Consider the following 144179-nt stretch of genomic DNA (forward strand, 5'->3'; position numbering starts at 1 on the left):
ATCCTCTTGTGTAATAGCTGGAAACAACTTAACTTCCTGCAAAGTCACTGATCTCCATTTCTTCTGCTCCCAATCCCATCTCACTTCCGCTAAAGACTTTTCTACTCTCCTCATTCTTTTCTTGAATTTCAACTGCTGTTGCTGTCTAGCTACCAGCTCTCAAACTTCTAATGCCTCAAACTGTGCTGGTCTCGGAAGGTGCTTCGATTCATACAGCGCCATCCGCAATTGCTCCAGAATCCTCAAATTGAACGTCCCATTTTCAGGAAACGCTAAGTTCCCATTTTTCTCTGTCAACTTGCACCATTGCTTTAGCCAAAGACATGTCGCGACACCCTTCTCTTCCATTATAATGTAAGTCGGTGTATTCTCGGGTTGTGTAGGCTCTCCGACACTAGCTTTAATGTACGTATCTCCCATTAGGGCACTTCTCAATGCCTTGAAATACTTTTCTACTTTTGGTTACTCAAATCAAATCAGGAAATTACTTTTAATCCCAAGATTCCTTTCACCCAAGTTCTCAACCAATTGCCTCTTATGGACGGCTGCCAATCCGTGTGCGGCCCTTCTCGCCAACCAACCTATCTCAGCGCGGCTCCAATGACGTCACATTCACACGTACTACGGCTCACAAAGTCTTGCGGCTCGTCCTCCTAAACTTCGATCCACACAAAACTAATGCAAAATATTGCAAGCACTAATCAAAAACAAAAAAAACTGAAAACAAATCTGCTGGTTTACTACAGAAAAGGTAACACAATCACTTCAGAAACCTTACGGATTTTCACTGATGGCTCTTCCGCTCATGTAGCTATTCTTCTTTCTCAGTCTCCCGGATTCGCAAGCAAAATTTGACCTGCAAATTTTACTCTCAACTGATCACTGATCCTGGTGCACATCTCAGTTGAAATTTTCTCTCGCCCACTTTAACTCACACATTGACTTGTTGACCACACCCGATCAACCTACTAAACCAGACAAATTACAACATATAACCAAGTGTCTCATACACTTTTCAATATACTCCAGAGTCTTAGACCACACAGGGTCCGTACATCAACAGCCACGTGGACAATATTTGAGCACAAAGCGCTACACATATGTGAAGTTCGACGACTTCCCTACTCTCACACTGTGGAGTACGCACACTCCTACTAAAACTTCATTTGGAAAACGCAACTCCCTAAAACCCTTGCAAACCTCACAATTCACCAGCGAGTTGCATAAGCTTTGCAAGCGCAACCTATTTAATTCACTCTATCACTATAGCACCGGGGACATACTCAAACACCACTAGCAGAATCCAGGATCTGGGAAGGCATTTCTAGGCTTAAGGGGACATCATTTTCTCTCCAATTATCATTTTGAAAAACAAAATCCAAATCTCAATTATACTGAAACTTCAAAAAGGACCAACTTCAAACTGCTACCATAACCGTAAGACCTATCACTCTGCACCGGACACCTATGGCAAGCTCTCAAAGAGACAAACCATCATTCTGCTACCATAACTGTTAGCGCATCAGACCTTAATAAGTAAACTTACAAGGGGACGCGAATAGATCGATTAACTTTTTGACTCGTTTAAGAAGTTCTTACCATAGCTTCAGTACATGAACCAATAATCAATGCACAATTAATCAATAATCATTAGTAATCAATAGAATCAATAATCAATGGAGTCAGTAAATGTCACGCACCATGACCTTTCAGCCATGAATAACCACACCTTTAGTAAAGTTTAGTACTTTTATTTCTCTTATATTAACAATACTAAAGTCATGTAGATTAATCTCAAAATCAAATAAAACACATACATGAACAATACTAGTTGTCCGAAACGACGAAAGAAACGCAATCTAGTCAAAGCTTGAATCACAACACATTCTAGAGCTACAGTACAAATCAATAGCAGAATCAGCTGCAATAAAGATATGACATACATAAAATTCAGCAAGATAACTTGTCAAACATTAGTTCCTGAATTTCGTCAGTCAATTTGAGTGCCCTCAACTAACGTCAGATTTGCATCAGCATGTGGGGCTTCATGCAAATTTAGAAAACAAATGTAGAAAAACATCTAGCTATGGATTTATCAAAACAGTGCAGTGGGTACCTAGAAAGGAAAGGCATGAAATGCATAACTGTCACATTTCGTCATATCTACCTAACCACGTTATGGGTCAGCAAACAGAATCAGTCTCCATCCTCAGGTCATCAATCGATCAGCAAAGGATCAGGCTCTCAGTCAGAGAGTATGAGCCCAAAGACAGAATGAATCTCAAAGCTCTCCTAAAGTCTCTTCTTCTCTCAAAATCACAGTGATTTTGAAATCTAAAATCTGAATGACTCTCCTCTGTTGCGTGTTATATCAAAGTCACCTAAACTATCCCCTAATTCCCTATTGGTCAATTAATCGTAAGTTTATTCTCTACCTTATAATATTTCTATACCAAATCTATGAATTCTAATATTTCACTTTTCTCATGAAGTTGATTGGTTCACTTTACAATGTCCTCATCATCCAGCTCATCAGGTAACAATATTGTTGCATCTTCGGCTCCAGTCAGTGTCTTCATTGTTCTCGTCCTGGGAAGGTTTATCCCACACACACTACATTCAATTTGTTACTCTAGCGGGAACATCATCTCCTGTTAGTCTGTTCTCATGAAAAGCTTCTTTTAACAAGTCCATGGACATTTCACAGTTTAGTTCACTCTGTCAGCATTTTTATTAACCTCTAAGAAATACAGCTTCTGCATGAGGCCTGGCAAAACTAGGCCAAGACACTCGCTAAGTTAAGACCTACGATTAATAAAACTAGAGCATACTTCATAACACTTAATATGACATGATATCACATATTACTACATTAGTCAAGTACATTTTCTATATTTCATAAGTATTAATCATCAATTAGTACCTTTCGTGAATACTGGTGGCAATTCTCCGAGGTCACATTTTCAAACGTGTGCATTATTTTTTCTCTACGTTATTCATTTTCTACAAAATTCATTATTCAAATTACATAAACACTCATTAATAATTTCTAATTAAAACACCTGCTCTAGCAGCACTAGCGAGGTCCAGAGGTGGGACAAGGCTATTTTAATGCCTGGCTGGCCCGACTGCTGGGGCTGCTTGAACAGCATGCAGGTTAGGCCCCTAAAGAGATAGTGCTACCTGCGTAGGCCCAGAATTCAGCAACACAGCTCACCTCATGTGGTACCAGGAGTGAGAGGAGATTGCCTGGGCACCAGCAGATGAACGGTGGGCAGGCCCCACTCCCACCCTCACCCTGAGGGCCCATGAGGGAGTCTAGATATGGCAGCTGGCATGAGAACTGAGGAACAGAAATGCAACACCACATACAAACATTTGTCCACTGTTGGCGTGGCAGCGGAGAGCCAGAGTAGAGTTACAAACCATGGGGAGGGGGCCAAGAGGGCTCCAGGACATTTACCAGGAATATAGGGAACCTGTGGCCAAAAGTGGACCCTTGAGAGGAGCTGGGAAACCGAATCAAATTCTAAAGCGGAAAGATGGTATGCCCTATGTCCTCAATGCTGCTGCATCGTAGTGAAAACTCGGGCCTCCTGAACACCAGTCAGGCTGAATAGAGAACAATGCTGGACCTTGAGATTAATACCACTAAAAGGTTTGTGGCAATTCAAGACTCTAAAGAGTCGCTGGACAATGAAATTGAAAAACTGGCGCAAGACCTGGGGCTGTTGCTCACTGACCACCAAAACCTAGCTGACATAGTGGAAGAGACACAGAATCCACCATTGCACAGGTGAGCCTTACACTTTTGGAAAACTCCACTTAGATTTGCAAACTGCAACAAGAGTTCTGCTCCCTCACAGTCAAAGCAGACAATGCCTAGGTCCATTCCAGAGAAACAACATTCGAATAATTAAGCTCCCTGAAAAAGTGGAGAGCCCTAGTGCTGAACATTTTGTGGAACAGTGGCTGCTCTCAATGGTGCCGGTGGCAAGGCCTAAAACCTTTACTCAGGGGAATGAGCATACAGTGTTCTGGGGAGCCTCCCGATCACGTGGACCCACCCGCATCCCAGGGTGGCAAGACTGCTCTGTTTTCGTGATAGAGACATCATGCAAACTGCAAGATCCTATGGATCTTGAAAAGTAAAGGGGAGCCTGATCAACATCTATCCTGATTACACTAACACGGTGCACCACCAAAGCAAAACATTAATTGCAGTAAAAAAACACTCATGCAAACTCAACATACAATGTGCGGTACTCTACCTGGTGCATTTTCACATCACGGAGGTGCAACCTGGGTGACCCTGGACCTCTGGGAACTGATAGCCCGTCCTCGTCAGAGACTCAGAAGCCTCAGACAAAGGAATTACTGCATCAGAAGAGGGAATAGACAAATCACTCCGATGATGGCAGATAATGTCATATGAAGGACGCTCAAGAGGGGGGTTCCAAGACTGGCAATGTTGGCAAATGTGAGGAGAGGGGTGAGACGAAGTGTCTTGACACACATTTCTTTCTTTCACTAGATACCGATTGTGGGCACGGACATGACTCGCACCAAGCTGTGTCCGCCCATGCATGTGTCAGTAAAGTATAACATGGTTAGATGGGGTGACAGGCATATCAAGCACTAGAGAGGTGGGTGGTTGTAAACTCACAGAATCAGATCATAGCTGTAGGAAAATGAGAGTAGGTATTCAAAAATTACAGAGGAGGTGTTCAAATATAACGACTATGGGTGGAAACACAGGGGACTCCGTAAGCACCCTCAAAATGACACAGGGGAATCCATCTGGCCCAGAGTGTGACACATTTATTAAGCTCCTTTCCTGAAATGTGAATGGTGTAGGTAACAAGTTAAAAGCACCGCTGGGGACAAAATATCTGGAACACCATTCCCAAGACCCGGTCCTACTTCAAGAAACCTATCTTGGGGTAAAAATTGTAGATTCTTGGGGAGAAGCACGTATAAAATGCTGATACATGCAGGCTTCTCTAAGGTTTCAAGGTGGACAGGAATCCTGGTCTGCAGATCCCTACCACTACAGGTAATACGGACATGGGAGGATCGCTCATGTTAAGGGGAGAAGGAAAGAGAGGGAGGGAAAACTGCTAGATATGGAGAAAAAAATCCTTACCTGAGACTCCTGGTATGTACTGGAACTGGACCCTTTGGCAGCCAGGAAACTAGAACAACTTAAAGAAGAATTTAGGAGCCTACAATTTAATGAAGCCAGAATGCTATACAGGGCAAAACAGTAGAATATACAAAATATGGAACAATGCAGGAAAAATGCTTGCATGGCTGGCCAAGAGGGATGAAAGCCAGAGATGGATACATGAGATCCGTATTGAGGATTTCGCTAGAGTAAAAAAGTGCCCAAGTCTTTGCAAGACACCTAGGTAAATTATATACATCCCAAATGAGAAATAGGGAGCAGAGAGACCTGGATACCTTTATAAAGGATATCCCTGTTGCCCCACTGGGCAAGACTGCCAGGGAGAGCACAGAGGAGGAGGAGATCGCAGAGGCCTTGACTCAACTTAAGAGTAGGGAATCCCCATGACCCTACGGCTTACTGTAGTAGTTCTTTAAATGTGTACGGACACAAGTAGTAGATCCAATCTGAGATATGCTTCAGAAAGCTAGAGCCAAGAGAACTCTCCACAGGGGCCTACAACAAGCCCATATTGGCTTAATTCATAAAATAGGTAAACCTCCAGACGAGTGTGCGTCCTACAGATTGTTATCCCTCCTAAATGTTGAAACAAAACTCATGGCCAAGGTTCTTGCACACCACCTAATGCGAGTGATTGATGACCTGGTAGCCCCGATCGATCAATCAGGCTTTACACCCTGAGACCCACAAGACACGACCTTCAGTGAATGATTGGTTGCATGGCACAAAGAGTAAAACAGACAGGAGCTGCTTGTACACCTGGCATTGGATGCCGAAAAAGCATTTGATTCCCTCGAGTGACCATACCTCATGGCATTAGTCCAATGGCTGGGCTTCTGCCCTTCATTTTTGGCCCAGATACAGCTATTATACCAAGCCTGACTGCCTGGGTCTTGGTGAATGGTATGCTCTGGGAGGAATTTAGTTTGGGTAGAGGCACCCAGCAGGGATGTCCCCTACTCCCTCTGCTCTTTGCATTGAACCACTAGATAACTGGTTTCACTGTGATGCAGTAATAAGAAGCCTCAGCTGGGATTCGAAGTGGGAGGACATAATCTCCCTATACATAGATTATATCCTGTTGTATCTCGCAGAACTGGCAAAATTTATTCAGAGGATGCTTGAGATATTCTTTGGAATATTTTCAGGCATCAGTATAAACTGGACAGAGTCCATAGCATACATACTCACAGATTGGTGGCCCGATGTACGCAAGAAGTGCCCCCTGACCTGGGATCAGAGGGGATTTCAATACGTAGGGACATACAGGACAGAAGACCCCTTACTATTCTATGACCACAACTTGGGGTAAATGCTTTTGCAGTGTAAGTGGGATGTGGGGCACTGACTTAAGCTTCTCTTATCCATGCTGGGAAGTGTGGCGCTCTATAAAATGATATATCTTCCAAAACGTTGACATGTGCTGCAAAATTCCTTTTTTGACATACCAAACAAAATCTTTGGGGCAGATTGAGGCAGAGGTCTGTCTGTTACTTAGAAATGGTGGGGCAGTGCGGATAGATCTCTCCACACTAATTCAAAGGCCACCAGAGCGAGGAATCGCACTCTCAGATTTGAAACTCCAATACTGGGCATCCCAACTACAGACAGTTAACTACTGACTGGTCATTCACTGACCAAAGAGAACTGTCCCTGATGGCAGACCGATGAGCTCTGGACCCATGAGGATTCATAACATTCCTATATGGTACGGGATGACTTATAAGACACCCATGGCCAACGGCAAGGGTTATTTGGATATGGAGAAAGGCATTGCGCAAAATGGAATGGGAAGGAAAGCTGATTCTAGAAACACCACTTTGGGAAGCAGCAGCCCTGGCGCCTTTGCGCAGGAAAGACAATGAAAGACTATTGGACCTTCTGCGCATGTTGAAACTGGGAGATATATGTACAGTTGGAGGGCTTATGCCTTCTGAGGAACTAAGGGAACAATACTAAATGGCCAGGAGTCAGTTCTTAAGATACCTCCAAATCAGATTAGTTTTGCGACAAACTGTAGCTCTAGAATCTGAATAAGCACACTATGGGCCTCATTACGACTTCGGCGGTCTTACTAAAAGACAGCCGCGGGCGACACTGTACCGCCAGTGCTGGCGGTATATGTGGCTCCCTATTATGACTTCTCCGCTGGGCCAGCGGACGGAAACAGGGTTTCCATCCGCTGGCCCAGGGGAAAAGTCACATCAACATTGCAGCCGGCTCATAATAGAGCCGGCGGCAATGTTGATGTGCAGCATGTGCCGCAGCACCCGTCGCGCATTTCACTGCCCGAAATTCAGGCAGTGAAATGCGCGATGGGGCTGTGCCTGGGGGCCCCTGCACTGGCAGTATTTACTGCCATTGTCAGGCTGGCGGTTGGGGATTATGACCGCCTGGTGGAAGCCTGGCGGTCAAGTGGAGGGGCCAGCGGTATAGCCGTGGCTAATGCACCACAGTCATAATATACTGACGGTACACCGCCAGCCTGTTGGCGGTGTTACCGCCAGTGTACCGCCGGCCGCCAGGGTCGTAATGAGGCCCTATATGTTATATATACTCCTCACAGCTTCGAAATTGTCAACCCACACTACTTGCTTTAAGGGACAAATTGGAAATAGATCTGGGAAGATTAGATGATGCAGACTAGGAGGCAGCCAGGAGGTACCCTAGTGAGCTTGCTTTTTGTACAGGCTTCTGAGTGATACAGTTGAAAATGCTCAATAGGGCATATTTCACAAGGACCTGACTGTATGCCCTTTACTTCCCAATGGATCAATGCCAGAGGGAGTGTGGACAACAGGGGACATTAATGCACACAGTATGGGAGTGCCCAAGGGTCTTTCACCTTTGGACGGCGATACAGCGTGAGTTTACATGAGGAGTGGGGTTACTGATTCAACTCACCGCTCAATTAATGAGGGGAATGAATGAAAGGGAATATGGGGAATACAACTCTGGTCCGATATCCGCTCCTACTGTGCAATACTGCAATGTCAATTGCGCAACAAGATCTTATAAAATACTGGGGGAGGCCGAGGTGCCGATAAATGGGCAATGGACACTTAGGGGCATATTTATACTCTGCTTGCACTGAATTTGCGTCATTTTTTTAATGCTAATTCAGTGAAAACTCAACACCATATTTATATTTTGATGCTAGACACGTCTAGCGTCAAAATATTGCAGTTAACTTCATTTTTCAGATGCGTGAAACCTCCTTGCGTCAATAAGATGCAGGGTAGGCATTCCAGTCCAAAAATGACTCAAACACCCTTGCGCCATATTTATCCACACGGGCAAAAAAGACGCACAGGTGGGAGGAGGACCCAAAAAATAATGTTAACACCGATTTGCGTCAAAATTTAACGCCTGGGTCAGGGCAGATGTTAAAATGAGGCAAACACACCACTGCTTAAGGAGAACACACAGAAGCAACATTACAACCCACAGGAGAAGATGGAGGTAATAATGATCCAGCTTGCTAGACGGGGCAGAGGACAGCAACAACTCCTGTACTCACCACCACGACAATGCGGCACACAAAGGCTACGCAGAAGGCAGGAGAGGGTCTTCAGAACCAGGACAACCCTCCTTGGCCTCCGGGACCCAGACATTATTAGGACCTACAGACTGAACCGGCAAGCTATACTACACCTGCTGCACCAAATTGAGACACAAATTACAGCCAGCCTGCAGACCCCACACAACATACCACCTATGACAAAGCTGCTCACTGTCCTGCACATGCTGGCAAATGGTTCCTTCCAAACGATGGGTGCACTGGTTGCTGGTGTCTCACAGCCGTCGTTCTCTGTATTCCTGCCAAAGCTGTTAGATGCTATCATCTCGCTGACACCCGCCACATCAGCTTCCTCAACACCCAGCAAAAGCAGCAGGAGAACAAACAGGGGTTCTATCAAATCCATGGCTTCCCGCATGTGCTCGGTGCAATTGACTGCATCCATGTCTTGCTCATACCATCTGCAGCAACAAAGCACCTATACCGGAATCGCAAGCACACACATTCCATTAATGTGCAGGGCATAGTGGACCACCGGGGACTATTCATGAACATTTTGTCCAAGTATCCTGGGAGTGTCCATGACGCCTACATATTCTGGCACAGAAGGATCAATGAACAATTCCAAGATGGACAATCTGGAAATGGCCTACTTGTGGGTAAGTCAACAAATCTAGCAATGTACACACAACACACCAACCCTGTCGAACACACAAGACATACACTACTACAGTAACATATGGCCAGGGTAACACACATTTGCAGGTGATAACACATATGCACCATGCTGCAGTACAGCACAATAAGTGAACAACACTAATACATACACCCACATGTACTTAACACACCCACAACTTGACAGGCACACCACAGGAAGGACAGGTGCAGACATGTACCCTTTGCTAACAGCAGAACTACACAGACCACTACAAGTGCCACAGGTTGCCTACTACGCACAGTTCACACACACTACACCAAACAAAGAATAGCACAGACATATCAATGGCATACACCATGCCCATGTCATGTAACTTCCAAATAGGCACAGATGCCTCAAGTCATGCCATGCAAATCACTACCAGAACAAATATCAAATACCACACAACTTGCGCCTATATCAACTGCATATCATCAACACATACCTAACTTACCTGTAGTGTGCAGAGACATCTGCCTGACGCATTGGCTCACACACATAGAAATACAAGATCAATGCCCATCAACACCATGCGCCAGATGTGTGAGAAGTGGTACCACACCTACTGTTGTGCAACCTCACATGCAATACTCACTGACTCACAAAACCATCATGCCTGTACCAGATACAATAAATGGCCCAACATGGGGCAGAGTCACGGTTAGACAGTGCAGATCATGGATGTCATAGTGGGACCCAGTAGGAGAAAACAGGACACCACTGACCTCACATGCACTGTGCCAAGGGACACATTTGCTAAGGAGCTGAGCTCCATCCCATAGCTTGCACTGTGCATGTGTCAACAGTATAAATGCACACTAATGTTTTGGAAGATAGGAGAGACACTGGTAGTTATGTTGATCATCCTGTGACAATGGGATACACACCCTTGGACAACTCACGGATAGCACAAACATTAGCTGCCACTCTGGAACACCAAGGGACCTTTGTAACAGCCCACAGTTCCATTGTCATGTCCTGCACTGTATGTACAACTTGGCAGATGGCCATTTCATAATGACTTGAAGCCACATTGTAAATTTTCCACCCTCCCATGCTGCATGTAGTGTGGAAGAGGTGTGCAAAGTTTGTCGCTGCAGGTCTGTCACCACAAGATACACAGCATGATGATGCTGACTCACATGTAGCTGTTACTTAAAACCTGAGGAAGTGCCAACAACAAACACTGCCCCAACGGTGCTGTATGCAGGTTGCAATAAGGAAGTAGACTGTGCTATGAACTCAGATGATTGTGGCACCAATGCATGCTGCATACTGCTGCACACACAGAAAGAGCGAATTGGCCATCAAAACAGCATATTTATAGGTCGGTGTACTGTCCTGCACAGATACATCCATGTCCACAAGGCCCTGGCGCAGGGTAGGTAGTGCCGGTGCACGGCTGCACATGAGCAACTGGCGCATGGGAGAACAAGGGGTTGCCAAGTAACATGTCACACATGGGACATTCTTGCATAGTCGAAATATTGCAGGTCAGTGCAGCCAATTTTGGAGACGTTTTGTGCATTCTCACTTGGCAATTTCAAAGGCCTTTAGAGTCACACATCATCTATAGTCACACATGTCAAAAGAAATGGGATGTCCAGGCTCTGTAGTGCTACCATGTTGCCATCACATCTGACCCCATTGTGTTGTGAGGATGTGTCATGTCCCCTCTAGTGATAGCACACTGAGATACAGGTGCACTACACAACACATGGGATATACATAATGACCATCAGTATGGAATCCAAATCATATGTCCCAGGTCCCTGAACCAAACACAGGATTGTCATGTCCAACAACCTAATGCTGTGGAAACATTACACAAGGATAGGAACTCATACCATACCACAAATACATATGAGTCACAACCAGCTCTAAATATCAACTACCATGCTACATGACTTACCTGTTGCAAGCCCTAACAACAACTTACTCCTTTGATCTTTTGCAGCGGATCAGGGTGATGGCATACAGCCATGGATAAAAAACCCATTTCCCAACGCAAGCACAGCAGCAGAGCGTGCATAAAATGAGGGACATCATAGGACACAGACTATTGTGGAGAAGACATTTGGCATCCTGAAGTCCAGATTCAGGTGCCTGGACATCACAGAAGGCAGCCTCTTATATGCCCCAGACATCGTCTCAAAGATAACCTTGACATGTGCTATCCTGCAAAACATATGAGTGCGGATGAACATCCCCTTATATGAGCAGAATGATGACCTGCCTGAGGAAAAGGAGGAGGACGGTGGAGAAGAAAATGAGGGGGAACAGCACAACACAGCTGCTGGGATACGCCGCAGACTGCACTTCGTGGAAAACTTCTTCACTTAATAATCACGTAACTCGCCTTGTAGATTTTGTCAGTAAACACCTCCCTTATTCACAAAATCCGGCTTTGGTCTCTTCAATCTACACAACATATACCACAGGATTGTGAGTCTAACCTTAGGGAGCATGTCACAAACACTAATGTGATGAGTACAATAGCAACATCACATGTGATGCGTAAGATTCATCTGCCACCATCACTCATTTCACAAATAGCCTCATCACTCGAATGTGACAACTGAAGGACACAATCTGTGGACCACAACATATTACTTACATCCATGTTAACAACTTGTACATCAATAGCTTATCACAAACAACTACAACATGTCCAAATAGGAGATACATAAGGGGCCCACACATGAGGCAGTGGATGTCAAATCATGGTAAGACTGTAATGGTGGAACAGACCACTGACACAATTCAGTGTGAGAGTTGCAATGGCTGCATGGAGCATATGTGACAAGGGGGGGACATCATTAGTGACAATGGTCATCATGATTAGGCCAGGTATGACAAGCATTGGAAGAGATGGTGCTTGCACAGAACATCCATGGAAATCAGTCCTGCCACTGCCATAGGGCCCAATCCTGTCACAGAGTACGCATGACCGAACATTTTGGACGGACAAGTCTGTGGAATGCACATCAGAATGGATGAGAACATATGCAGCTAGGGATGCAGGTCCCCAACACAAAAATTATAATTACAGTGCTAAATGCAATGACTTTGAACTGACTATTGTGTTCAATACATAATATGGTTAGAATGTAGGCACAGTGTGTCAATCACAGTATGTACCAAATATGTACACATGTTAGACATATGTGTAGTCCACACACAAGTCACCATATACTCAAGATCAGCATAGTTGTCAGGTAACATTTGCTAGATAGCATTCATCAGCTATCATCAACAATGCCCGAACTGTGTAAGTCATCTGAAATCTGATGCTCTGTAAGACAACTACACACAGCACATAAGAACACAATTCACAATCACATACCATTACTCTTGCATAGTACTGACAGCCATACATATGTGGATGCACTGTCACACATACATACATATGCGTGACGTGAATGCATTTGCATGCTGTTGATTCTGTAACACACACATTGGTTTAACAGACCCTTCACACCCAAATCACATTGTTGTATGGACTACCACATGTGGCCATACACAAAAAGCCACACTGCAGCCCAGCCCGTTTAATTTGTATGTTGATACAGGGTGCATCCGTTGACAATGGACAAAATCAAAATCACGCAATCAGGAATAGAGTAAAAAACAATTACGCAAATGCGTCGAAAACACCTGAAAAAGTGATTTCTACCTTCACACTCATCTCAATGCTGATTTACTGTTAAATTGACGCATGTAGGTATTGCGTCACTAAAAAAAGACACACGTAAGTCATGCGTCAGAAATACTCACGTAAATATCAGGTGCGTCAAATAAACACACGCATTACAGAAAACGTGATGCACGGGTACAGGAAGTGATGTAATAGAAAATCCTGTTTACAGGCATGGTACAGTGGGTGTACTTTCACTTTCTCTTTACAGTCTGTGCCTCTTTTGACTGTGTGGTTGTGTCTTGGAGTTGGTGGTGTGTTATTGCTCTGCTTGTGGTGTCCCTCCTGTTGAGATTTCTGTAGTATTTGACTGTAGATTTGTCCCATTGTCAATGAATTTGTGTGTTATTTATATTTTTCCTTGTACCTGTACTGTGGGGTGTTTGTTCGGGTTAGTTGTTAAGTTGGGTTAGTTGTGATTGTTATTTTTGGGCATTAAGTTTCCTTTACTTAATTTGTTTTACAATCTTTATTTTTTGCCAATCTGTACCCCTGGTAGGGGGAGGCAGACTAGGATAGGGGAGGAGGAGCTGGGAGGCTTTGTGTGGCTGGTAGCCCACTACCTTCCATTAATGTTGGGAATGGGGAGCCGTGTGATACAGGGCTACCGGACAGAGGCGAGGCAGCTGCGGTGGGGCAAGGTGCTCCACCACCTGAAGAGGGTGTACCGCAGCAGCTGCAACGAACACTAGCTCAAGCATCGTTGGGCAGAACTGGTGGCCAGGGTGCAGGATCTGCTAGACATTCTTGTTGTGGTGATCAGTGGCCCTGTTGGTGAGTCTCCAAATTGGCAAACTGTTTACTGTTCACCACACTTGAATGACAGTAGCAGATGTGTTGGCGAGCTGCATGCAATGCTTGTGGACAGGTTGCATGCAACCAGAATGAGGTGTCACTGCGCCAGTATAGACATGGGTTTCAAATATCCTACCATTTTACCAATGCAAGTCAGATGTTAGATGAGTCATGCACAACCATCACTAAGTTACACATATCAGGGGCCATGGCAACATCTGTGCCCCAGCATTGTGTCATGTATGATAGGCCAAGAAACCACCAGCATACCATATGTAACTGGATTGTGATTACAAAGTAGGGCAATCCATGTATGGCACTACATTGTCATAATTTCACATACATCATCCATGCCATGTGTTGAAAGGGGGCATACCCGCCTTAGGGGGCACTGGCAATGGGGAATTTGATACCATCAGACAACTGTGGCACATCAGTCATGGATTACTCAATGCATGAAAATTGCAGACTATAAATTGAGCCACTTGTACTTCACAAAGTACCTCTGTGTGCCTTGCAAGACAAGCCAGAATCCCTGAGTCAGTTGTCTTGCAGAACACCAGGGTAGTGTTATGTATCTGCCACCCAACTCCCCCTTCATTCCATGGAGTTCCATCTTCTACAGATTGGGCACATATGGTTGTTGCAGGGGGTAGCACTATATGGGTCTCAGGCTCAGTGTAAGTGTGCAGATGTGTGGCTCTCACTCACCTGAATGTCAGTCTCATCGTAGGTTTGCAGTGGTGTGTCTGTTGGACTGTTCTCAACCTGGATAATTAGCTCACTCTTCTGAAATTGTACACACTGTAATATGTTGTCCACTAGTAGTGACAGTGATATGATGCTTACCATGGTTTTCCACCCATGTCTTTCAGGTGGACCTGCCCCCTATTCCATAGGCAAAGTGGCAAGTTTTGAGAACACAGATGTATCCAGTAAGTGTGATTATGCCTGTGTATTGATTAAGGCTTTTGTGTGAGTGAGTCATGTCTGTTGCACACAGTGCTAGAAGTGATGAGCTGTCAAATGATCAGATGTCAAAGTAGGCAGGATGGTGACACTGTGTCACTTTTAAGGGTTCCCCATGCACGTGCAGAGAGTCATATCTTGTGAGGCTTGTGGCGCTCAATGGGTAGCATTGTGTAAACAAGGTGATGACAAGCCACATGTAGGCCCATATGTGACTTAGATGTGCACTGTTGTCAAAATATTGGCACTGGGACACACCATCATTCTCACAACACAGTGATGTACCATTTTGTAGACAAACTGGTGCCTCCCTGTATTGTAATGTACATTTAGGACTGGGTGGGCAATTGTCCCCCACCATGGTGCCACATAAATTGTACTCCACTTATGTGACACTTATATGGAATGTAATAGGCGTGCACGCAGGTCAAGTCCAAATGTGTGCGGGAATAGATATGGGTGTTTGAGGAATGGTATTGGCTGATCAAGTATTGATGAGCATCTACACCTGGACACATGAATGTAGATGTCATAGACCTATGGATACCAGCTTCAAAGTTGTCAGCCCTCCTAAAATATGGTCCACTCCCTGACTCTATGTATGAGTGGGCATGCCTTGGTGGATGACGTGGACAGTTGAGATGATGAATTGCATGGTCATCCCCCCGAGGCACAGGGGGTGGGAACAATAAATTTGTAGGTAGATGTGATGCTCACAGTGTAGGTGACAGTCATTTTGATCAGGACTGCATGTGTACCTATCTACACTGACCCCTTATGGTTAACAACTGCATCCCATACTCCGAATATCAGATTGAAGTTACTGGTGATGTATGGTTGAAATTTGACACAGATGATGAGGAATAGTGGCCCTGATCTATGTGAAGTTGATGCTGCCTTTGCATTGTTACACATGACACAAAATCAATGCACATCTAATTTTGTTTGTTTCCTAATCTTGTTGTGGGTGGCAATGGTGTCAAGGAAATGATGCTAAGGCAGCGTTGTTGTTTCATCTATCAGGGCCATTGTATTATCCGGAATGTGAGTTGGAGCGCATGTGCAATTCGATGTAGAGTGTAAGCTAATAATGTGTACATATTCCACACAATGCTGACACTGATGGTTGCCTGTCTCAATTTAACAGCTTCCAACATGAATAACAAGGAACTGCGTGCCTTTCAAAAGAGGGCAGTCCGCTATAGGCACATACTGGCAGCGGAATCTGGGTTCAGGAGGATGGCACGCTGCTATCGTACGGAGCGATCCACCAATGTGTGCGGGCATTCAACCTCTGGGGACCCACACTGCCCACACAGGGAGGACCAAGCACCACAGCTGTGCAGGGGGCCACAGCTGCCACCATCACAATTGACCCTGCTGCTGCACCCTCAGCATCCGTACCACAGCCAACCACTCCTGCTGCCATGGACATGAGTGCCATCAGGGAACTACCTAGGGATGTCACACAGGTCCTCAAGAAGTTGGACTCTATTGAGAAGGAGGTTGAGAAGAACACAAAAAGACTAAAATTCATAAAGCAGAAACTCAAGAGGGCCTACCAGGGGGTTAGTTGTAGGTTAGTTTAGGTTAGTGGTTTAGTTAGGATAAGTAGGTTTGGTGGGTGGGTTTTCTACTTTTTACTTTTTACTATGTGGGTACGGTAATGTTGGGGCTTTTATGTGTTATAAATATATATATATATATATCTATATATATATATATATAGATATATATATATATACCACAAAGTATATATTTGTTTAGTAATAGGTAGTATATGTGTAGTTTAGTATTTGATGTCCTGCATGTGTCTTGTGATTTAAGGTGGGTCGCGGTGCCAATGTTTACAGTGTGTCGTTAAATGTGTTAGGTAAGTGTAGCTTAAAGTAGTTTGGGTCTGTTGTTGGTTATGTGTAGTTAGGATAGGTTAGGTTAGGATAGGTGTTCCTAGTTCTTATTAGTTTTGTTTAAAATCTAATAAAACATTTTTGGGTACTCCCTTACTTCATGTGTCATATGCTTGGGTCTCAGGATCTTTCTATGGGTGTGAAGTGAAAATTGTGTGTTGTCCTAGGGATTCTGTCCTGCCTCCGGATCCCTCTCTTGACATGTTCATCACCTTCTTGCAACTGAGCTGTCACATTGGCAGCTACAACACATCTCCTTGTCTGTGAATCTGCCATCCAGTGTACCCACCATTCAAGGTGACTATGTTGACCATGTATAGGACAGGTAGGTGTGGTAATTCAGCTGTCATTGTATGGGTTTTGTGTCAGAATGTTGGGCACTGTGAAACATCTGACAACAGCCTACTTTTCATTCCTATCCTGCTAAACTGACCAGTGGCAATCACAGATGAGGTTGAGTCCTCCTGTTTCACACCAATGTTCTACTTCTACTCCCAGCTGAAGATATTGCCCGAGAACTGTTTCACAGCCATTCCTGCCATATGTAGTGGGTGTAGCATACATGTGTTCAATATGTTTTACATACCCAGTGAATTGCTTGTAGTGGATGAGAACAGCATTGACGTTCATCATGTAGGTACCATGTGCATAGATATGTGCCCGCATATTCATGCACTCTTGTACTGACACTCTGTGACTTAAGACATGTTACACACATCATAATTCCTAGGCTTAGTAGATGTGTCACAACACACAAAAACATGTTGGTTGTGTAGGTGGTGTTTCATAACAAGTGTTATAGTGCAATATTTACAATGTCCAGGTCTGTGACCCCATTGGTAGAATCCATCAAATTGTGACCCAACACAAATCCAGGGTTGAGGGATATGTCATGGGACATGCTTGGGTAAAGTGTCTTTCAATGCAGGGTAACATAAATTGCCAATTGAAAACTTAGAGACAATTGCAGTCCATAGCAGAAAGGTCAACAGTGTGTTGGTGAAGAGTGCATATCTGTAACAATACTAACACTGGCATGATGTCGAGCACAGGCCAAAGGAAAACACTGCCCTTTGGCATGGGCTGGTGCTACCTCGAACTCCTATGGGTGAAGATGATCTGTTCCACATCTTCATCCTTCGATGTGTGTGGTGCCTCCTCTACCCTTGATAGTGGTGTCGGGGAGGTAGAGGGGCCACGCACACTTCAGTGGTTGCAGATGTGGACTCCCAATTCCCGGCAGCTGCCATCTGTGGCACTACATATGGCATCACTGCAGCAAGGAGAAGCTGCTGATTTTTAAGCATAGCAGCAACATCCCTGTGGTAGGCAGCCATGTCTGCCCTGAGGGAGACCATTTCCCGGTGCATAGAGTCCATCTTGTCCTCAAGCACGCTGATGGGAGGGCAGTTGTTGTGGCCTCTCTCTCATGGCAGCAGCTATGTCCCTCAGACACTCCTGGACTCCACGCATTGGGGAGTGTGTGCGTCATTTTGCTGCAGTCTGTTCTTTTGTCGTAATCATGCACATCTGCATCCTCTCAAGGCTGGCTGCCATAGTTTGCATCCCCACCGCACCTCCTTGGCCAGCTCCTGCTGGACTCCTACCACTGTCCTCTCAAAGCTGGTCCCTGGGTCCTCAGAGTCCTCTGCTGTGTCGATGCTGGCAGGTTGTACTATTGGGGTGCTGAGTGGGGCCTGTTCGATGTCTGCTACACCAATACTCCTCCTTGCGACTGGAGGTGGTGTCTGTAGGTTTACAAGGACTTCTTGGAAGGTCTCTTCGCTGATAGTTGCCAGCTGGTCATCCAGGTCATCAGGGTACTCCAGGACAGGCAGATCCGCAGGAGAGCCATCATCCTCTGCAATGAGATGGTTTAAATGCAGTCTATCTGTGTTGTGGCAGTTTGAGATCTCACGTCACTGACTTGATATTTGAGGCTCATTGTCATCTTAGGGCCATATTTAAGTAGAAGTGGTGCAGCGCGGTGCTGTGTCAAAATTGGCAGCGCCGTGCTGCGTCACTTTGGTAACACAAGGATGCGCCGTTTGTAAGTGAATATGGCGCACCCCTGTGTAGTCCCCCACGCTGGTGCAAAATTCAGCTGCCAGCGCCAACACAGGCATCCTTGCACCATCGTGCAAGGATGTATACGTTGAGGGATGTGATTGTTTATGTGCGTGAAGGTGTCCCTTCTATTACATTAACAATCACTAATGGCACTTTGGCACTTCTGTGTGAGCTGTAGACTGCAGCACACACAGAAGAGCCAAAGCGTCATTTACAAATGATTGTTTATGTGCAGGAAGGGACACCTTCATGCACATATACAATCATTTCTGGCATGTTGCTGTTCCTATGCATGCTGCAGAATGCAGCACACATTGGAAAAGCAAAAAACAAAGAGGTTTAAATGTATTCCTCCTCGTTGCACCCTGCTAACGCCACCCCTCGGGCTGGCGTAAGATTTTGGCACTGCCTCAAGTTGACAAAATTCCATTTATCTGAGGCAGCATCAAAAGGCAATGGTTGTTGCTGTGGCACGCCCACAGTGACACCCATTGCACCACCTTTCACGCACAGTGATGTATGGGAAGTGGCCGTATTTACAAGGTGACATTAAGCCACAAAAAGTGGCTTAATGCCACCTTGTCAATACGGCGCAGAGCTTAGCGGCACAGGAGCGGCACTAAAAGTGATGCCGCTAGGGGCCTATGATGCGCCCTTATTTCCAAAGGATTGTTCCGTACATCATAGCTGCAGTCTACAGCCCTATGCCCCACCTACATGTCACATGAACGGAAGCCCAGTTGGCACAATTGGTAGCGTCATATCTTCTAAGTGTGTTGTCTATCCTTTTTGTGGCTTGACGCCATCTTTTCATGTTCTACTCTCCCTTTGCATCCATTTGCATGGTGAGGCCTTGCAATGGGTGTTGCTTTGCCCATGCCACAGCATCACACAGTCAATGCTCACCTGTCACAGTCTTATATGTTTCACATACACCCATGCTCTGCTGAGACCTTGCACCACCCCAGGGATGGCATTGCAAGGGCACTATGCTCTTGTTGCCATTGCTGGCTCCTCATGTTGTTGTTTGTGTTTGTGTGCTACATTGCATGGCACTCATGGACCTAGCAGAGTTCAGTTTTGTCTCCTGTCTGTGTAGGTGTGTTTGCCTTATTAAACACCTACGTCTTCCCCCTCAATGCGGCCCTCCTTGCACAATGATACATGAGTGCAGCATAGTGACAGTACACTTCTTTTGACCCAAGCATAGGGTTGAACCCAGGGATGGGTAGTATAGGTATGAAATGTCTGCTGTGTACATCTGTATGTGACAGTGCCTGATGCTAAATTATTCTATGGACATAGGCATTTAACAGGAGTTGTACTTAGGTCAGGGCCTGAAGCGAGTTAGAGGTGATTCTGCAAGCAGTCATACTGGTCCCTCATTTCATGTGCATCAGTCCAAGGGGCACATGACAGCCATTGTGTATTTGACCGCCCCCCAACAGCACAGGTGGTAATGGCAACTGATGTCAATGTAGAATGTCCCATGGGCCAATGGCCTGGACGTGGCAGGTTTCTAGCAGCCTACAGACTGGCTATGGCATCTGTCATGTGACACCAGGCCAGCATTACATTCAACACTACCCTCCAGGTCTGTTTCCGCATTTCCACCAGCCCTTGCATGGCGGTGTAACCTCCATGAAATGGTTGTTGGTGATGTGGTGTGGTGTGGCCCTGGGTGCCCCTGCACAACCCAGGCACTTGGCATGGGCAGTGCAGGGGGTCCTATACCCTTGCCCTTTGCCCTTTCCATTGCTTTATTTAAAGGGCTGAGTGCAGCGTGTCCTGTTACACCCAATGCAGCCCAAAACTGGCACTGACTCTATTTGATCCATCAACAATGTTTACTAAGTGCCCCACAGAGCTACCATGAGCAGACAGATTTCCAGCCGCCATCCCAATGTGTGACTCATACTGCCAACTGCAAAGGGTACACTGCACTGGCAGCCTTACCAACACCGGGCTTGCCCATGCACCATTCTCCACCCATTGATGTGAAATTATCTGTCATTATGTTCACAGTCATACATCCAAGTGTTGTACGTGTGTGTTTATTTTCCCATTCCCATGTGTCTGACATGGTTGTGTCAGAGTAGTTGTGGGCTCAGCCTGTGACTGTTGTGAACTACTGTTTGCTATCTGTGGTACATATTTTCTGTAGTGGCACATTTCAGTTCAGCATCAAGATGTGTGGTTCAATACTACTTCAGTTTAGTTGGCCTGGGTAGTGATATGTTACCAGTGATACAGGTCCAGCCTGCTATTCCCCCAGCGCCTGTTCAGCTCATTGTTCCATGCACCGAGGGGACACCCTGACTGCATGATGTAGGGATGGCTGCCTCATGTGGATGTGTTGTCTATGTGTGGTGTGGTGGTGCTAACGGCACATGCCTGGGTACTGTTGGGACAGTTGCAATGATTTGTGTGCTGTGAGATGCAGCACACATGCATTTGGCAATGAGGCAAGGCAGCTGCAAGGTGTTACTGCAAGGGACACCACTCTGACGTAACCCCAGGAATGGTGTTGACTGACTACCTGGTCTCTGAGGTCTTGGTCGTGTTGGTGGTGTTGATGTGATTACAAGCAAGGGATATTGTGATGTCACAATCAGTGGCACAGTGACTATACATGCCATCTATCCCATGTGCTGCATATATACATGTAGATATTTCGGCCTGGTGTTCTAAATATGTCCAGGTTGTGTATGTGTCATGGTGCATGGCACTACCAAGGCGTAGGCACATGTGAGGCTTACGTCGGCATGGTGCAACTTGCTTAATGTGCATTGTGTCCTTCTGTGCTCCTTTGACATACATTGTGTGAGCCCTATAAGCCTCCCCCTGATTGCATTTGACATTTTAGCATATGTCCCCCATACAACTTAACCTGAATTTGTGCTATTTCCTGGTAGTCTGCGCTGTCTTGTCCTTGTATTCCTGGGATTGTTTCCTCTGGGATGACCACTGCAACCATCTCCTCCATCTCGTCCAACTCCTCTTGTGGAGCTGGACTCCCAACTCCAGTTCGCACTGCTGCCTTCCTGTTCCGTGCCATTTTTTACTTTGTCCTTCGCTTGCAGTCATGCCAGCGTTTCTTGCACTCAGTGACAATTATCTTGACTTCTGCCACACTGTTGATCCTATTCCCAATCTACTGCCAGATTGCCTTCCAATTGGCATTTTAGAGGTGACGAAGAGTTGATGTTGATGCTCCATCACCTCTCTCACCAGTATTTCATGCTTCTCTGCGCTGAAACAACACTTCCTTTTTTTCTTCTCCCTCCCCTGCATTTTGTCTGTGTCCTCCTGGTAGGTTCCTTGTTGAATGGGGTCTCCCCGGGGTCTCTCCTGGCTCCATTTTGGCTCTCCTTTGCACTGTTCTCTCCGTTAGCGTCTGTTTTTGATGCTATTGCAGGCAAAAATGGTGCATTTCCGTTTTGCATTACGTTTACATGTCATAAATTGGATTAGAGTCATTTCTCCTCTGTTAACGTCATTTTGCCTTACGACAAGGTGCAATGGTTAACGTTGGAAAAAATGACTCTAACCAATTTTTTGCGCCACCCAGCATCATAGTATAAATATGACGCCCGTGTGGCATTAAAAAATGGTGCTAATCAGCGCTAACGTTTTTGACACAAAACTGCGTTAGCGCAGTTTTGCCTCAAAAAGTATAAATCTGCCCGTTAATACGGAATCGTGTCAACAGGCCAAGGTATTGCTTTAAAAAGCCATGGTATGCCCTCCAAGTTTTGTTAAGGAATGGGGACCCTGGCAGGGAACAGTTAAAGACAGCTAGGAGGAGGGCTGGACCAGGAGGTTAGATTGAGAGGACTGAGCCACACACGAGGGGAGAATAGGAATAGGAGAACTTCAACCTAAACATGTTAATGAGCCACAGCAGCGAAAGATGGACATTGAAAGGGATTCCAAACCAATGCAGTAGACATGGAGATTTGCAAAAAACAAATGAACACCAAAAAACATAACATTAGAAGTATTGGTTACGTTTGTATGTTTCATATATAGTTTTTGACGAAAAAGCAAAAAAAAAGGATGAAAAAAATGTATTTCACGAAGCCTGAGTATAGGCTCGCCTTACTGAAATAAATAATGGATTGATATTATTTTTACCCGCGGGGAAACTGTAGATAAATACATTGTGCCCAATTCACAAAGGTAAATTTACATGAGAGTTAATCTACACTTGTAAATTTACAGTTATACTGTTCAGTAAATTTACTACTTTTGGCTATTCACCATTTCTGAGCGTTCATTTACTACAAAGGTTTACATGTTTCCACTCCCCTAAAAGGGGTGAAGTAAAATGACTTCAACCAAAAAGACCCTGGAATAAGCCCAGCACTTCACATGGTCAACCAATAGCACTGCAAAACACTAGCCTAGAACATAATGGAGACAAGAACTTTAAATTAAATGCAATAGTAGCTAATGTTCAAATAAATTGATTTATTTTGACTTTTTAAAACTATATCTCTACATTTAATTCAATGTTAAAAATCTTATACATGAAATATAAATACAAAATAAATATTATTTTATGATAAGATTTTTCAGTAGCTTTTTTAATTTAAAAATGAATGTACCTAATTTTAAAAAATACATTAATTTAAATGAATTCTATATATAACATTTCTAATCTATAATACATAATATGTAAATACAAACATTTACTTTAGGTTGGATTTTTTATATATTTTAATTTAATAATTTTGAATTAAATAAATGTTTCATTTAAAAATATGTTTTTGGTGTAAACTTACTACTAGTTCTACTGCAAACTGTAGGAAACATTTAACATGTTCATAAAACATAAAAAACGACAGTGAAAATGTTTTGTTGCAAATAATGTCAATTTTAAATATTGATTGTAAATGTAAAACAAAATTTAAAAACTGTTCCAGTTCTATTGATTATTTTTTAATTAAAAACATTTAGGCAGCACAGCAAGCCCCCTTTTTGCACTGTATTGCATGAAAGGCCAGGAGTGAGCCATATTTAACATTAAACAGCACATTCCTCTCCTTTCCTTGTGCTGGCGCCCTTTTGGCTGCCTAGCGCCAAAGCAAGCACCCTTGTGCCGGAGTGCAAGGTTGCCTGTGTTGCAGGCACGATTGCTTTTGTGCAGGAAGGGATATCTTCCTGCACAAAACAATCTTCAGATGCATTTTCCTCTTTCTATGTGTTCTGCATTCAGCAGCACACATAAAAGAGGTAACAATGAGGAGAAATAAAGATATTTCTCCTTGTTACGCACCACCTGAGGAGGCATAGCATTTATACACATTCTCAGGTCTACCAACAATGATAAATCTAAGAATGCGCCAAAATCTATAGGTGGATTTGTGGGAATACCCATACTCCATCTATGGACCACCTCCCTGGAGCAGTAACGCAATGCAGCCATTTGTGTTACGTTGCACTAATCTAGATTTATCAAGCCATGCAAGACCATGCAAGGTGGTAGTTGCTCGCCCTGCCCTCTTCCGTGATGCAAAGGCGACACAGGTCAACAATAACTATGCCCCTAAATGTATCAAAATAAATGTTAAAAAAATTAAAGATGTATTTAAAAAAGCCAGCTAAAGTAAAATATTTACATTACTTATTATGTCATAGAAATTTTACAAAAAGTATATACAGAATGAATTTAAATTATTTTTTAAAACAAAGCTAAAGTTATATTTATTTTTAAATTTAAAAAGTTTAACGTATATTATCATAAAATATTTATTTTGTATTAATATACATTTTTAACATTATATTAAATGTACATATTTTTTTAAAAACTCAAAATAAATAATTCATTTTTAACACCATTTCCTATTGATTATATTTTAAATCGGTACTGCCATTATTTTCATTGGCAGGGTGTTAACAGTACTAGTAGTTGGTTATGTATGGCTCTTGACTTACTCTAGGTCCAAGCTGGAGCACATTTACTACTGTTTTGGGTCCTGTGCGGCTTTTTTTAACTTTAGAAGTGAAGATTGTGAATGGCAATGCGCTTAATCTTAAACGCATATACACACACACATGTACACACACACACACACGCACAGGCACACACATTGACACACACATACTTCCACTCACCCATTTACATGCACACTCACTCACACCATACATTCACAAGCATGCATCACATACACCCACAATTCATAAGCATATACACACACTCATTCACAGCACGCACGCAGTAATACAAATACAATCATACATACACACATACATGCATGCACCAAACCTTTAAAAAAAAAGAAAAACTTAACCAGGCCACAGCAGTGATTTCCTGTGGTAAGAAGGAAGGCTCTGAGGCTCCTGGAGGGTTGGGACTACCAGTGGCAGTTCCTTACTCGTGACAGAGTGGGATGGGGTCAGTGAGAGTTGCTGACCCCATCTTACTCTTTGATGAGATGTCACTGATTGACACCATTCCCTAGGCACTTCAGGGCTGAAAACTACAGTAAAGTGCCCAAGTATGTGTCTATCTATGAAGGGCACCCTCATCATGAGGGGAGACCTCATGGCGCTTTGCCAAGCTGAGAAGGTCAAACACACAGGTCTGAGAAATCCTCAGCCCGGCAATGATCAGCTCAGGCAGCCAGGTGCCTGCACATTTAGTGCATGTATAGCACCTGGCTGCCTGACCTGAACATACACTGACCTTTGCTCAGTCTGATATACACTCTTCATGTGTGTTAAAAGGTTGGTGGTGGGGCTCTTCCCACCTTAAGGATGGCCCGATCCTGTGGATGGCATAACAGTAGGGAGACTGACTTGAACTCCAGGGATGGCACATAGGCCATTGGTATCAAGTTTTTCATCAATGATTTGAGTCTTTAGATCTTTCAGCCCTGCAGCAACATGGAAGCAGGCGCACTCTGACCATTTCCACATTATACCTATCTCCAACCGTCCCTAGATGTGCTGCAACCCACCAAAGTAAAGTGTTCATGCACAGCAATTAACTCCCATGTTGTAGGGGATCACGAATGCAGCCCAAACACTGATTGGGTGTAGTAGAATTTTATCACCATCCCCCACAGCATAACAATTTCTCTACAATATTGATGCTGCTCCCCATTAATGAAACAGTGCAAAACAAACAACTTTGATCTAATACATAGAATATGTGCATCTGCCTTATGGTCTGTAATTGACATTTGTTTGGTGATTAGTATGGCGTTTCAAGCTACATTCAGTCTACGGTATCATCCACAAATTTCTGACATTTCCAGCACAGACCAGGGTCTGAATATTCGTAGAGGGTTGGTCATAATATCTTGAACTTGGGGGAAGGTGTATAATTCTCGTGTCCAAAATGTGTCACCAGAGGGCTTTGTGAGTTGCTTACACATCTCCCAGGCCAGATGACATCCTTTGCCCGATTGATGTAGATATTTTTAGCACTTTCGTGATGAATCTATGAAATGTCTATGGTGTGTTAGATGTGTGTGTGGTCTATTACTTAATATGTTCTAAGTTTTGTGTGTAAATGTGAGTTGTGTTCTGTCTAATGTTGTCTACATCTTTGTGACTGTGATGTCTCCAGAGTGGCCATAAGAACTGGAATAGCAATAGTAAAATTTAATGTATGTGTGCACGCATTTTTTTGTGCATGTGTCATAGTAATGTGAAAGTTAAGTGTTTATGCTGTTTTTGATGTTTATGATATGCTCTTTCTAAGGTTTTCTCTAAATTTACGTTAGCAAGAGAACTGGCATGTTTCACTATAGTATAATGCCATTGGTATGGTATATCAGTGTTGCATAGAGTGTACATGTAATGTTCTTTCTAAAGTTTTAATTACGGACTAGATACTACATTCTTCTAGTCCATTCTCCCTCGTTATAGTAATTAATGAGTCCTTGAGGCACATCCACCTCCCCTCGGAGACACACCACTGTTCGCTCTCTGTTTCATAGAGTACCTTCCCATCCTACAATAGGTGGACAAAAGGTGTGCCTAGCTGGAAGGCATTTTGTATCATCCTAAAAACAATGGCCTGTAATTCTGTGAACCATGTGGGAGATGCGGTAGATCATAATGACTATTACAAGGAAGAATAGACTCAGAGTAATGGGCTTACCAGTACTTAAGTGAAACATTACATTCTTGTTCACGTCCTCATTCTAGTAAATAATTACACACTGAGGAGTACTCATACTAGAAAGCTGAAAAAACCTATACACCACAACTTGTGTCTTGAAGAGGAACACGACAAATAAATCAATGCTACACCTGTGAAAACAGAAATATGAACAAACTTCCTTAGGACATTACAACATGGATGAGAGGACTGTGCTTCCAAATCACTGCATCCTTTATTCCCACACAAAAGCCAATCATGATTGGCAAAGGTAAATAGAAGTGCCCAGGTAGCAGACCAGCACATTTCCAGGATATAAGCATCCCCAACCTCTGCCCAGGACTCAGACATGGCCCTTGTGAAATTGGCACTGAAGGCCACTGGAAATAAAGTCAAATGTTTTTTAACGCAAGCTGCTGAAATGGTAGGTCATCCCTAGCGAAGGCATGGGTGGGTGATTAGAACCACTTCCTCCCTGTACCTAAATTGAAAAAGAGGGCATCAGTTCGTCTAGAAGGAGCTACTCTCTCTAAATATATCAGGACTGTCCATATAATACCAAGAAAATAGAGATGAACCTGTTTGAAGAATGAGTGTACACAACCACATGAGTTCCACATTTCTACAAGTCACATGCATGTCAACAGTTAGGTAATGAACCTTCACCATTCAACATGTGCTAAGCACTTTTCCAACATCATTGGCATGGAAATGCACATCGAGATTACAAATTGTAGTCCTACCTGTCATTTCCTTCATTGATTCTGCAATTGTACAATGCCAAATTACATGGAGTGATGGGGGAGGGTATGTGTGAGACACAAAGCAATGGTGACACACTCCTTTCTGTGGCACCACATGAACAGTAGGCTTATCACCTATGCCCAGTTCCTAACACATGTTGTCATGCACACCTATAAGAGGGAATCAAACATCATCCCATGAAGACGGGTAGACCAGACATGAAACAGCAGTGAAAATGATATGGCAAATGTGAAAGGTACACATGCTAACAAGTAGACACAATAAATTAGCTCTCCAAGCAAAGGCACATTCTCAGTCTTCTGCTAGACTTTTGAAGTGTGATCCTCCTTCTGAGTTTAATCTGGCTGCCATATTGTCTGTTCTGATCAAGACTCCTTTGTTCTGACGTTGAGGCCACAAATCCAACAGGGCTCTTCTGAAGGCCCTCAAGGCCCTTGCAGGGTAACAAATAAGCTTTGTCCTGAAGACACCAATTATCCTGCAATTACTGGCCCCAATGTGACTATCTGTAGAACTGGTTGCTTCTGCGATGCTCCTCCATGAGGTGTAAAGGATCCATCCACCAAAGAAGTCTCTTCAAACTATGAGAATTTCGAACTCTAGTGAAGCTGACCTCCATACATGAAAGTATGAAAATTCATAGGTGACATCTGTCCCAGGAACTCCAGTGCTGACATTTTGCCCTAGACCTGCAAGCAACATCTCAATTTTTGGTAGTCTTGATTCATAAGAGCTGACACATGCCTTTGAAGCATGCTCATTATGTGATCCAGAAGAAGCACCATATCCAGACATGTTCAAAATCTGAGCTCAGTGAATTCCATGCCCTGGCACCAAATTCACATTCATCCTGTTGATGAGAAATCTGTGTGCCTGTAGCGAGGACAGAACCTGTTTTAAATGAAGAGACATCTGGGATCTTGACGGTGATTCTACGAATCAACAATCTAGATAAGAACGAACCAGTAATGCCTGATGGTACAGCATGACTTCCAAAGGACCCGCAATCTTTGTGAAGACTGTAGGTTCTAATTCCTGGCTAAAAGAACACAAAACTGAAAATGATAACTGCTACTTGTGTTTAGAAATGTGTAAGTATGCTTCTTGGAAATGTAGAGTTACAAAGTATTCACCTAGGTGGATCAAGGGAATAATCTTCTGTAGAAAGTCAATTTTGAAATTAATTGAGGACACCCAAGCATTCACATTCTTGAAATCGACGACTGGGCAAAAACACCTAAGGTTTTTTCACCTGTGAATACATTGAATTAACTCCCTCTCATCAGTTATTGAAGGGAACTTGTGCCACTGTTATTTTCCTTACCAAGAACCAGCTGTTCTAAAAGTGCATTTACAAAACGTGATTGCAAATTACACACCTACATTTGGTAAAGGAAATTGGATTTGTATAACGAACCTGTATAATGAAAGGCCAGATCACAAAATGTTCATTTGGTGTGGATTGCAATCCAACCCATTTCATGAAAATTAATGAGGTAGGCTGCATATTATGACTCAACCCCAATTGATGCCCATCACAGAGCTGGTGCTCGGGCTGGGTCAGCAGGCCGCATGTCAGTGATAACTGTTGAATAAGGTAAATTCTTTTAACACAGCCCGTTTTTATTGGAAATGGGTCTGCGTTTAAAAATAAGCTTACTTTTTTGAAAAACATTGTTTGAGACTTGGCTGTCATCCCACTCCCTACTTCCCAACAAACTTCTATTTTATACACATAAAGAGCAAGTATTCCCAAGGAGACCCCTTCCCTTTTGTGAAAGGGTCACCCCCCTAATTCGTGAGTCGGTAGCTTTTCAGTATTTTACTACTCAGTTACTACACAAATTATTGTTACATCTCATACCAATTCACCTACAACATGCCTCTTCAAAACTGCGAATCGGTATCCATTCACAATCTTATGTTAGGCATTGGTAAATGTGTACTAAAATAGGATTAGTATGTAGAGAACACCTATTTGGTGGTTGCCAATGCTGCTATTGTGTGACTCACAGCCTGACTATAAGGCCTCTCATGTATTTGTCCATCTGGGAATGGGAGTAGGGTTAAAGCTCGACTGTGGAGGAATAGCAGCAAGGTCTATAGCATTGCTTCTCTTCACCATCTCCAAAAGCTATATGTCTGAAAACACTGGTCTTCCTAGCCTTCATAAAGTCTGGGTACGACCTACTGTACAGCATAGAAAATCCACTGTTGTCACAAGAGTACGACAACTGAGATGTTTGGGTTGGAGCCTGATATTTGTTCTTGAAGTTCTCTGTATGATTTTACCAATGCTTGAAGACTGAAGGAGTGTTGAGTGGGGTGCTTTGTAAGATGAAAAATGGCCCTTTCCCCAGCACATCGATGATGCCCTGCTCTCAGTTTACCTAATTCAGTAGCAAATAAGAGGTTTCTATAATAATGCCGCTTGATATCATTTTGTCCTCCAATTACAAGTCTGCTGAAAGAGTTTGCTCCATTAGTGTAGAAGTGGGAAGTTGGAAATCCTGCCATTCATTGCTGCTAGTCCACTTCATCACATAACACACCAGCCAACACTGATCATTAATGTTCTGCACTTGTTTGTGCCATGCTACACTTTAGCACTTACCTTTGCATCAACCTAGTACATCAGAAGCATCATGAACAAGAGGCCAGTGCCAGGCAATCGTACAAAGGAATTATATTCATAAAGTTCTCATTTTTATGTTAACGGTCAAGCCATGGTCATTCATGGTTTATTTATGATTAACAATAGACAATCGTGTTTTGACCAGCTTTTTGACTGCATGGGTGCATACATTGTGATTAACTGTTGACAGCAAATCTCATGTTGCAGCCTAACAAATCTCTGTACTAGATACCGCTGCCCACTCAGCCCTAGGAACCATCATTTTTCTGGTGGAATGAGCTTATATTGTCTCTAGGATCTACTTACTACAACTGTGATATTCTGAGGGGATAACTGGTTAGAAGTAGATGTTGTTTTTTCCTCTCCTTTTAACAGGGCTGAAATTTACAAAAAGGGAATCTGAGATTTTATAATCTGCTAATCTCTTAAGGTACATTTTAACATCACTTACCACATCTAAAAGATGGGCGAGTTGATCAATGCTAAAAAACTCTGGTGGCAAAGAAAGGAGAACAATCTCTTCATTCCTATGGAAATCAGAATTCACCTTAGGAAGATATTTTGGGTCAAGTGACAAGACTACGCGATCCCCAAAAATCCTTAGGTAAGGGTGTCAACAACTAAAGCACCCAACCCGCCTAATTGCTTAGCTGATATTATAGCCACCAGGAAGAAGGTCTTCAAAGTGAGAAACTTTTCAGATGAAGATTCCCAGGGTTCGAATGATGTCCTACGAAGAAAATACAGGCCCAAAGGAAGATCACAAGCTGGAAAGGGGCTTTGAATCCTAGGTCTCAATAGATCAAAGCTTCTAAAGAGCTTTGATACAAAAGGTTTATCTGATTGCCTTCACTGTGTATCACTGCAATTTGATCATGAATATAGATCGTTTCTTATAAAAGCCCTCATGTAAAAATTAAAGGATATTAGTAACTGAAGTCTCAACTAGGGAGAGAGAACTTTTCTCTGCACCAACAGTCAAAAGAATCCCAGTGATGGGTAGACACTTTATTACTCGACTCTCTTCTTGAAGCCAGCAATGGTCATCTGGAAACAGCAAGAGAAGGACACTTATTCAAGGAACCCTCCATCTCAATCTCCAGATTGAGAGTTTTAGATGGCCCAAGGAATTCATAGCGGTTGCAAGAGGGGAGAAGAGACTAATGGAAGAATCCATTCTTACTCTAATGCCAACCTTCAGTAGTGGAAACCATGGTCTCCTTGTCCAAAATGGCACAATCAAGATTGCTTTTGCTGACTCCCTCCTGAAATCTCACAAGAAGTTTCAGAAGTGGAGAATTCTGGTGGGTTACAAACAGGTCTAACACAAGCACAAACAGGTCTAGCACACTCCATCTCCTGGGAGCTTTGAAATGTTCTGCTTAGATAGTCCGTTCTGATGTTTAGTCACCTCAATTATGTTAACGGCCCGAGATGTTGTATTTGTGTTCAGCCTAAATGCAAAATTGTTGTTCCATCTGATTCTGAGAGGTGGAACCTATGCTGAACTGCTGGGTCAGGTAAGACAGCTCAGAGGACAAACCCTTATTGGTGAGTAGTTGCACTTTGCAAACCATGATTTGAGACACTGCTACCATATTGTCGGTATGTAACACCAGAGCTTTCCTCCTCAACAGATGTATAAAGACTTGAAATGCTTTCCACACAATTGTTTACTCCTTCCAATTGGAAGATGTTTTCAATTCTGGACCCTCTCTGAGACCCTGAGTTGTCTGGTCCCCTATTATTGCCCACAACTCATGCTGCTGGCATTTGTTGTTAAAACCAGAGGGTTTGGGTAGGCAAACAATTTCCCAAGTCCAGGCCAGTGGGGATGATGTAGCATGCAAGACAATTCTCTGTAACAGGATCCTGAAGTTGAGTTTCCTGGACTCAGGAAGATGCACCGTCCCTGGGATTGTATTGAACATGTCTGCTATGTACTCCAACCTCCGAGACGGATTGAGGCGTGACGTCTGCATTTCACCAGGAATCTAAAATGTTGCAAACTCTGAACTGACCTTCTTGACTGAGATTGAAAAGGGGATTGGATTATGGGTGGTCTACTCCCCCTTGAGCATGGAGAAGACCCAAGTCGGGAGCAAGGACCTTGATGAAAACTCTAAGGATGATTTCAACCAAAAAGGTAGCACTTAAAATTGCCAATGATGCCTCCCGACAGAAAACCAATAAACCTGATAAATCTCAGTTGGGGCAGGGCTATTGGAACATGGAGGGAGACATCTTGCAAGTTGATCTTTGTAAGAAAATCACCATCTGGATATGAGAGGAATAACCTGCTGCACATCTTGAAATGCAAGTCAATGATCATGCTGAAGTCTCCTGAGGCTTTCTGAACAAGGAATACTGTGGAGTAGCATCCTGGACTCCTTTCCTTCAAAGGGACAGAGCTAATGGCTTGAGTTGTCAATCATGATATCTGTCAATAAACTAGCGGGATGTCCATTCTTCCCAAATGTTCTGAGAAATCTTCACCTTCTTGAATCGAGTAGGAGAGGGACTGGAAACCCTTGTTCAAGAATTAGAAAGCATATACTAGATTTCTGTCCTGAAAGCAAGAGTAAGCTCTATATATGCTCTTTTCTCTGCAATCTCAACTCTCTTATTTATAGGGACAAAATCCTCATTAAGGAGAGTTGGTTTGCCTACTAGTTTCGCAAGAAGGGGATCCTCCACTAACATTTGAGACAGTTCAGTCTCCCCCTTCACCAAGGGATCATGGGGCCAGATGTAAGAAACAGTTTGCACGTCGCAAACTGAATCGCAAAATGGTTTTGCGAGTAGCAATTAGGAAGGGGAGTCCCCTTCCTAATTGCGAGTCACAGTGCAATGCCAGATTGCTTTGTGACCGCGAACGCGGTCGCAAACCAATCGCAGATTGCACCCATTTGAAATGGGTGGTAACCCATTCACAAAAGGGAAGAGGTCCCCATGGGACCCCTTCCCCTTTGTGAATGGAACTGCAAACATTTTTTCAGAGCAGGCAGTGGTCCTATAGACCACTGCCTGCTCTGAAAAAATTAAACGAAAACGTTTTATTTTTCGTTTTTGTAACACATCTCGTTTTCCTTTTAAGGAAAACGGGCTGCATCACAAAAAAAAAAAACCTGCTTTATTAAATAGCAGTCACAGACATGGTGGTCTGCTGCCCGCAGCAGGCCACCATCCCTGTGAATGCCGCCACTCGCAAGGGGGTCGCAAATTGCGACCCACCTCATGAATATTAATGAGGTGGGCCATTGCGAACCCCTTGCGAATCGCAGATGGTGTCAGGGACACCATCCTACATTCCAATTTGCGACTTGCAAATTGCGAGTCGCTCTGACTCAGAAAGAGCTAATTGCCCTTGAAAATAGTACATGTATAGGAATGTGTCCCTTCCTGCACAGATTTTTCCACCTCCACCTTGGTGCACGGCTGCATGTTAGGCGCTGGTGCAGGGCACAACAAAGGGTTGCCTTGTAACATATTACACATAGTGTATTCCTCCATAGTGAAAATGATGCAGCACAGCGCTGCCAGTTTTGGAGCTGTGTTGTGCACTGCCACTTACTCATTAAAATGAGCCTAAGTGTTGCACTTCATCGGTACTGACACATGTCAAAATGGCTGGGAAGTCCAGGCATTGTAGGGCTACCATGTTGTCACTACATCTGACCCCACTGCGTTGCAAGGATGGGTCATGCCCCCTCTAGTGATAGCACACTGCTACAAAGATGCACTACACAACACATGGTACATACTGAGCATCAGTTAGGAATCCAAATTATATGTCCCAGGTCCTTGAGCTAATTCCCAAGATTGTCATGTCCAACAACACAGTGCTAGTAAAACTTAGCACAAGGCCAGGAACTCATACCATACCACAAACACGTCTAAGTCACAACCAACTCCAACTAACAACTGCCATGCTACATACTAAACATGTTGCAAGATTTCACAACAACTTACATCTTTTATCCTTTGCAGCGTATCAGGGTTACGGCATACAGCCATGGTTGATCACCCCATTTGCAAACCCGAACACAGCAGCAGAGCGTACCTACAATGAGGGACACCGTCAGACACGGAATGTGGTGGAAAGGACATTTTGGCATCCTCAAATCCAGATTCAGGTGCCTGGACCTGTTTGGAGGCAGCCTCCTTTATGCCCCACTCATTGTGTGTAAAATATTCTTCACATGTGCCATCCTCCACAACATATGTGTGCGAATGAATGTGCCAATGTACAACCAGGTTGCTGACCTGCCTGAGGAGGAGGAGGATGGATGATATGAAGGGGGAACAGCACAACACAGCTGTTGGGGTACGCTGGAGACAACATATTGTTGACAACATTTATAAATAAGAACCAATGAAATCACTATGTTAAATTTGTAAATAAACAGTTCACATATACAACCAATCCTGCTTTGGTCTATTCAATCTCCACTACATATACCATAGGAATGTGACTAACGTCAGGGAGCATGTAACCATTACTAATCTGATAAGTAATGTAGCAACATCATATGTGATGTGTTAGATTGTACTGCCAACATCACACACATCACTTACAGGCTTACCACTTGTATGTGACAACTGAAGGACACAATCCATGGGCCACAACATATTTTATACATACACGTGCCAACTTGCTAATCAATAGCCCATCACATCCAACTACATCATGTCCTAATAGGATGTGTGCAAGGGGCCCACACATGAGATAGGGGATGTCAAAAAAGTGAAATTAAGTTATATTGGAACTGAACACTGTCACAATTCAGTGTGAGAGTTGCAATGGCTGCACAGAACATGCGTGACAATGGGGGGACTTCATTGGTAACTATGGACACCATGATTTGCCCATGGACATTAACCAATGGAAGAAGTTGAGCCTGCGCAGTCTATCCATGGTAATCTGTCCTGCCACTGCCATGGGGCACAACCTTGACACGGTAAGCATGACCTCACTCATAGCACAGACACATCTGTGGAATGCACATTGGTATGGATGAGAACATATGCTGCTAGGGCTGCAGGTCCACCATACAAAAACAACAACTATTGGTAAACGCAATAAGTTAAATCAAACATTTGTGATCAAACCATATTCTGGGTGGAATGTAGGCATAGTGTGTCATACACACTATGTACCAAAAAGGTGCACATGTCAGACAAATATGCGGTCTCCAGAAACTCCATATCTGTGCCTTTGTGACTGTGTGGTTGAGTATTGGAGCTGGTGGTTGATTGTTGGTTGTGTTTGGAAGTTTGTGGTGTCCCTTGTGCCGTGTCCTGTTGAATTTTGTGTGCATTTTGTCCTAGAAGTTGTGGTTTTGTGTAGTTTTTGTCCAGTTTTGTATTTGTACTGTAGGGTGTCTGTCTGTGGTTGTTAGTTATTTGGGATAGTTGGGCTAAGTTAGTGGGTTAAGTTTCCTTTTATTTTGGAAAATAACTTATTGGGATCAACTCTGAACATCAGTCGACATGTCTGGCAAGGGGAGGATATCCAGAATGTTTGCAGGTGAGCTTGGTGGGTTTATTTGGCTAATTGCACACTACCTGCCAATGATGCTGGAAATGGGTGGCTGGGTGATCCTCGGCTACTGGACAGAGGCCAGGTGGCTGCGGTGGGGCAAGGTGCTCTACCACCTGAAACGTATTTACAAAACAGGCTGGAATGGCCACCAGCTGAAGCATCACTGGGCAGATCTGGTAGCCAGGGAGCTGGATCTGCTAGATCACCTGGGGATCGGGATCAGTGGAACTGTTGGTAAGTCTCCCATTGGCATACTATTGACTGTTCACTGCTTTTGAATGACAGTAGCAGATAAGTTGCTGCATGTAATGCTTGTGAACAGGTTGTATGCAACCGGCATGAAAGCCAGTTCAGGCCTGGAGTTCACATGTCCAACAATGATACCAATGCAGGTCAGATGTCTGATGAGTCCTGCACAACCATCACAAAAGCATACATTTTAGAGCCCATAGCGTCACCTGTGCACCAGCATAGTGTCATGTATGAAATGCCAAGGCACCGCCACCCTACCATATTTTCCAAGGACTGTGTTCACAAAGTGGTGCAATGCATGCATAGCGCAACCTTGTCAACATTTTACGCACATGACCCCCGCCCCAGCCATAATGTTTGCAAAGGGGGTTTACCCGCCTTAGGGGGCAATGAATATGGTGCATTTGATTCCATGAGACACATTTGCCACATTTGTCATGAAATAATCAACTCATGATCATTGCAGACCTTCAGTTGAGCTGCATTTCTATCACAAAGCACCTCTGGGTGCCTTGCAGGACAAGCTTAGGTACTTGAGTTGTAAGTCCTGGAAAGCGCCAGGGTAGTGTCATGTATTTACTGCACAACTCCCCCTTATACCACATTGTGTTGTCAGGAGTGTGCTAGGGGGCACACATCATGTGGGGCACCACTAGAGGCCAGATTCATGAGAGGCTAGTACCACCCTTGCATCATTGTGTGACACATTAGTAGCACAAAATTAACCGTAAGCACATGATTTGTAATTTAGCGTTGCTTATGCATCGGAAAATGATGCAAAGGTGGCGCTCACTTTTCATTACTCAAGTCCCAGGTCCTGCACCACTGTTGTCCTATTGGCCCCTGTGTGTCATTGGGCAAGGTCATGTAAGGGAGATTGAACATGAATTGGGAAGAGAATACTGGCAGTTCCATGTTCCAGTTCATGTTCTGTCACAGACAGCCTCTACCGCTCCCATACCACACACATGTGCAGAGTCTGTTCCACTGGCCTACAACTCCTCACTGACATTATGAGGCTGCACACTCACTAACCTGCAACTCCAGATGCATCCTCTGACCACAGAGCAAGTGTGTCTGTGTTGAACACTATGGGCCTCATTATGACCCTGGCGGGCGGCGGAGGCCGCCCGCCAGGATCCCGCCCTCCAAATTACCGCGCCGCGGTCAAAAGACCGCGGCGGGTATTACGAGTTTTCCCCTGGGCTGGCGGGCGGTTCCAGTTAAACCGCCCGCCAGCCCAGGGGAAAACGACCTTCCCACGAGGATGCCGGCTCGTAATCGAGCCGGCGGAGTGGGAAGGTGCGACGGGTGCTACTGCACCCGTCGCGTATTTCACTGTCTGCAAGGCAGACAGTGAAATACATTTTGGGGCCCTCTTACGGGGGCCCCTGCCGTGCCCATGCCATTGGCATGGGCACGGCAGGGGCCCCCAGGGGCCCCGCGACCCCCCCTACCGCCATCCTGTTCATGGCGGCTTTCCCGCCATGAACTGGATGGCGGTAGGGGGGGTCAGAATCCTCATGGCTGCGGAGCGCGCTCCGCAGCCATGGAGGATTCCAATGAGCAGCGGAAAGTCAGCGGGAGACCGCTGACTTTCCGCTTCTGACCGCGGCTGAACCGCCGCGGTCAGAATGCTCATTGGAGCACCGCCAGCCTGTCGGCGGTGCTCCCGTGGTCGGTGGCCCTGGCGGCCACCGGCCGCCAGGGTCAGAATGACCCTCAATGTCTATGCCCATGTACTTCTCCCTCACTGGACTGACAATAGTGTACAATGGCAGGCCAACCACTATTTGCAATACATACATGTCAATGTTCAGGTAGTTAACGCAACTGCACGTAAGTCCACAGCCATAGCAATTCCTTAAGTGTGTCTGCCTTGTGATGGCACACACATTTAACTCTGTTCATTGCAGGGTGTGTAATGCAAATCACCAACACCTTGCAATAGCCACACAATCCCAGGCAGTAGCATGTCTGTGAGCTATGATGTTGACATAGTTGTTTCCTACATCTGTTGCAGGCAGAAATGACATGGGTGTGACAATGTTCCTGCCACTGCAACAACCATAGCATGTCCCTCAGTTGGAAAATACATGATCAAATAGTCCCATTTGGCAATGGAGGTGTCATGCCCACAGAGAGCTGCATGACAATACCACATATTAATGTTGCAGGGTGTAGCACCACAGGAGTCTCTGGCCCAGTGCTAGTGTTCAGATGTGTGGCTCTAACTCACCTGTGTGTCTGTTGCACTGATTTCCACTAGGATGACTAGCGCACTTCTCTTAACTAGCTCACGCCTGAAATTTGTTGTCCACTCGCAGTGACTATGATTTGACACTAAGCATGGTTTACCATTCATGTCTTACAGGTGGACCAGCCCCCTACACGATTGGTGAAAACCCAGATGTATCCAGTAAGTGTGATAATGTGTGTCCTGTGAAGTAATCCAGGGTTTGGTGTGAGTGAGTCATGTGTGTTGAATACAATGCCAGATGTGATAAGCTGTCCAATGATCAGATATCACAGTAGGCTGGATGGTAACATCATGGCCCATTTTAAAGAGCCCCAAGCACCACCAGAGGGTCACGTCTTGTGAGGCCTGTGGTGTGCAATGGCCAGCATCGTGTATACAAGGTGGTGACAAGCCACATGTAGGGCCATATGTAAATAAGAATGACAGAGTGCAATGCTGTGAGAAAATTGACAGTGGCTCACTGTCATTCTCACAATACAGGGGTGTGCTGTATTTAATTGTATACAGTGCACCCCTGTGTTGTCCCCTGTGTTGTTGCTAATTTGCAGCCAATCCCCAACGCAGCCACCCTTGTGCCATGGTGCATGGACGGCTGCGTTGAGAGGAGGGTTAGTTGTTGTGCAGGAGGGTCACCCTCCTGCACAAAATAGTGTTTCCATGTGTGATATGCTCTTAATCTGCGTTTTTCAGAGTACAGCATGCATAGAAAGAGCAACAAACAAGGGGACGTGCCAACTTTTCTCCTCATTGCACCCTGCTAATGTCACCACTGGCATGGGCTTAGCCAAATTTAGTCTGACTGAGGTGTGAGTAGACTTCGATATCTGGGGCAGAGTGACATGTACAATGGATGTTGCTGTGGCACAACCATAGCAAGACCCATTGCATTTAGACACAGTCCCAGATTAACAGATTTGCCCACACCAGAGTGAGTACCAAATTCAGCACACCCCCTAAGGGGGGTCCTTAGAAATGTGCAATAAGAATGAATACTCTCATGTATTCTCCCATTGGGATCTTTCAATGGCTGATGCATAAGGCAGCACACATCTATTTCATGTCCTCTTTCTCGGTTACTGTAATGTGTTGGAAGGTGTCCCTTCCGACACATGATCAAACTCCTCCTCAACGCAGCCAACTATGCAACATGGGCAAGTCTCCCTGGATTGGCGTATGTTAGAAATATATTCAATGGCATAGGTGACAACACTGGGGTGCACCATATTGATCCTAATTTGGTGCATCTCTGTATTGTCATGAAGGTGGAGGACTGGGCTGGCATTTGTCCCCCAGCATGGCGCTCCGTCTTTTGCACTCCATGTATGTTTCATATTTGTGTAATGTAATTGGCTTGCCTGCAGGTCAAGGCCCAACGTGTGCTGGCATGGAACTGTGTGTGAAAGGAATAGTAGTGGCAGATCCTGTATTGATGGGTGTCTACACCTGGACACATGAATGTAGATGTGATTGACCTATGGATACCAGCTTCCTAGTTGGCAGCCCTCCTAACATATGGTCCACTCGTTGACTCCATGAATGAGTGGCCAGGCCTTGGTGGATGACCAGGACTGTTGAGATGATGAATATCATGGCCATCCCCCCTTAGGCTCAGGGGGAGAGGAATACCACATTTGTAGGTAGGGCTGATATTCACAGTGTAGGTGACAGTCATGTTGATCAGGCTTGCATGTGTACCTATCAGCTCTGACCCCTTATGGTTACCAACAGCATCCCACCCTCCCAATGACATGTCCAAGTTACTGGTGATGTATTGTTGGAAATAGACACAGATGATGAGGAAATTTGGGCCTGATCAATGTAAAGTTGGAGCCGCCTTTGCATCATTCTTTTACGCAAAAGTGGCGCACACTTACAAAATTTTCATTCATTTTGTGGGTTTGCGTCGCTTTAGCATCAAAAATATGATGCAAAGGCAGCGCTGATGTTACATTTAGCAGGGCCTTTGTCTTTTCTGGAGTGGGAGTTGGAGTGCATGTGTAATTAGATGAGCCAGTATAAGCTAGTAATCTGTACAGACTCCACACAATGCTGACACTGATGGTTGCTTGTCTCAATATTACAGCTGCTAACATGACCAATAAGGAGAGGCATGATTTTCAGAAGAGGGCAGTAAGGTACCGCCACACCCTGGCAGTGCAGTCTGGGTACAGACGCATGGGTCGCCGCTTCCATGCAGAGAAGGCTACAGTGGAATGGTGGGCATTCCCACATGGGTCCCAGATACTGCCTAAAAAGGCTCAGCAAGTTCCAGGCTCATCAGCAGTGCAGGGGACACAGCTAGCACCACCCCAAGGGCATCGACTGCAACAGTCACCACAGCAGCGCAACAGCCCACACCCCCTGCTGCCATTGCTGCACAGTTGCTGCAGGATCTGCAGAGGGACATGTCCTCGTTCTGATATGTTTGGACAGATTGGAGGAAGAGGTTGCTGAAATAAGATGTTGAAATACATCAAAAAGAAACTAAAAAAGGCAAAACTGTGACTGCTATCTGATCTGCCACCTCCAAGTTCTGTCCCCTCCCTTACGATGTTCTTAGATATTTTATTGTGGGTTTTAGAGGGTTAGTGTTAGATTAGTGTAGGTTTTTAGATTAGATAGGCTAAGTGTAGTTGGGGTGTGATTTTTTTCTTATGTGTTAATTTGTGGGTGGTTGGGTGGGGGGTCATGTTGGGGTATCAATGTGTTTTATTAATATAATAATGGGAAAAAAACATTTAAAAAAAATAATTTACAAAAACATATGTATTTGTTTAGGATTAGTTAGTATATGTATAGTATTAGTATTTGTTGTCCTGCATGTGTCTTGTAACTTAAGGGGGGTGGGGGCAATGTTTAGAGTGTGGTGTTTAATGTGTAAGTTTTGCATAGGGTAGATAGCTTTAGTTGTTGGATAAGTATAGTTAGACTATGTTAGTTTAGGATAGGGTAGGTTTTAGTCGTTTTTTAGGTTACTTTAAATCTTAATAAACATGTTTGCATTCTCCCATACATTTTGTATTATATGTTTGTGTCTCAGGGTCTTCCCATGAGTGCAGAGTGCAAATTCGGGGTTGGCCTAGAGATTCCGTCCTGCATCCGAATACCTCTCTTGACATGTGCAACACCTATTGACAACTGAGCTGTCACAGTGGCAGCAACATCACATCTACTAGTCCATGCATCTGCCATCCAGTGTACCCACCACTCAAGATGACTATGTTTAATTTGTGTTGGACAGGTAGGTCTGGTACTTCAGCTGTCAGTGTTGGGGTCCTGTGTAGGAATGTCAGGAACTGTGGCACATCTGATAACAACCTAAATTGGAACTCTATCCTGCAAAATTGACCTGTGGCAATCACTAATGAGGTAAGGTACCTCTGTATCACACCAATGTGTTCTACTGGTACTCCCAGCTGACTATATTGCCCTAGACTTGCTTTACAGCCATTCCTGCCGTATATAGTGAGGGAAGCATAAATGTGTTCTTCATTTGTAACATACTCAATGAATTGCTTGTAGGTGATGAGACCAGCATACACATTTGTCATCTTAGGGACCTTATGTGTAGCTTTGTGTCACCACAGTCCTGCACTCTTGTACTGATATTCTGTGACCAATGACATGGATACACACATCACAATTATTTAACGTAGTCGATGGATCACAATACACATAGACATGCTGATTGTGAAGAAGGTTTATTTACAAGTGGAAGTATTGTAGTGAGATATTTACAATTGCCAGGTCAGTGGCCCCATTTGTGAAATCCATACATTTGTGACACAACACAAGTACAGGTTTGAGAGCTTTGTCATGGGACACGAGGCACGTGTGCATTCCCTCTAGGCTGGTTGCCACAGTCTCCATCCCCACCCGCACCTGCTTGGCCATTCCCCACTGGACTTCTACCACTGTCCTCTCAAAGCTTGTTCTTTGGTCCTCGGAGTCCTCAGCTGTGTCAGTGCTGGCAGGTTGTACTATTGAGGTGTTGGGTGGGGCATCTGGGATGGCTGCTACATTATTTGTCCTCCTTGCAACTGGAGGTGGTGTCTGGAGGGATGCCAGGACATCTTGGAGGGCCCTTGGCTGATGGTTGTCAGCTGGTCATCCAGGTCATCGGGGAACTCCAGGGCAGGCAGATCAGCAGGAGAGCCATCATCCTCTTCAATTAGATGGTGTAAAATCAATCTTTCAATGTTGTGGCAGTTGACATGCCACATCACTGACCTTCTGTTGGAGGCTCATTGTCAACTTACTTCCCAAACATTGTTCCTGTACATCATGGGTGCAGTCTATCAGCCCTTTGCCCCACCTGAGTGTCACATGAGGGGAAGCTCAGGTGGCACAATTGGCTGTGTCATATTTACTAGGTGTGATGTATATCCTTTTGGTGGCTTGACACCATCTTGTTCTTGTGGACCTTTCCTATGTATCCAAGCCACAGCAACACACATTGCAATATGCCCCTGCCCCAGTGTTACATGTTTCACATACACCAGGGCGGTACCCAAACCTTACACCACCCCAGGGATGGCATTACCAAGGCACTATGTTGTTGTTTCCTTTGATTGCTCCTCATGTTGATGTTTTTGTATGTGTGCTATATTGCACAGCACAATGGACCTAGCAAATTTCCATTTCAGTTTCTGTTTGTGCTGGAAGGTGCTCCTTCATACACAACTATGATCTTCCCCTCAATGGAGCCATCCTTGCACTATGGTGCCAGAGAAATAGCATTGTGGCAGTGCAGCTAATTTGACACAGGCACAGGGGTGAACTCAGGGATGGCCAGCATGGGTATCATTTGTTGATGCGTACATCATTTTCTACATGACAGTGCCTGATGGAAACAAAATAATGGACATAGCCAGTTGACTAAAATTGAATTTAGGTCAGGGCCTCTAGCTAGTTTGATGGTGATTTTGCAGGTAGTTATACTGGTGCATACATGAACCCTCAATACAAGTCTGACAGTCCTATGACCACCTGAATGCCATTGTCAATATGACCACCCTCAACATTGCAGGTGATAGTGTCACATGTTGTCCATGGGGAATGCCCAATGGGCCAATGGCTTGGCAGTGGCAGGTTTCCAGCAGCTTACGGACTGGCAATGCCGCCTGTCTTGTGACACCAGACCAGTATTACAATCAGCGCTACCCCACCAGGTATGTTGCCGCTTTTCCACCAGCCTTTGAATGGTGGTGAAACCCCCATGCAAAGGTTAATAGTGATGTGGTGTGGTGTGCCCCTGGGTGCCCCTGCACAGCCCATGCATCTGGCATGGGGAGTGCAGGAGGGCCCAAGCCCAGGCCCTTTGCACTTTACACTGCCTGATTTGCAGGGCTAAGAACAGCGTGTCCTGTCACACCCAATGCATCCCAAGACTGGCGCTGACTCTATTTGATCCATCAACAATGTAGTGGTAACTCCCCCACAGAGCTGCCATGAGCAGACAGATTTCCCTGCATTTGTGGTGGTTCCTGGTAGTCTGCGCTGTCCTGTCCTGCCATTCCAGTGACCAGTTCCTCCCTGATGACCGCTGCAACCATCTCCTCCAACTCGTCCAGGTCCTCTTGTGGTACTGGACTTCCACCACCAGTTTGCAGTGCTGCCTTCCTGTTCCTTGCCATTTTCTTCTTTGTCCTTCGCTTACAATCATGCTAGCGTTTCTTGCACTCAGTTAAGGTTCTCCTCACCTCTGCCACACTGTTAATCTTGTCAACTATCTGCTGCCATATTGCCGCTCTCCTGCCAATGGGCAATTTGGAGGTGACGAATAGTTGATGTTGGTGCTTCGCCACATCTCTCACAAGGGTTTCATGCTCCTCCGCACTAAAACACTTGGGCATTTTCTTCTCCCTGCCTTGGGACTTGTGTGTGTCCTCCTGGCTGGTTCCTGGTTGACTGGGGTCACCCTGGGGTCTCTTCTGGCTTGCGGGTCCATTTTGCCTCTATTTGCAATATTTTCTGCATTAGCGTCTGAAGTTGACGCTAATGCGGTTTACAATGGTGCATATCCATTTTGAGACATATTTACATGCCGTAAAACAGATTAGAGTCATTTTTGCAGTGTTAACGTCATTTTGCCTTACGACAAGGCGCAAAGGTTAACGTCAAAATGTTTTACTCTAACTTGTTTTTAGCGCTGTCGTGTGTCATTGTATAGGTATGACACCCAGACAGCGCAAAAAATGGTGCTAGCCAGTGCTAAGCTTTTTGACGCAAAACTGCGTTTGCCCAGTTTTGCATCAAAAAGTATAAATATGTGCCAAAGTGCTTCACAGATTCAGGGCTAAATTTATGAGCCGGAGAGGATGAAGTGGTAGAACTAATTCACCATGTGCTTTTAGCTGTACTTAACAGTAGGCTCCCATTTCTGAATTTAAAAAAAAAACAGATCTAGCTAGTAGTGGTTCTGTCTAATCCATAAATTGTTCAAAAGCAAAAGTGCATTTAATATCAGTAAAATGTCCCCATTAAAGTGCCTTGTGCAGGTAATAACAACCAGTTTCCCAGAATGTAATCCCAATATCTAGACTTCAGTTTAGCTACTATTCCTTTGGTCAAATTCTCCAGGTTGTCCCAGCCTTCACACAGGCCTATTTTATACAACCACATCTTAAAGTACTTAAACCAGGGAATTAACCTGGTTTTATCCAGTTCTTTGACCTCAGGACCTGCCTGTTTAATGGGAATCGTGGACTTGCCAATTCAGAGCTTAACCCAGTAAACTAAGGGTTTAAGTGCAGCAAGATGTATTACATTCATCAGTCTTGATCTAGGCGTAACAGGGTAGGGGGGGCACTCTGTTGCATAATCAGTAGCAATCTAAGAAACCTATTTTCTATTTTTTTCAGGCCTTTGGTCTGATTGAGACCCCACAGTTGTGCCCCATAAAGAGCTGATCCAAGGCACCAAGCACAATAGATTTCTAATGCAGGAGAGATTGGGCAGAAGTTAGATCTTTTAATTTTCTTTAGAATTGCCGCCTCAACCTGTTGCAAGGTCACCTGGCTTTTCAATATCTGGGCAGACCATGATAGATTGCTGCCCAGCCCTACACCCAAATAATCAAAATCTTTAACCTGTTCCAGATTCCTAGATCCAAACCTCTTTTCCTCCAAAAGTCTTATGCGGATGGAAAGTCATGAATTTGTTTTTGAGGACATTAATTTCCAGGCCAAATTTATCACAGGCGTCTGAGAAACAGTTCAGGATATTTTGTAGTCCTATGGGTGTTTTAGATATTAACAAAGTATCATCAGCAAAGAGTAGGGCAGGGATTTGTTGGTCCACTAAATTAGGGAGGGTCACATTTACAGTCATATAGTGTGTATATTAGCCCATTTATTAGTAGTCCTTTTATACAGAGTATAAACAGTGGTGGTGCTAAGACATATCCCTGTGAGACCCCTCTAGACATGGCTATACATGCTGTCGGTTTGCCCTCCCTGCCCACCTCACTTGAATATGATCTAGTGACATCCTCATCTCCTTGAGTACAAACCATTGGTTGTCTTGGAGATTAGATCAAAAGCAGAAGTTGAGTCAACAAACACTGCATACAGATGCACCTTATAAATCAAGGCCGATTTCCAGAGAATCAGTAGAAAACAGAGAACCTGATTGATAGTGCTCGTGTATGCCCTAAAGCCTGCTTGTAGGTGGAATAAAACTTGGTTGTCCTCCATCCAGGTTTCAATCTTCGTCAATACCTGCTTCCTAAAAACTTTCTGAGTGTTATTTATCAGGCTGATGGGCCTGTACTTGGCCGAGTCACCTTTATTCCCTTTTTTATAAATTGAGATTAGTTCGGCCTACTCCCATGTTTCCGGTATTTCTGCCCCTTTCGCTATGGCATTGGAAATCATATTTATTGTATAGCTCCAAATGTTTGGTTCAGAGCATTGGAGGTCTTTTATATAATTTTGTTTGACTCATCATCCAAATTGCTATTTAGTGTACGTAATTGACTGAATTGATGATTTGTTTTTTTTTGTAATTTATAATGCCACTCTTTAAGGGGCATGTGATTCAGCTTATTCCTCTGATACGCATGCAAATAATTCCCTTTCAGCATAATACCTTTACTTTGGTTTATACTCAAGCTCGCAAGGGGTTACTGGGTTTCCCATTTCTTCTTTATCATCAGGGAGAATGGCGCCCCTGCAGCTGCAATACTCAAGGATCCACACCAGGTCACAATCCCTAACAACAAACGGCACCGAACGGAGACGCATCTAATTGAAAAGCCTGAGCAGCCCCTCTCACAGCTGCCAAGGAAAACCAAGACATTCCAAAATCCTCATATAACTGCTTCAGGGAGTGTGCAGAAAATGCTATAAAGCATGTTGTACATAATTGGAATGATCTTTGTCCTGAAAAAGAAACTTCGCTAGAGGGGTGCCAGTACCCCCTGAAAAGAAAGAGTTGCCCTTCAACACATCCTCAGCCTTCAGAAAGCGACAAGACACACAAAAAAGAATCAAAGGCAAATGTGTTATCTCTTCACAGGTACTTGATTTCTACTTCTTTCAGTCCATGCATATAAGAGATATGCATGCACTGTAAGAATGCAAGATGTGTTGGTCTGTCCCAGTACTTAGTCAAATAATAATTTAAATACCACAAATTGTGCTTCTTTATAGTGCTACTCATACCAATGCAGGGTGTCCAAGCACTTTACATCATATGTAAACATTATACATTGACAATTGTTGGAAAATGGGTTATTGGTAAGGGCAGGTAAGTACCTACACATAGCAATAGGCCACCAACCTCCACTTAGGTCTCAGTAAATTAAACCCAGCTCAACCCTTGGTAGCTTGGCAATGAGCGACAAGGCTTAACTTAGGAGATAGAGTGTAAAGCATCCAAATATCACAAAACAGTAATTAAATAAAACACAGAAAACAGTTTAAAAATCCAAAACCAATTTATAAAAATAGATTATATTTTTATCTTTAAAATGACACAAAAACGAATAAAATCGGATAAGGGGAACCGGAGATATGAATTTTTAAAGAATTATTGTTTTCTAGAGCCTAGAAACAAAAAGCGCCAATCTGGTCATCTGGTTGCACCTCGACCGGGGCAAAGTCAAAGTTTAAGGTCGACTGCGATGGAGCCCTGCTCTGCTACAGCTCGCGGGAGGCCTAGGTCGAAAGTTTACCTTTGGACTTAGGCCCTTATTACGATCGCCAAGATCGGATCGCCGGGTGGCCGCCAATGCGGCCGCACTCCCGCCGCGGCCATTATGAGATCCCCGCTGGGCCGGTGGGCGGAAACCAGGTTTCCGCCCGCCAGCCCAGCGGGGATCTCGGCCGCAACACAGGAGCCGGCTCCAAATGGAGCCGGCGGTGTTGCGACCGTGCGACGGGTTCAGTTGCACCCGTCCCGCTTTGCACTGTCTGCTATGCAGACAGTGAAAAGCTGCACGGGGCCCTGTCAGGGGGCCCCTGCATGGGCAGTGCAGGGGCCCCCAGGGGCCCCGTGACTCCCCGTACTGCCAGCCTTTTCCTGGTGGTTCAAACCGCCAGGAAAAGGCTTGCGGTAGGGGGACTCGTAATCCCCTGGGCAGCGCTGCAAGCAGCGCTGCCCTGGCGGATTAAAACTGCTGGGGCCATTGTGGCGGGAAACCGCCGGCCCCGGCGGTGCGACCGTGGCGCTTCCGCTGCGGTCGTAATACCCTGGGAAGCACCACCAGCCTGTTGGCTGTGCTTCCATCAAAACAGCCCTGGCGGTCTTGGACCGCCAGGGTTGTAATGACCCCCTTAATCTCTTTTCCGAAGATTTTCTTCAGTGGGACGAACCTGCCAGTCCAATCCGACCTCCTGGAACTCTTCTCTGTGTACGCATCGCGGGAGCCCTCGGTGGAGATTTTTACCTTGGGACTTAGTCGTTTTTTCGAGGTGAAAATCCTTCGACCGGGGCAAACCTGGATCTTGATCCGACGTCCCTGGAGCCCTCCTCGGATACGCTGGCTGGGAGGTCCCGGTCAACTTTCTACGTTCGGACTTAGTCTCTTTTTTGGAGATTTTCTTCACCGGGACGAACCCGCAAATCAGGACGGGTCGCGGTTGAGGCAAGCCTGCTAGAGTTGCCACGGCGGGTCGGTCCCTCTATGGAGCTTTTTTTCAAAAGTTCTCCAAACTTCTCCAAACTTCTGGGTCTTCTCCCAGATGTTCTTTTAAGGTTCTTTTGGGGTCCCCAGCTCACCCCAAGGGTCCAGAAGTTCTGAGATGATCCTTGGGGTGTGGACTACAACTCCCAGATGGCACCTGGCGCAAACTCCTTTTTGGCCACTGGGCAGTGGTCAGCTGGTTAATTTCTTCAGGAGTTGGTGCAGGGGACACTGGTTAGCAATTTTTCACCTGTAGCAAACAGGGAGTCCCTCCTTGAACCAGTTGAAGCCATGCAAAGTCCTTCTTGTGGTGAAGCTCAAGTGTGCAGCTAGTGCAGTCCTTCTGAGTGCAGGTTCCAGGTGCAGGCCAGGGGTCCAGCAGGACAGTCCTTCTTCTTCTGTAGTTCTTCCTGGTAGGGCTGTGGTAGGGAACTGAGGTGTGGGTGCAGGTCTGCCAGTTTTATCCTTGCTCCTGGGTGAAAATCAGGGGGGTCCTGGTTCTCCAATCAGGTGCAGGGTCCTTCCCCCTGTGATGACCACTTCCTGGGAAGTGTGGCAAAAATCAATCCCAGGAGGCAACATTCCTCAAAAATCCATCATGGCTGAAAGTGATTTTTGGAGGTTACATCTGGCTGAGCCCACCCACTGGTGTGGCTGAAAATCATAAACACACCCCTCTCCTGCCCTCTCCTAATCTAACCAAGGGGGCACCTAGTTGTCTGGGGTTGCAGGATGTGGGGGTGTTGCTGGGTTGCTCCAAATGTCCTTCTCTGCCTTTGAAGACCAGTTTGGCAGCCCTCCCCCTTCCTGCCTCACCATCTGCTGAGGGGAGATTCGCTCCCACAGGCACATCTCTTTGTGTGAAGCCAGGCCACTTCACACCTCACCAAGGCAGCCTGGCCAGGCTGCCAGAGACTGGCCAATCAGAGCACAGCAGCAAAAACAATGCAGGGCTGCAATTGACAACTTTTCAGGTAAAGTTTAAAACTCTTTACCTGAACAAGTTATATTAACTCCAACAACTGGAAGTTGTGGGATTTATTATAACAATTAATTTGATACCAAACTCTTGGTATCTGTCACTTAAGGGGACTTTTAAAATTAAAATAAAGTCTCCCCATTCTAGCCTATGAAGGCCATTCACTACAATGAGGGAAAACAAATTTGGCTGTTTTTACCTCACCAGGGCTTATAAAACTATTTCTATAAGGTCCCTGCTTATAGTTACATGACACCCAGCCCTAGGGCACATAGGGCACACCTTAGGGGTGACTTATATGTAAAAAATAAGGTAGTTTAAGACTTTGGAACTACTTTCAATTCCAAAGTCGAATTTGCATATAACTTTAATTTAAAAGCAGCCAGCAAGGCAGGCCTGCCTTTAAAATGACACTGGGCACCTCAGCAGTGCACCTATGGGTGCACTACCTATGCTGGGGTCCCTGAAACCTACATGCCCTACTATATACTAGGGACTTAAAGGTAGGTTGACTTAGCCAATTATATTTAGCCTAATTTGCATACTGATTTTACACAGAGCACAGGCCCTGGGGCTGGTTAGCAGTACCCAGGGCACCATCAGAGTCAGGAAAACACCAGCAAAAAGTGAAAAATGGGGACAAAAAGTTAGGGGGCCTCTGCAATCAGCCCTGTTTTCTCACAACAATAAATTACATCTGTTTAAATCAATGTACAGGATGTGTTACATAATACAGTGAGGGTTACAAAGTGTAGGAGTCACATGTTCTTGATAGCTCCCTGTGTTATATTAGGAGGGTTACACAGGAGACACATTAACCCTCTATGTTACTTTGACACAGTCTGGGACTAGGCAGAGCACAGATCTCTCCAGCAAATGCATTAACCTCTAGAGTTATCTTATCATTGTTATTATTCCCTGAGATTTACTGGGCACACAAAGATCTCTGCAGAAGGTGCCCTAAACCCATAAGACATTTTAAAATGCAGACTTTGCAACAAATTATGCAGAACTGATTTACTGCCACATTTCTCATTGATGCCAATTTCTTTGTGGCAGTGTTTTTAAAAAATAAATGCATACATTGAGGCCCAGAATTTGTGTCTGGGTTGCGTAACGTTTTTGACACAACCCCAACGCAAAATCTTACTTGGTAAATTTCATTATGCACTCAAATGTAGTCATAATAGAACTGCTAAACATATGTCTGAGGTGATGTCATACGTTTTGATGCCAAGTGTGATGTCTTGCGCCGTGATTTCACTTGCATACTGCCTAACTTGGTTTGTCCCCCACTTCTTCTTTTTGGACTTGTGCCATGGGCAAATCCCTACGTTAGGGATGGAAAGAGAAGACAGACAGCTTTTGAAAGCGGTGAGCAGCAGCGGTGAATGGACACATTTACTCATGAAATAAGGAATGGGACGAGGAAGAAGAAGATGAAGTAATACCAGCTGAAATTTAAGTTATGTCCTGAATTCTTCCCCTCTAATTTCTGGGCACCTTGTAACGACCATTATCATTTCCTGCTGTCGTGAAATTCAAGCGTATCCCTTAAATGGCGTAAGATGAAAAAGATGTCTAAATATATATGTGGTGACTGATTTGCTTGGCGTCTCGTGCTCCAAACGCAGCATCGTCTTCGGGGCAGACGCAGACATTGAGTTTCTCTACTGGTGAAGCACTCAGAGCCTCCTTGTCTGCCAATATTGCTACTTGTTTCTCTTGGCTGGCTACTCAATTCATTTATAACAACTTAGCAGCCTGATAGTTTTGCTGCTTGGAGCCAGAAACTAAAACTGATCCTGTTCAAACATGAGATTCACACAGATAACTAAGCGTCCGTCGCCTGAGCTGTGAACCAGACACTTGAGCGGAGCCATTTTCCTGTGCCACAGACATTGGCATGAGAGATGTATTTGTAACAACATGGACCCTGCAGGAACGTGCTCGAAGAAGGCACCTTTTTCAGACAGAAGAGACTCTTGTTGCAAATCTCTTCTACCCTACCACTAGTTTATTTGGCAAAGTTGGCGGTCATCAAAGACTGCATGAGATCGAGGCACCCGTAATTGGTATGGTCCTGGTCAATGCTGGAAATGGAAAAATAGAAGTGCAGGTACTCTGTCCTAGAGTACCTGCTTGTTTCTGAGAAGTGCCGGTAGTCTCCAATTAAAAGTATTGCGTTTTCCTTGAGAAGTGCAGGTACTCTCCCTCCCAAAATAAAAAAGTGCCGGTACCCAGTACCGGACAGTCCCGGCCCATTTAAAGCACTGGTCCTGGTGTAACACGTGACCCTGCCTCACCTCGGCACAAAAAATATAGTCACTCTTAAACACACATTTAAGTGCATGTTATGGCGTTCATAGTTTATTAAAACCAAACGACAAAAAAAATCTAAACTGCAATTAAAACACAACAATGCACACTATTGACTTGGCAAACTAAGTATTCCTTACCTTCCACTCATTAGCCTTAAACTATGAGATGGAAATTATCAATAGTCCGGCTGCTGGCTCTTAAACTTACTTTCAAAGCTCACCTTTCACAGTTCAGAGTTACCATGAAAAATGCACACATTTCAAGATTCATGGAAGGATTTGATTAAAAAACAACAGCGTCACTTCTCTTCTTCACGCCTCAGGCTGCAGAAAGGCAGCTTTCACAGGAAATCTCTTTACCGTGCCACTGGGAAAAAAGGGCTTAATTTCTGCAGGTGGTCTCGGGTCTTGCCACAAGCCCTATTGTGTCTGAGATCAGAGCTCATTTTTCTTCATCATACTTTGCTCCTGAGCAAGACAAAGGAAAGTAGAAAAAGGAGAAAGAAGGAAAAAGAGAAAGCCAGGGAAACAGTGAAAAAGGAGGAAGACAGAAAGTTAATGAGACTGAAAGTGTAGGGTGGTGGAAGAGAGACGAGTGAGGGGGAATGAAGACAAGGCACCCTTGGTACTCGAAAACCCTTGAATTTGCTAGCACCAAAGGAGGATTCCTGAGGGAAACTTTGAGCCCTTGCCCTTATTTTTTTTTTAATCAAGCACTAGGGAAACCACATCATCAAAACATGACAATACCACATTTCTGCCTAGTACAGAGTACCCTACTTTAAACACGCTAGCATAGAGCAAAAACCAAAAGTCTAATTTTCACAGCACTGACACTTAGAAATTGTGTCTAACCTCGGCAATTTCTGTACAAACAGTATAAAAAGTACATCTCGTGAATAAAGCAACTTTTATCTAGAAAACCACTGCCTTAGACATCCACTTCACAGAGTTTGGAAAATCAATTATAGTAAAAAAATAGTATTTTGGCTGAGGTCAAGAATAATGTACTACTGTTTCAATGATATTTGAGAAACAATCGAGGATTATCTTTTGTAGTTTTCTGTGAACCTGCTCAGTGTGTTTCCACAAGTGATCTTTTCAGTTGATATTTGTGGACTATTTCCTTCAGATTATTTGGACCACCTTTTGATCTCATCTGCTTGACTAATAACTTTACTTTTCCTCATTGTCTGGAGCCCAGATGCACAATTCATCATTTTGAGTTACATTCCTGTGTTGAGTACGGAATTGGCCGTCATCGACATTTATCAGTGAGTCACTAATTTTTTTTTTCCTTGGCCCTTTCTTCACCTCACAGATCCTTCCTATCTCTGCCAGGAGTACTTACCTAACATTCCAATTAAAACCCATCTCACTGTTACCAATGCATCTTTGCCCATTTGAGTTCTCCTTGGGTCAACTTAATTACCCATTGCATGTGGGGTTTGCATAAGAATGCAAGTTCTTCGATCCCTGAGTGTATTCAATGGTCAGCCGAAGTGCGGTATGATGACTTCTGATTTAACCACAAGGAGACTGAAAACATGATACAAAAGGATAGTTGGGATTCTATTCACAGTGTACCAAGATCCAACAACAATTGAATTTGAGAAAGTAGGTTCGCCTTCGTGCTGGTAAGATCAGACTAAGGTGTGCTAGTCAGCAGAAATCTCTGACAGTACACTGATCATCAGGGGGCTAGGATGGTGAAGAGAAAGAGCAGAAATAAAAGTCATATCTGTTGGTTTGGTGTATGTGTGTTTTCAAGAACAAAGAGAGTTGTAATGCTCTATGCTGCCTTTCTCCTCTGGTAAATTACAGAAGGCTGTAACACAATCCATCCCGCTCTGAAAGTAGAACACAAGACTTAATTATGGCAATAAAAACGTTTTCATCTCTTTCAATAGTATGTCTCAGTTATGCCAGGCATTAAGGTGTAATCAAGGGCAGAGATAGAGAGAGAGACAGAGAAAGAGTTAAAGGGAGAAGGAGAGGAAGAGAGAGAGAAAGAGAGCAAGCCCTCCCCAAATCGTTTCTACTATTTGCTAAAACCTAATATTTACAATTCTATGTGTATTTCTGGAAAAGTCGCTCTGCGGAAACCTGTGATCCTGTATCGACAAACCTCAAGTCGCTGCGTTGTCTTACTTTGCGTCAGGCAGGCATTTCCATGGGTGTTGGTGGGTGTTCCCATGATGCAACATCTAATCATTTTGACACATCCCCAGATTTACAAGGTTTTGTAAACCTGGGAATGCGTCAATGAAATATCATTATTTCTCGACATTTCTTCCTCTCTCTATTCGTGCTACATTCTTCATTATGACTATTAAAAGGACTTTGATACATTTTAAAAGGGTGTTTTGAAATTGCAAACCCTGTTTTAATGAATCACAGATTTTGCAACAGCAAAACAGGGGTGCACATTAGACAATAGGTTACCATAAATATATCCTTCTGTCCAGGGTCAGACTGAGATAGAAAATAGGCCCAGTGCCAAAATAAAAGTGGCCCCATAAGCAAATCAGATAGCTAAAAAGTGGTTCACGTTTGTGAATTTGGCACAGTTGAACTCGTAAAGGCACACTTTAGAGGTGTTTTGTGAGGTAAGTGGGAAAGAATGAATTTGGGCTTGCTGGTGGCAATATTTGTGATAATATCAGGGGCATCAACAGTAAAAACCGGTGCACAAGACAATCAAACAGACCCACAAACATCCAAAAATTAGGCCCACACACTGACTTTTCAGCACGGCCATCGAGCACTGCCTGATCGCCCTATAACCAGGGCCACCGGAATTATGCAATTAGGCAGCAGTGGTGATTTTTGCATAATTATAGATCTGCCGCATTTGCCACATAATTCATCTTCTGGTGCATAATCTGCAGATTTAACAAAAAAAATGGTTCCTAGCTCAAATAGCTAAAAAGTTACTAAAAATGCAGAAACACGGGTTGCCTCGCATGGAAAGGCCCTTTGCAAAGTTAAACTGGTCATTTGTTTGGTGCTTATTGTTATATTGGATATTAAAATGGTACTAATGTGGTGCAACCAATGCCCAGACAGTGTTACCAAGTTTAAAAATGTGAAAGTAATGAAGAAATACAATTACAAAATGTGCCACATAATGCAGCATAATTTTCTTTTTCTTGCCGCATAATTTGCTCAAACCTACCGCATAACTGGGCCCTCTCCTGCCCCATAAAGCCTATAGTTCAGTCCGAACCTGACTCCTTCATGTATCCATGTGTCCTCTGCTAAAACTCCAGATTTCTAACAGAAATATTACCACAGCACAACATGCGAAACCCTCTGACAGCTCGGTCCTGCTCATTTGAGAATCTTGCAATACGTCGTTTGTGTCAACACCACGTACGAACATTATGTCATAAACACGTGTCTAAAAATGAACTTAAATAAACAAGCATACAACCGCCCAGGAGTCAATTAAATTCTCTAAGGCCGAAAATGAGCTGTGTTTTTGGTAAACGGATTCCATATGTTTTGTACTTCAGGCTCCTGCCCTGGAACAGAGATCAGTTCCAAAACAGAGCTCAGACATCCCGGTGGGCCATTATCTAACGCTGGCAGGGGGACCAGAAATGGCGGTGATTAATGATTTGACTGGGGCGCCCAAAGATGCTTACAATTTTGTTCACGAAGGCAGGATAATACTATGAGTCTCTTATCTAATCCTCATTACACTTCAAAAGCTCAAACAAATTACGATGTGATGATTGCGTTTTAAGAAGGGACTTTTAAGGGTTGGGCAATGTGTGGACTGTGTGGACCAGAGCCACCGACTTTCCAGGACCCCATACACAGAGTGCCCAGGCGCCAGCATATAGCTTTGCTGTGAATTATTTAAGTGTGAACAAAGTCTCAGTAGCTGCTTTCAGTGCTCACCCTTTTCTCAGTAAGTGAAGTATGCACTCTTGGTCCTAAACTTATAGCTACCGAATCTCATCACAAAGGTCCCCAGATGTGGAGATGCTAATTCTGCACCCACAGTTAATGATACCAACACAGGGGTGCAGAATTACTGGGCATTCCATGGTGATAGTAATTTCAGTAATTAAGCAATTTCAGTAATTTCAGGTCCGATTCCCTGATAACTCCTCATTCGCCCACGCCTTTTCCCCTAGAGGCTTTGGTTGCCTTCATCTGATGAAACTGCTTCATGGAATATTAGAGGTATGCTGTAACTTCACAGATCTCACAGTTGTAATGGGGCTGCTGACAGGGTTACTAGACCCATCTGGAATTATGAGCATTTTGCAGTGAGGGCCAAAGGGAAGAGGTTGTCCGATGCATGATTTTCCCCTCCAATTTTGCATTTTGATTTTAGATCTCAACACACAGCACTCATGCATGGGTGCTGAGAGGCACTGTAGCTAAGTTCTTTAAAGTCATGTAGCCCGCAGTGAGGCTGTGTGGTCTTGAAAGACAAACCGAGCATGCCTTCTAAAGAGAATGTTACTACTGCACCCTACCAGATTGTAAGGTACTGGCAAAACTGGCAGAATCACTTCTTAGTTGTAGGACATGCCTTTTTCTCCGATACCTGCAGATTGGCCTATATGTATGTACACGTGTGAGTGTTCCATTTTGTGTTTACTGAACGGGTACTGTATACAAAATGGAGGACGGAGGTCGCCTTCGAGAGTGATTATGTGCTTTGCAGAACCCTGACTCAGAACTAGCCATTTGGTAGCAGGGCCGGCTTTAGGGCGGTGCGGCCGCACCGGGTGCTGACCTGGATTGAGGGGTGCTGTGTTTAGCAAACTCTGAAAAGTTCCTTGTGGGTCCAGCCTTCAGGAAACAATTAAAATGTCAAGATACCTCTTGTGATTAATGTTCCTGCAAGGGAGAGAGATGGGAGTTTTGTCTAGTGGCAGCTTTGACTCACCATAAAGTAGCACAGAGAGTTAATGTGCCTGCTGCAAAAACAGATCTGTATTTCATGTTGATAGCTGAGGGGATTAGTTAAGCCAGCCTTTACAAGCACTTTAAAACAAATGAATGTATGTGAAAGGGGGGCTATGGAGAGATATGGGGCACATTTACATGGTGGTAGTGAGGGAATCCGAGGAGGTGGTCATGGGGTGGGGGGTGCCAAAAGAGACTGTCGCACAAGGTGCCACCAGCGCTAAAGCCAGCCCTGTTTGGTAGTTAATTAAATTACTGAATGTGCTAGGGCAGGAGATAGCAGTGTTTTTGAAATGCAACTTTGTTTTCTAGTCATGTGCAAACTTTTGTTCTATACAGGTGCTACAGAAATATACCTTCTTGATTGGCAAGTGTGACGGTTCTCCCCTCCTTTATGTACCATTGTGTGTTGGGTAACCTGGAAAGAGAGGTTCCCACACCCACCTTTTTTTCTGCTATCATCTGGAGAATTAAGACTGTGTGGTCGAACTCTTTAGATATCTTTTATAGACTGAGACACAGAATAACTAAATGGTGTCTGCCAGGTTGTATTGAGTGGCTAGATCTTCCACTCAGTGTTGAATGACTTCTCATGACCAAGGAAGGCTGCACCCACCAGGGTTTAGGAGGATGCCTGTGATCCAGGGCTTGAGCTTATGACTGCCAGCTACCCAATGTTGTCAGAGGCCACCATCCTAGAAGAACAATATCCGCTAGAAGGGATTGCTATGGAAAGGGGACTGCAAAGCTGAAAGAGGGGCACTGGAGATGCCTCTGCAAAGTATCTTCCCAGAAGATAAACCTAAAGATATCTGCCTTCTGTGGGCCCTAGCTATGAGCTGTGTGGTGGAGTCCTGAAGACACAACACCATAGGGAGACGGCCCGGAGAAGCTGAGCACCAACTCTAGCAATGTAGTGGTCAACTGCTGAATAACTTTGCCAGTGAATTTGTGCCCCATGATATTATGCACAATGTAAAAACGGAGTCGCAGAGAAGTATGATCACACTTGGCATCACTGTCTGTGCTACTGATATCATTGTGCCCCAGTGTGACTGGGCTGTTCATCATGTACCAGCCCATGTTGCTTGTGTTGTTGTCCCAGTGGTGCTGTGCTGCTTCATTGAGTGATTTCCCATGCTAAAGACACTGTTGAAATCCAGCATGATGGGGCCATTTCATCGTGTGAGTGCTCATAGGTGAAACATGATCTCACTGTGACCTAGTGCTGAGAGCTCACACATTGAAGAACCTGCACGGTGGTGCACCTCTGTCCTCACAAAACTGCCTAACTGTGCCAGCGTGCATATCGACTCAACCAGTGTCCTTCACTGCTAGAATGGAACAACCGATCCACCATCAACTCTGTCAAGGGCATCTAGCAGAAGGGCCAAGGCCAGAAATGAGGCCTGCAAAGCTGACGAGCCAGCGGAAACTGAACTGCATCTGCAGCCTAGGTAAAGTTGAAACTGCTCTGCTGGAAGATCCAGTTGGAAAAGGCAAGGCGAGGAAATAACTTTTTGAACACTGGGAGCAAAGATAGAACTGATGGTGACAAACCTGAGGATCAAGAAATAGACTTTTGTACTGTTTTGTGACTATAATCCATAAAGATCCTGTGTAATATTGAGATATTGTAAGAGCAAAATACTTATCCTAATTTAAATCAAGTATTGTCTGGACATAGTAATTATTGGGAATTATTGTGTGCATTGTTCTGTTCGGAGTCTCTAACTCCACACCACTTCCTAGAGTAAGCCTGGATTGCTCACACACTTCTACCATTGGCAGCCCAGTGCTAAAGGGTGCCCTATGATACTCGATTTGTAGTGCTTTAGTGGGTAAGTCCTTGGTATAGCTGTGGTTAACACACATAGCCCTGACAGTTGTGGCATAGAAACTCATGTACACATGGGACCACCAAGCTGGGTCTGACAGTGCTCTTTACTAAAAGAAAATATGCATGAGGCTTGGTGTGTCTCTTTTACAAAAAGATAGCACCAACATTAGGAATCCAAGAATTAGTGATACACGCGATTACCACACCACAATTATAATGCAGGCAAACAACTAAAGCTCTCCAACCTTGACATTTCTCAATTCCAATATGAACATGACCCTTTTAAAACCCAACTGTGTAAGCTGAGGAATTACTTTGCTGCCAGATGCCTCAACCTGTAAAACCTTTATCTCTGTTGTCATAAATCTGACATCTGTTTAAACTGAAGGGCTGCTCTGCGGTGAGATAGGGCTTACTAGGGCACATGTATGGTGGTGGATTACCCTGGATGCTCCAATGTGGACCTATTTTTACTGCTTCACAAGAAAAATGTTTCAAGGAAAACAGATACTCCCTTGAGTAAAAATGCAGTGTTTGATCCAATTTTTAAAAATATGCATGTCCCATGCACCCAAAAGGTCAGACCCGCTCACTTTTCTGTGATATGGAGTGAGTATCACTAATTTTCCCTGGCCTTCATAGTCTAACAGTCTCATCCTGCTTGTCATCATATTCAGTACGACATCTTTACCAAATCCAGGACATGTATTAGCACAGATAATTATCTTGTATGATACCTTAGCTTGCAAGACATTTTCACACTGACTGAGGCTTTCTGTAGATAGCTTCTGCCTGTAAGAACTGCGTGACCTGAAGGGTAGATTTCCTTTTGGATTCCTTTAGTTGTTAGATCATTTGATGGATAACTATTGTCATAAGCCTGTGCCTGGTAATTCAGTGTAACTTGACATAGGGCATGATTTAGATCTTGGTGGTACTACAGTCAACCCGCTGCAGCAGCGGACTCGAAAACACCGTCAAGTCAACGGTGTTCTGCCCGCCGTAGTTAGATGTTTTGCAGACCTCCATGACGGAGTGCTCTTCAAAGCCGTCAGACTGGTGGGTTCCTGCCGACCCAATTTAGATGTTACATTCCTTCAGGCGATGTATTGGTGGTGGATTGCTGATGGAGGGAGATCATCGCGGGAGCCATTGGGCATTGTATAGCTTTATGCCTGCTGCACCCCGCCCCTGCTACATCCCGTATATACAGATCGCAGCAGACGCAATACCCTTCCCCCTCCTGTCTGCCATCTCAGGTGTGTAGGTCGGCCTGCGACAGATGGTTTGGCAGTAAGCCACTTCCAAATCTGCTTGGCGTTACAGGGGGCTTGAATCCTGCTGCCAGCCACCATTGCCAATGCTGCAGTTGATGCAGCTGTTGATTCTTGATGGAGTTGGTGTGACTTAGGCGCTCTCTCGCCTACGGTCCTGCCAACATCTAAATTGGGCTGAAGGACCGCCTAGTAGGCAGACATGTTTTCCACTGAAAAATCAACAGCAGGACCGTTACCGCCAATATCTTAAATCAGGCCCATAATTACCAACAGATGTGTGAGCCTGTAGGATCTGTGTAAGCAGAGAGATAACTTTGATCCTAGATGCCTTTTTCCTTTTTAGATTTATATAACATGGAGGATACCTCTGCAATCTGAGATGTTAACTTGTGAGATCGATATCAACTTTGTTGCCTGGAATCTAAGTCTGTAAGAGATTTGTGGTACATGGGAAATCTCTGCTTCAAGAGGTAATAATTTGGTTATTATATGTAATCTGAAGGATAGGTTTTCTGTCTGAAACTTTAACTTGCACACATTCAATTGCCATTACGGCGGCTGTCCAAAGCCCAAGAAATTGTTGTAACATATGAGCAAGCTCTCCTGCCTGAATTTGAATGCATACCGTTCCCTGTAACGTGAGAGACAGTGCTGACAGCTAAGCATACACAATTTCTTCAACCTGATGGATAGTTGCTGAGCAATTGAGATATATGAATGTAACCCCAGGGATATCTTTTCTGTATGAAATTAGAGCCTGTATTTGGGACTGTGTAACCTTAAACTTTTCTGTGCTGTCTAAAAATTAACCCCCTGGGTGCCTGGGGCGAGGTGGCCTCTTCCTCGGCCACGGTTCCCGTGTGCCGGGGACGAGACCAGCTCGTCCTGCACCCAGCCCACACACCCCCATCATGGATTGAAGGAGAATTCCCCTTCCACCCCTGACCCCCCCCCGGTAATCTGATGATGTCAGCGCGCTCACAGTGCGCCAACGTCATCCAATGCTGCTGGGGACACGCTGGATGCTATTTGCTTCCAGCGCATGGAGAGAGAGGACCCAAAACAGGGGAGTCCTTCTCCTGGGGGGTGATTGGGGGTGGAAAGCAGACACAGGGGGAAAGGAAATAATTTTTCCCTTTCCCCCTGTGCCTGTCTTCAATGGATTACTGCTCCACGAGGCCCGCGATCATGGAGCAGGAATCCACCACTTAGTCACCAGGGATGTGTTTTTTAGTTTATTTTGGGGAGCGACCCCTTAGGCAAGGGTCGCTCCCCTGGGGGCATTATCATATCCGTGTTTCGGGGGGGGGGGGGGTCGAAACCCACTGGGAACCAGGGATGATGTATATTATAATGTTTTAGGGCAGCAACCCCTTAGGCAAGGGTGGCTGCCCTAGGGGCAAGATTTTATTTCATATGTTTCAGGTGCTAGATCGGCCATGTTTCTGGCCGATCTTGCCCATGGGGGCAGGGGGTCGAAACCCACTAGGCCCCTAGGATTGTGTTGTGTGTGTTTTTGTGTGTTTTGTGTGTCTAGGGGGCACTCCTTAGGCTGGGGTCGCACCCCCAAAAGCGGAACATTACTGATGGTCATTTCTGCCCTCTTGTGGGCAGAGCGGCCTGTATTCTTTAGGCCCATTTGCCCCCAAGGGGGGCAGAAGCCACCAAGGTGCCAGGGATTTGTTTTCTTTGTTTTTTTTGTGTTGGGGGCTGCCCCCTTTGGCAAGGGTCGCCCCCCAAAGGAGGCACAGAACTGTTGGCCATTTTTGCCCCCCTTGGGTGCAGATCAGCCTATTTGTTGTGGTTCCAACTGCCCCCAAGAGGGGCAGAATCCACTGAGGCACCATGGATCTTGTGTGTGTGTGAGTGTGCTTTGAGTGGCCCCTTTGGGATGTGACCCATGCCAAAGGAGCCACCCCCCAAAGGGGGCACATTACTGATTGCCACTTCTGCCCCCCTTGGGGGCAGATCCGCCTAGTTTTTTAGGCCCATCTACCCCCGGGGGGGGGGGGGGAGAAGCCACCAAGACGGCAGTTTTTTTTTTTCTTTTGTTTTTTTTTGTTGGGGGACATCCCCTTTGGCAAGGGTCGCCCCCCCCCCCAAAGGGGGCATGGAACTGTTGGCCATTTCTTCCCCCCTTGGGGGTAGATCGGCCTATTTTTTTAGGCCCATCTGCCCTTAGGGGGGCAGAATCCACTTTGTGTGTGTGTGTTTGTGTAGGGGGGTGGCCCCTTTGGCAAGGGTAGCCCTCTCAAAGGGGGCACAGAACTGTTGGCTATTTGGCCTATTTTTTGTAGGCCCATCTGCCCCCAAGGGGGGCAGAATCCACTTAGGCACCATGGAAAATTCTAAATGCTTGGTGGCAGGGTGCTTGTCAACTGGCAAAGTATTTGCATTTGGGGTTATAACAGTTTATTCCTCCTTTTTCTTCTAGTTCAAAGCTTTTGCTTCCTTTGCTGTGGCTCCTTGCAGTTTTGGCAGTGTTTGACCTGCGGTTTGTGTTTTAGGTAAGTAAAAACAATTTACTCCGGAGGAGTATTGTTGCCATGCATGAATGATATGTTTGTAGGTGGTGTACTAAATGCAGGATTGTGTGTGAAATTGTCCTTAGATTTGTGCACAATGATAGGGGCGTTTGGTTTTTAAGCAGTAGATTCCCAGCAAGAGGACCTGGTATGGAATTAAGATGTATATGCTGTCTAAAAGTAGTACAGGATATGTTTATAATTTCAGGGTCTACACTGGTAGGGATTTCAGTATTGACCCCCCCCAGTTGTCTGCCCAATTTTAGAGTTAGTGAGAAAATTGTGTGGGAACTTGGTAGATGACTGTTTAACAAAGGTCACCATTTGTATGTAGATAACTTCTGCACTGGAGTGCAGTTGTTCACGAAATTGTTCTGAGTGGACACTGTTGCTTGTGGCACAATCCATTCTACCCGGAAAGGCCATCGAAGGGAGCTTGTCGGTAAAAAACTTGAGAGGGGACAGCGCAGTGCCTTGCGTAATAATGAGCTGCTAGCTCTGAAATTTGCAGACAGTAGGGATGTGTACATGCTAACTACCATCCATGATGGGAGACTGTTTCGGGTCAGGTTGTGGAAGTGCGCTAACTTGCATACATTTTGGACTACAATAAGCACCTGGGTAGTGTTGATAGAGTAGATCAGAGGTTGGAACCTTACACTGCTCTTCGTAAGTCTTACGTGTGGTATAAAGAGTTGGCCATACATTTGTTTCATTTGGCAACTTTTAATGCTTTTATTGTGTTCAAGGATTGTTCCCCTGAGTCAAGGATGAAATTAGTTAAATTTCAGGAGTCAGTGATAGAGAGCCTTATTGTGGTGAAACAGGCAAGAGTTCCTAGAGTAGCAGTTGTGGAGGATGTGGCTAGATTAAAAGATCACCACTTTCCTGATCCCATTCCTCCCACTCCCAAAAAAGACTTGCCCACTAAGAAATGTAGAGTCTGTGTCCGAAGAGGTATCCGGAGGGAGAGTCGGATGTACTGCCCAGACTGTCCTTTAAAGCCTGGGCTGTGTGTGGCTGGCTGTTTCAGAAGTTACCACACCCAGAAGAATTACTGGGAACTACAGTGAGCGTAAACTGCCTGTTTTATATTTTCATATGTTCAGTTTCACGGTTGGCATTGCTGTCATGTATTTAGTTAGAGCTTTTGTGTTTGTAGTTTTGCCCTTATTATAATTTGTTAGTTGTTTCTTAGTTGTTTAAAAAAAAAGTGATGGCATGCGCATGGAATAGCGCTTGGCTGGTGGTGTGAGTGGAGTGGCGCTTGGCTGGCAGTGTGCGTGACTTGCCTTTGGCCACTGTAGAACACTGCCAGCCAAACGCCAGTCCACACACTCCCATCAGCTGGTTTGATTGCTGTATCAGAGATGTGGGCGTATGAAAGTGATGGACCCTTGAATGGCACTGTCTGTTGATGCTAGTGTTGTAATGTGCTGGGCCTGCGGCTGGCGGCATGAATGGTCTTATACATGTCATGTATGAAAGGTGAGTGAATGGACTGTTAAGTGGTTGGTGCCCTGACACGGCTTTACAGCTCATGAGCTGTAAGTCATTGGTTCAGTTTTTTGGCTTTTCAGTTATTAACAGTGCATTTCTGTCAAAGCCCAGCTCACCTGAGTCCTTGTTCAGTTCTGATGGAGGTTGAAGATAATCCGACCCCACCCTGAAACTTCTTGTTCCAGCACACTAGTTTTTAAAACAGTGCACTAAGAACAGAAGCTCAAGGGAAGGGGGGAAGTGGATAAAATAAAATAAAGAGACAACAGCGTTCTTGCGTTTCCACTGTTGAAGTGCTGCACAAATCTGCGGCCCTCTCTGACTTCGGTAGAAACTGGTGCCTAATGAAACATAAACAAAGAACAGATAAGTACATCCTATTCCTAACTGGGTTCCTGACTATCCCTTTATTTATTAGAAATTTTCTTCTAAAAGTACCTCTTGGATCCTGGCCTCTAGTTTCCAGGTTTGGAATGTGTTACTGCTCTGGGATGTGCTTTCTATTACTCTAAAGCTTCTAAAACATTAAACAAATACAGTTATCAGAATTATCAATATCAAACATTCATCTTAATATAACTAAAGCCTAAATTGCCAATAGCAGACTCACTTTTCCCATATTTCCAGAATCTTTTATAAAACAAATACTGTACTTTTACGTCAAAATACAGCATGTAATTTGTGCAAGTCCTTGATTTACTGTTTGCCTTGCTGTTAATGGTTTCCACGGTTCGATTCTTAAAAGTTCCATAAAAAAAATGTTTGCTTCACAAAGTTCCGCAAAGTGTTGTTGTAACAAAGAGTTTGAATCACAATGTTCGTGGAAGGTATCTTGTTTCAAATTGTCTATACACGAATCCAGAAATTGTTGTCAAAGTTCTTTCAGGTAATAAAAGTTTTGCACTTACTTGTTGCTGGCAAGAGATACTGATCAGTCTAACCTTGTCTTCTTTCTCTTTTGCAGGTTGCTTGTAGGAGAGAGGCTGAGGCAAGGAGGAACCGGAAACCGGAAGAAGGAAGAGCCAGCAGCTGCGCCCATTGAAGCCAATGAAAGTCTGTAGAGAGCAGGAGTGCCAGCGCCGAGGGATCTGTCCTCAGGTAAGCGGGAAGTAGACGAGCACAAGCACTGGGCGAGGCTCGAGGGCTGCCTTTTATAGACAGGGCTGGGTGTGGTCCTCACATGCTGCACATGTTCTTGAAAGGTGTGCAGAGCTGGGTGTGGTTTGAAGAGCTGGGTGTGGTCCTCACATGCTGCACATGTTCTTGAAAGGTGTGCAGAGTTTCAGTTATTATGCAAATGAGTTAAATTAACACATGGCCTAGAGAGGAGTGTTTTAAAGAAGCCTTGGTAAAAGCAAGGCCCAATGTGTAAACAAAACAGCACATTAAACAACATACACAGAAGCCTAGGGGGGGGGGAAGGTGAGATAACAAGAAAGGCTTTCAATAGTAAGTTTAAAAGGGAGCTATTACAGAACCCACTCGTGCAGTGAGAGGGGACGTGCTCTTTGCTGTGCACAAACACTAACAATTTCAGTTTTGTGAAATCTCTTGTTCATAAAATTTGATCTACTGAACCATCACTCACCCTGGTGCCAAATCCAACCAGTATGTGTGGTAAAAATGAAAAAAACTGCTCTGCTGTAATCAGGCGTTGCAGCACACCCATGACATGCTAGGTGTCTCGGGTGGGACCCTGATGATGGAGCATGCCACCAACTTGATTGGTGGGTGAGGTGTCTTTTTAACATAACCTAAGTGTGTTTCTTTTCACAATTTTAGTGTTTGGAACATCACAGAAGGACATTGACACATCAAAATGATCTATTACAAAACTACCTGTCTTGGGGGGGGGACCTGCGTTTTTGGTCAGACGTGCGGCCTTCATCTAGGGAAACATTCCAAACCCAGACATTTTTTTAAACTAGACACCTGGAGTGGTCCAGGGAGGCTTGCTTGGATCCCCCAACATTTTCTTACCCAGACTCCTCTGCAAACCTCAAAATGTGCTTAAAAAGCATATTTTCCTCACTTTTCTTACCACCCAGCATTCCCCTCAGTCTCCCAAGTAAAATGATACCTCACTTGTGTAGATCCCCAAAGCAGAGTGAGCCTCAAGATGTCTAAAAGAAAAAAATGTGTTTATCTACTTGCTTTGCTATCCCCTCAATCTCTACACGTTGTTGGCCTTTTCCTGTTGCAGGAACATCGGCCACTCACACAAGTGAGGTATCATTTTTATTGGCAGATCAAAGGGAACATTGGGTGGTTGTAAATTTGTGCCAGCACAGAGATCCTTCAAAGAAAAGTGTGGAAAATGTGATTTTTTAAGATATATGTGAGGTTTGCAGAGGAGTCTGGGTAAGAAAATTTGGGGGGATCCATGCAAGCCACACCTCCCTGGAATCCTCCGGGTGTCTAGTTTTCAAAAATGCCTGGGTTTGGTAGGTTTACCTAAATGACTGCCGCACCTGGGTCTAAAAACGCAGGTGCCCCCCGCAAAAACAGGTCGTTTTTTGATAGATCATTTTGATGTGTTCATATTGTGTTTTGGGGCATTTCCTGTTGTGGGCACTAGGCCTACCCACAGAAGTGAGATACCATTTTTATTGGGAAACTTGGGGGAACGCTAGGTAGAAGGAAGTTTGTGGCTCCCCTCAGATTCCAGAACTTTCCATTACCGAAATGTGAGGAAAAAGTGTTTTTTTGCCAAATTTTGAGGTTTGCAAAGGATTCTGGGTAAGATAACCTGGTAAGAGCCCCACAAGACACCCCATCCTAGATTCCCCTTGGCATCTAGTTTTAAAAAATGCACAGGTTTGATAGGTTTCCCTAGGTGCTTGCTGAACTAGAGGCCACAATCCACAGGTAGGCACTTTCCAAAAAACACGTCAGATTTCAATGTAAAAATGTGATGTGTCCATGTTGCGTTTCCTGTCGCGGGCACTAGACCTACCCACACAAGTGAGGTATCATTTTTATCAGGAGGAACAAAGAATAGAGTTATTGCCCCTTGTCTTTCTCTACATTTTTTCCTTCTGAATGTAAGACAGTGTGTAAAAAAGACGTCTATTTGAGAAATGCCCTGTAATTTACATGCTGGTATAGGCACACCAGAGTTCAGAGATGTGCAAATAACCACTGCTTCTCAACACCTTATCTTGTGCCCATTTTGGAAATAAAAAGGTTTCCTTGATACCTTTTTTTAACTTTTTACATTTCACCAAATGAATTGCTGTATACCCGGTATACAATGAAAACCCATTGCAAGGTGCAGCTCCTTTATTGACTTTGGATACCTAGGGATCCTATTGAACCTGCAATCCCTATATATCCCCGCAACCAGAACAGTCCAGCAGACGTAACGGTATATTTCTTTTGAAAATATGACATCGCAGGAAAAAGTAAAAGAGTAAAACGAGGAGAAAAATTGCTGTTTTTTATCTCAATTTCAATATCTTTTAATTTCAGCTGTTATTTTCTGTAGGAAAACCTTGTAGGATCTACACAAATGACCCCTTGCTAAATTCAGAATTATGTCTACATTTTAGAAATGTTTAGATGTCCAGGATCCAGCATTGGTTTCACACTCATTTCTGTCACTAACTGGAAGTAGGCTAAAAGCACAAAAATAGTAAAAAAGGGGTATGTCCCACTAAAATGGCAAAATTGTGTTGAAAAATGTGGTTTTCTGATTCAAGTCTGCCTGTTCCTGAAAGCTGGGAAGATGGTGATTGTACCACCGCAAACCCTTCATTGATGGTTAAAAACCACAAGCCTTCTTCTGCAGCCCTTTCTTCCCATTTTTTTTTTTTTTTACAAAAATGACATTTTTGCTGTATTTTGGCTAATTTCTTGGTCTCCTCCTGGGGAACCCACAAACTCTGGGTACCTCTAGAATACCTAGGATGTTGGGGAAAAAAGATGCAAATTTGGCATGGGTAGCTTATGTGAACACACAGGTATGAGGGCCTAAGGATGAATTGCCCCAAATAGCCAAAAAAATGCCTTACACCTGAGGGGGGAAAGGCCTGGCAGCGAAGGGGTTAATAGTTTGATTCCAAAAACCAGATACACAACCAACTTGAACTGAGTGAGGCAATGGCTTTATTCAATAGTGCAAATTCATAGGATTTAGTAAGACATGATATAAAACCAGAGTGGTGTAATATAATGCATACATAAATCTCCTCACAGGGACAGAGAATAGTTGTTTCTGGGTTGGATAGCAGACAAATTAGGTGACCACCCACCAATTCACAAGTTTGTATTCACAAGCGTTTACAGTAAGTTGTTCACTCCAAACACAGCCCTAAATATACTCTTATCAATGTGTATTTGGTTTAGAAAAAGGAGCACCCTCAAATTGGTGAGGTTTATAATACTGGATTTCTTGCAGAGAAAATCATTTTTCTGTGGAGAAAAATGAAAAACAAAGTTCAAAATGCAAGTTGAGTTAGTATTACATTTCCTCATGTATAATTGTACACCATAGGCATTTACACATGCATAAATGCTAACATGTGTTTGGTATTACATTTCAATATGCATAAATGTACACTATACACATTTAAACATATGTAAATGATCACATATGCATAACAATGTCTTAAAGAAAATTTGTGCACATGCCAATCGAAGTCTGGGAAGGTTTATTAACAAAAAAGAAAGAACAAGTCAATATCAATGAATCATAGATATCATAGATTCACAGATACAATCTCCCTCGGAACAAAAAAACAAAGTGTGTGCTAATTAAGGACAAGACACAAATATAAGACATGTATATATATATATATATATATATATACATATATATACATATATATACATATTTATATATTACAACAAACAGGCTTCAATGAGGCTCACATGACCTTGTAAACTCAAGGGAGTACTGCAGCTGTAGAAACCTCAGCTCATGAGAAAGAGAGAGATTTTCTTGAATTATTAATACCTTGTCTCTAAAGCATCGATGTGAAAGAGATACTCTAAATCATCAGCATTTCTGCTTAGACACACCATGAGCAAGACAATATGGCTAGAATGGTGTCAGCTAGACTAATATGCAATTTCCATTTACAAAGGAATTAAAAAATGTAATTCCACAACTACTCCTGGGAATCTACAACTGTTGCAAACTCCTGGGAACAAACATTGAGGGCCTGATTTATACTTTTTTATTGTTGCATTTACGTCATTTTTTGAAGCAAAAAAGACGCAAATGTACAAAATATAATTGAATTTTGTAAGTTTGTGCTGCTTTTGCGTCAAAAAATGATGCAATGCGGTGCTAACAAAGTATAAATCACACCCTGAGTCCTTTGTAAATTCTGTGAAAGTCAGAAATTTACGTGAGCAATAGACATTAGTCTATGTGTACAAAGTTCAACCTCTCTTTAGATAATTGCACCCTAAATCTTTATGTCTTGCGTAACCCAGGCAATAAATCTGTTTTCTAAAATTGATGTCTGTGTTCACCAACGTCTAACTGAACCCACCGACTCAGAGGCGGGAATACTGTACTTACTGGCATTGTGCAGTCTAGTGTAGTGGTTCCCAAAATGTGGTCCAGGGACACCTGGGGGTCCGCAAAGCCTCCTCAAGGGGGCCGCGACTGCTTAGGATATGAAACAATATTAAAAGATTAGGTCCCCAGCTTTAAATATTGACTCAGTAGGGGGGTCCATGGATTACAATAATGATTCAGTGGGGGTTCTTGGGTTCCAGGAATGATAAAGTAGAGGTCCACAGAAGTCAAAAGGTTGGGACTCATTGGCCTAGTGCATCAACTTCTGCTGAATGACATTTCTAAAACCAGTTTGTATATTACATTTCAATGACTGTACAATCATAGGTAATATATGCAATTGTCTGGATTAACAAACTGAACGCTGAAACAGTGAAAGAGCACTGCCTCATCCCATCCCAATCAACTGTCTTCCTCTCTTGTAGTATAAAAGAGCAAATAACCTCTTACCTGAACAGTACTCTGTATGTTTATATGTATGGCTAAAATAAAATCAGTGGCAGTTTGAGATATTTAAAACAGGTGAAGTGTAAATACCAGTCCAGATCTGCATTGAGCACAAAATCTTGAATACCTCAAGGGAGGTTGTAAAAGTGAGAAAAATATGATATTTTATGCAGAGCTGCATACTGAATTGCTACCAAGCCATGTGTTCTGGAGGGGCACTCATGAAATATTACAATAGAAAATCAAGCAAACCTAACCCCTTCCCTTAAGAGTGTTGGGGTTTCACTCAGGTCAAGTAAAGTTTAAAAAAAATATTTCAAATTGTATAGTTTTGAGTATGATTTATCTGCAAAATATCAGTAAAGCTATTATTGATACAGACTCGAAAAGTAAAATTTCACTGAACTTATTACTTTTCATAGGATGTTACACAACTACATTTATCTTACTTCCATTAGTTTCCATGCTTTTCCTTGTTGTGGCTTGGAATGAAATGAACACTTAAAAATCAGAGTTACATTTTTTTTCTTCAGAATTGTATTTCCTTAAACATCAGTTTGTCAGTTTTTCCAAAAATACACTAAACATATGAAGGTAGCTAGGGAGCATCTATACTGCATTACCTGTAGTTCCCACAAAGTAATTTCACTTGCTGCCCACCTATATTGGTCAACTACCCAATGACCCAACGTAAGATACTTTTTAAATATATAATAGGGGAAACATTAAAATTTTTTACAGAAAAGTAGCACAACAATCAAGTACAAAATGTTAGTCAATATGTTTTCTTTATCCTTTAGGTTATTTTTATTCTTTTTCGTACATGAACAAATGCGCAGCCAGCGCGTTTTGCCTAATTGCGAGCTTTATCGAGGCTGCAATATATAAAAAAACATGTAAAATAAGCCATGCAACATTATCTTATAAAAGAAGTACAAAACGCAGGATCATACAAATATATATACAATAAAAGCAATTCTCAAATGAAATCACCATTGAAAATACAACGAAATGCAAGAATATAACATTAGACATATAATTGAACAGAAGTACTGAGAATAATATGTTGTGGAGATTACTCTGGTTGGCAAATGAACAATCTCAAGACAAACATAAATTTAACCATCATCAGCTATTGCGTAAGATCCCATACCAAGGTCATTCAAAAGGACCACGCTGCACCACAGAAAAATGCAATCACATGCACAAGGGGCTAAAAAACATAGCACACAGGTATGACAATGTCATGAGTATTTGGGATATGCAAGTCGGAAAGTGCCGCCAAAAACAATAGGCAACCAATGAGAAAAAAGAGGAACATTAATAAAACACACCCAAAGAATAGCTATACAAGAATATTAGTAAAACAGGATATTGAAAACAAGAAAGTAAAGGGTAAACAAATTAAAATTAACATATAAACATGGAAGAAAAAAATAAATAAAAAATAAATGCCTAGTTTGACAGCCTATTTCAAGAATTCTCAATGTGAACGCAATAAAGAAACACCAATCATGCATTGTCGTAGACAGTATTTCAATGATATCAACAAATAATCACCTTAATGAAATAGTCCAGACTGAATTATTATAGTGGATTCTGGCAAGTACAGCAACCGTCTGTTATGAACACTACAGAAAGGCAATTTATAATAGTAAACAAGTAATGAGCAAAATGTCAACAAGACACAAAAGAAGAAATACATTGAAAAAGGGATAATTGAAAATAAAGGAGGGAAAGGGAGGGGTCAAAAGCATAAGCAAGGACCAACCGCACGTGTGTAGATCCAAAACTCAGGGGTTCACGGTTTAGTCTTAAAGTCACCACATTCCCAAATGGATATTGCTTAATGAATAGCCAATTCGAACAACACACATTCACCAGTTTTAATCAAGAGTGTATGGTTCCAAAACCTGTGTAGTCAATACATTAAAAAAAAAACACCCAATCACCAAATGAGAACGGCATGGAGAGTGGTTGATCTCCATCCATGTGTCAGTGCAACAATGACTTAGCCACTTTGTTGAAGTTCACACCTTCACCAATGTAGTGTTGGAAGTCATAATTCAATCTTGTTTAGCATATGTGGACACAAACAAATTACCTCATAAAAGTTAAAGATCTCAAGTAGCTCAACAACTCTTTCTCATACTCTTACATAATGATAACGTCTACAATGCCTAAAGGCAGCAAGTCCAGAGAATTTCGGTGATCCAAGCTAAAACAATTCACAATACATATAGATGTGAATGAAAAAGGGAAGCGCTGCTACAGAAGAACAGCTGCAATAGTATCCTCATTATTTACTAATACTTTAGGCAAGACTCTTTACGTGAGTGAGAGATACTGCTATCAGAAATATTACATCATACATATGTACAGTCGTGCTCAATCCAAATTCCATTGCACAGGACCAGCATATTGTGTTTCAAAAGTGTGCATATATTACCAAGCGCTTACTGTGTTCACAACTAATAATTGGTATACCTCTAAGGAATGGATTTATCATGGCAGTAGAAAGAACCCCATTGCATCTCCATGTAGCGTGAATTAGGACTATCCGAAATAGCAAACATTTAGGAATGCTACTATAATCACACTCCAATGGCAAGACACTTCGTAGAAGTACACTGGAAGACAGACACAGCCCCAAAACACCCATAAAATTAACTTAGCTACTGTGCCCCTTCAGCCATAATGTGAATATATCAACAAAAGAACTCAAAAACAACAAAATGGTGATACTCCCACACATACCTGTGTTCAGCAAAGTGTCTACATCAGATTCAGAGTTTCAAACAACAGTCAAACAGATCCATAGTCATTGTTCAATTTTATAGTTATTAACCACTCCTCATACGTGAAGCTAGACTGTTACACCTAAAGTCACCATCGTAGTTGTGTGCGATTTATATGATCACTAACCACTCCCTCACATGTGGGGCTAGAGAGTTACATCTAGAACAAATGCCTTTATCACCACATATTCAAAAATATCAAACCCACAAGATAACATCAATTGGATAAGAACACAGTTGCAATTTTAGCAGTACATGTTCCACAAGAAATGGACTCCAAACGTTTATCGCCACATATACAAAATCATCAGACTAGCAAGGTTACATTAACTGGGTAGAAGGACAGTCGCCAACTTAGTAGTACACGCTGCGCAACAAAAGGGCTTGAAACACACCATTAAGCTTAGCTTACTCGCCAGCGGCAGTATAGAAACCATGTCCTGTAACCCAAGCATGGGCATTGGCACTGATAGCATGAAGTGTTAGAGAAATGGACATGAGTATTCCAATATTAATCAATTGATCAATAAACAAGCCAAAGTGAAAAAGCCAGGAAAATGGACATAAGCGTTCCAATGTTATTCAATCGATTGATGGTCAACCCAACGTGAGAAAATGACATAATGATGAGTAAAAATTCAATTGCCATCTTAGTTGTGTATGGTCCTCAATTAACAGACTTCAGACACGCTGTTACTCTTAATGTCATCACCAGTAGTTGCATAAATGCCATATCCTCCAGTCCAAGCACAACAGCCACCAATAACAACATGAGGTTTTCAGAAAAAAAAAACATTCACCACTTACTACAATGAAAAATAATAATTTAACTGCCATCTTGGTTGTATGCAATCCGCAATAAGCGAGCTACAAACACACTGTTACTCTTAACATAACTGCCAGTGGGGCAGTACATAAACATTGATAGTGCAAGGTTTCAGAAAAAAGGGAGAGGGAATAATCATTCCCATATTCATCAGTCGATCAGTAAACAGGCCAGTGTGGGGACATGATATGATGAAAAGTGGTGGCTCAATGTAATGCCCAATATAGAAAGCAAATAAAATCTTTCATTGGGGTTGGTCAGTAATCCAAAAAAGATAAAGGAACACAATAATAAAGGAGGGACTACAACATGGAACTATTTCCCATATATACGTACATGGAACAAATCATATTCATTAAGCAGTCTCTTTAGCAATAAACTCAAACAGTTCAGGAAAAAAATAAATTTATATTAAAATTCCAACTGAAAAATAAGTAAATCAAACAAGATCTAAGCCAAAAAGCTAAACATAGGAGTGATAACTAAGAAATAGTTAGGCAAAGTAAAAGAGCAAGTGCTGTTGTTGTAGACCCAATTTCGTGTTCTTTAGAATAGACCAAGGGGTATATTTACAAGCCTCTAGTGCCATCGGACCGTCACTTTTTGTGATGCTCCGGTGGCACTTGCACTGCGCCATATATACAAGGTGGTGTTAAAGCCACTTTTTGTGACTTAACACCACCTTGTAAATATGGCCCCTTCACATGCAGCACTTTGCGTGGAAGGGGGATTCAACAGCAACACCCATTGCCTTTTGACGCTACCCCAGATTAATGAGATTTCTTAAACCTGATGCAGCGCCAAAATCTAACACCACCCCAGGGGTGGCATCTGCATAGCGCAACAAGGAAAAATGCTTTCATTTCTCCTCGTTTTTTGCTCTTTCTATGTGTACTGCATTCTTCAGAACAGCTGGAAAGAGCAAATCACCAGTGAAGATTGTTTTTCTGCAGGAAGGTTTTCTTTCTCCCCCGCAACGCAGCCATCCTTGCACCATGGCACAAGGATGGCTGCTTTGGTGCCCGGCAGCTAATTTAGCGCCACCGCAGGGGGAAACACTGGGATGCACTATATTCTGGTAAATACAGCGCATCCCTGCATTTTAGAAGTGATGCTGCGCAGCGCGGCTAATTTTGATGCAGCAGATGCACTGCGCCGCTTCTTATAAATATGCCCCCAAGTATTACTGGACCAAAGGGGAGGTGATAGAGTGTTATATCGTTGACAATTGGTTCATCCTACCGCCATGATGTCAGTTATTAGTTTTGGACAAATTACTTGCTAGTTAATATATGCACACTTTTGAAACATGATATACTGGTCCCGTACAATGGAGTAGGGATTAAGCCCCAACTGTACATATGCCTGACGTAATGTTTCTGTTAGCCGTATCTCTCACCTACTTAAAGAGTGTTGCGTAAAATAGTATTAAATAAAGAGGATATTATTGGGGCTCTTTGTGCAGAGGCCCTACGCTTTTTCGTTCACATCTATGTATCTTGTGAATTGTTTTAGCTTGGATCACCGAATTTCTCTGGACTCGCTGCCTTAGTTTAAACATTGTGGCCGTTATCATTATGTAGTACTATGAAAAAGAGACGTTGAGCTACTTAACATTTGTACGTTTATAAGGTCTTCACGCCATTCTGCCTTGGTCATTGAGTGGTTCTTTTTGGCTTCGTGGGTTTTGGAACCACACATCCTTGGTTGACTGTGGTGAATGCATGTTGTTTGAATTGGCTGTTCTTTATGCCAACTTCATTTGAGAATGTGGTGACTTTAAGACTATGCTGTGACCACCTGAGGTTTGGATCTACACCCGTGCGGTTGGAACTGGCTAATGCTTTTGTCCCCCCTTCCTGTCCTTTATTTTCTATTTTCTGTTTTCTTTTTTCGTTTATTTCTTCTATACTGTCATGTGGATATTTTTGTTCATTTCTTGGATACTTTTAGAATTTGCCTTTCTGTAGTTTTTCAAACAGAGGTTGCCGTACTTGCCAAAATCCACTACAGTAATTCTGTCTGGACTATTTGATGAAAGTCATTTTTTTGTTGATATTATGGTAAGATTGTCTAGGACAATATGTGATTGGTGTTCTCTATTGCATTGAAAATTCCTGAAATAGGCTGTCAAATTGGACCATTTAATTTTTCTTTTTTCTTCTATGTTTATATGTTAATTTTAATGTTTCTCCTGTACTTTCTTGTGTCTAATATTTTGTTTTACTAATATTATTGTTTGGTTATTCTTTAGGTGTGTTTGTGTGTTTTTTTAATATTACTTTTTTTTCTCATTGGTTGCCTATTGTTTTTGGCAGCACCTTCCGAACTGCATGTCCTAAGTACTCAGGACATTGCCATAACTATATTTTTAGCCCCTTTTGTATGTGATTGCATTTTTCTTTGGGTGGAGTGTTGGGCCTTTTGAATGACCTTGGTAGAGGATCCTACAGACTCGCTGAGGGTGGTTAAATTTGGGTTTGTCTTGAGAGTGTGCTCCACAATATGTTATTCTTAGTGCTTCTGTGCAATAGTATGTCTACTGTTATATTCTTGCTATACATTGTATTTTCAAGCGTGATGTCATGTGAGAATCATTTTTTATTTTGTGTGTGTGGGAGTATAAATATATATTTGTTTGTATGATCCTACTTTTTGTAGTTCTTTCTTCAGATAATGGATGTTGTATGTCCTATTTTATATGTTTTTATTTATTGCAGCCTTGATGAAGATTGTAATTGGGTAAAACTCCCTGGCTCCACATTTGTTCATGTATGAACAAGAATAAAAATATTCTATAGGATAAAGAAAATCTATTGACTATCCTTTTGTACTTGATTGTTGTACTAGTTTTCCCTCAAATTTAGTTTTGTATGTTGCGTCTCGCACATAAAAAAAAAAAAAAAAAAAAGTACACAAGTCTATTTTATGAGCTTACCCTTTTATAAAAGTAAAGTCAACACTCCACAATAATAAGTTAGATTTTTCATGAGAAACATGTTATTTTTGTCCTGAAAACAAGCTTTCTTTTTTAGTAGAAATGTTTTTGGCTACATAGATGGCACCATGTGTAATGGGTTGCTGTGTGATTAAGTCTGCTAAGAAACACTTTTACAAACAGATTCACAAGAAAATTGATGAGCAGACACCACAGTTACACACACACACACACACACATACACAGCAGAAATGAGGACTTTTGTATACATGTCCTCACTTTCTTTCTTGGTCTGCCTTCCACATCTGCCACGGATCACACTCCCATGATTCATACATTTGTTTATTCTATGTTTCTGGCCTCCCTTCTCACAGCTGGGCCACCCTACACACACATTTAACAGTGTCCTTATTAGTTATTAGGAACGTGATGGTTGACTGTAATACAGACACCGAGTTGCCGTACAAAGTGAAGAAGAGCCTCCAAAAGGCTTCACAATTTGGCTCTACAGTTCAGTGTGAAACTAGTGAAGGCTGCAATTTCAGACTGCAACACTCTAACAGAGTGCTAGTGGAGCCACATTTCAAAGCACGCAAACATCACATGTGATTGGGCAATCATCGACTACCCTTCTACCACACTTGTGCAGTACCTTTTTTTGTTCTCATCCTAAAGTTCTGGCCGGCTCTTTGAGACCCAGACTCTCATAATCAGAAGGAGCATTTCAAATAGGTCACCCCAGAACACTCACATGAGCAAGCCATCCGTCTTATAACTGGAATAAATTGGGGAAATGAGACAAAATAAATGACAATAAAAATTGATTTTCCCCTCTTCATTTTCCAGATGTATTACTAGTTTCTTAACAGTTTCCTCAGTCTTAATACATTGTTGTCAAAAGCCTTCATATCTCTGCTTGGGTCTGGTATTTGTAAGACTGAGTTTGCAGAGGAGGCGGTAAGTGATGCTGTAGCATATTTCCATTACAGGATTATGCTAGGACAGGGTTGATGAATCTTTTCACCCAGCATGTACGGCTGTAACGGCATAAGGCATAAAAACTTCAGCAGTCAATTAAATTTACAGTATGACTCATTTAGCCACATGAATGATACTCCAAGCTGACATAAAGTTCAAGGGTTTTTATCACTAGTTAATGCTTAGGGTGACATAGATAATTCTCAAAATAAGACTAGAAAGGTACAGAATCATAATAGGTTGCCCAAACCTCCTAAAGAAGTTCAGACGGACTAACTTCAGAAATACTAGACGCTCAATAACAGCAATGCACAAGACCAATAGAAAAATCTGAAAAGGAGGTAAAATTAGCTGCCTGATCCTGTTAATAATTTAGCTGTTCTAAGCCTGCAATCCTTGCTAACCTAGACAAGGGGAAACACTATGAATTAACAAATCTGTTTAGCATGTCCTGAGACAAACATATGTGGACAAAAAGGCAAAAAGTGCAAAAAGATTTTGGAAAAGAGAAATCTGGGGAATCAGGAAACTAACTAAGGTTGACAAAAAGTAAGTGCTGGAAATGGCCCTTTCTGCAGGGTTATCCATAAACGTTTTGACTCCCTTCTCCTATTTTTCTGACCCTCTTTTTGTTGGCTTTAGGACTCCGGGCACTTTACCACTGCTAACCAGTGCTTAAGTGCATGTGCTCTCTCCCCTAAAACATATTGGGCCTCATTCCAACCCTGGCGGTCTATGACCGCCAGGGTGGAGGGACGCGGAAGCATCGCCAACAGGCTGGCATGGGCAGTGCAGGGGCCCCCTAACAGGGCCCCACAAGGATTTTCACTGTCTGCATTGCAGTCAGTGAAAATCGCGACGGGTGCAACTGCACCCGTCGCACCCCTGCAACTCCGCCGGCTCCATTCGGAGCCGGCTTCATTGTTGCAGGGCCTTTCCCGCTGGGCCGGCGGGTGCTCTCTTGGCGGTCGCCCGCCGGCCCAGCGGGAAAGTCGAAATGACCCCTGCGGTCTTCCGACGGGGTAACTTTGGCGATGACCCCCTATATGTTTGCCATATTTAATTTACCTGTAAGTTCCTTGTAAAGTGATATACCATATACAAATTAAATGCTACCAGTAGGCCTGCAGCGCTGATTGCACCACCCACAGAAGTAGCCTTGCAAACCTCTCTCAGGCCAGCCACTTCAGGGCCTGCATGCACAGTTTTCTGCCACCTTGGCTTGGCATTTCAAACTACTTTCTAAGGCTTAAACTCCCCTTTTATTACACCTAAGCCACCTCTTAGGTAAGCACTAGGAAGCCCTATGGACAGTGTGTTGTGTATGTAAAAGGTAGGACATGTACCTTTATGTTTTGCATGTCCTAATAGTGTCAGCCTAGTACGTTCTTCAATACTGTGAGGGCTGCTCCTCTCAAAGGTTAGCAATGGGAATTCATGTATATACTTTTAAGTGGTAATTTCTAATCTGAAAGGAGGAGCGTTGGCATGTTTGGTATGTTTGGAGTGGTAGTGAAAAATCCTGCTTACCAATGTAGTTGGATTTTGCATTACTATTTTAGAAATGCCACTTTAAGAAAGTGGGCATTTATCTGTGCTTATAACTCTATGGGCTTAGCAGCCTGACTCCAATCCAAGACTAGGGCAGAGTGACAGTTACACTTTGTGCATACTTTCCAGACAGCCACAGCACAGGAGGGGTTAGGTGTGACAGGAGAGGCATCTGTATCCATCTGCATACTGACAATTTTCCTGGGCTGGGAGAGGGCTAGGTCGTTCTCACTTTCCATGTCAATAGGTTGTGTCCTTCCCTCACACAAAGGGGTGATTTACCCCCTACTTTTGTCTGGAGCCTGGGCTGGGTTGAAAGCGGTCTGTGTTACGATTGAAAGGATTCCTTTCAAGTCGCCCCTTGCATCAGAGACATTTTTTAATATGATTACAGGGGCTCTGACCCCATGCTTTCAGAGCACTTTTAGAACTGGGACTAAACCATTGTCAGAAGGACTGCTGCGCTGAGCAAATGACTCATCTGGACTACTCTTCTGCTGTTGCCCTGCTGCCTGCTATCTGCTGGGTGGCCTGAGGACTCACTGAGTTGCTATTTTGTTAATTGCCCTGCGGCCAGCTGCTTCCTGACCTTGCCCTACCAAGGCACTAGGGTACTGCCAGGAGAAACCACCACTTGAACTATTGACTTTGTTGTGTGCTAGGCTGCCCACCTGCCAGGCTGATGGAGAGACTGCCACCCTACAAATAGGACTCTTGTGTGCTGCCATAGCAGTCTGCCACCCTGCCCTGTAACCAGTGTTCTTGAGGGGCTTGCTGGGTCACTTACCAGTTCTTAAGGGATCTCAGAGACGTTAAAAGGGCCTTTCTGAGCGCTTCGCCTACCCTGAGCACTTAATAATTATTTTTCCTAGTGCTTTTATCTTTGTTACCGTAGCGCATGGTGAGCTCTTTCCCTGTCCCCGGGTGCTCTGTGGTATAGTTCCTTGTGCATGTCTGTTAGACCTGGCATCCTTAGGGTAGTCTTATCCCAGCCTTTTTGCCTTTACCCCCTGTTTTGTTGCTGTAACATTTTGCTGGCCTTAGGACTCTGAGCACTTTGCCACTGCTAACAAGTGCTAAAGTGCATGTGCTTCTCCCCTAAAACATGGTAACATTGGTATATCCACAACTGGCATAGTTAATTTATATATAAGTCACTTGTAAAGTGGTATCCCATATACCAAGGGCCTGTAAATTAATGCTTCTAGTGGGCCTGCAGCACTGATTGTGCCACCCACTTAGTTATCCCTGTGAACATGTCCCAGGCCTGTCATTGCAGAGCCTGTAGGTGCAGTCTCACTGCCACCCGACTTGGCATTCAAATCCTCTTGCCATGCCTTAACACCCCTTTTCTTCCATATAAGTCACACCTAAGGATGGCTCTAGAATGCTCTTAGGGCAAGATACCATATAAGTAAAAGACAGAACATGTACTTTTAAGTCTTTAATGTCCTGTTAATGATGCCTGCCCCTCACATAGGCCAGCATTGGGAATTCCTTATAATACTTTTAAGCTGTAAATCCTGATCAGATGGGAGTAACTGCATAATGTTTAGTATCATTGGAATGGTGAGAATAAATCCTCTTTACTAGTAAAGTTGAATTTATTATTACTATTTTTGAAATGCCAATTTTAGAAATTGGGCATTTGGCTGCCCTCACTGTCCTGCCTGCCTACAGCCTATCTCCAATACACACCTGGCTTGGGCTAGGTGACAGCTACACTTGTGCATTCCCTTTAGACACCCACAACACAGGCTACTCAGCTGCATCTCCATTCATCTGCGTATTGATGAGTCTTCCTGGGTAGGAGGTTGGGCAGGACTCCCACCTTCATCTCAAAGGGGGTGGCCAGAGCCCTCACAAAGGGGCTGATTACCCCCAGTTATAGTCTGGAGCTGGGGCTGAGCTGAAAGGGGGACCTGTGCACTTCACATAAACCTTTTGAAGTCATCCCCCACATCAAAAGCACTTTTTAGTATAAGTACTGGGCCTTTGCCCCACTCAAATCAGTACACTCCTGGACTCAAGGAAACTCTGCTGAAGTAAAGACTGCTATGCTGGAGGATCACTACTTTGCTGTGCCTGACAGTTTCAAGGAACTGTTGCTCTGCCTTGCTGAGCAGCCCTGCTGCCTGCTGCTCTCTGCCCTGCAACTTGAGAATCAACAATCACCCCCAGAGTGACTCCAAGGGCTTGCCGACTTGCCCCTGGTTCTAAGGAAGGTCTCCGGGGCATCAAAGACCTTAAGAGCATCAAGACATCAAGATTTCAGTGCAGCTTCATTGCTTCCTGGAGTTCCTTTCAACCTCAGCGCAGCATCATTGCAGCCTGCTGCTCCTTGCAACAAGACTTCAGCGTGGCTTCGTTGCAGCCTAACACTTGTCTCATCAGGGCTCCAGAGCGGCTTTGCTGTACCTCGCCACCCATCTCATCAGGACTTTGGAGCAGCTTCAATGTGGGCTGACGCCTCGTGTTGCCAAGTGATGGAGATGCACAATATGTGCTGGTCTTCCCCAACCAGTGAGTCACTCTTGGGTGCAACCCTGCCCCTTGCCCTCGCACTGGCCCAATTCAGATCACTTCGCCCCAACCCGCGGCTATAGCCGTGCATTCCTGGACCTCATAGATCAGAGTGGCCTTGAAGCTTCTGCAGTGCTCTCTACATTCCAAGGATAAAATACCTTGTACTATTCATCTGGGCAACTCCTGAATGGCTTGGGTCAGTCTGCACTGTGCTCTTTGCAGACGGAAACCCATACTTTCACACAATATCATAAAGACTCTAAAACAAGCCTCATACAAAGCTTAATGTGATACCTTTTAAAAAGTGAATATCCTTTGGATTATTGTTGTTTTGGTCTTGATCTATTCTGATAAATAATCTCTATTTTTTAATATACTTGCATGGAGCCCTTTTTGTGGTGTTTCATTGTTATTACTGTAAGTGTGTTGCAAAAATACTTTACACATTGCCTTCTAAGTTAAGCCTGCCTGCTCTGTGCCAAGCTACCAGAGGGTGAGCACAGGTTAATTTAAGTTGTGTATTTGACTTACCCTGACTAGGATTGTGGTCCCTACTTGGACAGGGTGCATACCTCTGCCAACTAGAGACCCAGGGGTGTATTTGCAAGCCCCTGTGTGCTGCCGGAATGTCACTTTTAGTGATGGTCCGGTGGTGCACACTGCAGGACCGTATCTACAAGGCCATGTATAGCCACCCTGTGTAGCTTTTCATGGCCTTGTAGATATAGAATGAGGCAACACAGTGCAAGTTACTTCCTCATACTACGATAGGGGCGCGTGCCATGGGCATTACAGTGGGTGTTCCCATGTAACACCCATGGCATTTGACACATTCCCAGATTTATGAAATTTTGTATACCTGGGAATGCTTCAAAAGCCTATGCCTCCCTAGGGGAGGCGTAAGGGAGGCACAACGAGAAGAAATAACTTTATTTCTCCTAATTTTTCCTCTTTCTGGATGTGCCGCATTCTGCAGCACACATAGAAGGAGGAAGGCCCCTCCATTGATTGTTTTTGTGCTGGAAGGTGCGCCTTCCTGCACAAAAACAATCATCCCTACCATGCAGACACCCTTGCACCATGGTGCAGGGGTGCCTGCTTTAGTGCATGGCAGCCCATTGTGTGCCAACGCAGGGGGAAAGGACCAGAATGTGCTTCTCATAGATATGGTGCATTCCTGTCCTTTTCTTTTGACGCCTGGTAGCGCAGCATGAATCCTTGCAATGCTGCCCTGCACCAAAACCTCGTAAATGAGGCACTCAATTTCTAACATTGGTGATCAGCAGTGAGGCTAGGACTTGTGTTTGTGCAATACCATATAATGATTCAGTGTTCACTACAACTCTATACTTAGACCAGATCAAACCCATTCCTCCTGATTGGCCAAATTTTTGTCTGACCTGTATCAACTGGCATTTTTAATTTTTCAGCTCTCCCTAATTGGCCTTTTTGATTTTTTCTGTTAAATTATGTCTTGCTCTGGAGAAGCTGCACCTGAACCTTCAGTTATCGAATCTGAGCTGACCAGGTTGGAATTTTACACTCAGCTTAAAGATTTCTGCAAGGACTTTCAAGTGTCTACAAGGGGTTTCACCAGGAAGGTCGAACTGCAAAAGTCTTTGAGGGCCTACACAGAGGCCCAGGTTGCAGGGGAAGACATCCCAAAGGAGAAGCAGGAAATTCCTGAGGAGGAGGCTGACCAGATTCTGGATTCCCATGAGGAAGGGGAACCACCTGTGGAAAGGGCCAACAGCTTGCCTGGAGTGGGAGCCGTTTCCAGACCAGGGAGCAATATCTCTTCCATGAACCTATCACCAGAGGAGCTGGCAGACAGGAGAGAGGAAAGAAAACTCAGACGGGAGCATACTAGATTGCTAGAGAGAGCTGGACATAAGAGCCCTGGAAGTAGGGTCCAGCATTAGAAATGGTGGCAGCATACCTGCAGTCAGCGGCGGCTCCTCCTCTACGGCAGAAGAGTTTTGCGCCCCTGCCAGCGGCAGCAGCTGCAAAACTTTAAAAATAAAACGATAATAAATTATGTTTATTATCGTTTTATTTTTATAGGGGCGGGGCCATGCAGAATGACAGGCAGGGAGGGGGAGTGGTGTACACTCCCTCAGTGCGCATGTGTGCTTGACCAGCTGTCTCAGGATGGCCAAACAAACATGCGCACTGAGCTGTCTCCAACCCAAGCTTCCTTGCCGGGTTGGAGACAGAAGACACAGGCTCCCAGTCTGCCTGGGAGTGCAAAGCTAGGGTGCTCAGGCCAATCCTGATGCTACTCTCATGCTGCTAGCAGCATGAGAGCAGCTTTAGTACTGGCCGCAGGGCAGGCTAGGGGCCTGTGCCTGTCTGAAGTAGAGACCTGAAGAGCGGCGTTGCAGTGATGTGACGGGGATCAAAGTAAGTTTTTTTTTGTTTTTGTTTTTTGTTCACCCACCCTGCCACTTTGTGTAACTCCCTGCAGTGTCTTTAAGCAAGTCTAAAATCCACATCCCAAAGGATGTGGTGCCCTGTTACAGTGTGAGGGGTGACATGGATAAGTGGTTGGCAGCCTATGAAGTGGGTTTAAGAGTGCACAGGGTCCCAGAGGAGTTCTTGGGAAGTAGTCATTGGCGGTACATGCCCCCGATGGAGAGAGACACCCTTCTTAACTTAGACGTGGAGTTCCAGCTCAGCTACCCTGCTATGAAAGCCATTTTAGTCAAAACGTTTGGTCTGACACCTGAGAAGTACAGGCAAACTTTCAGAGCCAGTTGCAAAAGCAACACACAAGCATAGATAGATTTTTCTAGACTATGCTGGTAATGCACTGAAGGGTTGGGTGAAGGCTAGCAATGTTTATGATTTTGATGGTCTTTGAAAATTGTTTTTGAAGGAGCACATGCTTGATAGTTGTTTTACAGAGCTTCACCAACACCTGGTGGATGGTACGCTGACTGAGCCCAGGAAGTTTGCTAAGGAGGCGGGCATCTCGGTCAGCACCAGAGTGTCCACAAAGATATCTGGGGGGACTCCCAAAAGGGTGGCCAGGGTTCGCCCCAGAAGAAAAAGGGAGGAGATCAAAAAGAAGGAGTTCTATAAAGGCTCCCAAAACAACTCACAAGGGAAAAGGTGTGGTTCACATTCCCAATCTGGCCATCAGAAACAAAACTATCTTGACAAAAGTCAACAGCCCAAACACCCAAGTGCCATGACTGCAGCGAGTATGGATACTACAAGGGAGACCTCAAGTGTCCAAAAAGAACACACCCTCCCACTGGAGGTAAGCACCCAGGGGTGGTTAGCATAGTGCTGGGGGACGTTTGCCCCAGTAAATAGGGGGGTTTCATAGGGTTAGCCAGGAGTCCCTTGGTGACAGTGAGATGGTTCCTAAGATCCATTTGCTATCAAATACTACCAAGTATAGGCAATGGGGCACTGTCAATGTGCAATGTGCTGAGGCACTGAGGGACACAGGTGCCAGTATGACTCTGATAAGAAGTCAACTGGTGCCACCAGAGCAGGTTATTTCCAATGCATTCCACCAAGGCAGACAACAGGGAGGGCCACTTTCCAGTGGTCCTTGTTCTATTTGGGTGGGGGGTTCAGGACTTATGAAGGTTGCTGTGAGCTCTGCCATGCCTGTGGACTGTTTGTTAGGTAATGACCTAGAGTCTTCTGCCTGGAAAGAGGTAGAGCTCAAGGCTCATATGTAGATGTTGAGGTTACCTGATTAGATCTGTGCTACCACAAGATCCATGGCTGCCCGGGAGGGGAGTCAAGAAGGCTTGAAGCCTCGAGCATTGGCTCAGCCAGCTGCTCAAAAGGGGAAAGGCAGAGGGCATGGTAAACTAGCCCCTGAGTGTATACTTAGTGAGATGGATGGGGGACCTGTGGTAGTCACCCCAGAGTCCATGGAGGAGGGCACTGCTTCCCTTAGTGACCTGCCTGCACCTGTTGACTGGCATGTGAAAGGAAAACTCACCAAGGAGGAGTTCTGTAGGGCACAGAGAGAGTATCCACCCTTGAGGGCATGATGCAACAGGCCAAAGCCCAAGCAGCAGGTGATGTCTCTGGGTTCTATCACATTTACTGCAAGGATAACCTCCTTTACAGTAAGCCTAAGGCTCCAGTGCATGGGTCAACAAGGTCCCTGGTGGTCCTCAAATGCCACAGGGCCTTCCTAGTGGAGCTGGCTCATGAGATACCCTTAGTAAAACACTTGGGTCAAGACAAGACCTTTTCAAGGCTTGTCCTCCACTTTCATTGGCCTAGGATCAGGACTTTCTTATACACGTTCTGCAGGACCTGTGTGACCTGTCAGGCCAGATGGAAGACAGGGCAGAAGCTGAAAGCTCCCCTGGAACCACTGCCAGTCATTATCACCCCCTTTGAGAGGGTCGGCATTGACATTGTTGGGCCTGTGTACCCCCGACCACTTTTAGTCACAGGTTAATCCTGGTTCTGGTGGATTGTGCCGCACAGTACCCAGAGGCCATTCCTCTGAGGGCCATCACCCCACCTATAGTGGAAAGGGCCCTAGTGGGGATTTTTACCCGGGTGGGGTTCTCCAAGGAAGTGGTGTCTGACAGGGGCATCAACTTCATGTCTATGCAGTCCATGTGGAAGATGTATGGAGTGACTTACAAGTTCTTCACCCCTTATCACCCTCAAACTAATGGGCTTGTGAATGGTTCAACGAGACCCTGACAGGCATGATCAGAAGTCTGCCTGAGGTCCTGAGGAAAAAGTGGGATATCCTCTTGCCCTGCCTGTTGTTTGCTTACAGGGAGGTACTGTAGAAGGGAGTGCACTTCAGACCCTTTGAGCTTCTGTATGGGCACCCTGTCAGAGGACCTCTTGGTTTGGTGAAGGATGGTTGGTAGCAAGCTCCCAAGAAAGCCCTCCATTACGTAGTAAGCTATATTGTGGCCTTTCGTAGTCAAATTGCTAAGTTCTGGAAGCAAGCTTCCGAAAACGTAGAAGCCAGCCAGGCTGTAGTGAAGGAGTGGTAGGACCAAAATTCTACCTCTGTGGAATTCCAGCCTGGGTGGAAGGTGTGGGTGATGGAACCTGTGGAGCCTGGGGCCTTCCAGGATCACTGGGCAGTGTCCTCCCAGGTGATTGAGAAGAAGGGTAAGGCCACCTCTGTGGTGAACCTTAAGACACCCAGGCAACCCCACTGGGTGCTTCATATCAATCACCTCAAACCGCACTTTGGGAGGTCTGAGGTCACCATGTTGCTGGTGACTGATGGAGCTGATGAGGAGGAGAGTGAACCTCTGCCTGACCTCTTAGCCTCAAAGGAGGAGGATGAATTGGTGGAAGGAGTGATCCTTTCCTCCACTCTAACTCCTGATCAGCAGTGGGACTGCCCCAATTATTGGAACAGTTATTCTCCCTTTTCTACCTTACTCCTGGGATTACGTAACTGTGTACCCATGATGTGGACACAGGGGGCAACCTCCCTGTCAAGTACAAGTCTTACAGGTTGTCAAATAAGGACCAGCATTAAGAGTGAGGTCTCTAAGAAGCTGGATTTGGGGGTGATAGAACCCTCCAGTAACCCCTGGTCCAGTCCTGTGCTTCTGGTACCAAAAGCTGTCCCACCGGGCATCACACCTAAACTGAGGTTCTGTGTGGATTACAGAGGGCTGTAACCAAAACTGATGCTCGTCCCATCCCCCGGGCGGATGAGCTGATTGACAGGTTAGGGGCTGCCAAATACTGATGTACCTTTGTTGATACATCAGGTTACTGACAGATCACCCTAATTGAAGGAGCCAAGGAGAGGTCAGCCTTCTCCGCTCCAAAGGGCCACTACCAGTTCAGAGTAATGCCCTTTGGGTTCAAAAAACACTCCTGCCACCTTCCAGAGGCTGGTGAACTAGTTACTTGCAGGGTTGGAGACCTTCCCTGCTGCTTACTTGGATTACATAGCTGTCTTCAGTAACAGCTGGGAGAACCACCTCTGTCATCTCCCGGAAGTGCATCGGGCCCTGCAACAGGCAGGCCTGACTATTAAGGCCAGTAAGTTCTAGGTAGGGCAGTGCTCAGTGGTGTACTTGCGACACCTGGTGGGTGGGGGTAAGATGCATCCCCTCCAGGCCAAGATTGCAAATACCATGGCCTGGAAGCCCTCCAAAATCCAAAATGAGGTCAGAGCATTCTTGGGCCTCACTGCATAACATAGGAGGTTTGTCAAGGGATATGGAACCATTGTTGCCCCCTTGACTGAGCTGACTTCTAAGAAGCAGTCCATAACTGTGAATTGGACAGAGGCATGGCAAAAAGTATTTGACTCCCTGAGGCAAGCCATGTGCACAGCCCCTGTGCCCAATGCCCTGACTTCTCCAGAGAGTTCATTCTACAAACAGATGCCTCAGAGCATGGCAGAAGGGTAGAATTGTCACAGCTCAATGAAGAATGTCTGGATCAACCAGTAACCTTAATAGGAGGTTACTTCCCCAGGAAAAGAGGTGGAGTTCTATACAAAGAAAAGCTTTAACTGTGGTTTGGGCCTTGAAGAACTGGAAGCCATACCTCTTTGGCACTCACTTTGTGATTGAGATTGACCACAGCCCCTCAGGCGGCTAACACACATTAGGGGTCCATATCTGTACAGGGTATGGACATCGGGGTGAAGCAGAGACCTGGGGTAGACCACACCAATGCTGATGGTCTATCTAGGTTTTTCCACCTTAGTGATGAGGAATCCATAGAGGTAGGGTAGCTCTCTCCACTTTCAGATAGGGCAGATGTGTTAGACCTGGCATCCTTAAGGTGGTCTTACCCCAGACATTTGGCCTTTACCTCCTGTTTTATTGGTGTAACTTGTTGTTGGTCTTAGGACTCTGAGTACTTTACCACTGCTAGCCAGTGCTAAAGAGCTTGTGCTTCTCCCCTAAAACATGGTAACATTGGTGTATCCACAACTGACCCCCAAGCCTGCTGCTAGCAGCAGATGGCCGCCCCCATTGCAAACCCCCAGTTTTGGCGGGAGTAACAGCGGGAAAACCACACAAAGGACAGGAGCAGTGGTCAGCCCCAGCTTGCACCACCCCTAAGGAGTTGCATGCGAGGTGACCCCTGCATTTAATTTTCCTCTATGTTGCTTGGAAGGAAAATAGCCAATCAGGTGTAGAGAAGTGACCTATGCCCACGGGAATTGGTCACTTAGTGGGTGTAGCCACCCTAAGGTAGATGACCCATTGGTCATTACCAAATACTCCCCTAAACGCCCACTAAATACAGTATTTATTGGGAATCCCTAGACCATAAAATCTAATTCCAAGGACAAAAGAATACCAGCAACAAAGAAGATCCAAGGCTTGAGTACTGAAGTTTTGTTGCAACAAGAAAAAGCCACCAAACCCTGTCTGTGACACCCAGGACTCAACAATCGCTGCTGGGGGGTTGATTGGACTTTGGACAGACTCTACAAACCCCCAGAGGACATCCACACTTTGAAAATTGCCAAAGATCTCCCTCCAGAGTGAAGGCATCATTCTCCTGAAAATAAGAACCAAGAACCCAGTGAAGGCAACTTCACTGACTGGCTGCCGACCAAGGAACCGGATGCTGTAGCCAGACCAAACTCCACTCAACGGATAATGAGGACAAACCCTGCAAGTATGCCACCTTTTGGCAGTGTACCCTCCAGCAGCCGAACCACACTATCCCCCAGGTAGTGGTCACCTAACATCGGACACCCAGACGGACAGTCCATAAAAGGAACAGGAGGAAGCCCCTGCCAAGGGACTTCAGAAACCTCCAGGACCTCCCACACAAGTGCCTCTGCTAACCTGCAAGTGACCCTCAAAGAGACCTACCTCCTGCTTTCAAGGGCACCCTTGCGCACAGCTCCTGGCTCGATGATTCGCTCTGCACCTGGCTCACCTGTGCCCTGCACCGAAGATCCAGCTGTGCCCTAACAACCCCCCACCCCTTGGAACCTCGACACTCCAAGGGGAACTACCATACTCACCTTTAAGTCCACCTGTGCAGTGCTTTTCCAAGTGGTCCCCCACAGCGGCCTGGCACCGGCTCCAATGACTTTCTGCAGCTCCTCCTGCCGAAACCGGGAACCGCCCAAATTTCTCAAGCTGGTCCATGGAGCCCACCGATGACCTCAACATACCTTCAAAAGGAGACATTGGTAAACGCATTGCCTGATTTTATTTGCATTTCTAAAGTATGTCTCCATTGATTCCTGTGGTGCGAAATTCGCACAAAAAGACTATTTTTGCTAAACTTCAAAAATTCATAACTTAAAAAGTACTTACCCATTTTTGATGATCTTGGTCTTAAAAATGTTATAAAAATCTGAAATATTTTTGTAAATTGGTGTGAAGTGATTCAGTTGAGTGTGTCATCATTATGTGATACTGTGAGTACAACAAATGCTTTGCACTTCTCCAGACAGTATTAGGAGGTCTAGTTCTTACCTCTGTAAACCAGTGTGTGGTTGACCAGACCCTCTACAAAGTGTGCCTGGTTTTGCCCACTACATTGAGGGCCAGCCTTCTACAACTACCATCCTACCTTGACATACAAAACCTCTTGCAAAGGCTTAAACTCCCCTTTTCTTGATTATACATCACCCCTGAAGTAGGCCCTAGGTAGCCCATACAGCAGGGCACCATGTAAGTAAAAGGCAGGACATGTACTTTTAAGCCTTTCATGTCCTGGTTATGAAAAACTCTCAAAGTTGTTTTTCATTACTGTGAGACCTGCCCCACTCATAGGCCAGCATTGAGAATTTCTTATAATAATTTTAAGCTGTAATTCCTGATCAGAGGAGTAGCTGTATTATGTTTAGTATCACTGAAATGGTAAGAATAAATTATTTTTACTAGAAAGTTGGAATTATTATTACTATTTGAGAAATGCCACTTTTATAAAGGGAAAAGAACAGATAATGGACAGAATGCTGAACAATGCAAAAATTCACCCCCAGTTACAAAGATCTGGGTTTAAGCCATCATTCTTTTGCCCAACACTCCACCCCAGTTTGGACCACACTATATGCAAACCAGTCTTGACCCTGTTCCCCATGCGAACAGTCCCGCCCAATTGGCCAAGCAAGGTCCTCCCTAGACCAGAAACAAACATCCTGGGACCGGTTTCAGGGTATCACCCTTCATCAGCCTGGGAGGACCTGTCCTGGCAGTTTGGGCTGGACTGTTCCTATAAGGAACAGGGTCAAGACTGATTTGCATATGGCTGGGTCCAAACAGGAATGGCATGACAAGCAAAATAATTGATGTATTAAACCCAGATCTGTGACTGGGGGTGAATGTTTGATTTGTTCCACAGTCCATCCATCATCTGTTCTTTTTGCTTTTGTTGCCCTAAGTGGGAAGGGTATGCCCAGATGTGGGTCCCGTGCTTGCTATGGCCCTATACTCAAGCTAGCCTGGTGGAGAAGGGGTGATATCCTGAAACTGGTCCCAGGATGCTTGTATTTGATCCAGGTTGAACCTTGCCTGGCAGTTTGGGCTGTACTGTTCCCCTGGGGAACAGGATCAAGACTAAAATGGCATGGCAAACAAACAAACGGATGGATTAAACCCAGATCTGTGACTGGTCCTGATTGTTTGATTTGTTTGACATTTTGTCCATTATCTGTTCTTTTTGCATTTGTTGCTTTAAGTGGGAAGGGTATGCCCAGACATGGGTCCCGGTGAATGCTATGCCACCAGGTTCAAGCTAGCTTGGCTGAGGAGAGGTGATATCCCAAAACCAGTCCCAGGATGCTTGTTTCTGGTCCAGGGAGGACCAGGTCTTGCAGTTCGAGGTGGACTGTTCTCATGGGAACGGGGTCAAGACTGATTTGCATATGGCTGGGTCCAAACTGGAGTGGCATGGCAAGAAAAGAACTGCAGGATCAAACCCAGATCTGTGACTGGGGGTGAATGTTTGATTTGTTCCACATTCCATCCATCATGTGTTCTTTTTACTTTTAAAAAAATGGGCATTTCTCTACCCTCAGTGTCCTGTGTGCTTACAGCCTATCTCCAGTACATGTCAGTCATAGGCTATGTGACAATTACACGTGTTCATTCCCTTCAGACACACAGAACACAGGATACTCAGCTGCATCTGCATTCACCTGCATACTGATGGGTCGTCCTGTGGAGGAGGTTTGGAAGGGCTCCCACTTAAATCTCAATGGGGAGTGGTCAGAGCTCTCACAAAGGGTCTGATTATCCCCAACTGATAGTCTGGAGCTGGGGCTGAGCTGAAAGGGGGACCTGTACACTTCACAGAAATCTTTTGAAGTAATCCCCCATATTAAAGGCACTTTTTAGTAAAAGTGCGGGGCCTCTGACCCACTAAAATCAGTACACTTCTGGACTCAAGGAAACTCTGCTGGAGTAAAGACGGGTTGCCTGACAGTTTACTGAGCTGATTTGCTGCCTGCCGATCTCTGCCCCCTACACAAGAATCAACAAACTCTCTTCAAGAGTGACTCCACGGGCTTGCCGCCTTGCCCCCGGTTCTACGCCAGGTCTCCGGAAAATCAAAGACCTCAAGCGTGGCTTTGTTGCTGTCTGCCGCTCATTTAATCAAGATTTCAGTGGTAATTCGTTATGACCTGCTGCTCCCCTCATCAAAACTTCAGCATGGCTTTCTTGCAGCCTACAGCTCATTTAATCAAGATTTCAGTGCGGCTTCATTGTGGCCTAACTCTCCTTTCAACAAGACTTCAGTGCTGCGTCATTGCAGCCTACCGCTCCTTGCTACAAGCTTCCTTGCAGCCTGCTGCTCATCTCATCAGGACGTCAGAGCAGCTTATCAGAAACTTGACGCCCATCTCATCAGGAATTCGGAACAGCTTCACTGTGGGCCGCCATCCCCAGTTGCCAAGTGACGGAGACGCTCAATTGATGCTGACTTTCTCCAACCGGTGAATCACGCTTGAGTGCAAGTCTGCTACTTGCCCTCGTGCCAGCCCAACTCTGATCACTTCACCCCAACCTGCGGCTGCAGCAGTGCATTTCTGGACCATGTAGGCCCAAGCAGCCTTAAAGCTTCCACTGCACTCTCTGTATTCCGAGGATAAAATACCTTGTACTCTTCTACCGGGCTGCTCTCGAACGGCCCGATCAGTCTGCACTACACTACTGTAAAGACTCTAAAACAAGCCTCATAGAAAGTGCGCTTAACGTGATACCTTTTAAAAAGTGAATATCCATTGGATTAATGTTGTTTTGGTCTTGATCTATTCAGATAAATAATCTCTATTTTTTATTAGAACATTGGAAGTTGGCAGCTCCATTGAAAACAATGGAGTGCTGCGGGCTTTTACTGGGCGGTAAAAGCCCGCAGCGCCAACATTCCAATGGGCTTTGTTCACAGCAGCAGCTGTGAACAAAGCCTCACGGAGCCCGAGGGGATTCTAATCCCCTCGGGCTCCGTGAGCAATTTGTTTTTTTTAAGAGAACATTCTGCCCTGAGTGGCAGAATGTTCTAATAGCCTTAGAACCCGCCGTAGCGGGCTCTACCGGCTACTAAAGGCCCTTTCCCTTGTTAAATGCCCTCGCCTTCGGCTCGGGCATTTAACTCGGGAGCGGGCCTTTAATAGCCGGTAGAGCCCGCTACGGCGGGTTCTAAGGCTATAATATACTTGTGCAGAGCCCTTTTTGTGGTGTTTTATTGTGATTACTGTAAGGGTGTTCTGCAAATACTTTACACATTGTCTTCTAAGTTAGGTCTGCCTATTCAGTGCCAAGTTACCAGAGGGTGAGCACAGGATAATGTAGGCTGTGTATTTGATTTATGCAACACAAAAGGATGATGGGCAGAGTGCTGAAACTTTTCAAACACTCACCCCCAGTCACAAACCTGGGTTTAATCCATTGTTCTTTTGATCACCATGCTGCCCCAGTTTGGAGCCAGCCATACACAAATCAGTCTTGAGCCTGTTCCCCATAGAAACAGTCCAGCCTGAACTGCCAAGCCAAGTTCTCCCTGGACCAGAAACAAGCATTCTGGGACCAATTTCAGGTTATCACCCCTCTTCAGTCAGGCTAGATTGAATCCAGTGGAACAGTGAGCAAAGGACCCATGTCTGGGCATACCCTGTCCACTTAGGGCAACTTTAGCAACACAAAAGGATGATGGACGGAGTGCTGAAACTTTTCAAATACTCACGCCCGGTCACAGTTCTGGGTTTAATCCATTGTTCTTTTGCTCACCATGCCACCCAAGTGTGGACCCAGCCATATGCAAATCAGTCTTGATCCTGTTTCCCATGGGAACAGTCCAGCCCATATTTGACTTACCCTGACTAGGACTGTGGTCCATACTTGGACAAGGTGCATACCTCTGCCAACTAGAGACCCAATTTCTAACAGTGTCCAAGTCAGTGTTCAGGCTGCTGCAACAGTGTGCTGATTCTTTGTGAAGATTGCTGCAATGGCGCCTGTCCAAAGGAAGCCTGCCGACGAGCCTAAGGCAGCCTGACCTCTGCCCCAAGGAGTGCTAAGTGTGAGACGACCCCTGGGGTCAGTCTGGCAGCCATCCCATGCTCCCTTCGTGGGTAGCACAATTTAGAGAGGAAAAACTGTGCTGGTGTAAGCTGCTGCACCTCGGACTCTTGGGCAGCATCCCTAGAGGAAAACCTGCTGTGCGGGCCTGAGGAAGGTTGTTCCACCCTTTGTTACAGTGGTATGCCCCAGACCATTCTCCTTACGTTGGGCCGGGCCTGGGGACATTGTTTGCCAGGACTGAAATATCGCCGCATTCAGAAAGGCTTGTGAGGGTTTTTCGCCTTAGAAATCACTGTATAATCACTAATAGGCACGCAGGTACTCCTGTTCCCCACATGGAATCCAGTTTTCCCATATAACAGGAGTGAGTGCCAGTGGGCTGCACCTTACACTATTGTGGGTAGATTTAGGGGCATTTATACTCTGTTTGCACCACATTAGCATCATGTTTTTATACTCTAATTCGGTGCAAAACTAACTCCATATTTATACTTTGGCGCTAGACCCATCTAGCGCCAGATTTATGGAGTTAGAGTCATTTTTTGTAAGTGAAAACCTACCTTGCTTTAATGAGATGCAAGGCAGGCGTTTCCATGCAAAAAATGACTCTATGGCCTTAACGCCATATTTATACTCCTGTCCAAAAATGGTGCACAGGAGGGAGGAGAGGTAAAAAAATGGGGCAAAGCTTGCTTTGCCCCATTTTTTAACACCTAGGTCAGAGCAGGCTTTAGGGGACCTGTGGGCCTATTTCCATGGTGGATCACCATGGAATAAGCCCACAGGTGCCCTCCCCAGGCCCTAGTGGCACTTCCCCCCCACACCAGAGGCACTGCGAAGGATGGGGGACCCCATCCCAGGTAAGTACAGGTAAATATTGCATTTTATTTGTTAAAGTGCCATAGGCGGACCTGAAATGGGCCCCCATACATGGCACACGGTGCAATGGCCATGCCCAGGGGACTCTGGTCCCCTGTGCTGGCCACTGGGGTGGTGGGCATGACTCCTGTCTTTTCTAAGACAAGACTCATGTGGTATGGATGGTTTTGCATCAGAAAATGACTCTAAGCAGTTTTTGGTGCAAAACCTTCTTCCATACCACCAGCCCCACCTGACTAACGTCATTTTTTTTTTTACGCTAGCCTACCCTTTGCACCGGCTTGCACTCTCCTATAAATATGGTGCCCAGCTGTTGCACAGAAATGGTGCAAGCCGGTGCTAAACTTTTTGGTGCAAAACTGAGTTAGTGCAGTTTTGCACCAAAAAGTATAAATCAGGGCCATAGTGACCTATGCATTCGTGGTTACGTATGGTGTTTTATGTGTTTTGGTCCCCAAACCTAGTTGCATTATTCACACTAATGTGGTGATTCATGTGATTTATGTGTTGTTCTTTGTACAATCTACTGCCTTTCATGTCATAAGAATTCACTAATGTTAGAAGGGATGCCTATTTGGATCCTTACATTATTAGCATACAGAGCCTTATCACGGTGACTCCAGTTTGTGCACCATAGTTATGATTTATGCCATTTTGGTCTAAGGAGAAGTACAATATGAGAACCATGTCCCATATTCATACTTTTTTAGCGCCACATTTGCATCATTTTGTGACGCAAAAGCGGTGCAAACTTACAAAATATAATTGTATTTTGAAAGTTTGCGCCGCTTTTGTGTAAAACAAATGACGCAAATGCATGGGTAAAAAAGTATAAATATGGGCCCATATGTTTAAATAATCCCTGTGTGGAGTCTCCTTTGTGGTATATGTATAGTGTCACTGGTGTGAGTGCTGTGGGAGGCTGGCTTGGTTTGTAGTGGGTCCCTAAGGTACTTAGACCTTATACCAGGTCCAGTTATCCCTTATTAGTGAATTGTAGTCAGTGTCTAGAAGCCAGGCTCTCTAGGAGTAGTGTGTATGAGCAGCCAAGGCCTAACTAGGGGCCAGATGTAGGAAACTGTTTGCGACTCGCAAACGGCAAAATTTGCCGTTTGCGAGTCGCAAAACGCAGTTTCCTATGCAGAAATGCATTTTGCGAGTCGGAACCAACTCGCAAAATGCATTTCCGACTCGCAAATAGGAAGGGGTGTTCCCTTCCTATTTGCGACTCGCAGTGGGATGCAATACCATTTGCGACCGCGTACGCGGTCGCAAATGGCATCGCAGTTACCATCCACTTCAAGTGGATGGTAACCCACTCGCAAATTGGAAGGGGTCCCCATGGGACCCCTTCCAGTTTGTGACTGGACCCAAAAATATTTTTTCAGGGCAGGGAGTGGTCCAAGGGACCACTCCCTGCCCTGAAAAAATACCGAAACTAAAGGTTTCGGTTTTTTTTTAAGTGCAGCTCGTTTTCCTGTAAGGAAAACGGGCTACACTTAAAAAAAAAAAAAAAACTGCTTTATTTAAAAGCAGTCACGAACATGGAGGTCTGCTGACGACAGCAGGCCTCCATGTTTGCGAGTGCCTATACTCGCTATGGGGCCGCAATTTGCGACCCACCTCATGAATATTCATGAGGTGGGTCATTGCGACCCCATAGCGAGTCGCAGTAGGTGTCTGAGACACCGTACTGCATACCAAATTGCGAGTTGCAATTTGCGAGTCGGATGGACTCGCAAATTGCAACTCGCAATTTGGTTTGTTGCTACATCTGGCCCCATGAGACATGCAAAGCTCATACAATACCACTGTAGTCACACAGTACTCACACACTTGAAAGAAAATACTCAGTGTTACAAAAATAAAGGTACTTAATTTTGGTTACACAAGTTCCAAAAATACCTTAGAGAATATACTCCCATAGGAGGTAAGTGATATACACAGAATATACACTAGAAAGCAGAAATAGCTATAAAAATAGTTAGAAAACAGTGCAAGTAATGAAAATCTTAATAGTGAGAAATGGGCCTAGGGGGAACACAAACCATATATTACAATAGTGGAATGCGAAAGTCTGTTTCCAACCTAGGCAAGTGTAATGTGTAGAGGGGTGCTGGGAGTGAAAGGAAACACCAAAGGTAAGTAATAGAACCCACCCAAGAGCCCAGGAAAGCAGGAGTAAGTCACTGTAACTTTCCTATAACACACGAGAACGGGTGATAGAAGATTTTGCAAGAACTAGAAGAGACTGCAAGACACCAATAATGAATCCCTGGACCTGAAGACTTGTGGAAGAAGGGGACCAAGTCCAAGAAGCACTGAAGAGTCCAGGTAGAACAGGAGCCCCTACTGAAGGTGCATAAGAAGAACCACCAGTGAGGAAGAACAGTCAGTACTGCATCCAAAAAGATGGATGCGGATTCCTGGTTGATGCAGATGATGTCCCACGCCGGATGGATGATTGCAGTCTGGTTTGCGTCGCTGAATTCTGCCAAGAAGCCTTAGCACACATAAAGCTCACAGTTAACAGAAAATGGTGCTGCCTAGGACCAGGAGGGACCTGGTGGCCTCTACCCAGGAGGGGGAGGCAGAGGGGGCTCTCAGCAACTCAGAGAGCCCTCAGAAGACCCACAGCACGGGGACAAAGAAGGTGCAAAGGGAGGCCCATGCAGCACTACACAAAGGGATCCCATGCCGCAGAAGAACCACGCAGGATCCTGTGTGTCACAGGATAGAGTGCTGGAGGCCGGAGCTGCATCGTGCACCAAGAACTTTGTGGAAGGATGCCAACAAGCCTTGGCAACTGCAAACACGCGATGCATGGGGGTACTGTCTTGCGTGGGGAGGCAAGCACTTACCTCCACCAAAGTTGGACAGTTGGACGTCTGAACCACTTCAGTACACCACCCGTGTTGCTGGATTCATGCACTTTTCAACAGAAGGGACCCAAGCCATGGGTCGTCGTTGCAGAGGGGTGCCTGCTGAAACAGCAAAGTGACTCCTTCACTTCAAGGGAGATTACTTTGTTCTTCTGGTGCAGGCTGAAGACAGGCAGTCTTCAGAGGATGGACGATCTGGAAACAGTTGCAGTTGCTGGCAGGAGCTGAAGATACAATGTTGCAGAAGTCGTCTTTGCTTCTTTGTTTCAGTTTGTAGATTTCCTGGAGGGTCCAGATGCAGTTTCGTCGGTAGCAGGTGAAGCAAAGGATGCAGAGGATTCCTGCTGGAGTCTTGCAATCCAAATCTGAGGAAACACCCAGGAGAGAGTCCCTAATTAGCCCTGAAAGGGGGTTGGTCAGCTACACAGGTAAGCACCTATCAGGGGAGGGCTCTGATGTCACCTGCTGGCCACTCAGATGCTCCCAGAGTGCCCAACCACCTTGGGATCCAAGATGGCAAAAAACAGGGACACTCTGGAGGAGCTCTGGGCACCACTCCTGGGGTGGTGGTGGATAGGGGAGTGGTCACTCCTCTTTCCTTTGTCCAGTTCCATGCCAGAGCAGGGACTGGGGGCCCCTGAACTGGTGTAGACTGGATTATGCAGAGAGGACACCATCTGTGCCCTTCAAAGCATTTCCAGAGGCTCTGGGAGGCTACCCTCCCATGCCTGTACCACGTATTTCCAAAGGTAGAGGGTGTAACACCCGTCTCCCAAAGGAAATTCTTTGTTCTGCCTTCCTGGGCTCGAGCTGCTTTAGCAACAGGAGGGCAGAAACATGTCTGTGAGGTGGCAGCTGCTGGGGCTGCCTGGAAAAGCTCACAAGGCTGGTAGGGCAGTACTGAGGGTCCACTGTTGAGCCCCCTGAGTGCATGGAATCATACAACCAATGCTATAATCAGCATTGAGGTATAATTCCAAGATGTTAGAAACCTTACATGGCCATATTCGGAGTTACCATTGTGAAGCTGGACATAGGTATTGACCTATGTCCAGTGCACGCGTAAAATGACGTCCCCGCACTCACGAAGTCTGGGAAAATGGTCCTGGATGATGTGGGGGCACCTCTGCTAGTGCAGGGGTGACCTCACACACAGGTAGTCTGCACCCAGCCTTCAGCGTTGGAAGGCCTGGTATATGGGTGACTTATAAGTGACCTGGTGCAGTGTAAATGACAGTGAAAGGTTGCATGCACCATTTCACACAGGCTGCAATGGCAGTCCTGTAGAAGCCTTTGCATGGGCTCACTATGGGTGGCAAAAGAAATGCTGCAGCCCCCAGGGATCCCCTGGAGCCCCAATGCCCTGGTACCTAGGTACCATATACTAGGGACTTATAAGTGGGCACCAGTAGGCCAATTATGAGTGGAATACTGTGTTAGCAGTATCCAATAACCAAATTTAAGGGGAGAGAGTATAAGCACTGGGGTCCTGGTTAGCAGGATCCCAGTGACGCAGTCAAACACACTGACAAACAGGCCAAAAATGGGGGTGACCATGCTAGAAAGAGGCTACTTTCTCACAAGTATGTTGTGCAAATACTTTACACATTGCCTCTGAGGAAAAGTCTTACTGTTCTGTGCGAAGCTACCAGGGGGTGAGGGCAGATTTCTTTTTATGTGCAACTTACTTGCCCTGACTAGAGTGGTCAGGGAAAGTAAGTTGCACATCAATTTTTTTTTTAATTGTTATGATTGCTGTAATATCTAGGGTAATTAACAGTGCCTGACGAGGGCGCATTGTAGTACCCTAGGCCGCAAGCTACAGTGACTTGAAATAACTCTTACTATAACTGCTGAATTTCTGTGGTTTTGTACGATTAAATTCAGAACTATAACGTCCCTCTAACCTTTGGTTTTTTTAAGTGAATTTCCAAGGTTTTTTAAATTCTATTTCCTAAATATAGCGTCCCTGTAACCTTTGGCTTTTTTCAGTAAATTTCCATGTTTTTTTTTAACCTAAAGTAATTTTCATTACCATACGTTAATCCAACCACCGCCACGAACGGACAAAGGCTGTGCGCGGTGAAGTTTGGCTGCAGGGCCTGCGGCCAACCCCCCTATCCACAAAACCCCACCCTGCGCATGGCCTTTGGCCATACGTATCAGGAGTTGCCTGCAGGGCCTGTCTCTCTGGGTGTGCGAATAGTTGTGAGAGGATGTCTCTGGGTGTGAGAGTGGCTGTGAGAGTGGCTGTCTGGGTGTGAGAGTGGGTGTGAGAGGGTCTATGTGGGTGTGAGAGTGTCTGATTGCACTCCAATACATGAAAGATGCATTTCCTTTCCAGAAGTGGGGCACCTGCTTAGTTTATATTGTAAGTGCTTCTTGTTGGGGTTTAATTTACGTGAAATGAGTATTATGGCCAGAATGGAAGCTCACCTGCTCGTTTATCCAACAGGAGTCCACAGTTTTGCACGAAATGTCTACCCAACTGGAGCACTTTCTACTGGTTAGGTAGTAAGTGCTGCCTCATTAGGTTAATGTGCATTGGGGGGGCAAACAGCCCCCCTCCCGCAGCCGATTTCAGCCCCGCGGACCCCATTCCCTGGGGCCCACTAAAATTTCATGGGTGGAGGCGCACAGCCCCTCTCCCCCAACCAATTTCGGCCCCCAGGACCCCATTCCCCAGGGCATAGCCTCACCATTATCTTTTTTTGGGGGTAGAGGGAGGTTGCGCGGCTCCCCTCCCCAGCAGATTTCGGCCCCCAGGACCCCATCCCCAGGGCCTGGCCTCACCATTATCTTTGTTTGGGGGTAGAGGTGGACTGCGCTGCCCCCTCCCCCGGCCAAGTTCAGCCATGGAGAACCTATTTCCCTGGGCCCAGCCATCAATCCTGGGTGCCCCGCAGGGCACCCAGTGTGCTTTGAGGAACGCGGGGGAGCCTCAAGGCCCCTGTGGTCCCAGCTGACTCTCCGCCTCCTGCGGGAGCCGGCATTGCTGTCACAGAGAGGAAGCTACTAAAGATGAAGCTGTCTCTCTGCGACAACAATTGTTTACTCTGATTCCCTGTCCGCAGACAGGGAAACAGATGAAAACCTCAATTTCCAGCAAGCGAGACCTGTTTGGCACCCCGGGACATAGCAGGAGTCGGCCCTTGGGGTGGTGGTCCCCAGGACCATTATTGGGTCCTTGAGGGTAGCGTGGCCCCTGCAACATTTCACTTCACCTCTGGGAGGTGGTGGTCCCCAGGGCTGCAGGGGGGGCCACGTGCCCCCGCATTATTAATGTATTTAGCCCCTGGAAAGTGGCGGTCCCCTGGGCTGGGGGGAGCTAAAGGGGGCAGTGTATTACAAATTTGACATGCCCCCGGAACCTGGCCCACCCAGGGGCTTCACTGAAACAATCACAGGAGCCTGCACTTGTTTTGTTTTTTAATTTTTGGCAGTTCTGTGGTCCGCCGTATCTCCCGCCAAAATTTTTGTTCAGAAATGTTTTTTTGGCTCTGATGGTGTCCCTCTGGGACTCCAGCACCAGAGCTATGGTGTCCCTACCCTGGCCCCTTTTCTTTTTTTAATCTTTTTTCTGGGACTTGGCTGAAACCAAGCCCAACATGGCTGCCAACACTTCCTTGTTGAAGCATTTGCAGCCAGTCAGATCTCAGCACGAGATCAGGAGGGTTTGTGGAACCTTCACGTACCTTTATATACAAATTTGTTTTTTCTTTAATTTATCAAAAACTACTGAATGGATTTACACCAAATAACAAAAAGGGTGCCTTCTGGACCAAGAGCTACCTTTCTGCCAAATTTAGTGTAATTCCATCTCATGGTTCGGGAGTTATTCCTGTTCAAAATCTATATGGAAAAATACAGGGGAAAAAGTGTTCTGGGACCCCCTTTTTCTCAGCCCCCGCTTGACCGATCACTCCAAAACTTTCCAGGCAGACGCTGAAATGAGCGCCGTATATTTTAGAACATTTTGTGAAGAATCATCAAAAAAGCACCAAAGTTATAGCAAAATAAAAAAACACTTTGTCTATAGAAACTAGGTCCTAACTGTAACTACCTAGAGGCGACCGCCACCTAGGTATTTTATATATATATATATATATATATAAAAGATATATATATGTATATATATATATATATATATATATATATATATATATATATATAATAGTAATGTTTTCAAATAGCAAAACATTTTCAGTTATATTTTTATTATTGTTCTTTACTAATTTGAATTGTAATTGTTTTCAGAAATTGTATAGTGCAATGCCTACTGACACTTTCCCTACTATTGCTTGCATTGGAGTGGCAATGGTAAAGCTGACCCCTTCAAAGTCCAACAGTTTCCCTACTGTTGGTTAGGTTGGAATGTAAATATCAACCCGCAGATATTGCATCCACAATATCGCTGATCACAAGGCAAATATATAATTATATAATATATATATATATATATATATATATATATATATATATATATAATATTATGTTACTTCCTCTTAAACTCACTATGCAGTACAGTGGTTAGGTCAATGAAGGGGTGACATTATTTTATGCAATATAACTCAAGCTACACAGTAGGGATATAAATCATAGGGGACACAGGACAAGAGGCGGCTGAGAGACAAGGGATTGCTCTCAAAACTGGATAGGCTGAAAAGGCTGAAAAGGCTGATGGATTCTCGCTCTCTTTGTCAATTATGGTGTTGATGTTGAAACATTTTTCAGGGGACCTTTAGGGCCATATTTATAAAAATTGACTCCGAGGCACGTCCAGCCGCTTTTGCGTCGTTTTACCCGCCCACTCCCGTGCGTCATTTTTGCACGGGAGTTTAAATAAGGCGCACATGCCTTGGAGTCATTTTTTAGACGGGAACGCCTACCTTGCATATCATTAACGCAAGGTGGGAGTCCACGCTAAAAAGTTACGCAAACTCCAAGATCTTTGGCGCTAGACGGGTCGAACGCCAAAGTATAAATATGGAGTTAGCTTTGTGTCGGATTTGCGTTAAAAAAAAACGACGCAATTCCGGCGCAAACAGAGTATAAATATGGTCCTTGAGCTCCATAGCATCCGAAGTGATGCAAGTGCAGTAGGGAATCTGTCTTCACCTGGTAGCCAGAGTAACATGCGCGTGCACCTGGTCTCATCCGCGCGCTGTTTGATATTCCTGACTTCACCCGAGGTAAGTATTATAAATATGGTTTTACGTTTCTGTGGTCTACTTCCAATCTACTTACCATTATATAAAAAGCATTTGATGTTCATTCCTGTTTTCCTTGCATCCTGCTGATGGAAATGTAGCCAAACTGTGCCCTCTGCTATGTGCGACACGCGGTGATCTCCAGGCAGAGAGCCGAGCTTACCCATCAGCAACGCACACTGTAGCTGAACCTGGAACGTTTATTAAACAGGCGATTGAAAAATTCGGAATATGTGACAGAAAGAAAAGATTTGTGCGAGTTGAAAGGAAGGCCCGTACACCGAGCTGGTAAGCTTGTTTGACATTGCGTTAGCCTGTCTCAAAGCAGCGCGCAGTACTTCATAAACCGGGGATAGGAGACCCGCTTACCGTGTTCTCCATGACGACAATTAATTAGCGACCACAGAATCTGGGCAATGCCTTTCTTTCACTCCAAGTCTCCCTAGCTCGGGCTCTAATTAGAACCCCATTATGAGCCCCATTCCTGCGTTAAGGGGACGAGCTCTGAAAAGCCTCCGCATTCCTGACCGTCTTACTGCGGGCCTGTAGAGCGTGGCGATTGGCGCGGAGAATGGAGTCGTTACACGAAGGACAAAGATGAGATTGCAGCTGGAGAAGGTTCAACAGCTCTTGGATCTGTCCAAATCCGTTTAAGTGGTTCACACTGTAGGAATGTGCCACGCGGAACCAAATGGCCCCGAGGGAGCTTTTTAGAGTCGCGGTGGCCTCCCCTGTTAAATGTCTGCTGTTAAACACAGTACTCAACGGAGTCGGGTACACTTGTGATTATGTGGCACTTTCTGTACCGCACTTGTTTTATGCTCTGTGGGAACTGAGTGAATTCTTCCATGATGTGATAAGAGGGCAATATGGCAATTGAAATCCACCAAATTCCACTCAAATACATAAATTCATTGGGTTCACCAAAGGGATTTCCTAACAGTGATCAACAGGCTGCTCGTGGGAGTTTCTTGCCTCTCAGCTGCACTGTCTGGACCCGGTTTCTTCATGGGTAATGTCTGGTGGCAGTAATCCTTGAATATTGCACATAATATATAAGATTGTGACACTGGTAGGACACAACAACACATGCAGGTTTGGGGACGTGACTGACGCACTCTGTTAGACCTGCAATCCTTGGTGTGCTTTCCTCTAACTTTTTGATTTCTGAAGACCTGTTTTCTGACTTCATTTTTGCTTAAGTTTTAGGATTCTGGGCACTTTACCACTGCTGACCAGTGCTAATGTGCAGGTGCTCTGTATTCTAAAACATGATAACATTAGCTTCTCCACAATTGACATATTTAATTTACTTGTAAGTCCCTATTAAAGTGCAACATATGTGCCCCGGAACTGTAAATTAAATGGTACTAGTGGGCCTGCAGCACTGATTGTGCCACCCACTACAGTAGTTTTCTAATATGTCTCAGGCCTGCCACTGCAGAGCCTGTTTGTGCGGTTTAAACTGTAATTTAAACCTGACAAGTGCATCCACTTGCCAGGCCAAAACCTTCCTTTCTTAAATGTAAGTCACCCCTAAGGTATGGCCTTTCTAGCCCCAAGGGCAGGGTGCAGTGCATTTAAAAAGTTGGACATGCACTTTTAAGTTCAACATGTTCAAAAAATAGTTAAAAAAACTGTCAAATTAGTTTTTTACTATGGCAAGGACTATCTCCTCTATAGGCTACCATTGGGATTACATTAGAACATATTTTCAGTGTAATTTCCAATTGGAAAAAGATAGAAATATGGAGTTTGATGTCTCTGGATTCACAATTTAAAACCACAACTTATGGTGAAGTTGGATTTTTAAATTGGAAGTCTGAAAATGCCACTTTTAGAAAGTTGCCATTTTCGTACTTTAACTATTCTGTGCCTCTGTCTGTCTCTGAATACACGTCTGGGGCTGTTGACAGCTGAGCTTTGTGCATTCCCTCTAAAGAGACACACAAAAAGAGAGCTTGGGTGTGACGTTTGCCTCCTGATGGCCGATCACCAGGCTGATGAGCCTTCCTGGGCTAGATGGGTGGGAGGAGTTAACACTTACTTCTGAATAGAGCTAAACCTCTCCTCGAAACAAAAGGCTGCATACCCCCTCTGTAGAGTGTCTGGAGCCAGGAAAGGGGAGGGCAGGGACCTTGTGATTTTCAAAGACCTCCTTGGAAGTCTCCCCCACTTCAATGACACATTTCGGTATAAGTACTGGACCCCAAAACTCAGCAAATCAGATCTCTACTGGAACCAAGGACACTCTGCCAGGAAGAAGGACTGCTGTGCTGCCAAGAAGGACTGCAACCGCTTTGCTGTGTTGGCCAACTGCTTGCTGTGCTGTGGGAGAGACTGTCACTTTGCTACTTGCTTTGCTGTGTTGGCTTGCTGCTTCTTGTCTGCAGTGAGAAGAACTGGACTTGCTCTCTACATCCTTGGACCCAAGAATCTCCAAGGGCTTGTTAGCTTGCCCCCTATTCTTCTGCAGTGTCAGGAACATCAAAGACTGCTTGCAACTCTCCTGGTGCTGGTGGATTCTGCCATCTGTGAGTCTTACCTTTGCCTGAGGCGACCCCGGCAGTCCTGGGCCTCAGAAGTGGACTCTGCAGCTGAAATCTGCAAAAAGCGACACTACCTGAATGCAGCAGAAATATTAGCGCATCACATCCCTAGGGCGATGCAGAGGCTGCCCAACAGTGATGGATTCACAAGCCTGCACGGTCTGATGATGCTTGGAGCAGCCCAACAACAAATAAACTTCCCTTCCACGGAGCCCGAGGACAACTCAGTGCCCCAAATGCACTGAAAATAGCTACGCATTGTGCCATGCCGTCAACACCATGCTCCATTGAAGATACTGTTCAGCAGACGCTGCATGGGTTCTGTAGCTAGCCTACCCGTCATCACAATTGGCCTGGATTTTGGATTTGCACTGGTCCCTTGCAACCTCAAATAACCTTTTGACCCCGCTTGACTTTTAAGCACTGTTTTCACATTTAATCTTTAAAAATTCATACCTCAACTTCTACTTACTGGATTTTTGTCTTTTTGGTCTTGTTTAATCAGATAAATATATATATTTTTCTACCCTGATGTTGAGTCTTTTTGTGGTCTTTCACTGCGTTACTGTAACTAAGTGTTGCACAAATACTTTATACATAGCATCTTAAGTTCATCCTGACTGCTGTGTGCCAAGCTACCAGCGGGTGAGCACAGGTTAATTTATGATGTGTATCTGACTTACCTTGACTAGGACTGTGGTCCATACTTGGGCAGGGTGCATACCTCTGCCAACGAGAGACCCAATTCCTAACACACATTAAGAAAGTATGTGTTCAGTGCATGATGTTCTCTTAATTGTTTAGGTGAATGTGAGTTCATTGCCTACCATTACACAATAATTGTTCATTGATTCCCCATATACTGACATCCACCTGTGTCTGTTCAAGGCTGGCTTCCACTGAAACATCTACTACCACCCATGTCAACGATTTTGCAAATTCGCTTCTTCCAAGGCTTGAAGGTGTAGTAGAGTTGCATCCCTCCAAAAGGATCAGTTGTTCCCCATTTCATCATCCTTTCACAAATGGCATTGACATTTGTCTAGGTTTTGGTCCACATCTGTGTTTTTTACACTAATATCTTGTTGATCAAGTTACCCATTAGGCAGGGTCTTCTTTCATCACATTGTCTGCGAATACTTTCAATTCGATGGAGAAAAACTTTACCAAACTCTCTGCTTGTGTCCTCTGAGTTTGCAATTCTGTGTTTGGTGTCGTTGCTAAACCTCCACTTCATCCTAAGTGCATTGTTCCATGTGAAGCTGTCAGCCAAGCAAGGTCTACATAATGAAACAAGGTAACCCGACAATAAACTTATTTAGGCTTCTCTACTTAGGGTATCATCCATCTCTGGCTAATCTGGGGGCCAGGACCATCGACTGGCAACCACCTGGCATCATGTTATGGCAGAGCACTTTTTCATTACTTTTTTAAGGGGTCACTTTCTTCCTTCATTTCTAATGGGGGTAGGGTAGTGCCCATAGCTGAAGTTCCACAATCTCGGCCGCAATGACTCAGCAAATCCGTAGAACGGAAGTAGTTGACCTCAGTTTTTGAGTACGGTTCAGGGACATTACACAGTCTTGGGCCTTGAACACCTTGGGATCTTCCACCTGTTCAACAGAGATTGATGAATCAGGTAAGAAGCCAATGAGCCTTAGTATCTAGCTGGGGTGTGGTGTAGAGTTTCTACAGGCATTTTAAGCCTTTTTCACAGAGGGCTTTATGAATAATGCAGAGAACCTTGAATGGGATCCTGGCTTTGCCTGCTTACAAAGGTTAAGGGGCATTCTGGCTGCCTAGCTGCATGGCATCCATATCCATGCACCGAGTGTTTTGGAGATACCTAAGTAGATGATGTTGCAGTGGTCCCGGAGAGACATGGCAAGACTCGAACCAGTTCCACTGGATGGACAGTTTCGTGTACTAAGGATTTTATAGAGTAAGTAGAACTAAATATTGATCTTTGACCACCGCTTTGACTTGTAGGTTGAACAATAATTCTGATTCAAAGAGTATCCCCACCTTCCAAATATTTGTTTAGGAAATTTGGGCATTATAGGAGTTCTGACAAATCTGGAAGAGCAGCTTGGTCCTAAGCAGTCACTGCTTCATCAGTCATTATCTGGGAAGTCGCATATTCGATGTGCGGGTGCAGTCCTATAGACTCCACACCACTGTCGTTGAGGTGAAATGAGGAAAAATGAGAGGATCTCCAAAGCTCAAAGGCAAAATAGAATGTTGCCACCTATGGCCCCCACTCATAGATTTATTTTTCAGTAAGTTAACTGTACCACCAGGTTGCATCCAAAAGCTTGCTGTTTCGCCTTACCTAATGGAGTGCTAGAGAAAATAATTACCCAAATATTTGTTCGCTCTTGCTTCCTCACTTTTCTGCTTTATTCCACATTTTGTTTTACAAATACCGCTCTTATCCATACTCGTCTTTTGACCCAACTGCTCCCGCTGCTCCAACTGCTCCCGCTGCTCCTTTCTTCCTTCCTCGACTGAAGCAGCTACTTTAGTAATGGAGTGTTTTGAAGATGCGGAGACTATATATATATTATTTCAAATGCATACCATAATTGCTTCACCTCATGATATGCCACGCCACCTCATATTACTTGAAACTATGTAGTGCTATGTTATGTAATGCTTTCAGTTGTTTATATAACACCACATGCTGCACTGGAAATTATGTAAATTTGCTGTGCATGCCAAGGGAAACAAGTGCTCATGATGAGAGAATCCCTGAATGCTTAAGCAGGGTAGGCTTGGAGGACCGTTTGAGATTTCAGGAATTTCAGATGGTTTGTAATATCTGTGCCAAGATGGTGACAGAACATAAAGAACATGAATATTTGAGCTGAAAGGCATCCTCTCAGTGTTCATGGTTTAGGGCAGATGGTATAGTATTTCGTTTTAACTAACACACGGGTTGTACCAAAAACAGCCATGAAAGAGAAAACAGTCAAAATAGTATTTGTGATTTTAGGAAAAAAATCACCGTCAAAAAGATTGTCATTTGTTTTTAATTCCAGGTGTTTGACGAAACTCACAGATAGGACCTAGAATCCGCTGAAAACATTCTACTGAAAACACGTTTGTTGCAGCAGGAACATCGCAAACAACAGATGCTGTTAAATAAAAACAAGCATTTTCAATGCAACGGGTCTCGCATTACGTCGAGTTAGAGCTATTAGAGTTGTAAACTCCTAACCGGACTTTTCTTGCCACATTAAATGAAAAAAAACGAGCGTGATTGCACTGAGAAATATATAGAAAAAGTAGTCCAGAAACCACACGGAAAACAGCCTTGTATGTTTCCAGTAGTTTACCAGTGCTCTCGAGGAGGGCTAAACACTGGAAAAGGCATTATGCATGCCTTTCACAAATTAAAACAAGCGGATTTGAAATGGCAAGCCCTCGAACCAATGTAAGTGACTGACGTAACATGGGCATGGTTAAAATCCCCCTAAAGAGAGAGTAGAAAAGGGACAGAGCGCTTTGCGCTCGCCCCTAAAGAACAGCATGGTATGTGGATACTCTAAAAAACAGACTACACTTTATTTTTGAGAGGACAGATCCGAGCCCTGCTTTACACCAAGGCTTGGCAGCCTCTGCTAAAAATAGTTTCACAAAATGGTTCATTTAAAAGAACATTTGGTGAGCAAAAGGTGTAAAAACCTGGCAAAAACTACAACCCGCTTTGAGATGCTATTATGGACTCTCCCAAGGAGAGATACCTAGGGGCATATTTACAAAGAACTGGTGCATCACCTCCGATGCACCAGTTTCCCTGTGTCACTCTGCACCCCCCTAAAAACACCATGGCAGCGCTGTATTTACAATACACCGAACCATGACGCACATTAGCACAATAGCGTCAACATTTTTGACACTAGTGTGGCACTTTGCTGGACTAGCGCCAAAAATGTTGACGCTAGTCTAGAAAAGCTCAGGGAGGCCCATAGGAAATAGCCTAGCATCACTTTAATGCTTGCCCTGGTAGGCTTTAAAAAATGACGCTAGAATGGCGCAGTGAAATCTTGGAGATTTCACTTCGCCATTTTTTGGGCCTCCCTGTAGGGGAACGTGCCCCTTGCATACATTATACCTGGCGCAGGTATGATGCAGCACAAGGGTTTAAGAAGTGGCGCAATGCACGCATTTTGCCACTTTATAAATATGGCGCAGGGGGAGGACCTGTTTACTGCCACCATAGTGTAAAGAAAATGACGCTATGGCTGCACTAAGGGGCACAAGGGTCTTGTACATATGCCCCCAAGCATTTAAAATCCTTATGTCAGCCTGTTGCCCCAGTCAGCACATAATACTCCCAAAGTCTTGTTGTCTCATATCCAGGGACGGCTCCTTCGCAATGGGGAAGGAGCATCACCCCCCCCCCATGGCTAAGCCAGGAGATGAAAGATAGAATGATATTTAAATATTGTTTCATCTTTCAGCTGGTGGCCCAGCCAGCAGTATGGTCAGAGTGGGTCGGGGCCAGGCTGCGGGAGGGTGCACTAAGTGTGCATGTGTGTTTGGCCAGCCGTCGGAAGCCGGATAAACACACGTGTGCACTTAGGTTTCTCTAACCCAGCTGTATGCACAGCCGGGCTGGAGAAACAGCACAGACCGCAGGGTTGTGTCTGAGTGGCATGCCAAGCCTCTCAGACCAATCCTAGCGCTGCTTATGTGCTATGTTTAGCATGTAAGCAGCGCCAGGATTGCTGGGAAACCTGTTCTAATTTCCAAGCATTCTGGACACAACAAGAAGACTGGAGGAGCAGCGCAGCACGAGGCAGCGGTGACGACGGGAAAGAGGTATGTTTTTTTATCATTATATATTTTTTTTATTTGTCCCCCCATTGCCCCACCCACCCCCTCCACTTCAAGATTTGTGATGGCCGCTGCTGCTCCTATCCTAAGTATGCCAATAATGACAGTCTGTGCACATAGTGTCCTCAAAATATTAATGTACAATACCTGCAAAGAACACTTAAGTATTCCACCCACTTTCCTCAATACCATAGAACTCGATGCACAAAAACAGTAGTATATGTATACACTCATCAACATACTCATATGAATGGGTGCAGATTTGCTATTTGTAATTTATTATCAATTGCACACCTAGAAAAACATGTCGCAGGTTTCTAGGCATTCTACTGACAACCTCATGTAACATTTTCAAAGTTGCAATTTCTTTAATGTGGAACTGCACACACAGTACAGTTCTGCACTGAGGAAAGCCAGACACTTTTTTCTTTTGTCTTCTCTGGCTCTATGGTGAACATTTTAACCCCAAGGAGAAACTCATTGCAAAACACTCCCTTAAAGCTTGGAGATGTTCTGTTTCCCCTTCCAAATCTGGGAATGGATTTACTCCAGCCCTTTGCTGGTGAAAATCTCATACTATTCCTAGGTGGGAAATGGTTGAAGTAGAGTTTGCGATTACCCACCCTTGTAGAAGAATGATAGAATTGAATGTAGGCCAAGCAGTCGTAAGTGGTTGAGAGTAATTGAAGCATTCCTGCCAACTCCTTGTTTTTGATGCAGTGGACAACCCAATTGCCTTAGATATGCCTAGATGAGTGTACCATGCTACAGTGACACAGTTCTAACACTATAAGTCACGAACCAGACTTAAGTAGACCAATACCATCCTGGGTTGCATGTGCTCCTGTCTGGATAGGCAGTTCAGGCTGGACTGTTCCTATTCAAGCAGGAACAAAATGACTTGCCTGTGGCTGGTCTCTGTCTAGAGTGGCAGACTAGGAGAAAAATGATGGAATGGGATGGGTTCAGAGCAGTCACCCATGGCTCAGATTAATTCAAGCAGTCCTTCTATCATCTTTTTATGCAATAGACACCATGAGTGCAACTGTTGTGCCCAGGCGTGGGTCTTGTGCTATCTGTAGTGTAGCACTCAACCTTTACCTGCTAATGTAACCATCTGGTGGGAAATGCGCCTGGAAGTTTGAGCTGGCCTGTTCCTAATCGAGCAGGAGCAAGAGTGAATTGTATATGGCAATCAAGTCGCGCTCTAGCATGGCACAGTGGGCGAAAAACAATGGAAAGCAACCTGAGTGATAGCTAGTGGTTGAGATTAAGCATTCACCCATGACCTTGTTTTTGTTGCTTTGGTTTGATAGAGGACACCTTCAGTGCAGTTTGAGTGTTGACATTGGCTTTCATTGTGAGGCTGACTTAGTTCTGGGGAAGCTAACATTAACTTTCAAGTCAGCTGCAATTGTCATGTTTGTGAGTGTGTGCATGTGTCATGTTTGTGAGTGTGTGCATGAGTGGTTTCTAGTGCATGTAGATGGAGAAGCAGTACTCTAGATGGGAGGATTTTGATTGACAGTGTAGGTGGGTGATTTTAGGGGGATTACAATCCGGATGGTGGTGTGGTCTGACCAATCCATGGTAATTTGGAAAACTGCATGGTTGTAGATATTTTGAATAAAAATGTTGGCTTTAAGCTGGGTTGATTCAATTGGGTTCTTTGAAGTGTCAAAAGGGTTGAATAATTCTTCTTTCAAAGCTTGTAGGTGGAATTGCCATGGAGTTTGAATTCCAAGAGGTAGATGATGTTGGATCAGATATATGAGGTGCTGATGAGGTCTGCGATTTCCTCAATTACATTTTTTAAGTAATCAGGTCTGCAGGTTGGGTTAAAATTGGTTGGTTGAGAGACTGAGAAAGGGAATTGGCTAGTCATATAAAGTGAATGTTAGAAGGTGTCAAGAGATCACTTGTCAATAAGAACGTGCAGATGACAGCAAGATCATACACATATCATTTCTATCAGTAATTACATCCATATGTTCCAAAACGGGAGCTCAAAATATGTCCATGAGCAGGGGTTTGAAAATTCTTACGATGTATCTGGTTGCAGCAGGTCCGCAATGGTGGCGATCAAGACCTAAAAGTAGTAAGGATTGCACAGGCATTTGCATAGCACTGCACCATTTTGCACAGTGCCCATCGGCCTTTTTAATGATATGTAAATCAACACAATGCTATACATCGCTGTGTGTCACACAAATGCTTATGGAAAACGTTAGTAAATAAACACACATGTTTGTAAACTACTAGGGAGAATTTGGGCTGTATGCAATTCAGCAATGTCTCTCTCCTCTTTACTCCTACCACAATCTATTTTGCTAATGCAGCTGATGCCTGTGGCCTCATTCAGTGCATTGAGATTTACTACAAATGAAGCAACAACCACTCACCTCAACCTGTAATCTCAGTCCACACGTTTCATTCTGAAATTGGTACATCACACAGAGTCCATTGATCTTAGCACCAGTCAACAACAGCAAGTGGTCTTGGGTCAAAATGGTAGAGGAAAGCAGGTGGAGTTAATCTAAGCAAGAGCAAAACAAATGCTCAGTTGAAGTGTTAGTGCTAATACCCTGTATTAGTGTCCTGCCACTCTTGGAAACCCGTCTGCTTTTATTTCCGGTGGATATAATCAGGCAATGAACAGAAGAGGAAGGCCAGAGTAGAACAACGACCTGGGTGATCTTTAAATCACTTTAAGAACCCAAAATATTTAGAATAGCTAGATTTTATAATCTGGGACTGGTGATGTTTGTGTTCAAAGGTGCACCGATTTAAGATGAGCGTTGATACGTTGTTTTCGAGTGATTGTAACATCTGAGGCCAGCCTAAAAGGTATTGAAGTGACTACATATAATACCTCTGTGTTTTCCGTGCAAGCTGGGAATTCTGGTATTTTCTTGGGGCTGTGGTCCGTGTATTTTTATCAGAACTAGATGGGCTACCCATACAGCCCAGTTCGAGCTCCAATCCTGGTGTGTGCTGGTAAGCATTAAAAGCTGGAATGTTCAGGCCACTACCAAAGACCTGCAGCAGACTTCCCATCCCCCACAGTTCTTTAAGGGTCTGGTCTGCACTGAGGACAGCTGTTGACACAATGAAAGGGCCTGGAAATTCTGCCTACTGAAAAGATCACCTTTGTCCCAGCCTGTAATAACTATAGCAACTCATTGAACTCTGCTGCCTGCAAAATCCACGTTTGCTTACATGCCTTCCGACCTACCCGCCCAATGTCACATGCGCCTGTCTGCCTACCTCCAGTATATAGAGTGTAGGCTGTAAAACCAGGAGATCTGGTGTCTACCTTCAGCTTCCTGATTTGACAAGTTGAAGGGAGGTTGTGTGATCTTCGAAAGATCCTTTTTATACATTTTGGTCCACAGCTCCAGCATCTGCAAAAATAGGGAAATCCCGAAAAAAAAGTACTGACGTACATCTCCTCAAACAGGACGGGAGGGGACTGTTAAAATAATATATGTCATTTCATCAGCATTTGTGTATCACTACACTTGTGCATCACTTATCTTTTTAAAATAGATGCTGTACGGGAAGAAGGATCTTCTTAATAGTATCAATGGTTTCTTCTTAGGCATTTGGTGGCCTTAAGAACTTAGTTACACACAAGTTGTCCCTGCGTTCTTGCCTAGTGCTCTTTTTGTGCCTCCAATTGGCCTGTAGCCTCTTACTATCTTCTACATAAACCATGTGTTTGGCTTTTAAATAATTTGATTTGGTAAAATTCATGTCAATTCTTCCACCCATCACTCAAGTTGGTGGTGACTGAGTGGTGGCAGTATTTTGATCAGGAAGGAGGAAAATCAGCATTTAATTTTGTCTCGTAATGGCAGACTCTTTTGTAGGTTTAAGCAGTTTTATTTCCCTTCTTTCTTGATAGAATGGACAAAAGAATAATATGCTGCATATTTTCTCTAAGGTTCAGGTGTCAGATGCATTTGTATCTTGTGACAATACCCCATTATTTCTAAATCTCACTGTCCGTTTAAGATTGATCATTGCACACAAAAATTGATGTCCGCCTTCCTTTGTTTTCATAGGCTGCATTGTAAGATCATGAATGGCCATTATAATATGCGGCCCAAAGTAATGTTAGAGAACATTTAACCCTGTTCAATTTTTCTATAAATAATTGTGTGCCAACGCACATACAGCCATATGTTGGAGATTGTTTGTTCTAATAGTGCTTTGTTGAAGACTTTGCCACCTTTAGCTACTCTGTGATCTGATAATTTCACACCTCCTAGCATTAGGCCTGACCTCCACCGGCCCAAAACAAAGGTTTTTTTTAAGGATAGGTGCGGGTGGCCCATCATGGCACTGGGCCATGCCTCTAGCTCCCAAATGGTAACACAGTCTTTCTGCCCCTCTGGAGGGCTGATGGGGAGGCTTACTCCCAATCCACCCTCCTTAGGTGGGAGGGGGATGCAGAAAATCCATCATAACTAAGGATTAGTTAATAACAATTGAGTTGGGGGCGACTCTCAGGTGTTGGGCTTTACCCCCCACCAATAAAGGGCTCAACAGTCTTTTTTCTGCCCATGGAGGGCAGATTGGGGCATGTACTCCCCCACCAGTCTGTCCCCCTGGGGGACAGAAAGTTACTAGACCCGGGGATAATGTCAAGAAAAAGTTAATAAGTTAACTGTTAATGAAAACTTCTTCTGCCCCCCAAGTGGAATTTGGGGTAATTTCCTCCAATTTGCCCATGGGCAGTGGCGAATAAAGCTTACTGGTTGCCTGCAATAGATGTGTTTTCATAAATAAGATGGTGGGAGGCCTGCCATGTCATCAGTATACCATTTTGCAAAGTCCCAAAAGGCTTTCTGCCCCTTGGTACCTAGAGGCAAGCCCCTCCCCATGGCAAACAAGAGGAAATTTGAATTATTTTGGACATAGCTTTGACCTGTAGGCCAGCAGAGAAGAGGTAAATCCCAATTTTCTCTCATCTACCTTGGTGAATGGCTGCACTATTTGGGTTCTGCGTGAGTCAGCAAACAGGGAACTCTATGAATCCCAGGCATTACCTAAACCTAGAGACCCAGGGAAATTAAGGCCCATATTTATACTTTTTTATGCAAAACTGCGCAAACACAGTTTTGCATCAAAAAGTATAGCGCCAACATGCGTCATTCCCGAGTGCCAGCCAGGCGCCAAATTTATGGAACCCCACAAGCTGGCTAGCGTAGAACAAAATTACGTTAGCCGGGTGGGGTGGCGGTATGGGAGATTGGGGTTTTGCACCAAAAAATGTTGCTAGGCTGCTTGGAGGCAAAAAAAAATGCCTTTAACCAGCCTAATGTCATTTTCTGACGCAAAACCATCTATACCACATGACTCCTGTCTTATAAAAGACAGGAGTCATGCCCTCCACCCCAATAGCCAGCATAGGGGACAAGGGTCCCCTGGGCATGGCCATTGCACCCAGAGCCATGTAGGGGGGCCCAATTTCAGGGCCCCCAGTAGCACTTCAAAAAAGGTTTACAAATACTTATCTTTACTTACCCTACTTACCTGGGATGGAGTCCCCCATCCTCTGATTTCCCTCTGGAGTGGGTGAGGGGGTTCCTGGGATTTGGGGAGGACACCTGTGGACCCATTCCATGGTGTCTGACCATGGAAATGGGCCCAAAGGTCCCTTAACGCCTGGCCTGACCCAGGCGTTAAATAATGGTGCAAAGCAAGCTTTGCATCACTAGTTGGCCCCTCCTCCCACCCGGGCATCATTTTAGCATGGGGGATAATTATGGGGCTATGGGGATAGCACCATTTTTTAGATGGAAACACCTACTTTGCATCTCATTGGTGCAAGGTAGGTTTACGCATCTAAAAATGGTGCAAACTCCAATATTTTGATGTTAGACGTGATGCAAAAAAGTATAAATATGGGCCTAAGAGGGCTGTGACTTGCATGGATTCCGGCCTGTTTTCTTATCCAGATTGCCATGCGCATATCAAATTATGGGTTAAAAAGGCTATTTGTCTAATATTTACGTGACAAATTGGCAAATTCTTACAACCCTGCATTCCCACCCATCTCTTGATTGAAAAAATGTCCCTGTTGTGTGGATGGACCTAAAGCGCATCAAAGGAATGGACTAAACTGTAACCATTTGAAGACTAATGAGCAATAGGCCCAGTCACATAAGTGGTGTACTGTTTTTATTGGAAGAAGTGTGGAACCACTTGATTGTAGTATTTTTGGTGCTCCTTGCAAATTCAAGAACTATTCCTCACCAAAATGTAAAAAAAAAAGTGTGATTTTACCTAATTCATTTGCTGGGCAATCTGGGTTAGAAAATGTAGTGGGATCCTTGCAAGTCACACCACCTCAGACGTCCCTGGATGTCTAGTTTAAAAAAATGGTTGAATTTGGTTGTTTTCCCTTTATGGTAGCTGTTAGACTTTTCACCCTTTGGCATGGTCTCCCTTAACTTTTTGTCTCTGTTTCCCAGGTTGATGTGTGCTGGACTCTGTTTTTGCTGTTTTTGTTACTCTGGGCACTTTACCAATGTGTATGTAATTGGTTCATCCATGATTGGCATATTTGATTTACTGGTAAGTTCCTAGTACAGTGCACTAGAGGTACCCAGGACCTGTAAATCAAATGCTACTAGTGGGCCTGCATCACTGGTTGTGCCACCCACATTAGTAGCTCTGTAAACATGGCCCAGACCTGCCACTGCAGTGTCTGTGTGTGCATTTTAAAACTGTAAATTCGACTTGGCAAGTGTACCCACTTGCCAGGCCTAACCTTCCCTTTTCTTACAGGTAAGGCACCCCTAAGGTAGGCACTAGGTAGCCCAAAGGGCAGGGTGCAGGGTATGGTTAAGGTAGGACATATAGTAATGTGTTTTATATGTCCTGACAGTGAAATACTGCTAAATCCGTTTTCCACTGTTGCAAGGCCTTTCCCTCTCATAGGTTAACATGGGGGCTACCTTTAAATATGATTAAAGTGTGGATTCCCTTTGGGAGCGGATAGACATGTGGAGTTTGGGGTCTCTGAGATCACAATTTAAAAATAAATCCTTTAGTAAAGTTGATTTCAAGAATGTCTGTTTGAAAATGCCACTTTTAGAAAGTGAGCATTTTCTTGCTTAAACCATTTCTGTGACTCTGCCTGTTTGTGGCATCCCTGTCTGGGTCTAGTTGCACCTCTCACTAGACAGTGACACAAAGGGAGCTGGGGTACAGCCTGTATATCCTGATAAGCCATCTGTGCTAGGAGGGAGGGGAGGAGTGGTCACTCACACCTGAATGGGCTGTGCCTGCCCCCACACAATGCAGTCTCCAACCCCCTGGTGCGTGTCTGGGGCCTGGCCTGGGCAAAGCAGGATTTCACAAACAGGAGAGACTTTTCTTTGAAGTAAGCTTACTTCAAAGGGCAAAATGGGTATAAGAAGGGCACCCAAAATCACAGATTTTAGAACACTTGTGGAAACCAAGAGGAACCTTTGCCGTGAGAAGAGCTGAAGAGCTGAAGAAGAGCTGCCCTGCCTGTGCTTTGTGGAGCTATCCTGCAGTTGCTGCTTCTGCCTGTGCTAGAGGACAAAGACTGGACTTTGTGTTGCCTTCCTTCTTGTGAAGAACTCTCCAAGGTCTTGATTTAGAGCTTGCCTCCTGTTGTTTGAAGTCCCAGGGACAGCAAAGACTTCTCTCTGCCAGCATCTGGAGCCTCTGCTGAAACTCCTACTCTGCCAAGTGGTGCCACTCCAGTTCCTGGGACCCCGAAAGGAGAAGCTGGCAGCCCAAGATTGAGAAATCCACGCACCAACCGTTGTGCGGGGAAAAGATCTACGCAACTCCGATCTGCAGCTGAAAAATTGACGCGCCGCCTACTTCGTGGGTGAAAATCAACGCTCGCCTGCACCGTGACCGGAAGATCGACGCCCGCGGCTGGAGAAACGACATGCAGCATTGCTGACGGAGGCTGGTGAGATCGCAACCAGCACTGCATGGTTTTCGAATCATTGTGCGGCAGGATTTCTGACGCAAACACCGCTGGGTGTGTAAAAATGACGCAAGGCTTGCCCAGACCCGAGGGTGTGGTTTAAATCGACGCATCGCTCTCCTGCGAGAGAAGAAACAACGCAGGCCAATTCGATGGAAGGAGAAATGACGCACGGTCTCGCTCGTGAGTAATATCGACACATTGCAAGCTCTTTTTGACGCACACTCGCCCGTGCAGGGTTATTTTTGACGCACCCAGGTACATTTCCACACTAACAGCGTTAGCATTGTGTTTAAAATTACATGAAGTCTATTTTTGTTTTTTAATTGATAACTTGACTTGTCTATTGTGGATTTTTGTCATTTTGGTCTTGTTTTGTTTAGATAAATATTTTCTATTTTTCTAAACCTGTGTTGTGTCATTTTGTAGTGTTTTCATTAAATTACTGTGTGTGTTCATACAAATACTTTACACCTAGCACTCTGAAGTTAAGAGTGCCAAGCTACCAAGGGAGAGAGTGGGCATTAGCTGAGGGTGATTCTCTTTTACCCTGACTAGAGTGAGGGTCCTTGCTTGGACAGGGGGGTAACTGACTGCCAACCAAAGACCCCATTTCTAACAGCAGCCAAGTCAGGGTTTCAATATTGCAGCTACCCAGATCATCAGAATGGGTCAGTTTACAAGATGAAATATTGATGTTGTCATCTTGCCTTCTTGGGCCTTTTCTGTGGGAGACAACAGGCTCAGAGTGCCATTTTCATCAGTACAATTGTGAGAATGCTAGATGGTAAGACGTTTGTGGATTCACACATATTCTGGGACTTTCCTTCACAGATATGTGTTCTTTAAGCCTAGGTTTGATGTTTTGAGGGTATTCTGGGTAAAAAAACGTAATGAGATCCACACAAGTGACTTCACCCTGGACGGATGTCTAGTTTACACAAATGCCTTCATTTATCAGGTTTCCCTGGGGCCGGGCCCAAATAATGCTGCTACCCATATAGCTCGAATAAGGCAATTTGCAATGTGAAATTTTGATGTCTCCCCACACATGACTCCATACACTTTCTTGTAGAGCTCATTTTTCCTATTTAAAAACTGCTTTGTTTTGAATGTTTTTTTCAGTTTGCTATAGGGAAATCAACAAACCATGGTTACTTTTAAAATCCCCAAAATACTGGAAAACATTGATAAAAATTTGGCCTGGATGCCCTTTCTGTAAAAACTGTTGTGACACCTTAACTATATGTGGCCTAAACATCAAAAAACGGTCACAGTACTGGTTGGTGGAAGAGGGGTAGACCCTTAGCAGCTAACACGTTAATCTCGTAGATTATGGGTGCCATTGTGGAAACATGGCAAACTGCTGTCATGGTGTTTGGCCAGTGAATATCAGTGCATCCAACGTATTCCTAGTAATGGTTCACACTGGTTAATAGAAAGAATACGTTGTGTGTGATCCTTCCAAAGATGTTTGTAGTAAACACTGTGGCCCGTATTTATACTTTTTGACGCTAAACTGCGCTAAAACAGTTTAGCGTCAAAAAGTTTAGCGCCGGCTAACGCCATTCTCAAGCGCCATGCGGGCGCCGTATTTATTGAATGGCGTTAGCCGGCGCTAGCAGACCGGCGCTGCCTGGTGTGCGTGAAAAAAAAACACGTACACCAGGCAGCACCGGCGTTGGGGAAAATGGCATTAGGGCGTCTTAAAATGGGGCAAGTCAGGTTGAGGCAAAAAAATCGCCTCCACCCGATTTGCGCCATTTTTAACGACGCCCAGACGCCATTTACATGACTCCTGTCTTAGTAAAGACAGGAGTCATGCCCCCTTGCCCAATGGCCATGCCCAGGGGACTTATGTCCCCTGGGCATGGTCATTGGGCATTGTGGCATGTAGGGGGGCACAAATCAGGCCCCCCTATGCCAAAAAAAAATATAAAAAAAAAACAAAATTATACTTACCTGAACTTACCTGAATGTCCCTGGGATGGGTCCCTCCATCCTTGGGTGTCCTCCTGGGGTGGGCAAGGGTGGCAGGGGGGGTCCCTGGGGGCATGGGAGGGCAGCTGTGGGCTCATTTTGAGCCCACAGGTCCCTTAACGCCTGCCCTGACCCAGGCGTTAAAAAGAGGCGCAAATGCGGGGTTTTTTGCCCCGCCCACTCCCGGGCGTGATTTTTGCCCGGGAGTATAAATACGACGCATTTGCTTCGCAGTCATTTTTTTAGACGGGAACGCCTACCTTGCATCTCATTAACGCAAGGAAGGCGTTCACGCAAAAAAATGACGCTCATTCCTCATACTTTGGCGCTAGATGCGTTTAACGCCAAAGTATAAATATGGCGTTAGTTTTGCCCCGAATTTGCGTCGAAAAAAACGACGCAAATTCGGCGCAAACGGAGTATAAATATGCATCTGTGTACGGCTGTTTACACTATAGGACTTTGCTATTCGTTTCAAATGCATTGGACTGCCTGGTTGTGCATTGACTTTAGGGAACTGTTTGTTTGGCGGCATCATTAGCGTAATATATGCCATTGAGGTAATGAAAAGCATGTTTTGCTATGGTTAAACTAACATGTTTTGAATAGTTATTAATTGTGTGTTGAAGTGATGACAGTTTCCATGTCAATATTGGTCTGAGGTGTCATGATCAGGGTCGCAGACTTTGGCCGTCATTTTATTTGTGTCCAGTCTGGGCCTTAAAAAATAGTTCGCAGGCAGACTATTGACAAATTTGAAAGTTGTTAAAAATATAAAAACGATGTTTTCTCTTCATAAACACGCCCACCTAGATGTAGACTGTCATCAGGATAATTTATTTGGAGGGTTGGGGGTAGTTAATCATAGTGTACTCCGCTTTTCGTTTAAAGTGCGGAGTCTACAGTCTCTGTGATAGACCGCACACCCGGAACGCCTTGTAGTGAGGACAGGTCTTCCTCTGTAGTCACCAATTTTCTGTTTAGTCTACAGACTATTTTAGCTTTTAAAGGAAATTCTAAGCTTCACGTTTGCCAACATCTCAGGTACCTTATCATCATATGAGAAAGTGCCTCTCCGAGTCAAGAAGAGGCACATCCACCATTTTGTGAGGAGCAAAAAACCTGTGTATGTGATATTCTTGCACACAGATTTAGTGAGGAGAATTCCTCTACATTAGCATTAACTAAAGTGATATCAGGGCCACTTGAATTATGCGATTGTGTGACAGTTTTCGCATCATTATACATTTTCCACATAACCCATCATCTGCCTCATAATCTGTAGATTTTAACAAAAAAAAGTTTCTCGCTCAAACACTTCAAAAGTTGCTAAAACTGCAGTGGCACGTGTTGAAGGTCCTTTGCAAAGTTGGACTGGTCACCTTTCTGCTGCTTATTGCTATATTTGTGTGACAAACTTGTACTAATGAGATGCAACTAATCCCAATGCAGTGTTACCATGTTTAAAAATGACGAAATAATGAAGTAATACTATTACAAAATGTGGCGCATTATTCTGTATAGTTTGCCTATCCTTGCTGCGTAATTTACTCAACCCTGCCGCATAATATGGCCCTCTTCTGCCGCATAATTCCAGTGGCCCTGAATCATATGCAAAGTGAAAGTACTGGAGCAAATGGGTGAAGAGTGGGTGTGAGTGTTAAGGGTGGGGGATGTGGGCCAGTCATGGGCCTCTGAAATCTCAGAAGGTCTGTAGGGTCAGGTTAGAGGATACCTGGGGCTTCTCTACTGTTTGCATGATACATAACTTATAAACACACTTGAAAACGATTTTGTTAGTGCCTATTCCCAGGGTGTCTTCAATTTGTACGTTTATCCTGTGGTTCTTTGTGTGAGCAGTGGAGGATCGAACATGATGGAAGCCCAGCACTTTCCCATGGGGTTGAAGATGTAGGGCACCCAGCATTAATTACTGCCTCCCTGGTCTGTTCAACCCTGTCAATGTTTCTCAAGAGTGGAAGGATTCCCGCCTGTGCATTCTCGTAGGCCTGTGAACTACTGGATCTGCCAGTGCTCCTGGTAATAAAGTTCTGCATCAGTGTCAACAGAAAGAGAGGAGAATATAAGAAGAAGATAAGTTCATAGAGTGAAGCTCTAGCTGCGGAGATGTGTAAAACAGACATGCCCCAAACTCAAATCTCAAGAGGGCCTACTTGGCCTCTCATCCTTCTGGGATCAAACACTGAGACCCATTATTTAAAGTCACTTATATCAAGTAATAGTGCTTAGTTAAAATAGTTCTATAGGGCCACACGTTATTTTGTGGCTAATTCAGAGCACTTCACAATCAATAAATGTAGAGTGGAAAATCTGTTGCTTACTGTGATATGAATTATGAAATAACAAATCTGCAGTAGTAAGCACTACATATAAAAACACATTATTAAGAAGGTTGAGGGGTTTGCATGGCGAGAAAGAAAAGGAGGATACGTAGAGGAAAATAAGTATGATGAGGTGATTTTCAAGAAAAGCTGTGCAAGAAAGAATAAGGACAACTAGAAGGACTGGTTGTTAAGGTGAAGAGGTTTCAATTTAAGAAGAATCTAAATTATTCTTCAGGTTTAAAAGTCTATGTACTTTATATGTATTTTCTAAAATTGATTTTTGTCTTCTTTCTAAACACCCTGCGATGTGGAGTAATTGTTGGTTCACTGTATTATGTATAAACGGCTAATTCAAGATGACATTAATTATGTGTTGGCATTGAAGAAGAAACACATTATAATTCATTGCTAAGTCGCAAAACAGGTGTTGGCCAAAAAAGGTTTTCGATACCTAATCCTTTAATTTTAAATGAAGTACTCAAACTTTGAAACCTGAAAAATAACTTGAGGTATTTCTTATTGAAACCACTTGACCTCAGCAGCCAGTCCTTCTGAATTAAACTATGAGTGTCAGAGTGTGCTACACATTTTGTTTCAGGGTTCCTCAGGATAAAACGCACCTCTTTCCCCTCATTCTTTAGTTGCACTGGATTAAATAGTTCATAGGTGCGATATTCTGCAAGTACATGAATGAAGAATGGGACAAAGGAGTGTGTTTATTTGCATTTCTTTACCATAAGCTGTCACGTTTCCAATCCCTGTCAAACTTGAGCTGTCTTGGCACTGTGGGTGTGCCTCAGTGCTAGAATACCAAGACTCTAGCAGTTCAGGCTTGAGCTGTCTTGGCACTGTGGGTGTGCCTCAGTGCTAGAATACCAGAACTCTAGAAGTTCAGGCTTGAGCTGTCTTGGCATTGTGGGTGTGCCTCAGTGCTAGAATACCAGAACTATAGCAGTTCAGGCTTGAGCTGTCTTGGCAATGTGGGTGTCCCTCAGTGCTAGAATACCAGAACTCTAACAGTTCGAGCTTGAGTTGCATTGGTAATGCTATGTGTGTGCCTCAGTGCCAGAATACCAGGACCGAAGCGGTTCAGGCTTTAGTTGCCTTGGCAATGCTGTGAGTGTGACTCAGTGCTAGAATACCAGGACCCCAGCAGTTTAGGAATGAGGAGCATTGTAGAACCCTGTGTGGGCCTCCGCACTGGAGCAGTGCTTAATTTGAGCCGGTGGTTTCTGGTTCGGGACACCAGCACTTATTTTTGAGGGCCGGCTCCTTATTCTTCTGCCTCAAGCATTTCCTGCGAGCAAAAGACACATATGGGAAAGACAAAGAAGAGAAAAACGAAAAAGCGTCAAAAAGGGAGAAAAGAGAAAGCTGTAAGAGTGAGCTGAAGGGGCAGGTAGTGACCATAAATGAATTAAAGCGGTCCAAGATGGCTTCAGGATTACGCTGCCTCAGTATTCTGTGCTCGCACATGTAATTGCAGCAGCCAGCTGTTTCAGAGGAGGTCTTTGGGCACCGGCACGCTTTTATTTACAAATTAAGCACTGAACTGGAGTAACAGTGATGCAGAAGATATGTGCCGATGCATGACCAAACTGTGTTCCTGGCAGGATGGGATGCACTTGCACAATGGGGACACTATCCTGAATTCAAATACGGGCTGTAGAGAAGTGATGAAATTATCAGCACCCTCCACCCACAGCTCTTGTGGGGCCCAGGTGTTAATATCAGAATATACAGTATGAGCTATGCTCAGATTCCTTTTAAAGTATTGTTTGCTACCGCTGCCTGGCTTAGAAAAGGACTGTCATGCATTGTTGTGATCTACATCAGTGATTACCAACCTGTGGTCCGGGGACTCCTCAGGAGGTCTTTGACTTCTTAGAAAATTAAATAAGATTAACTGATTACATCCCCAGCTTTCAGTAATGACTCAGTTCCCCAGTTTCCAAAGATTCAGTGACGGTCCCCGTGTTCCAGTAATGATAAAGTTGAGTTCCACAGAAGTCAAAAGGTTGGGAACCACTGATCTAAATGACCGATGAGATAGTGAACATGCTTTGTAGTCTTTCTGGAATAGTGCTTTTTGTACTGTACTCCCAAATGCACAAGAGATTGTTAATATATTGGAGAGACTCCCTCAGGTTCAAGAAGACTGGTACTGTCTGCACCTTAAGCTTGCAGCATTGTCATACATTAATAGTGGGTATTGGAAATAACAAATCTCTCTATCTTAAAGGGGCAGTGGTAACATATCTGGGAAGCCCACTAAGGTCCAAGAAGACCAGTGCACTCTTTATCTTAAACCGGGAGTAGGCATGCTTTATTAATACATTTTGGAAACTACAAGGGGTTCATGGAGATGAGGGCTTTCTCCACTGTAGGGACATTGGTAACTAATCTGCCAGCCCCCCTCTGATTCAGTAGACCGATTCACTCTGTATTATAACCCCTACTACAGAGGGATACTGTCTCTGTATGTAGAAGACACCCCTAGTTCAAGCACCCCTTGCATGGTCATACTATCAACCTCCACTGCACAATGACATTGTTAATGTATGCAGGAGGCTGCCTTGTGTTCTGGATACCTGGAATGGATGGAACAACAATTGTGGGTTGAAAGGTGACCCTGTCTTTCCTCATTGATTGCACTGGATCTGGGTATTGATCATAAAATGCCCGTGTCCACCAATGTCCATTAGTACAGCCAGCACTAGCAGCAGCAACGCTTAACTTACGCTTTGGTATACATGGCGCAGCTCTTGCTATCTCAGGTCTCAAAGGCACAAAGGCAGAGGAAGGTACCAAAAGGAAATAGGGCTCAACAAATCCACTTCTAATTTTAAGCGCTGGAAGGCGAGCCAGTAACACATTTTGCTGCACGTTAGTAGCACTATTTTGGTGGGAACATTATATTACTGATAAGCATATCGAGTGATACAGTACTTGTAATTGGCACATTGTTTGTCACAATGTACACCATAGCTTACCCCCTACACCATACTCAAAGCATCTCTTTACAAATGCTCACCATAACGCATGCATCTCCCCAAGCTCAAAACACCTCAGTGCCAAAGGCACGTCTACCAAAAGCAAACTATGGCGGATGCATGAATTACTGTGAAAGTTGTGCATTCCATACTATAACTTGTGATTGTCATTAGTTTAAACGTTGTGTGATTGCTAAACCAAAACTAACATTTAACCTTTCTGTTTTTAATGTTATACTCATTCAACTGTCATGTACTAAGTCCATGCTGCGTAAGGCCTTTGCCTATGCACAGCAAGATTTTGCCTTAGACCTCGCTTGTGGACAGACCATGCAACCACACACCCATGCAACCTACCAGGTCCTTTACCCAACCATAGCCTTGATTGTTTTACATTTTTGTAATTAAAATTCCAGTTTTCACAAAAATTCTGAAGTTCACAAATTTTCTTAAAATCAAAAAAATGGAAATAATGTTTCGCCCATTCATGCCATGTTTTCATAAATCCTGAACCATAACTACAAGGTGGTGACCGCCTCTGTGTACAAAGTAGGTATCGTTCAAGGCAACTTTTCAATGAAACTGAATTTTATTATATTAACCCATATTTAATACAGACATACAAAATAACGTATATTACACCCAATATTACTATTTTTTTTTTTTAAATGACGATAAAATTCCATAAAATTGATTCTCCTACTTGTTAATACTACAAGCACAGCAAACGTCGCAATTACAGATACAATCAAAATAAAATAAACCCAACATTAAAACTGCTATTATCGAGGATAGACTGTTCTACGCTCCCCCTTTGTCAAGCTGCTTATACCTGCTAAAAACCTACCGGCACTGCAAGCAACATCTAAAAATTGCATGTCATACAAAACGTTTATAGCTTCTAGCCTCATCTTTACACCACATTTAATTCAAATGGCCTTATCAGCTGCCGCCTAAGTCAAATAAAATATAAACAGTCTAGTAAAATGTGGACACTGGACGTTTGTGTGTTTAGAAGATGTGTTCATGGTTCATCAAGCACCTCCCATTGACTGAGTGTATAAATCCCAGATTTAACCCCACCCAGAATTTCATGAGCACTCCTCACCATATTGGATTCTGGAGTTCTGAGAGGTAAGGGAAGTTTGTCCCTTCTAACCAAGAATTTCTTAGTTACAGTGTGGAAATCTTTGCGTCGAGCTAACTCAGATATACTCTATAGTAGACTTTTCCCTTAGATCTTTTTTACATTATTTTATTGGAGTATTGCATCTACAATATTTTAAATTGAGAGAATAGATCAATTAGTTTACCCGAAACCTTGCATCTCTTGCCCAATCCAGTTCACTATGACAAATTGCATCCATACTAAGCATGGACACTTTTGGTTTTGACCTCACTTGTATTCTATGCCAAAAGCATGAAGATATATGTGCAGACATAGGGCCTCATTATGACCCTGGCGGGCGGCGGAGGCCGCCCGCCAGGATGCCGCCCTCCAAAATACCGCGCCGCGGTCAAAAGACCGCGGCGGGTATTACGAGTTTTCCCCTGGGCTGGCGGGCGGTTGCTGAAAAACCGCCCGCCAACCCAGGGGCAAACGACCTTCCCACGAGGATGCCGGCTCGTAATCAAGCCGGCGGAGTGGGAAGGTGCGACGGGTGCAGTGGCACCCGTCGCGTATTTCAGTGTCTGCAAAGCAGACACTGAAATACTTTGCGGGGCCCTCTTACGGGGGCCCCGCGACCCCCCCTACCGCCATCCTGTTCATGGCGGCTTTCCCGCCATGAACAGGATGGCGGTAGGGGGGTCAGAATCCTCATGGCTGCGGAGCGCGCTCCGCAGCCATGGAGGATTCAAACGAGCAGCGGAAAGTCAGCGGGAGACCGCTGACTTTCCGCTTCTGACCGCGGCTGAACCGCGCGGTCAGAATGCTCGTTGGAGCACCGCCAGCCTGTTGGCGGTGCTCCCGTGGTCGGTGGCCCTGGCGGCCACCGGCCGCCAGGGTCAGAATGACCCTCATAATGTTCCAGGAGGTTAACCCAATTTCTGCACACATTTGTTGTATCATTGATGATGGGGAAATGCCTAAGAGATTTTTTAGACAGCAGCCCTCCATTTTGTTCCAATCATGTCTCGAATTTAGGCTTATGATTTCTGTGACATGAAGAATTTGGGGGGGAACCATAGCTCTATATTCCCTGATCATCGGAGGTATTTATGGTCCGCCAAAATTTCTCTTTATTTTATTTAAGTTTCCCACAGTTATACAAGCTGTGAATTTAGAGAATTTAAGTGGTGTTTCCATTGCAATTCGTTGGTGAACACTATACCGGAATCCTTCTATGATATGTTTCTTTCAGAGGCATATTTCCAATAGACCACCTGTAGGGTTTAGTTTTTTTCCCCATAACCAATATATTTGTTTTATCCTTATTTATTATTAGATGGTTTGCCTTACAGTAATTGATGAATGCTTTCAGTTTTCTATTAAAACCCACAGGAGTCACGTCTAGTATAGCAAGGTCAACAGCATACAGTAAACACAGTATGTGATGGTCACCAATCTTTGCAGCAGAAGAGTGCATCTTAATTAAACTACTTGGGAAGTCAGCTCAATACAAGGCAAACAATGTAGGGGCAAGAACACAACCCTGCTTCAACCCTTTATGTAGTGGGACTTTCCTTGAGAAGCCCTCATTAGTATCTAGCTCCACCCTGGCCCAAATATAATGATGTAGCTCTTTCAACATAGCCAGGAGTGCCTTCGGAATGCTCATCCCCACCAATGTTTTCCAAAGTAAGCTCCTATTAACCAGGTCACATGCTGAAAAAAAGTTGACAAAGCAGTGGAATAGAATCCCTCTTTTCTAACACTTTCTGACCCATCGCCCAGAGGCTAAAACAATGATCTGTCGTGAAATGCTTGTATTTAAAACCACCTTTCTCAGTAGGTATCAACTTGTCGATATCAATCCAGTCTTTCAGATATAAGAGGATTTGCTTAGCAAATATTTTGCCCCCCACGTTAATTAAACTAGTTTGCTGATAATGTTTGGGGTCACGGGGTCAGAAGGGTCATTTTTTAGATAATGGTTCATTTATAGCACCTTTTTAGCTCTCTGGAAGTTTCCTGTATTCAGTAAATGCAGAGTGAAGTAAATTTTAGACATATCTGTTTCCTGTACGTTTTGATCTTTAGGTTATGGAGAACCCTCACACTTGTTACCTTGACATGAGCTGATCGCTTTATCTGGTCTATTTGATCCCAACCTTGTTTTCCAAATGACCTTACATCTGCCCTTGACTTTGATCTAGGGGTTGGGGGAAAAATCTCCGAGGCTTTGTTCTCCATCATATTGGCTCCTTCATCCATTTGGCTGGGCACTACTCTCCTATCTAACTAAGCTTTTACTTTTTCCCTCACCCTTCCTCTTTACACTTCTGGCTTCTATCTTTCCCAATTTTTCAATAGCACGTTTATCTTTACCTTTCAAAACCTGTTTCCTAGCCTTATGGTAAATCCAATCAGTGTAATCCGAAAATATAGAATTACAAAAAGGGACCAGGTGGGCTTCAAAGTGTTAACACTTCTGTATATATTGCAGGTAAATTTGCAAATTCAAAAATTTGAAAGCTCTGTCAATCACATTTAAATGTTTCAAGAAGTGATTGGTAGAAGTATGGCAGGTTTCCCTGTTATTTTGTAGTAATTTTCAGACAGAGAAGGGGCAGCTTGATGACCAGTTCTGAGCATCAGAGGGCATAGAGATGATAGATGCATAGAAAAATTCCAAGAAAAACTGTTTAAAAATCATTGTGGACATTTTAAATTTGCAAATTTCTGTAAATTTCCAAGCAAGCAGACACCATTTTGTATAAGGAAAACAGAAACCATTTTGGAAAAATTAGAGAAACATCACTAATTTAAAAAATGTGAGTTTAAAGAAATGTGCACATTTTATTAAACAAAAAAGAGTAATCCATCAATGCTGTGGTTGGAAACATGCCCTTGAAGGATCTACTGGTGAGTGGCTGTAGTTCATAAATATAATATGTCATTTTTCCAATAGTTCAAATGGGTGTCCTCATAAAGAAATGCTTGCCTGAAATGCTATCTCCAGCACTGCAAGGACCTAAGCAAACAGGAGGGGTAACCAGGGCCCGACTGAGAGACAAACTAGACCTGGGCAACAAAACAAAAGTGCCACCTGTTAGCAAATCAGATTGCTTAAAAAAAATAAGTGACCCAGATCTCAATTTTGGGCAATTTTGAAGAGGTAAAAATGTCTATATTTGTACTTTTTTAGTGCCACATTTGCGTCATTGTTTTAAGTATAAATATAAATAAATATGGGACTAAGGGGGTGATTCTTCCGCCGCCCGCCAAAGTACCCCCGCCAGAACACTGCACCGCGGTCGTCAGACCGCTGCGGTGATTCTGGGTTTTCCACTGGGCTGGCGGGCGACCACCAAAAGGCCGCCCGCCAGCCCAGTGGAAAACAACCTTCCCACGAGGACGCCGGCTCTGAATGGAGCCGGCGGAGTGGGAAGGTGCGACGGGTGCAGTTGCACCCGTCGCGAATTTCACTGTCTGCAATGCAGACAGTGAAATTCAAAGTGGGGCCCTCTTACGGGGGCCCCACGACACCCCATACCGCCATCCTAGGGGTGTCAGAATCCCTATGGCGCTGCGCCGCCATGGAGGATTCTTTTGGGCAGCGGAAAACCGGCGGGAGACCGCCGGTTTTCCACTTCTGACCGCGGCCAAACCGCTGCGGTCAGAATGCCCTGCGGGGCACCGCCAGCCTGTTGGCGGTGCTCCCGCCAACCCTGGCACCGGCGGTCCATGACCGCCGGGGTCAGAATGACCCCCTAAGTGTTTTTCAAGGTATGAAAGACTGCATGCATTTGGCTTTGCTGAAGGCAATGTTTGTGGTAATATCAGGGAAATAAATAGTAAAAACTGGCCCATCAGACCATAGATGAGGCCACAAACAGCCAAAAATCAGCCCACACAATGACTTGTCAGACCAGCCCTTCTGGCAGTGCCAGATTGCCAAATAGGTCAGTCCAACCCTTGGGGTTACATATTACATCCCAAAGTGGCCACGCTCAAGCTTTGCCAGTTCAAGATGGAAGCCACAAGGCATAGAGGGCCAGTGACCACATGCCTCGTGATGCAGACAAGCCTTGCAGCTTAGCTGAGAGATGGTGAACAGGATAATGTCCCCATTGCCAAGTACATCCCATCTTGCCAGGAATACAGTTTGCCCATGCATCGGCACACACCTTCTGCAACTGTTGTTCTAGTTCTGAGATGCACACACTGCCAATGCACCCTTCCCTTTATAGCAAACCAAATATTTTGCAGAGCACTTTGCCGCAGAAGGTGAAGGATACCCTTTCCATCTTCCCCAGTCCAGAAGAGAAGTATTGCTGCAGGAAGTGACATGATTTCAGCTTGTGGCAATTCCTCATTAGAAGATGCGTCTGTAGGAGATAAATCTCTTTCCCGTTCTTCTCTAGATAAGAGAGCACTGCTGGCTGGATCTGGCTGAAATCGGGAATGGAGTTTCAACTCTGGAGGATAACACATCCAGAAGTGATGAGGAACTGGACAGCAAGGAGTCATTTGCCTCAAAGAACAGCATGTTGACCTACAGGCCCACGCCGAGGACATCAAAAATAGGTCACAGCTCAACAACATCCACATGAGAGGCGTACCAACAACCACAGAGAGGAACAACATTTGCTCCTATGTTCAAGGAGGTTGAGTCACCCTCGCTCCCAAGATTACACATTTTACTCCCACACACATAAAACTTATGCCAGGCTGGACTACTTCTTGGGAATGAGGGAACTACACAGCTTGATCACTGCCATCGAGATAGAACACTGCTCCCTGTCTGACTATGCTGCAATCGTGGTCAACCTCGCTTTTCCCCCAGCGGCCCACATGCACCGCTCGTGGTGCTTGCACGAGTCCCTTCTGTGCAGCCTTTGTTGGTTACATAAATCGAACAGGCTATTCAAACCTACCTTATACTCAATGACACAACTGACACCTCTGTTGTGGTCCTGTGGGAGGCTTTAAAAATGGTAGTCAGATGGGAATTCTTAGCTATCCATGCGGCAGACGATAAGCTACGTCGGGAGAAGAGAGAACAATTGCAGCAACAAGTTTGAGAATTAGACACATCAAACACCGCACTGGCGCCCGAGGATGTGGAAAGAGCTGGAGGCAGCCTGAAAACAATTAGCACATCTAGACCTTGATGTAGTGGAATACTCCATCCTCCACCCGAAACACTCCTTTTCTGTTGGGGGAAATAAGTGTGGGCAACTGCCACCCAACAGACTCTGAGTCCGTCACGCCATGACTGTGGAGGCACTGGCCCAATCAGACAGTTCCATGCTCCATACTAATGCCCACATTGCCCCCAAATTTAGGGATTTCTCCAGTGACCTTTACACTGCTCAGACTCAGGGCTGGCTTTATGGTGGTGCGAGCGGTGTGGCCACACCGGGTGCTGACCTGGATCGGGGGGCACTGACCTCAGGGGGGGCGCTGTGTTTAGCAATGAGTTACTAAACTTGTGATTTAAAAGCAGCTGCTAAAAAGTTCCTTGTGCGTCAACCTTCAGGAAACAAAATGTCAAGATACTTCTTGTGATTAATGTTCCTGCTAGGGAGAAAGATGGGAGTTTTGTCTAGCGGAAGCTTTGGCTCACTATAAAGTAGTGCAGAGGGTTATTATGCCTGCTGCACAGAACAGAACTACATTCTATGTGGATAGATGAGTGGATTAGCATTTATAATCATTTTAAAACAAATGAATGTATGTGAAATGAGGGCTATCAAGAGATGAGGTGCACATTTGCCGGGCGGTAGTGAGTGAATCCGAGCTGGTGGTCATGAGGTGGGGGGCGCCAAAAAAGACTGTTGCACAGTGCACAACCAGCACTAAAGCTGGCCCTGCTCAGACTATACAGGTCACTACCATTGATAGCTACTTAAGGACCACCAACATCGCACCTGTATCTCGGTCACAAGTGGATGAGATTGACCATCCTATCGCACAGAGGAGATAATAGCGGCCATTGCTTGACTGCAGCCCCATGAGTCACCTGGACCGGGCAGATTCCCAGCGAGTTTCTACAAGAACTTTTGTTGATTGTGGGCCCATGTCCTGGCCCGGGTGTTGAATTCTATAGAGGGCCTGCAGGACCTACCCCATCTTTCTGAGACACGTCCATCATTGTCCTTCCTAAGCCCAGAAGGGACAAACAGAAATGCGAGTCGTACCGGCAGAACTCCCCTCTCAATGCTGACGCTAAGTTACTCATGGGCATCCTAGCAGCTAGATTGAACACACTGATGGCGGGAATGGTTAACCCAGAGTAGTTCGGGTTCATTCCCAGTGCCAATGCAGCACCAATACAAAGATGTAAGAGGCTGGCCTGGTTTCTAGTGGGTACCTATGGTACTTACACCTTTCACCAGGTCCAGTTAATAATTCTTCATATTATAGACAAGGCTAAACGATCCAAAAGGGAAATTGTGCTGTTAGTAGTGGACGCCGAAAAGGCCTTTGATCTTGTCCACTGGCCTTACCTAGCTGAAACACTTATTCGCTTTGGTATAGGACCCCGTTTCTGAAATTGGATATTGAGTTACTATAGTCATCCAAGGGCAACGGTCAGGGTCAAGGGGCTTATGTCAGCTCCTTTCCCCATTAAGCAGAGGAAGCCGCCAAGGATGCCCGTTGTCACTATTATTATTTACTCTCTACATGGAGCCCTTCGCTCAATAGGTGCGTGACCACCCCAGTATTACTGGGGTCCGCTTTGGGGGAGTGGAACACACCATCTGCCTATATGCAGATGATGCCATAGTTGACCTAGATAACCTGGGAACAGCCTTACCAGCATTTTTGAAAGAAGCAGAGGCCTTTGGCACAACAGCGGGATTCTAAATCAATAGCCAGAAATCCCAAGCTCTGAATATCTTCATCTCCCCACGGACAGCAGCACAGCTCTACGGCAGTTTTCCTGTCCAGTGGACCACTAATGCTATCCCCTATTTGGGACTCCAACTAGCAACAACAGTAACCAACAAAGCATTGGTGAACTATCAAGCACTTATTAGGCAGATTAAATGAGACCTCGCTCAGTTGCACTTACATCTTCTTACATGGCTTGGCAGAATAGCTGCATTCACAATGACCGCACTCCCAAAGATCCTCTTACTATTTCAAACCTTACCTGCTGCACCGTTGTCTGGTACGATCAAGACACTACAACAGGAGTTGTCCTTTTTTGTATCTGGGCAGACAGATGGCCCCGGATAAACCATGTCCTTAGTTATAGGTCCGCAAAAGAAAGTGGACTGGGCATTCCGAGCCTCAGAACACACTACCATGCAGCCCAGCTCAGTTATTTTGTTGAATGGTCAAGAGCCGAATCTAAAAAACCATGGCCCGGGCGATTGCCGGAATACACCTTTGGAAGATGCCTTTTCTTAAACAACTGCAGCGTCCCTGGGGTCTATGCTCCTCCCTCGTCACAGAGGCCACGCTTAAGGTTTGGGACAGAGTGGCCAACTCCACAGGCCTGACTACCTTCCCATCACCCCTAACGGCCATACTCAACAATATGGACTTAACGTCATTCTACGTTGGCAGACCAGCCGGTGGCACTCTGTTAGCCACTTGTATGACGCGGATGGCATCCACTCCTTTGAATAATTTGGATTACGGGAGTCTGAAAGACTCCACTATCTCCAAGTCCAACACTGGGTCACACATTCTGCAATGACGCCTGGGGCTCAGAGCCTCTCAATAATTTTTTAACAGTGGCTTCTCCAGAAGCTCACGGACAAAGGAATGATATCAGATCTCTATACCATTCTCCCCCAACCCTCCCCGACTTCAAGATTCCTGGGGCAATGCAAATGGGAGCAAGAATTGGGTAGACACTTGGGGCCGTATTTATACTTTTTGACGCAAAACTGCGCTAACGCAGTTTTGCGTCAAAAAAATTAGCGCCGGCTAACGCCATTCTGAAGCGCCATGCGGGCGCCGTATTTATTGAATGGCGTTAGCCGGCGCAAGCAGACCGGCGCTGCCTGGTGTGCGCGAGAAAAACCACGTACACCAGGCAGCGCCGGCGTAGGGGGAAAATGGCGCATGGGCGTCTTAAAATGGGGCAAGTCAGGTTACGTCGAAAAAATCATCGTAACCCGACTTGCGCCATTTATTTTCGACGCCCATCCCCCATCAACATGACTCCTATCATTGTAAAGATAGGAGTCATGCCCCCTTGCCCAATGGCCATGCCCAGGGGACTTCTGTCCCCTGGGCATGGTCATTGGGCATAGTGGCATGTAGGGGGGCACAAATCAGGCCCCCCTATGCCACAAAAAAAAAAAAAAAAAATACTTACCTGAACTTACCTTAATGTCCATGGGATGGGTCCCTCTGTCCTTGGGTGTCCTCCTGGGGTGGGCAAGGGTGGCAGGGGGGGTCCCTGGGGGCAGGGGAGGGCACTCTGGGCTCATTTTGAGCCCACTTGTCCCTTAACGCCATCCCTGACCCAGGCGTTAAAAAGCGGCGCAAATGCGCCGTTTTTGGCCACGCCCACTCCCGGGCGTCATTTTTGCCCGGGAGTATAAATACCACGTAAAGGCCTGGGAGTCATTTTTTAAGACGGGAACGCCTCCCTTGCATATCATTAACGCAAGGAAGGGGTTCACGCTAAAAAATGACGCACATTCCGGGAACTTTGGCGCTAGACGCGTCTAGCGCCAAAGTATAAATATGGCGTTAGTTTTGCGTCGAATTTGCGTCGAAAAAAACGACGCAAATTCGGCGCAACCAGAGTATAAATATGCCCCTTGACTTCTAAAGAATGGAGGGAGATGCACTATAGACCTCGACATCCGGCTCGAAACTACGGCAGCGAATACAGAAACTCCTACTGGTACTGTAGCAATACTACCCCACTCACCCATCCGACTGCAGGAAACAATGTGGGGCACACTGCTCCACATCCTATGGGATTGTCCCAAGCAATCCCAATTCTGGGACCAGGTCCTACAAGACATAGACGCCCACCTCGAAACTCAGCAACCTAGGTTTCCAGCCTACACATTATTCTGCCTTCCCAACCCACTCACATTTCCACTAAAATCTTGTGGAGGACGACAAATCGGCCTCGCACTGGGAGTGGCCCATCAAACAATATTAGCACTCTGAGGCACCGCAACAGTTTCCACACACTGGGCTTGGCTCTACAGACTTTGGCACATCTTGGGAATGCAAAAACTATCTCTGGCCCCATTATCTCAGGGAGATTCCTATAGTGAGCTATGGAGACCGTACATCATGCTGTTATCTCAGGAATTCAGCAAACTGACTTGTCCTAAATATTTAAGATTGTTGCGCCCTCTGGAGTGCCCCTAGTTCCATTTCCTGTAACCCTGAATGAAACGCGCACGTAGACTTCCCGGCCCCTTTTCCACAGCTTTGCTTGAGTGTCCATTGGGGGGGAAAGGGTTAAGTGAGGGAGTGAGGAATTAATAGTTTCTCTGTAGGTTTTACTGACCCTAATGTTTTCTTGTTTGCTCTGTCAATCTTTCATTGTTGCCTTTAGGCTGTCATACAATCAATACACTAAAAAGATTCAAACCATAAATGACAAGGCTAAAGGGATGGGTGAATACTGCTGATACCGTTCATTAACACCATGCTAATGTTTGATTCCTTGAATCATCCTGTTACCTTTCTGTCTACTTTACACAGGAAATAGTTCATATTGGTATCCAAAAAATGGTAGTGGTGTTAAAGCTTTAATGTTCCAATTAATTAATCTTTCTTCTCGAGCAGACATGGGCAGGACCCCCTGCTTTCTGGTGCCCTATTTGCAATCCCCATTCATTGGGTTGTGTCTCCCTTCAGCACAGTAGTTCCAGTACTGAAGGGTACATTGTAGCTGCTTTCCAATCTTTTCTATCTTTTCAGGGATCTGTTAACCATTTTTTGTATGTTGAAAATATATTTATTGTTCTGAATATTAAATGGTATAAAATTTGAGTACAGAAGCTACTGGGTAAACAATGCTCAATGTCACTCTTCCTAGATATGGATGGGGGGCCCTGCTAGAGCTACACCTCTAACCCCATTCTCCCGGCTCACCTCAGACCCAACTCTAAAGCATCTGCCTAGGTGAGGAAAATGATAGACCAGAAACTGGTACTTTACTGTAAAATAAAATCATTCATGCCATAAAGATTAATTTTGGCCACTTGAAAATGTATTCACACATTTCCTGAAATGTAAGAAAATGCTAAATGGAACTAAACCTAGCAGCCTCTTCAACACATGGATGTAAAGACCACTAACACCTACTATATTACAAAGCAGTCCTTAACACATCAATATCTGTCCTTTACAGGTGCATGACTAACGACCTCAATTCCAAATCCAAGGCAGACAATAAAGCTAAGTGGAACGATATCCTAACTTAAGTCTGCCATCCCTTGATAACAGATCCTAATTGTAAATAAAGCAAAATAAAATTTTAGACAACACGTTATACACTGCAGTTCAAACCACAAGAACACATTTAAAACAAATAGAAACCCACCATCATATCTCAAATGGCAAACCTCTATGTGCCAAAGCTAACAATCTGAAAGCGCTACCACTCGAGACCTAGTGGATTTTAAGATAATTATGACGAAATAGGAAACCATTCCCAAAATATCAACATCCTCATCCTGGACGTATCCAAGAACAGGACCATTTCATAGATGTGTAAAACATTAAACATTGGGTCTCCTCATATCTACACTAAAAGGCACATGCAACTTAAATGGCTGTCTGCCTCCTGAAACCCAGTATCAAATTATAACACGCTTCTGCCAGCAGTGCCTGGATCAGCTGCAAGGTTCTTAAAGTAAGTGTAGCCAGATGCAAGTTCATGGGCTGTATGTGGCCTTCTATGAACTGTGGGATCAACGTTGGCCATGCCAACCACAAATGTACAGAGAATACAACTCAGCATCTAAGGGTAACTTTCCATCTGTCATTTGTTGCCATTCATTGTGGACCAAGAACTGAAATCAGCAAAAGTGTTAGAGCACAACCTTTTCACAGCATTGCCCCACAAGGAAGGAGGTAGCCTTCTAGCAACATTGGGATCACCAGAGTTTTTATAAGTCAAGAGGGTAACTAACTATTATAGATTAGGAAGAAGTTTGCCTCCTAGTCATTATGGACCTTACTGAAGTTTTTGATATGGTGGACCTTGTTACCCTCTTGAGTACTCCACAAAACAGAATGGTGATCAATGGCACTCATCAGGCACTTTTTTATAATTACATTCTTATTAGAGTTGTTGCAATCAAAAGATCAAATGCAGAATAATATAATTGAAAACAGCACACAACATCACTGATATAACGATGGAAGAGAAAAGACAGAAAAACAGAAAAGAAGAAGTATTAGTACAGAAATGTCTGGAACAAATGCTCATAAAAATAGATTACCCCAAACCCTATTGAGCCGCCCTCAAGCCTTCAGGCCTCTAGCATTATGAATAGCAGTCTCAAGCTCATAAATCTGTGAAAACAGTAGCCACCATTCAGAAACTCTAGGAGGAGTAGGCTGAACCCACATTCTTGCAATACATAAGCATGCTGTGATAATCACAATCAAAACCACTGAGATAAATCTTGGGTTTATATCATGCTTATGACCCAACAGAATATCCTTGACAGACCTCTTGAGAGGACACTGAAAATGGAAAGATTGCAACTGTGCGACACAAGACTAGAATGTGTGAAGTGAAGAGCATTCAGCAAACATGTGATTAATATTAGCTGCATACTGGTTGCACTTGGGGCAATGGGTCTTGTAACTCAGATGATTTCTAGTCCATTTATAAATCCTATCCGGGGTGTAACATAACATACGCAATGTATGAAACGATTGCAGTTTGTGACTAAATGAGCAAACAGAACAATTATTAACATCAAAAGCTGCTGAAATTTCAGAAGCTAAAATAACCTGACCGAGCCTAGCACCCCACTTTGTAGCTAAAACGGACCGATCATCTGCCCTATCATCTGTAATAATCCAATACAGGACCCTGATCAAAGGTTCGCAGTCTAGTGTGGAGAGGTAAGCCAAGATGTCCCGATCCCTGTTCCGAACTATAAAGACTGGATTGCGTGTAAAGAAATCACAGGCTTGTAAGCATTTAAAAAAGAGACTGCTGGGGAAGGTCAAATAGTGTTTGCAATGTCAAGAAAGAACATACCCCATCCGAGTAAAAAAACTGACCAGCCACGCCTCACCCATTTTAGAAACAGAGTCCTGAAAGATAGACGGAAAAGTAGGATTTCCCCAAAATGGTGTAAGTGAATAAATTGCTGGGAAGGAAAACCAGGCACTAATTTCACACCAGATCCACAAGACGTCCCTGATTATTTTGAACCTTACCATTTTGAAATAGCTAGGGTCACTACCTCGACTCAGAGCCGTCAGGCTCATGATTCGTTAGAATATTTTTAAAGTGCGTGCCACAGGCGGGCAGAAAATACAGCTCAAAATCATGGAGAGAAAAACCACCTTTGCTAGACAGGAGTTTAAAAAAAATAATAGCCCGTCTAGTCTTTCGATAGCCCCAGATGAAACTACCAATAGCCCCTTCAAGACACTATAAAAAATGATCAGGAACACGCAATGGAATAGCCTAAAAGATATAAAGGAATTTAGGCAAAATATCCATCCTGAAAATGTTGCAGCACTCTAAAATGCGAATTGGGAGGCAGTTCCAAGAACACATCTTAGCTATTACTGATTTTAGACGAGGTTCATAATTCATAGGGACAATACGCTCCTTATTAGCGCAGCGCTTGACCCGAAGATACGTAGCAGAGCTAACTGATCCCGGACTGGGAAGACTGGGCTGAAAATTAAAGATAACCTGTGTTTTAGACAGATTAAGTTTATATCCTGGCGAATGCCTCAAACCTTCTGCTTGCATTTTGACCTGCTCCATCCCCCCCCACAGAGGATTCATGGGATAGATTGCAATGTCATCAGCATATGCATTGATTTTCAGTTCAACCCAGTTGAATACTGCGGGAGGGATCAAGCTATTTCTAAGACGATAGATACTGTAGGTAAGGTTCTATATAAAGTACAAAAAGCAGAAGAGACAGCGGACATCCCTGCACAGTACCCTGAAAAATACTGAATAAGGAGGAAGGGTGTCCGGCAAGAACAAGCCCAGATTGGTCGTTGATAAAGAGTTCTAACCAAAGCAATAAACTGATTACCAATCCCGTATGCTGATAACACAGACCAAAGAAAGGAACCAAGACACTCTGTTTAAAGCCTTCTTGGCATCCAGCAGAATCATACCTTTGCAGTTTCCCTGCTCCTGGACACATCAAAAATGGCCATGGCTGCATTGGTGCACTAATGTGCTTGTTGTGTCAAAGCCAGTGACAAAGCTGTGTTGTTGCAGCGAGACTAAAGTGTGGACTAAAGGTGCAGAGCGAGCTGCCCAAACATTGGCAAAGAGCTTGGTCTCTGAGTTAATGAGCGAAATCGGCTGTCAGAAGATTATCCATTAAATCAAACTTCCACAGGAGCAGATGCCTTTTACCCAACTCCCTCAAACAGATGCGTGCTCAGACTTTAACTGATTATCTGAACCATGCATCGCAAGGAGGAAAATGGAATGGGAAGAGAAAAAGAGAGATCCAGTTCCAGCCTGTGTTTGCCACTTGAAGTTTGGATATTCAGTGTGTGTCTCTGTAACCTGCATCTTTCTTCTTATTGGAATTTCTTTAAAGGAAGGACCTGTAGTCAGGTGATAAGAGCATAGATAAGTTCATTCCTACTGTGCATTCAACTGTTCAGCCATTCACATTCCCCCAATTCTATCGTTCTCCTAACCTGGATCATTTGAGAGACTAACCTCTCTCTAAGAGAACAATGTTAACTTAATATCTTCTTTTCTCCAGAAGTCACAGGTATCCAAAGTTCTATGGAGAACAGTTCAAAAGTTCACAAATATACAATCTACTTATGTCTTTTACAGGAAACGAAAACTCCTTCTCAAGGTTCAGTTTTCTCAATCAGAGTCTCTAGGAATTAGTCTGAGCACTGAGGTTTGTCTCTAAGACTGACAAGTCTGCAAGGCGAAGACCACATTGAATATATATGTACATATATATATTGGCAAGTCTGAAAATCATACAATAGAAGTCCTTACTGCAATTGCTTGTTCTGCTAAGCCAAAACGAATTCTCCTCAGAAAGATGATAGCCAGTTGTTTGAAGAAGGAAGAAATTCAGCTTCTCCAAAAGGGAAAAAGTAGCTGGTGTGCACACCGTAACAAGAAAAAGAATTAATTACTCAAAACTGGAAGAATTCTCTATGAAACGAAGCGCCCCAGGAACACTGCTCATCCTCCTCAGGATGACAGTTGAAGTGCAGGGCTCCCAGAAAGAAACAGCTGGTGGAAAGCCTCAGCATGAGACTAAGGTGGAAACACTAGAGCGCTGACCTCACAAAGATTTGTGGCCACCATCTTGAGTGGCAGTTAAACCTGGAGAAGCTTCTAAGAACAGCCTCCGAAATAGCTGCCGGGAATGAGGACGTCTCTGCAACCAACGTGGGTACAAGGAAAATGGGAATCGTTTTTGCTGAGGGAAGAACTTAACACTGGCAATAGTTTTCTTGACATCGGCCAATATGAACTCCTATCTTCTGGCAGCTTCTCTTTCTTGAGAAACACCACTATATTAGTGAGGTTCCATGAGGCGGTACCTCAGACACCCTTCTCAATGCTAGCAACCAAGCCCAGAAATAGAGGAAGTAAAGTATGTAGAAATGGTTTACAGAATTCCAATGGAATTGCATTCTCCCCAACTGCCTTCCCAGTTGGTAAAGAGTTCAAAAAACTCTTTATTGGCAATGTGTTTTGATTTCCAAGCCATATTTGACATTTGTGCCCAACTTTCCATAAACATCATTTATTTTTTGGCTGATATTCACTTTTCTATAACCTTCTTCCCCATCTTCTCTGCTCATCAGGGCCACCGTTTTCCCACTGGGGAAGATGGAGAAGAATGTTATGGAAAAAATATATGAGGTCACAAAAAGGCAATATATCTAGTGTGATATATATATATGTAGATATATATATATATTTATATGTGTGTGTGCATGATTGTCCGAACCGCTCATCGCAACATTCATACATTGTTCTTTGCAACAAAGAACAACACACACTTCTACAGCAATTACACAATGCTTTAAGTGTGTACAACCACCTATTGTAAACTACTGTTGTTGTGATACACAATAAAACTAATTGACAAGTGGAAGTACACACTGTTTTTGTAGCAACAACACTGAAGGGATTGTTGAAACGACACTGGGGGATAGATGAGTGATGTGCATCCTTCATATTTGTTATCAGGCAAAATTTAAAATTACATTCTGAAACATTGTTTTTCTCAAATAATTCCAAAATAATCAGAATATAATGCACATTTTCCGCTTTAAGTTTCACCAGATTTGACCAACCAACATTCACCAATGGAAAATTACTGGGGTGTGGGAAACACTGCACTACTTGCAACTCCCCTCCCTGTGCAAACTCCCTTTTGCTCAGTGACTAGCATTTAATACGCTCTTGTAATTATGGCCTCTGTATGCTATTACAATGAGATAATGAGACCTGAAAAACTTCCGCCCCATCTCTCTTCTGCCTTTCCCAGCCAAAGTAATAGAGAAGACCGTCAACAAACAGCTGACCACCTTCCTGGAAGACAACAACCTGCTCGACCCCTCACAAACCGGATTCCGAACCAACCACAGCACTGAAACCGCCCTCATCTCAGTCACAGACGACATCAGAACCCTGATGGACAACGGTGAAACAGTCGCCCTCATTCTTCTCGACCTCTCGGCTGCCTTTAACACCGTCTGTCACCGCACCCTAATCACCCGCCTCCGCTCCACCGGGATCCAAGGCCAGGCCCTGGACTGGATCGCCTCCTTCCTCGCAAACCGCTCCCAAAGAGTTTACCTCCCTCCGTTTCGCTCAGAACCCACCGAGATCATCTGCGGCGTACCTCAAGGCTCATCACTCAGCCCGACACTCTTCAATGTCTACATGAGCCCCCTCGCCAACATCGTACGCAAGCACGACATCATCATCACCTCCTACGCCGACGACACTCAACTTATACTCTCCCTCACGAAGGACCCCGCCAGCGCCAAGACCAACCTACAAGAGGGTATGAAGGACGTCGCAGATTGGATGAGGCTCAGCCGCCTAAAGCTGAACTCTGAAAAAACTGAAGTCCTCATCCTCGGCAACACCCCGTCCGCCTGGGACGACTCCTTGTGGCCCACGGCCCTCGGCACCGCACCCACTCCCACAGACCACGCCCGCAACCTCGGCTTCATCTTGGACCCTCTTCTCACCATGACCAAGCAAGTCAACGCCGTGTCCTCCGCCTGCTTCCTCACCCTCCGCATGCTCCGCAAGATCTTCGCTGGATCCCCGCCGACACCAGAAAAACCGTGACCCACGCCCTCGTCACAAGCCGCCTGGTCTACGGCAACACCCTCTACGCCGGGACCACAGCCAAACTCCAAAATCGCCTGCAACGCATTCAAAACGCCTCGGCCCGCCTCATCCTCGACGTACCCCGCAGCAGCCACATCTCCGCACACCTGAGACACCTGCATTGGCTCCCAGTCAGCAAAAGGATCACCTTCCGACCTCTCACCCACGCACACAAAGCCCTCCACGACAAGGGACCGGAATACCTCAACAGACGCCTCAACTTCTACGTCCCCACCCGCCTCCTCCGCTCCTCTGGCCTCGTACTCGCTGCTGTCCCTCGCATCCGCCGCTCCACGGCGGGTGGGAGATCTTTCTCCTTTCTGGCGGCCAAGACCTGGAACTCCCTCCCCACCAGCCTCAGGACCACCCAGGACCACTCCGCTTTCCGGAGACTCCTAAAGACCTGGCTGTTCGAGCAGCGATAACCCCCCCTTTTCCCCTAGCGCCTTGAGACCCGCACGGGTGAGTAGCGCGCTTTATAAATGTTAATGCTTTGATTTGATTTGATAATGGGCTGCAGGTCCAGGTACACAACATTATTGACCTGATCTTAAAGAACAATCGTAGGTAAAAAGGTGTTTACAATACCTTCCTTTGGGCTCACCATACTGCTAATTATGCAGATTGTTGTCATTGTTGACTCTGGTGATTGAGCCTCAAAATGAGAGCAGCAAGTAAGACATTACTGCTGGAATATACCTCTTTATTCTCTAATTGCATACATTGATCCCCCACTTAGGATTCCAGGGAATTGAGTAGCACGTTCATCTAGTTCCCAGCAGAGGAAGAACTGGCAAATTATTAATTTGTGCATAGTGGTGTTTGAATCAGTAACTCATAGGACCTGTATAGTTTTTGAT

This window comes from Pleurodeles waltl, chromosome 5 (genome assembly GCF_031143425.1).
Source record: "Pleurodeles waltl isolate 20211129_DDA chromosome 5, aPleWal1.hap1.20221129, whole genome shotgun sequence".
In the NCBI taxonomy this organism is placed as follows: Eukaryota; Metazoa; Chordata; class Amphibia; order Caudata; family Salamandridae; genus Pleurodeles; species Pleurodeles waltl.